We start from the raw sequence: 101,265 nt of genomic DNA on the forward strand, positions 1-101,265 counted from the left end.
CTAGGCAATAAACTACTCTGTCAGATTTTGAAATGAAGATGATGTTCGCATAACTTACCGCTAGCTTGGATGACTCTCATGCTTGCCTAACTTCATCAATTGGCAGAGCACTCTAATGTTTGAATTGTTGATTTCTTAAATGGAGATGCATTATGAAGTACCTGACCTGTCAAGTATGACAGTTAACCTGTTGTACGGCTGCTTATTCCAGATATTTTATAAATGTAGTTGTTTACAAAGAAATAGCATTGAGTTTCCGTGATTATGGTCTTCTGCAGCCTCGCTGTAACACAATGGTATGTTACATGGGTTTATTTGAACAGCAAGTTTAAAGGCTATGACTCGATTTGACCATGAAAAATGATCAATTGAAATCTTTGAATTTCTTTGAAGTGGAAGTCTGAAGAAATTAATTACAATCCCTTTTAGTAGGGCTGTTAAACCCCCAAAACCCCACACTTTCCACAGACTTGGTTAACGAATAATTATTTAATGCATGGGATTGCTGGTGTGACATTGTAACTTGAGGGCCCAATTTTGGTGTGTCAAATTTAAGGTGTAGTACTCCTAAGGCTTTTACCTGGCTTTCTCATGTATTTGTGTCTTCCTTCAAAACTATATGTCCACTTCTTTCATCTCTGAACAGTTAGTATGATGCAATGCTATCTCAGGAACTATCTAAATATGTATATTTATGCATTTCATTAATGGTTTAACTGTCTGTCTGTAGTAGCAGGAATTCTTAACTTCTGGTTTCTTTTTAACCACCAGTGTCTTGTCTTATGTCTATATGTAATTAGTGATGCTTCTGAACGTGTCGGACTTACCTGTTTTGTATATCTCTGCCAATCTAAGCAATGTAAATAAACTGTTTAAAATAACTCTGCTTATGGCTTTGCTAAACAGGCTTTTATGAGAGTCCACTCCGCCCTTTCACATAAAAAGTGTTGTGTCAGGCTCTGGGCTACAACTGTGCTCTGGTTAGCTATATAGCTGTTCCTAAGAAGGTATGCAACTTGGTAGGCCTGAAGCTGCCAGACCAAACTTTGTTTTCCTTAATATATTCATCATTCTCCCCTCTTCCCTTGTATCCATGGGTCTTTTGTCCTTTTCCATTCAAAATAAAGGTCTGAGCTAAATATGCACTGACACGCAATAAAGTGGCTCTAGGAAACAAACTATTCAATAAATAGTATGCTGAAAAACCAACAACAGCTTTTGGTTTCTTTTCTGTTACTTTTGGAAGGGCATCTTGAACCTGGTAACCTCCATGCAAATTTATTGCTGTAGTTCTGTTGGTTCTGTTTTACCTCAAATCAGCACATTTATGATAATATCGGCCTACTATTATTCCTCTGGTCATCTTTAACTTCTGAATTATTTGTATTTCACTTCTATTTCAAGTTCACTTGCACTCAAAACTAATCGAACCTGTAGTGCTTACTGTATTGCCTAATCTTGTTGTAACTGCTACTGCACGGCTCTGCTGTTGCTAAATGAAGGGAAAATGATTGTTCAGAGTGCTGAGTCCTACTGCTCTTCATTTGTTACATAGAACTTTCTAACGGAGGAACTAGTTCTGTTCAGCTTTGCTAACCCTTGAAAGAGAAGAACAAAGATGACCATGACTGCCTCCAGGGTGGTTTTACTCTCTCCTGCATTATGGATGTATTATTATCTTAACCTGTTATGTCAAGTTTCAGCATGAGATACCTCTTTTTAATAAAAAAAATCAGGTGTACTGTTTAAAAAAAAAAAATCTTGTGAGGACTAAGAGAAAAATGTATTTGTTACTTTGTCTGCTGCTCTTTGACTGCACTCCAAGGTGATGTACTTTAGCACAGTTAATTGAAGGCATGTCTGGTCCCAAATTGGTGAGAGGGTACACCACCACTGTGTGTCTTAGTGTTGTACTAAAGCCCTTAACTGCTTTTTGGATATTGACTGTCAGAGAATCAGAAGTTCTTCAGTGAGACAGAGAGAAGTGACAACAGTGAGATTTTGGGTTAAAATAACAAGCTGATAGGTAATAATTAACACTGATTTGCTGATTTGACAACTTGTTACACTGCTGTAGGTAATTAGATTGAGAACAAGTCTTTTGGATCCTGGAAGGAAAAAAAAAGTAGGAATCGTCTGACCCAGTTTTCATAAGGCATTGTCTTGCACGACAGTATTGTAAGTTTGCTAGCAGTGGGGAAACCACTAGTGAGCAAATACAAAACTGGCCGATCTCTACCCATCGGACAACAAATCTTATTAGTATTCGCTGTGGTCATATTGAGTGGGGCTCCATGGGGGTCTGCTCAGTATTTCTATTGGCTGAGTGGATAATGGAGTGGGAGAGTGTGCTTACAGCTGTCTCACAGCAGCAAGAAACTCAAGTACATGACAGCAACAGGATTAGAGGTGGAACTGAGCTTTCAGAGTTAGAGAGGTGCTCCAGAGAAACAGAAACAAGCAAAAATAAATTTTCACAAATAAGAGGTTTGTCCTCACCTTCTCCATTTCCAATACTACATGTGCGTGCTGTAGCATTAGAACAAGTACATAATTTTGGAGGGTATCTTTTAAATTTTAGGTGAGACTGGTTCTCGAAAACAGAATTTTAAAAAATAATGCTTTTACCATCTAGATGCTATGGGATGTACCTTGTTGAGTAACAGTAGTTGTCAGGTTTTGTGTAAAACCTAGCTTCAGTCATGATACAGACAATTCAAATCTCCTGAGAAATTCTTTAAACTTTGATTCATAGAATTTAGTTAAGTGTATTTTCTCAAGTCTTTATGCTGAGATTTCTGGATCAGAAAAACTATAGTATCTGTTCTGCAACCCTTTAGGGAACAAACTTTGGGATAAAAAGGACATTTATTTCTAACCTAGCTCTCATTCACTTGCCACTCTGCTAAAAGCTTAGCCTGCCCGCATTTGGCATACAGAATTGTTTTCGTTCGGAGAGACTGGAACTCTCTGAAGAGGAGGTCAAAAGGTGATTTTTGCTTAAAACACAGCCTTCTCTTCTTGTAGGCTGTACAAAATCAAACAGGTCAACAAGCTCATGCTTGTTCCTACAAGAATCCATACACTTAACCATTGTTCTAAATTGGTGCCTTTTAAAATTGGAGAACAGCTATCAAAGGAAAGGGTCTTCTGTTGGCTGGGTGTTCGGTGGGAGATGTCTCACTGTTCTGATCCCAACTTTCAAGGATAATGCAGTTTTCTAGCAGTGTGCTTGCTCGCATCCCTTGTTAGTATGTGTATCTTGAAGTTCTGGTAAGGGGTGCTCCAAGAAGATAATTCCTTTGAGTAGATGTGCTGTATGTGCATTGCCACAGAGTTGATTCAAGTACACCCTTCAACGTTTTGAGAAAACTATGTATTGTGTTATCAACCTATCTTTGTTACAAGTTGAAATAGTATAAACTTCTGTGCACTATTCCCTATAAACAGTGTTTAAGAAGCCTGTACGGCTATCGGGTGGTAGTTTGGAGGGACTATATAGGCTAAAGCTTGTACTGAGGCAAGGTGATGTATATACTGTATAAACTATATAATAGTTTGTCTGCTTGCTTAAAAAAATTAGAAAAAACCTTTCTGAGAAAGTTATTAGTTCATTAAAGAAGCCATCGGTTGGCCAAGAGACCGGAGGGAGCCTGGACCACAGGTTGGAGCTGATCTCTTCTCCTTGTATTGATATCTATATCACATGAACTTCCTCATGTAGCTTAGTGTGGGCTTGAGCGACCCTGTACCTGGAATTCGTAACTGCACACTCACGGCAAGCTATTAAAGCATTTATGGACTAAGGCGATTAATCTTTTATAGGTTTTTGTTCAAAGAGAAAAGGTGGAGACATTACAGCTGCTTGAGAGCACCTGTTTGTGCTCTGCTGTAGATTCAACGGGACGGCTTGACCTGTATTTTGCAGAAAAATAGTTGCTGTTTCGAAAATAGGAACGGAAAACTCCACAGTGAGATGGATGTTTACAGCCTCTGAACGCCAGCCATCAGAGAAAAAACAGGGGCTAGCTAAAACCTACTTTAAAAACACAAAAGCTGTTGAGAGCTTAAAATGTTGGCTGAGTGCTCCGTGCAGCTGACATTGGACGGGTGAAGGCAAACGGGAGCCACGTTCTTTGCCTTGGGACCGGTTCTAAGCGCAGCGCCAGAAACCCGCTCTCTCCCATCAGTAACGAAAGCTGAAATGGAAATGAGAACACCATGAAAACAAACTAATTAAACATCTAGTGAAATAGATGTAGCGCTGTCAGACGTTAGGCAAACAAAAGTCATTTTTAGATAAGAACATTACCACTATTTAGGGCTGAATTTTCAGCTGGCACAGAGTACTCTGTCAGCCTCTATACAAATGCAACCATGCATTTGTGTGCCTAATTTAGGCAGTTAGGAGTGCAATTACCACCCTACCTGCAAATTGTAATTATTTTAAGCTGTCTTGGTGCCTTTATCAGCTGAGCCATGCACTGACACTGACTTAAAGTATAGACTCTGACTGTAGTGGGAGCTGTTGCTGGAGCAAGTTGTTATACATATAAATACAGAGATGTATGAAGTAGTGAAAAAACAGATGTGAAGCATCCTTTTATTTTCACCCTACGTAGAGAGGCCGTGTGTGGGTACTTCATATTAGTGAAATTAAGCAATTAAAGTTCTGATTGTTATATTAACGTTGGTAGAAAGAGGAGAACCTTTATACCTCTCGTTCCCCCTCTCCCTCCAGCATCTTGGTTTCTTTGAGGGCTGAGGAAGACGGAAGGGGCTTTTGGCTGGACGCTGGGGAGCCCAGCTTTGCTGCTCAGCTTCCCAGGAGCGCTGCAGAGCCCGTCCGGTTTTGGAAGATGTAAAATCTCGTGCCTACCAAAGCCCAGGAGCGGGCTGCGTTCCGCCTCGCCCGCTCAGGTTTCCCCGGCGCCCGTGAAGATGGGGTGGAGGATGACTTTTTGCACTTCTCTTCCACCACCGCCTTCTCCGGCCAGAGACGGAGGAAAGCGCGACAGCCCGATGAGCGCGCTATCAACTTATTAACGGATTCTTTAAAATGGGATTGACAAATATAAATTGCATTAGCCGAGCCCTTGGAGATTTTGTTTCGTGTACAGTTAAAAATTGTAATGTTTATTTGTCAGTGTTTGGAGATACTAACTACCTCTCATAAATATTCAAGTTCTGTCTTTACCCAAACAGTCGGTAATTCATTGGCTGTGTTGGATTGTGAGCTCCTACATGCTTTCTGCTGCTCTGTGATGGCAAAGATGATATTTCAGTAGTTTCTCCGGTGTTTCAGCCTGGAGGGAATGTAAATATAAGCAGAAATGATTTCGAAAATGTGCCTTTTTTCTGTGTTTCAATGGCTCGTGCATTAGCCTTGGTATGGCTGACAAATCAGCACTGATTGCTAATTAAAAAGCTGAATATATTAAGGAGCTTCACACTTCCATTTCTTCCTCAGACTGAAACCCTGGCTGTATGAGTGAGTGCTAGTGAAGCTTTAATGGATACAGTCTAATTACTTGCCATTTTTGCTTTGACTTAACAGTTCACGAATTACTGTAACTCTGACTGACAGATCATTGCTGATTACTAATTAAATGGCAGAATTCGGTTTTATGCACCTCCAGCTTTTACCCCCGCAAAAAGTGACGCTCCATATCCGAACGAAAAAAAAAGCTTTTTCTCTGCTTGTTTGTTGATGTGTAAAAGCTGACGGTCTCATCCCTCTGGAAAACAAAAATTCTTCGGGCACGTTTAGCAACAGTGGTGGATAAATATATTTCAAAAATAAAGTTACTGCTGTGTTGCTTATAAAGGAGGCTTTGGAGAGAAACTGTTCAAGGCAGTATAACACCTCAGCGTGTTTCCTGGCGCTCTTATTCTCTTACAGATCGCCTCAGCCCTCACTTAGTGAGCGCAAAGAACAATAAGATTTTTAGTCCTTTATCTGCGGGAGGGGACAACCCATTGGCTGCCGTAGGTACTCCCCAGGTCACCCAGCCGCTAGGACAAATGCAAGAATGGACTGCCTCTCTTTTTTTTTCCTCTTCGTTTCCCTTTTCTATTCAACGTACCCAGAATTTAACCTGGTTCTTGACAGGATTACTACTCTCCTCGTCTTTGATATATTTTAATTTGTGCTAGTCATCTGCAGAAATGAGCTGTTATGGTTGGGAGTTCTCGTGATGGTGGTGTCCCTCTGGTCCTGAACAGCAGTGGTCAGAGTTATGGAGTCGGTAAATGGTATAACTCTGCTGTAACTTTCCTCACTAAATGCCCAGAAATATTCAGTTCTATTCCAGACTTCAAATCAAGAATAAGGGCTCATTAAAATTGCTACAGAACTTTTCAAATCAACACATTAAAGGTCCTGCAGCCTGATAAACTTTTCTTTGTGCTGATTTCAGTCACTGAAATTGTCGCAAAAACACAGTAAAACTTCTATCCCCAAAAGAACCGCCGCACCTCTGAAAGAGAATTATGCCTCTCTTATCTCTTCCAGTTTGTGAGCGTGCCCCTAAGTGTGTGAATATTTCAATACATAGTTTGTAAAAAATCCATCAAAGACAATGCTCAAGAGCAAGGGTCAAAAGAAATGGTAAGTTACGTGAGATCCCATATATCAAAAAGCACAGTGTGAAAATCCTTGGCATATAGGTGAACTTAATGGTCCCTTCTGGACTTGAAATGTATTACAGAGAGAAACCACGAAGTCATTTTTATAATTTAGGGCTTTATCTTTTCTTTGTTAGTAATTCTTCCTGTCTGAATATCACTGTTCACCTTAAGCAAAATAGAGATTATATTATCACTGTGAGATAATAAAAAAGACTCTGCGTTATTGCGGTCAATACCCGTAATAAATGTAAAATTTGACATTCTAATGGGTAGCAGAAAGGTCCCTTTCTCTTCGCCCCCACTTCTTCCATCTAAAGTAAGTATTTCATATCATTGCTATTAATAGCAACTCGGAGTAACACATTTGTACCGAGACAAGAATACGGCAGCGTCTGACAAACAAGCTGTCCCGGGTCATCGTAACTGAACCACCAGAGTAACGTTTAGAAAATCTGTTCGGGCAAAAGAAGCTCACGTGAAGTCTCGAGATTAGGTCTTTTGACCACGAGACTTCAGAAAACATTTTCTGCTGCTTGCCTCTGTAATTGTGTTGTTCATGATGGTGTCATCTTTCAAAAAAAGTTGCAAGATTTTACAAATATGTATGAAACCCCAGAGAAATGGGGCAGCGGCTTTCACCAGGCACTTCTGAAACTCCACCGTGACCAACTGTACCTCGTTCTCTGCACGTGCCTGAGACACGTGAGATCCGCCTGCCCTGGGAGGCCTGGTGAATCCTGAGATAAAGCTTTCCGCAGCTGACAGCCCACAGGATGGAAAAATTCCACCATTTCCTCTCTTTGACTAGGAAATGACTGGAATGACTCAGCTCGCGTACTTAGTGTAGCAAGCGTGACCTTTTTAAAGACGACTGCCGTATGGAGCTTTTTCGCCTCTACTTTCTCCAGTTTTCCTTTACTCGAGAATGACCAGCTTCAAAGAAAAAGTTCACCGCTCTAATTGAATATTCTCCATATTGAGAGGGGTAAAAATAAACATTCTTCTCGGTTTATTCACGCATAAACTAGAATCATCCGAGTGTGACATCTGAAAGGAACTACATGATTATAATCTGAAATGAGAACAAAGTTCATCTTGTGCGATTTCTTATTTTTCCCCTGCAGACTTTGAAAGAGGAAAGAGATTGCGGAATCTTAATACCCATTAAAGCTCAAGAAAGCCCGGGCTGTGCGCTCCTGTGTTAACCTTTTTAGTATTCTGCTGGCTAATTGTCTGTCCGTTCCACCTTCTCCTCCCAGGTTAATGGGGTGGTTAACAGTGGAGGACAGGAATGGTTGGCCAATCACACTACAAAGCAAACTGAAAAGGTCAGAGTGACGCGCTGTATTATTCATGGACTATGCCTTGCTGAGGTATCTCAGATCTCATGTCTTCTCGTGATGAATTGCAGCAAGAACAAGAAACAGCCCGACGTGAAATTGGCTCTTGTGACAATGATTGTAGTTCAAATGGAAAAACGTAAAACTGTGGCCTCCTGCTGTTCTGGGTTTTGAGATTAAAGATGGGTGATCCCATCTAGCCACTGAATAAGCAACAGGTTACGTTTATACGACTTCTCGGCTGGGTTGTAAGTGTAATGCAGTGTGTACGCATACAGATTCTTCTAATTTCAGCCACGGACTCTGTTTTGGAAGTGCTGTGTGGTGCCTAATATCCCTCCTGTGTCTTCTGTGTCAATAAACTCATGATTAGTTTATAGATTTCTTAATATGAGACTCCTTTTTAAGTGGTGTTTTGTTTAGAAGTATTAATATGCTAATTGCTAAGAGGCCGCCTAGAGTGGACTGCAAGACAGTCCTTGTTCTCGGGAGTTTGCAATCTGTATAGTCAAACTGGAATGAAGACTTGATGTAACCATTCTTTTCTCCTTCGCCTTTGATGTGAAACAGAGGAGAGGGAGATAATTGCAGAGGCAGGAGTGTGCCTGAGGTGCTCCAAATTATTTTCTGAGTACTGTCCCTCTCATTGCCTACGGAGGGGGATTAGGAACAGCAGACTGCTGATTTCATCCCGAGCGGTGGATGCCATTAGTGCGTTCGTCCCTACCACTGGATGTCAGCATCTCACGATGAGACGAGCGCCTCTCATCTTCTTCCTCTGGTGATGTGTTCAATTTAATACTTTAGCTGTAGACCCGTTCTCCATCACTTTAAATCACAACTGTTTATTTTTCAAGTGTTTTTACCATACCGCTTTGACAGAATAGACTTCACAAATAGCGAAAGTGAGAAGTATTTTTTTCAGACCAAGCACTGTCTGGTCTACCTTCCCTGAGTGGTAATTAGTGTTGTAACCCAACAGTAAACACACACCTAACACCTGAAGGAGCTGACTGTGCTTGTGCTCCACGTCCCTTCCAGGGCTTAGTACAGAAGTTCTGGCATTTACAAGGAAGCAAGGATAGCCACGGCGAGCAGGAGAGTTACGAGGCGGTCTTAGGGGAGAGGGTATTTATACCTTCCCCCCCCCCCCCCCCCCCCCCCCACTTTCTTTAAATGGCTATAGTGTTCTTTGCTTTTTTCATTGAGTGGTTTCAACTGACATCAGTTGCCTGGGGCCAGTGAACCGAGCTGTCAACAGATAAATCATTTCTGTGACCAAAAAAAAGTCTGTGGTGGAGGGAAACAAACGCCCATCATTCATTTGGAAACTAGTCTTTGAAAGAGAAGTGACCTGAAAGTGGAACTCTTGGGGAATGGTCTCAGATGTGTCCTTGTCTACGGGACTAAAATCGCGACGGCAACCATGGGCCGGGCCGTTTTTAATGTGCCCTTAACAAAAAGGAGGATGAGGAATGGAGTCCAACTTGTGATCATATTTCCTGAATGAGAGGAGCCGTGGTATGTGTCATCACCTATCGAAATCGCCAGCTAAGCGGCCAGAGAATCACTATAACAGTCTGCAGTTTCTTCAAAATGCAAGTTAATTATTATGATGTGTTGAAGCTTTTGTAGGTGATCCTAGAAATTATTCTGCATGCAGCAAGCATCAGAAATAACCCCCCACCCCCTCCTTCCCCAGCCAAAACACAGTATATTCATGGAGTAAAGTTGACTCTCAACGAGTCCTGAATAAAACACTATGCAGATTTGGGCCCCGTTTTGGGATCTGTGCACTACAGATGGTTATTTTTGGAAAACAGCCATGCCCTTCTCCACGACGGAGGCTCCTTTCACGTTTGCTTTGTGTTGTTTCATAGCTGACTTCATCTCCTGACAACTGCTTTAGTCTGTGGCTTTCTGGAGGCTAAAGGGCACTGTAGCCAGGCGTTGGCCTAGATGTTTCCGACACCTCACAGATTGATTCGGGCTACGGCCTCTCTTTCTCAGCGATGTATTGATCTGCAGCCTAAGACAGGTTTTCCGCCCTACCTGGCATCTGAAAAGCGAAATGTCACATCTTGTCTCTGATCTGGGTCTCTCGCAAAGCTCTGCAATGAGACCGGTACATCTTTCTCACCGCGCTCGGATTGACTTGTTCACGTTGCACACGCGACTGCTCTTCCCGGGCAATGTTGCGTCTTTGTTCCCAAAGACCACCTGTTTTCAGTGCGCTTTATTCTTTTTCATCACTCTAGGTAAAAATACCTGATTTTGCATTAATATTGCAGAATTGTAAGCCAGCTTGCACCAAATTAAGAGTATTTGCTTAAGAGCCTCATGATTTACCAAACTGTGTGTTGACTGTGACTTGCTGATCCGTGGGGAGCAGTCTTTCTGATTTAGTGTGCGTCTGCTCATCAAAGATGGATGATTGCCACTATGCGTCATAAAACTTCATCTGACAAAACCAACCCCATCGCAAAATAATGCCGTCTCCAAAGGGCAATAATTCTTCATTTCTCTGTCCCGCATGTTTAAGGATCTCACGCTAGCTCAGATTTTCTCAGAAAGATTTCTTTATACTTATTCTGTTAACAATGAACAAAGGACCATCAAAGCTTTTGCCAGTTCTTTCTTAGTTTTCAAAAACCTTTTATGAGAGCCTAGGAAGTTGGTCTCTAGCAGCTCAAACTCTGTAGGATTTAGACTTCTATCTGTGATAAATAGATAATGGGAATTAAGTGGCTACATGCCTTTGAGGTCCTGGGTTTTTAATTAAATCTTAGGGCTGGGGGTGGATTTTTCCTGTCTTTCTATGTTTTTGTTTTAAAGTCACCCTAGAATGAGAAAATGCTGTTTTTATAGGGTGAGATTATTTTCTTACAAAGTAAACACGGTGAACAGAAAGGGAATGCCAACCTTAGGAGAGACCGCGCACATCAGCTGGGGATGCCCGTCAAACATCGTCCGATAAGGTGATCTCCATGGAAAAGTAGGTGGGTTGCTTTGCTCACTGATGACAGGTCTCGGGGGCTTTGGGAACCTGTGCTCCCTTGAAGACCAAAGCGATGTAAGATGTGCCTACACAAGAGACTGCTGCGTAGGAGTGCAAGACACGGTGATGATCCTCAACCACAAGATGTGCACTGTAGAAGGCAGGTGCAGTTATTCTCTTCCCTGGAGTGTTTGTGCATTTAAAAAAAAAAAAAAAGCAATTACCATCTAATGGTGGAAAAATCATCTTTGGGGCACAGACGACAGTGAAATACTTCACATTCTTAAGCACAGGGAGGCAGCTGGGCACCTTTTAAAATTTTCCTTCTCTTTTCATAGTGTTGTGTTTCTTGCACTTCCCACAGTCTAAAGACGCAGAATGGCACTCTTTCACCTATAGATTGTACCAATACCCGCAATTGTATGGAATGAACCAGGAAAGAAGGTAAGGTGAGGCTGAATTCTTCTTAGCTGAGGATGGAGGGATCCCTGTTTTCAGTGCTTCTGGGGCGATAATTAGGCCAGCAGGATTTCATAGAGTTTGGATGCAGAATATTCTCAGAGCAGAAAATACAGGCCCCTTTTTGGCTGGCTGTTACCACTTAAATAAACAAGGCAATTTAAAATGAGCATTTCACAGACATTTATTCCAGACAGTTAAGACTAATGAAGTGCAGGAGTGTCTTGCTAAAGATACCCCACAGTGAGGGGAAGGCTCGTTAAGTGGAAAGGTGGCTTTTGTTGAACGATCTATCAACTATCTACAGTTTTCATTTTCTTGTTCGCTGTGTGGCCGTGTCTTTAGGGCTGGGAAGGGGCAGTTTTGTATTTCCTAGGCTCTAATGTTGCTGCATACTTTGAATCCTCTTCATTTTCATTTTTTCCGTCCTAGCTGTTCTCAACCTTTTGTTCTTTAAGTAATTGTCTTCTACTTGGTACAAGTAGTCTTCAATTAGTCCAATCTGCAATTATAAAGAAGTGGTGTCAGAAGCATTTCCCTTCCCCCTATGAAAACTTTAAAAACTTTTGTAATTAGTTTATTTCAAAACTAATTGTCATTATAAAGAAAACCACATGAAGGCACCTCTCATACAATTGGCTGGAGTGGCGGTGCCTGATTTCATAATTTTTTTTTTTTTTTTTTTTTGTCCCTTTCCATTTGGATTCAATTACTTTACTGCTGTGGAATAGACTCTTTCATTGAAACCTGTACATTGAAAACAGGAATTTATCACAACTCTGTCTTTAAATGGCATTGAAAAACAGCCACTTTAAAAGGACGGGATGATGAGGAAATTAATCTCAGGCAAGTTTTTCTTGATAAGGAAAGAGAACAGAGGCTTCTGGCATTTATATGCCAAAAATCAACACATGGAGAAAAATGAGTATTCCACATTGCTGTGGCAAGAACCATTTTTCTATTAAATCAAAATGAAGTTCTGAATAAATATGTTTTCCCATGAATGTAATACACTACAGAATACAGTAAAAGAATAGATGACCTCAGTGTCCCCCCAAAATAAAAATGTAATTATTCTAATAAACAGTATGTTCAGACAGATACATCTTCCTTGCAAGGGTGATTTCAAAACAACCAAAAAAATAGATGAATAGTACTGTGTACAAATATTCTGTAAATACAGGGCATTCATAATTTTATGGCTATCTCTCGCCATACCTTACCTTTATTCATACCCTTTGTCAGCTTTCGCGATATGCAGCGTTTCTGTAAGGTGGAGATGAGAATCATCTCCCTTCACACTGAGTTATAGTCAAGACCTGGACCCTATATAATGTGAGGATCTAAAGAATCAATCTTCCAATTGCATTTTAAGCTGAATTTTTTTTTTTTTTTAAAAAAAAGTCTTAATCTATCATCCTGACACACATTCAGTGGAGCGTTGCTCCTTTAGGCACAACACAGAACAGCTGACTGAGAATTAATCTGAGCGTGGCTTCCTATTGTATTTATTCATATATTGAGCTGTTACTGATGTGCTCCTCAGCCCTGAACTTGAAGCCGTGTCACAAGCTCTGGCCGCGGTTTGTGTCGGTGAGGGGTGTGCGTGTGTGAGAGAGAGCCAACGAGGCAAGGAGGAACGTCTACGGACAATTACGCCTGCCCCCCTGGGGTGCCGAGGGCACCAGGAACGCGTCTGGGAGAGGAGCTCTGCCTCCTCCTCCCCACGAAGTTTGCTGGGGAGACGTTTGCCGTGGGTCAACTTTGCGCAGCACTCTGCGTGGTGCCATGGAAAAGAGTTTTCTACCGTGCCGGTGAACCTCGATGGACAGGCACTCACTCGTGGGCTTTGGCTCCTCTGTTGCCAGGAGATGCCTTGCAAGAGGAGCACGGGGAGGTTGGGGCTCTCTGAAGACAGCCTCGCAGGCTGGCTCTGCTCTGACGTGCTCACCATATAAACACGCAGAGGATTAGAGAAAGGAATCATTATGCTAGCCTCATTTTTAAGAAGCGGGAAGAAAAGCTTAGGAAATCATTGATCTGGCCAAAAGCGCACAGGAAGTCTGAGAAAGACTAATCACTTAGTGCCAAGCTTCAGGCCAGGGGCTTAGCCATATTAAAAACAGCCACCAGCCCCCCCAAGACTCTTCTGCAGCAGACCAAATTAAAATGTCTATGCAACTTTCTTCCGCCGTTAAAAGCAATCTTTTCTATTTTGAGGGTAGCGCTTGCGTTTGGGTGAGCGCAAAGGGTGGTAAGAAGAAGGGAAACAGGTCCTGGGTGACGGAGGGAGGGCAAAGGGGGCACCGGGAAAGCAACGATTTTTACAGCGGCTCCTTTAGGATCATCCAGCGGTGCCTGCACTGCCGGTGATGCCACCAGAAAGCCCCGGTGGAATGATGTTCCCACCTCAATCCGCGGCTCGGCTGCTGTTGTGTGCTTTTCATATTTATAGAATACCTGTCAGCTCCAGCCCCCAAAATAAGTTCTAATATGGCATATCAGGGGTGGAAATAATAGTTGCTTACATAATTGCAATGTTACTGACACAGCTGATGAGCTGATGATGTTATTTGCACAGCAGTGATGGCATTCAAACCCTCGCCGACTTACAATTACACTGGATGCTCTGAGCCCTAACATGATTTAAATTACCATGCGAACACAATGAAAATACTGTCTCTTGACAAGATAAAGGGGAGGGGGGGGGCAGCAATGGCTTGAAAATCTCTTTTCGGTGGCTGCAGTGTTCAGTAGTGCTTATTCACGGCTTTTTAGCTTGCACATTTCATTTTAAGAAAGCGAATTGGAAGCATTATGTTCTGCCTTTTTGCCTTGATTTAAAACCTCCCTGTGCCCGCTCTTCTGCTGTCTGGCTGCGGTGAGCCACCTTCGGGGCTTTCACTGGGAAATGCAAATTTTTTAAATCAATAGCTGCACTTTCTTGTTTCCGCTCTTTTTCTCCTCGTCCCATCCCCCCCCCCCCCCAACTGTTAAAATAAGAATCCGTGTGGATGGGAGTAGGTAGAAGGACGTAGTTTGTAGCCAGCCCCAAAGTGATGCGTGTTAAAGCCACAGCTGTTGTAGGAATGTGAATTTTGGAAAAGGCTTGTGACTTATTCCCAAGCAGAGCAATAACTGGCCGCAGACTGATGTTGAGACCGAACCCCAGGGTTGTACAGCTGAACCCTGCAGCCACTATAAAGGCTAAAGCAGCGCTGAAGCCCAAGTGAAGAGCTCTGCAGGACTTGGTTCACAGTGGAGCATTTGCTACCGGTGTTGCCAGTGATTCGCATGAGGCTCCTTTCGGGTCGACCCCAACCCGCACAGAGATCAACATCATCAGGTCAGTCCTTTGCACTATTTGTACGTGGATTATGTTTCCCCACGCTTTGATTCCCTGGTCCGCATAGTGTTCACGTGTGCCACAGTCTGGGCTTGGGAGCATCCCATCTGCAGGGGCTGTGCTCAGCTCTCGGTAGCTGAACTTGCTGTTTGACATCCTTGGACTGAAGTCCCTTAAATACTCTCCTGAACACATGAAACCAGCTTCTCCCACCTACCCAGATATACAGTGTCCTTATGGTCTTTTTCTCAAGTACCCGGTGACCTGAGAACTTATGAAGACAAATTAGCCTTCAACCTATTTTTAATCCTCCGCTGCCATGACATCTTCCTTTCAAGATCTCCCGAGTATTTGTCCCCCCCCAGTTACTCCCAGCAGTGCAGTGGCAGCATTTCTACTCCACATCAATGTCTACAGCCCTGGCCCAGCTAGAGGCTGCTCGCTGCACGACTGCCCATCTATTCAAGTTCCTCCCATTTCTTCCTCATTAGCTCCTGATTTCAGGCTGTTCCTGACCCTATTTCTTCCACTAGATTTTTCTCTTGGTCTTCATTCTGGCCCCTGTGACCGGCTGGAGGGAGCAGAAAAAAAAAGGAATGGACAGAATAAAGATCAAATGGAAAGGGGGAAGAAATAGAAACAAAAGATGCCTTTAAAGCAAATTACATGCTCGGTTCACAGCACATCCGTGTGGGACCTACAGGTGCTCTGGGATCCAGCTACGCAGAGAAGTGTAGGGGTCTGCGGACAGAAATTTGAAAATGAACCAGGTAATCAGCAGAGGTTATTTTGTGCTTTTTACTTTAATATTGCATTTATTTTAAATTGCCCTAAAACTCTCCTTTGTGCTCCAAATTCTTGCATTCATAATATCTTGCGGAAGGTATCAACGGTGGAAATTGTTGACTTGGGGAGAGGCAGAACAAAAGCCGAGGGTTTTAACACTGGGAAAACACATGGGTTTCTACAAGAGTATAGACATACAGTGTTGGCGTTTCAACTGTCCGCCTTCAGTTTTATACCGCTGAGCCCACGGAGGTACCTGGGGAATCAAAGCAAAGGGCACATGCTGGGTCTGCACGCCTGACGCTTAGGGGAATCACATTAGGAGAGAGAAACCTCTAGGCTCGTGGCTGAATAAGAACGAGAAATGGGACAAGCACAGCAAACTTATGTGGCCAACGCGAAGGAAATGACGCTATTTTTTAAGCCAGAGGAATGAACAGAATGGACAAAACCTCCGTGCGTGCCCTCGGACCGAGGAGCTGCCGTCCTCCATGGCACAGCCTTTGCTGTGTTGCGGAGACACCGGCACAGAGCTGCCGCACCGACAGGCTCTGTCTCAAAACTATTTCTGTTCTTTTATTCTCGGGGAAAATCAGCTGAAGGAGCGAGGTTGTGTCTGCCTTTCCTCAGTGCCACACATCGAGGCATTTTTATTCTGACATGGAGTGAGAAGGTGAAAAGCATAATTAGTGCCTCAGAAGTACCTGGATGGACTATAAGTCAATTAGTCTGCTCTGAATTCTAGTCCTGACTTTGCTGGGAGAAGAAAATGATCTGCGGTCCGTGCGGATACCGAGGCGATCAGCTCGTTCTTAGCTGAAATGGTTTTACATCATTCTCTAAGGTTGGGCAGAGTCTGTAACTACCTATGCTTTTGGTACCCTCGTCTAACGCAGTTATATCTGCAATGAAAAGACAGAGCTCTTTGGGTGAGAGGCAACGCAACAGGATTAGCTGGAGGGATGAACCGCAGAGGGTCTGAGCAGGTGAGGCAATGTATGGTTTCCCTTTGCCTTAGGATTTGATACAGACCTACAGCAGTTTTTGAAGTGACACTACACGGATCCACACAAAGATAAGGAACAATACAGGCCTCGTTTGGAGCATATAAAAAAATACTTCTGGCCCTGCCCTTTTATACGCGTTGTCCAGTGATGGATAAAGGGGAGAGCCTGGCTGCCGTGAGCGCTCGGTCCTGCTCTCCGGATGCCATCCTGATTGATTCACTCGCCGTGTGGAGGGATATATAAGCAGCACTCTCTGGCTGCAGCCGAATTACAATCACGGAAAGATTTCAGTGTAAGGGACCTCTGGAGGTCATCTAGACCAACCTCCTCCTCAAAGCAGGGCTTGATGGGAAGTTCACGTCTCCTTTTCTGAAGCACGTACTGCATTTCTGGTAGTGCCCCACCAGAAGCTTCTGAACTTGCCCGGATGTATCGGATTTTGCCCCGAAATGCTACAACATGAGTGTATTCTTCGCCCTTCCCGTGCACTCATTGGGAGAAGACATCCCACATATGGTTCCTAATTACGTGGTATGGACCAGTCATGACGAGGGAACACTGCAATGCTATCCATCATTCAGGGTGGTTTTGTCCAAGTCCTGATGGGCCACAGATGTCATGAAACTTGTCAACCTTTGCTGCAAGGGGGCCGTTCCAAGGAACAGATGTCCGCGTTCGATGGCTTACTGACAGTCCAAAGGAAGATTTGTGGCTTATCCAAAAATGGGGGAGCTATTCTGTCACAAACTAACTTGAAAACACATATCTTTTTTTAAAAAGATCAGCCTGAATCTGAATAGAAATACAAAATATCAGTTATAGTACCTGCTAAAGAGTTTAGAGTGAAATGAGAAACAGACAGCATCCCAGAAGGAAAAACGCAGGTAGGAAAATAACTTTGTGTAGAAAAAAATGTATCTGGATAAGCAGCAAGCAGACTCTGTAAACTGTAAAATCGTAAAAGTACGTGGATCTCATGGATCCATGTGTATACATTGTCTATAATGCCTCAAAATTCAAACTTCCCAAATCCCAATACAAATCGTGGGAGTCAGCCCCAAATAGGAAACAGGTGCTTTCAGAAAATATTTGCAGGAGCTATAAATAGCACGTAATGGCTAAAAGGATCTTCTGGCATACAGAATCTATTTTTATTACTTGGGAGCTATTAGTAACAGGAGGCAAATGAGCTGCCTTTAAACATGAAGTACCTCTCCTCGTTTTCCTTTGTCTCCCAGAGCTACCTGCTAAAGCGCTCTTTGGGCTGAATATAACCAAAGGAACAGCACTTGAAGGGCCTACGAGCGAGTGGGGATGGCTGCATAGAGTAAGGAGGAAAAGCTGAACATATGCTTGAGAGAAGCTACCCATATTTTAATAAAAATGAAACCCCGATCTGTACCTTCCGTTAAGGTCTGTAAGAACAAAGGTAGCTCAGTGTCCGGGGAAAAAAAATAATCGTGATTTTACTGTTTGTGTGTTAAGTGAAGTGCATTTGAGCTGCTGTGGTTGCTTTTGGAAGGGAGCGGGTTGCACAGCAGCGTGTGATCTGAACTGCCACGGGCAGGCCAAAGTCATTTCCCTACGTCTCTTTGGCGGTGTAACCCAACTGACTGCACAACTCTTGCCTTGGACCTGCTTCTAGAAACATTCATTGCTTCAGATGCCAAAGATGAATATGTTGTCCCTCATGCTCCATTTCTGTGTTTTCACATGCCTCGTTTGTACGCGCGGCCCTTCTTTAAAGAAAGAAGTCTGACAGACAGCGCCGTCGTGCACTTCCATTGAAAAGGAATGAGTTCAGTGAAAGATGGAAAATCTGTGTTTGCCGGTAGGTTCTTAGCAGGCTAGCAAAGCGCCAGTGCTAAAAGCAGACGGACAAAAGAGTATTTGCTGATGAGGAACTGAATAAAAATAATATTGCTGCTGGTAATGAATTACATTTATTAACTACCCTACAACTCAGACAGTCCTTTTGCAATTTATAAGCTCTCCTGAAATCACTGTCCAGCGCGGTGTTTACTATGAGCAGTCTTGTTGACTCATGCTATTTTTCACGGCATTAACAATACAATACCTGGTAGCAAGTGTTTATGGGGCTGGAGACCTTCTCTGGTAGAGGGCAGCAGGTAAGCAGACTGCTCATTCATAACTGACAGCATGATTAGCAAGGGCTGGGGAAATGTTTATCTAAATCCTTACGTGGGGATCGTTAATGCCCAGAATTGCCCATGATTTAACTGCCAGGCAGCCACGACCAGCTACATTATCCCAATGTTTAGGACATTTACTGCTCAGCTGCTAGATTTGCTGCTATTTAAAATTATTCCAGTGACTTACCGCACCTTATAGCTTGGTGGAACAGACCAAAGCCTTTCTCATAACAAAATACTCTTTCCCAATAGCATTAGCAGTGTTTTGTTGCGGCTGTGATGGACTAAGAATGATGGGCATAGATGATATCTGTTATTAGACCAACTGATTTAGGTGGAAAAACACATGCTTTTACGTACAGAAGTTTTCCTTCTGGTGTGGAACAGCAAACTTGAAACTTCCTGCGTCTGCTTTGGACTCGAATAAAACCTTGTATGCCCAAAAGCTCACTGTTTCTTAGCGTCACAGCCTCCGTTCCTTATATTGCAATGCTGGTGTAGCTGTGATCAGGAGGTATAGCTGTTAGTGCGCGGTCACTAAATAGCTCAGCTTTATATTAGATACTGGTGTCTGGGGGGAGGGAAACAGGCGGGATGCAATTGCTTCTTCCAGTGTAGCTGAGGGCCACGTTGGCATCTTGCTGGGGCATCTTTTCTTCTTTCGTGTGCGAGACACAAAGGACCAGAGGCTCACAAGGGCAGGAACTGATTTTAGAGACCAGGAGTATTGATAACTCCTGAAATCCCACTGTCACCCTCTCTCTTACACAAAAAGCTCCACGAATGCTGTCATGCTTTTATTGTCCCTACAGTGGGGCTGAATTTATTAATGGGACTCTTTGATTGCCTACTTTTCTTTTGTACTACCTCAGATTCAGTGGGGCAGATCTCATTTTCTGGTCTCCTAACTTCCTCTGCCTGGTCCGAAGAATTCACCCAGTGCCAGGTTAGAAACCTCTGCCGTAGTTTCTTCTTGTCCCTCTCAAGGCTGCTGCTGATTCTGAGTCAATCCCTTCCAGAATGTCTTAATATGTTTTCTTGAATCTTACCATGAAGCCAATCTTTGGTCAACTCTAATAAAAAATTTTGCGTTTCTACCCGGTTGCTCTGCTCTTCTTCCTTCGCTCTCATTCTACCTGAATCAGTGCCACTAACATTATTTTCCTTTTGCTTTTGCACTTTTCTGACTTCATTGCACATTAGATATCACACATTAGACTTCCACTCCTGTTCTAGAAAACGTGCTTTTCCTATCCTTTCCCACCCTTTGCTTCCCCCTCCCTTTACACAATGGGTCCCTGCATTTGTGAAACACGGCCGTGCCACGGCCCCGAGATGACAATAAACCAGGAACCACTTCTCTTCTATTGGTTCAGGAATAGCCAAGTTGGCTCAAGAGAGTGCACCAAAACACAGTGACTTTTGAAACCCGCATGGTCCGGGAGCAAGCGCAGTTCCCGGTGGCTTGGATGACTTTACAAGACGTTACAAAGTCATATGCATCAAATAACTGCCGTAGCAGCCAGCATAATACTATTCAGCAACACGTCCACTTTCCATGGACATACTATGAATCTCTCTCCGTGCTCCTCTGGCTGACCGAAAGCCTAGCCAGTCTACGGCCCTTTTCCATGGCTTGATTTTCAATTAAGAGATAATGTCAGTGGAAGAGCACAGTTCATCAGATAGCGTTCCCCTGCTGTTGCAGAAGGCAGAGACGTAGTAAGCAGAGGTCAACTACTGAAAAATCTGTGTGCCTGGCTGAAAGATTATATAATATTTTAGGCTAATTTTGCTTCATTTCATATTCACATATATTAGTGCAGCTTTTGTTATATACTTATCCTTATGTAAGTTACATCTGTTCTTTTATTCACTCATCCATGTTTGCTCTGCTTTCAGATTTATGAAACAGGCATTCCACTGAGCTCAGCAAATGATGGGCATAATAACTTATCTAAATTGCAAAGTATGTGATGCCCTTGAGGTAAACTCAGATGTGAAGGTTTTATGAAGTGTCTCACATGTGGAAGTGTAGGAAAGTGTTTATTTGCCAACTCCTGTCTATCCTTTGGCTGTTCAAATGATGGTAAGAGAATCCTATGAAACTGCTATGGAAGCCTAGGGGCTAAATGGAGAAGCAGAACTACATTATTATCTTCATAGGGGATGCAGAGCTATACTGGCACTTGCACTTATTTGACTCTCCTCTCTTTGGATGTCAAAAGTTTCTGGTTGATAGGCTCTAAAGTATCTATTTATTTAATGAAATGCCTCTCACTGTAACAATATTGTGAGGCTTTATTAATGAATTTATTCTTATGAGATAGGAAAGTAATCTCTTTATGTTTCTTTATTTTTCCTCTTACAAGACTGCAGAGAAACAAAGGCTCTGGAGAGAAAAGTAGGAGCCTTCCTGCTGTTTTATGTATCTGAGATACTCTAAACCCCTCTGCCTGCCTGTAGCTGCTATGGAGTCCTGCAATGGCCATGCAGAGACCTGGTTCCTTGAGTTACTGAGGGCCAAGCTGGTCCCAGCATTCATGTTCACAGCAGATTTCACTTACATCACCTGTGACGCTGTCAGCAAAGAAAGTAGTCAATAATGGCCAGTCCTGGCTATTATGGTAGTGCCTCCACTTGCTTAAGACCCAGTGGCTGGACCAAAATCTTGTGGGACTGAGTAAAGTATCTGAAAGGGGCCTACAAGAAAGCTGGAGAGGGACTTTTTACAAGGGCATGTAGTGATAGGACAAGGGAGAATGGCTTCAAACTGGAAGAGGGCAGAGTTAGAATATGTATTAGAAAGAAATTCTTTACCCTGAGGGCGGTGAGCCCCTGGCGCAGGTTGCCCAGAGAAGCTGTGGCTGCCCCATCCCTGGAGGTGTTCAAGGCCAGGTTGGACGGGGCTTGGAGCAACCTGGTTTATTGGGAGGCTTCTCTGCCCATGGCAGGGGGGTTGGAACGAGATGATTTTTAAGGTCCCTTCCAACCCAAACCATTCTATGATCCTATGAAATTATCAGGTTAGTTCCCCTCAATCTCTCTTGGAAGTTCCCTGTTCATTGCCGTTGAGTCTTGTGCATCAGAGGTCATTGCTCAAACTGCTGAGCTAAGTCAGTCTTGTTAAAATAATAATTTGAATTAAGAAGTGAATTTACACTTTAAGGTCCAGATACATTTCTACCTGTGTTTGCTGGTAAAGACTTAAGCCTCTTTGAAAGAGGAGGTTTGATGTTCTTTCCCACAGCATTTCCCATTGACTACTTTAGGAAGTCTTCCCATTCATAAGAGGGGCTTCAGAGAAGTCTGTTCTCATGAAATGCTGATGGAGTGGTATTTACGTACCTTCACGACTCAACCTATAATACAATTTGGACAGAGCCAGTAACTAAAAATATTCCTAAGCACTAATATGGTGCCTCGAATCTCCTGTAAGGCCAGCAGTCTGGCCACCACCAAGTTCAGTTGGGGAATTTCTGACAACTATAAAAAGAAGGAAGGCGGTAAAAATCTTTTTAGGAAGCAGACTGTGACGCAGTCCCTCTGTTAAGTGCTTGAAAGGTCTTAGACCCAGGTGTCTGTTTGCCCGTATTGCTAATACAAAGCTCACGTTTTATCCAGGGGACTGTACGGAAAATGGATGGTAAAATCCTGGAGAACAGGGATTTTCTGAGACTGATCCGGCCCATTTTTCCTGCCTCCGAGGCATCCTTCAGGGGTATCTAGTATGTGGGTAAAGCCTCTATAGGAGGATGTTTCTTAATCTCCCGAAGTAATCTAGGCTCTCCTGGGTCCGCTCTCCTTGTGGCTGGAGAGTCTGTAGCCTGGTGATACCGAAAAAGGCACCTTCTGTGTGGTGATGTTCTCTTTTCTCTAGCTAATTATGAGGTCATTTTTCATTTCTTTGTATTTAAAGCTTCCAAAAATAATTAGCCCAGTTGATAAATTAGTTCGCTTAAAAACATAAATTTGTAAGTGAATTGGATGAGCGGCGCAGCACCCAAAACACTTGAAGCTACCCATATATTACTATGCTGTCAGTCCTGTAAATTCACAATTGCCCAGATTAATTTCAGACTAATTTGATAAGCCCTCCACTGTGACAAAAGGAAAAGTGTTTGGGTGTCAGGCTTTGTGCCCTTCTATGTTAGATTTCAGCCTGAACGAATTTTTTATGGCTGACTCCAGAATATAAAACTCGGAAAACAGTGGTTTGTAATGGCAATTCTGACAGACCCTTTAACCATTTGGAAAATAGGCACGGCTATAATTCTGCTGCATTAGAGAAAAATTTTGAGTGCTTTCATTAGGTGCAACAGCTGTTTCGATTGCAAAAGCCGAACTTCATTGGTGGTAGCGTAGCTGTCAGCTTTCCAGAGTTTTGCGTTTATAGCTGATTGTATAAACTCCTTTATGTTCCTTTTCGCTTTCCAATGTATGTAAATTAATTCAATAGCAAAAATACAAATAACTGCCTTGTAACTAGATCCACGTGAAGGTTCTTTGTAGGCTCCTACAACCGGTGTCACGCGATGAACAAACAGAGAAATATTGAACTTTTTGAAATGGTTCTAGCACAACTGACATGCCGTAATCCACACCACATCAATTTTTAATCATCAGATTTAATCCTCCTTCTTAGTAATGTATTAGAGTCCTTTAACCTAGTGTAACTTTAATTAGAGCTGATTTAAAAAAAACCAAACAACAAACCAACAAAAAACCCACCAAAAACCCACCAAGCTCCCTGAGTGTCTTCCTGTCTCCTCTATTAAAAGAGATTTTTTTTCTAAGAACGTGCTGAATATGCTGAAATTAAATTTTGGAAAAAAGTTAAGTAGAAAAGATATATTTGATGATACTTTTCATTTCTCTGTTCTGATACAATACAGAAAACTATTTTTGCATTATGAAACACAGCGAGTTCTGCTTGGAACAAGATGCCTCAAATCAAATAGTTATTTGATTTGTCAAAAATTAAATGCAATACTGCGTTCGGAATGCAAGCGGGTTTTGAAGCGACACATTTTAAGTCCCACCAGTGCAGAAATTCGAACCCTTTGTTCTCTGGCCTCCCGTCGCAGTCGCAACCCCGAGCGAGCGCGTGTCCGTCTGGGATCTGACGGAGCCGTAAGACATAGGGTAAGACCAATGCTCTGAACCATTAACAACATTTTCCCTGCCTGGTGATGTGTTGCTATCCCTTTCCTCCGAAGTGGCTGAACGTCAGTGGTGCTGAATGCCCAGAGCTGTGATTTGCTCTGGTTTGAAAGACTTTGTAAAAATGTAAGATACTGCTGTTACATCCCAGCCTGACCTATTATTCATTATGTTGGGTCAGATTCATCTGTACAGAGAATCAATGCAAAACTCCCCGCATTTCACAAATCCTTTAAGAATTAAATTGACCGGTTGCTGTGCAGAGACTCCAGAAAGGCATTTACATGTCTTTTACCTCTCACATCACCAAAGCCTCATTTGAGCTCCACTAAAGGACCTAATTTGTTGGGCTGAATTTTATTCCCTAACAACTCGCCCCCCACAACCCAATTAGCACAGTACCCCATATGACAAAGGTGGAAGCGAAGTATAATTATCAGCCAAAAATAAGCTATTCAGTTTTTTTTAGAGTTTTTTTTTTTTTTTTTTTTTTTTGCATTAGATAACCACATGAGATTATTAACATGGACAAAGATCAACCACGGGGGCTAAAGCAAATAACAAATATGCATTTGTGGCTGGTGCCTGAGCGCTACCAGAGTTCAAGGCACAGAGTCAGGTTGCAAATGGCACCTACTTTCTTGTCTACTTTTTGAACAGATATGACTCAGGTGGACATTTACTCCCCAAGGAACAATATAGTCTCCTGCCCTTTGCTGCAGGTTTTTACCTTCTGAATTTCATTCCACACACGTCCTTTATCACTTCTTCTTCCTTCAAGGGTGTCCATGGCATCTGCCATTAGCGACTGCAGCTGTGGCACCAAGATAAAAATTATCAGTGTGGAATTCACACAGAAATAACTTCTCTAAATACACAGATTAAAACCTAATTAAAAAATCATTTGTACGCTGATGATTTTATTACTCATCTTTCACACAATGAGCACTGCCACCTCATCTTCGCTTCAGCCATTACATTGTATTATTGGGGATATAAAGTACTTAACAATGGGAAAAAATCCTTTGGAAAATTTGTATTTAAGCTTATATGTTTTAATGCAGTAAATGTTTATACTTAGTAAAGGAAGACTCAGGTTGTAAAGAATAAAGGCTCCGTATTTCATTCTTTAGCTGTCTGGGATATTCTGTGTCGTACATGGATGCTTTTTAGTATTTTCTCCCAAGGCTAATGTATCATAATTTAAGGCAGCATGTAAAACCTCACAAGAGGACAACACTAAAGCTGAGATGCTTTTACTGTAGCTGGAAGTATCTAGCTCATTTTCCTTGCTTTTACTATCCTTTTTCTTTGGCAAACTCTCCCTTCTCCCCATCATTCAGCATAACCGAGCATAAAAACAAGGCTGACAATTTCTAGTGTAAACTATAAAAAGAAGCTGTAGGAAAACACTCGCTAATCAGTCCTTAGTGTTAGAGGGAAGGCTAAAATTCAGGTTAGTTCTAGCACTGCCTCGCTCCGGTACCCTTCCAGGTTAGTCACAGCATCGCCTCACCCTGCAGCCTTCCCAAACACTTGCAAATGTTTTGGTTGTTCTTAATCCAGTAATAGAGCGACGAGGGTCGGATCCAGGCTGTCCTCCATGAGCAGCCTCTAGCATCCATGTTTAGGGCCAAACTGGGAGAAACTTGTGCTTAATACCTGTGATATCGGTGTGCTCTATCAGGTCTATTAAAAGATTTTTAGCTGGTTAAAGTGAACTCAAACAATAGTTTTTGGTGTCTCTTCCCAAATTCGTCACTCATTACGGGTCTGTATAGACTGGTCAGTATAAGCCTAAGCGTTCGTGGAGAAACTGTCTCTTCTTTCTGTACCTAGACGGGCAGCAGGCTAATATGAGTACTAAAGGTGATGAAACTTAAAACAATAGTGTTTAGGTTCATCTGCGCAAGATATAAAAATGCTGCCTTGAGGTTCAAGGAGCAGACCTGTATGTCCCCAAGTTTACCTTCACATTCAGGTTTTTGAAGTTAAAATTCTTTGTGTCCCAACACTGGATAAAGGATGCAGGAATCTGCTTTTGAATTTCTAAATAAATTTGCTACGGTTGGTTCCATCCTGCTTTCTCTGTGCTTGTGCAGCCATTAAGTTGAACCTTATTGCTCCAAACTTTTGATGAAAGCTTTTATTTTTTTTTAAGTCATGCATCAGCGTTCATGAAAAACAAAACTGCAAATTTCTGCCTCTGACTTTAATGCAAAAAGAGCTGAGAACCTGTCAGGAAATTTCCGTCAGAATACTTTTATGACAGATAATCTCCTTCTATGAATCCAGAATAGGCACAGCCCAGAGATTAAGGGTATTAAGGGCAGAACGGGCAAAGCACAGGACCTGCGTCAAACCCGGCAGAGGAGGAAGGGGTCAGGGGAAGGGGAGGATTTGTGCATCGCTTTTCTTGGAGTGATTCTCTCTGAAGAACGGGCCGAACAGCAGCCGCCGGGGCAGCAGGGACCAGGACGTCACCCTGCCGCCCCTGAGGGGCCGCTCCGACAGCCCGACCAGGCTGGAGACTTCACTGCTTTGGGCAAGAAGTTGAAACAAGAAAACTTTCCAATTACAGTTTCACTGATACTGATACAGCCCCGTGAAAAGCGCCCAGTGTGAGCTCTGGTTTTAATTTTTACCACCCAAAGTTTTTCACCAGCTCTGCTGGCAGACAAAATGTGCATGCCACAGGAGCGGACAGTTGGCAAATCACAGTAATTCTCCCACAGCTGATCTTTTTTGGAAAATCCCCTCCAAGGAAAAAAGCTACATTTAAAAAAATATCTTGTCCTCATTTGGTTTTAAATCAAAATAGATTTCTGCTTTTTTAACAAGCTTTCATCTTGATTTATGATGTACAAATATGGTGACATTGAAACCATCAACTTTGGAAAGACTTTTGTCGGGGTTTTTCCCCACTTATATTCAACTGTCCAAGCTAACTGAAATCTTTATTTTCCCAGGGTCTATGAATAAATGCTGATCTAAAACGGCCTCAGTTGAGGGTCTCTGTGCCATAGATTAGGACTCTATATATTTAGTTACAGGAAGACATTTACACAGCAGAGTTTATATCTGAAACGCCTTTGGGATCCTTGCTGTAGCAGTGCAAACTGCACTATTATAAATTCGGTGTGTTTTAAGCTTTATACAATTTATACTGCATGTGATAATAAACATTTGGCATCTTTAGCATTTTCTAACTCACACAATTTAACTGCCTTCCTTGGTCATAAAGCCTTATCTCAGGTTTACCAATGTAAAGTTAGAATGACCTCTGCGGAGTTACTTTAAATTTTTATTAGTACAAGTGAGATTAGAATTGGCCAGCTCAGTTTTTTTCATGGAAGAATTTAGATATCTCTTAGAAATGTTGGTGAAGAACGAGGAGCACACGGAGTCAGCACGGGTGCTGTGATTCGGACCCCGTGGACATGGAGGGGCTGCCTCTGTCAGCACTGGGAGCCGCTGAATCACACCAGTGCAGCCCAGTCCCGCAAATGTTTCATCCTGCCTGGACCCCGGTGAAATGAGGAGGATGACGGGTAGGCTGAGCAAATGAGGATCTTTCACTCGCTCCCTGGATGGTTCGGACGTGCAGACCCAACACTGGGCAGCAATGTTCTGTGCTTGACGTGGTGGGGAAACGGTCCCTACCGGTGTGAGAGAAGCCGGTGCCATGCGGGCTGGTGCCGCCGGGAAAGGCAAAGCCCATTAATCACTCCCTGGTGAAGCCACTCGGCAAGTTCTTGCTTGCGGTCTTGTGCATTAACGCTGCAGTGCCTAAAGTTTACTGAAATATTCTAGCTACCAAGCATCCCAGCCTCCATTTGCACACACAGACTACAGTTATATTTTACAGCAGGGTGACAGGACAAAGAAAAAGAAATGAATGCTGAATTAATACATTTAAATGCTCTGGACAGGGTAGCCGGTAGAGATTTTCTGCCTTTATTCTTTTAAAGATCGTTTTTACCTTGGGCTCAGTAAACAAAGCATATGTATTTTGTTGAAAGATTTACAATCTGTCACTTAAATCTCCCAGCACGGGCCCTGGTTCTGCCCAGTCCTACCCCTAAGAGACTGAAGACCTTTGTCTTGGGTGGCCTACAGCCTCCCCCAAAAAGCTTTCCAGGGAGGTCAGGCTCATGATTACTACACGAGAAGATACAGGCAACAGCGTAATAGCCTGTGCCTAACGTGTGATGTACCGAAAATATTGTACCCTGGAGAAAAAGCCATCACTGAAATATGTACCAATAACTCCAGACCCTTTAGTCAGCCTTCAAACGTGGGCCCGCTGAAGTTTAACACGAGAGAGCTTTGCATCAAAAGGAGAACGCCTTTTAATAACACAGTTTCTTTGCAATGTCGTTTCCCCTTATCTCGAGCCCAGACTTCAAAGTCTGGCAACCACCTCCTGCAGTTGCAGGCCGCTGCTCGTCTTCCCTAAAGCAAGCTGCTGTGAAGCTTTAATTCTACAGAGCTTAGGAGCTTTGCGGGGCTGCAAACAAATGTCAAGGGACTGGCTTTGGGAAAACCAAGAGCTTTTAGCGAACCCAAGTTGGATCAGCAAAATTGGACTGCATTTAAATGCAGGGTCTGCGGGGGGACTTTTTTTTTTTTTTTTTTTTTTTTCCTTTTTGCTAGAATGAAAACGCTGAAAATTTGCATGTGCGTGAGCTCCCTCCCTCCTTCCTTCCCCCATCAGAAAACCCGACAGCCTCGTGGAATAATAACCATAGAGTACTCTCTGATCGCAGGGTATCGATAAGCCGTGAATGACTCCAGTCTTGCAACAGCCCTGCTGGCATCTGCCCTCACATGGCAAAGGGAAAACAAAAGTGTAGCAGGTAACGGGGTTTACTGGGAGACGGGGGGCAAGCTGTGGATGGAGCCAGGCAAGAAAATCTTCTCTCTCCTTTCCCCTCTCCTCAGCTTTAACTAGATTTGGCCTGTTTTTGCCGCAGGTGCCTCCTGGTGTTCGAGATCTTACAGTAGCACGATCTGAATAATTGCAATCATTTTCCCAGACTGATTTGGGGAGGTTTGGGGGAAAAGAAGAGGTTTTAAAAATATGCCTACAGATGAGTCATGCTGGTTCTATAAAAGTCATCCTTGCAGGTGATTAGCACCTCCTCTGGCAAGGCACTGCGGTAGGATTTTAAAACCGTTTCAGGGTCTGCACATTCGAAAAAATGACTTCTAGAGCAAATTGCAGCGCAGTGCTCTGCCCCAGCCCTTCCCTCCCTGGCTCCCTGCCTCTAACGGCCAAAACAAGTATCAGCAAGAAATACGTACCAGTTTGGCATCCTGCTTGCTGATGTCCTGCAGGTAGGGAAGGGTTGCTAGCTCAGCCATCGCTTGATTAATCACTTGGGACTGTTCCTCGACTCTCTGCAGACGGCCGAGGAGGCTGGCGTAATGCAACTTCTCTATCCCACGTGAACACGCACAGAGTCTGTCCTGTTTTCCCGGCAAAAGCAAGCAGGTTAGAGGAGAGTCGCAGAAAACGCACTTATCCTCTGCGTCCTGTGCCTTGAGGCTTATCAGCATATATATTTGTGCTGGTAATACTATAAGCAATGTGGCATCCAGCACCTTTAAGATAATGCTGCTGACAATCTTTATAGAGGGGGAAAAAAAAGGAAAAAAAAAGACTTTCTTTCCACAATCTCTCTAGGAGTACTAGAAAAATAAATATGTAGTCATGATATGTGTGAAAGGGAGACAGGAGATAACAAACATGAATGCAATCTTCTCATTTGGAAATGGCTTTTCCGTAATCCCCGCTGTTAAATATTATCTGACTTTTACGGATTGCTTTTAAAGTTTCCGTGAAGAGGTTGAGAATACCGTGCAGTGTGTCAGCTTACGGTTTGTTTGCAGACTAGGAAAATCCATAGTTTTCAAATATGTAACCTTGAGGGGCTAAAACCTGCAGAGGTGGTCTCTGATCCTCCAGGCAGCCAGGCACATGGTAAATTTTAAGCATGTGAATACAGAAACTCAGCCAAGTGCTTGCATAAAACCTCAGCACCTGCTGAAGTGTTTGATGGATGGCAGCCTTACCACCATATTTTCAAAAGTATTCTGATGCCAAAAATGCAAATAAGCACCCTACTGAGATTTTCAAAAGCAATTTGGCCTAGATTCTCGACGAGATGTAGCCATTGCATATCTGAACGCTCAGCCCTTCCGAGTGAAATTTCCATTCATCTAATCAGCGTTTTGAACGTATTTAAGTGCCTGAAATTCCAAGAATTGGCATCAATTTTCAAAACCACTTCCAGTATTTTTAGCAGACCTTTGTTCTGGCAGCGGCATGCTGATGCTGCCATTTACATACGCTTCCAGGTAGGTGATTTTAAATCCAATCGCATATTGAACAGGGTGAATGGAAAGTTTTGAATGACATTTATTGTTCAGTAAGTGTTGTCCCGTTTTTAAAATTGACTTCTCTTGGCAACCAGTCTTGATCTTTTGGTCTGATCTTGATCCTGGTTTTGCAGAAACTTGCGCTAGGCAAGGACCAAGTGTTATCAAAATGACTATCAACATAGTTCTTGTGTCAAGTCTAAGAATTTAATAACAATGTTGTTCTTGCTTTCTATATGTCTTGCAAGACTAATAATGGAAAAAAGCTTAGCTTTCTTTTAACTCTAGAAAAATACAAACAATGCCGATATAGTTAATTTCACCCCTTTTAATACCATACCTAATAGAATTGTGAAAGAGTACAAAATAAAAGATGATGCATTGGAGGCCAATGGCAGGAACGCGGTCCTAATCTGGGAGCTCCAGATCGGAGAGCAACCGAAAAAGAAAGAGCTGAGCCAATGAACTGGTATTTCCATTAGCTGAAGGAGAGAATCAGGCGCTGTACAGGGAAGAGGAGCTCTGGTCAGCAGTTCTCTGGAGTACTGCAGATAGCTCCAGTCAGCTGTGTTTGGAGAGGTTAATTTAAACCCGAGCATCATGGAGCAGAGAAGCCAGCACGGTAGGAGATACCTCATTTGAGAGAAGTGTGGTTTGATTAGTCTATTAATGAAAATGCCAAGAGCTTATTATTCTTCTCAATAAACATAATGCAGGGCTAAATTCCAAAGAGAGCAAACATCTGAAAAGGGAAGGAGAGATAAAAGACAACGATAACAGAAGGACCATTGTGTATAAATAGGTTCAAATAAGACTGGGACAGCAATTAAGCTTCTTCTAATTCAGGTTGAAGGTCTGCAGTGTGTTTCGGCAAGGGTAGAAAAGGCAGAAAGCCTAAGTAGTCCTAAGATGGGTTTTACTCAATTTACGAATAGAATATTATGTGACACAAAGGTGTATAATAGAAGGCGACTTGACTTGAGGAGTCAGGAGAGCCCTTCAAGGCCTACCTTCTCATGAACTTCTTTTGACCCACCTCTGAGAAGGGAGACCGGGACAACCTTCTTACAAACTATTTTTATCGCTTGAAGAGTCCTTTTCTGAGGACCTGACCTAGTATTAGTAGGAGACATCAGCAAGAAAAAAGATTTCTGTGATCTCTGGTATGTGAAATTGTAAGTCTGACACACTCTAGTTAGCATGGCACTAAAGCGAGGAGCAAAATGGGGCCCCACGTCCACCTGATCATCGGTGTTTGAAAGCCAGATAGCTGTGTCCTCAGGTAGAACCGTCTGCATTAAAATAAGGAGAAGCAATCAGTTAATGAGAGAGAAAGAGAGCTTTTATCAACATGAAATAGTCTCACAACGTTTTAGATGCAGCAAAAGGTTTTTTCCTGCTATTCTTGAAATCCGCCCAAAACCTTTTTGTGTAAGCGCTAAGAAATGAGTATATTGAGTCATCAGCTAAGAAAGCAGGTAAAAATCCTCTCTTATCATGCTGTGTCTGTTGGGGGCTTCTTCAATGATTAAGAAAGTAAAGGCAAAAAGAAAACAATTTTTTCTCTGCTTGACTCTCCAGAAAAATATGAGAGCATGCCACGTAGCTATGGGAAACAAATTGGGCATCTGTGCCAACATGCACTCTGTGGACATAGCAATGCTATTTAAGTTTATACTAGGTTGGAAGTAAATAAATAAATAACTGACAGCGGGCTTTTTTTGAAGGGATTAGAGGAGGTTGAACATTGTCAGAGGTGGTGTTTCAGCAACAATGAAAAATGCAGAAAGAGAAAGTAAATAACTGCCGCTGGCAGGAGAAAAAAATTCCACGGGGAGCTGAACCACATGATGAGAATTACATGAAGTATAGCAGAATTCAAGGGGCTACTAAGCTGCAGTAAAAAACATAATAAAGCGGCCAAGCAATCAGATGAAGATGAAACCAGCTAAGGTGGGCACAGTGAAGGTTAAGTAAAGAGCAAACTTAACTGGAGACTTCAGTGGAACAGAGTTGGCTCTTTTAACAAGGAGAAGAGATACACATTTGAGGAGTCAGGTCGCAAAGGAACCAACAAGTGCTGTGGGTGGGGTGGCAGTTGCATCCTGTGCAGTAACATATGAAGACAATAAATGATTAAATTATGATGCTGTTACTTTCTAGATGGGCCTTACCCCTATTGTCTGGTATTCCAAGGAGAATTTAAAGGACAAAAGTGAAAAATAGCAACTGATGGACTTTCTCTTGAGGACTATATTCTTAATGGGCAGCCTCGCCTCAGGCGGGGGTCCTTCCGAGACAGTTTTCCCCAGAAAACTTTGTGCTGCATGAACTTCCTTTCAGAAAAAAAAAAAAAAAAGGGGGGGGGGGGTGTTTATCCCCAGAGGTACCTTTGAAGACCTTCCTTCTAGGAGAGAAGTAAGGTCCTGATGCTTGAGGATCAGCCCTGGGACATTTTCATTCCCCTGACCTCGGGATGAAAAAGCACCTACAAAAAGCAGATCAGCCTGTTCTGGATGGAGCTTACCTGCTGCTGCTAAATACCCAGCACTAAAAACCAAAGCAAAGATAGGACGGGTTTTCATTGCAAAAAGGAGCTGGAGAGCATGTGAGAGGAGTGACTCATGTGTCCTTTCATGTATTGAGAATTTTGGGATGATGCCCCCACTTTTTGCTTTTCTCTATGCTCAAGAAAGGAGTCATCCCTTATGCCAATTCTATTTATAAATAAAGTTTAATTGCTGAGTGCTAGGAATGCTAAAGAAAAAGCAAAGCAAAGTGGCTGGTCAGCCTGGATTTAAAGCAGGATCTGTCATACCCAATACGTGCGGCATGCTTAACCATCAGCTCTAAGAGCACCGCTTTGCAAAAGTCTGGAATGCCCCCCAGTAGTTCTTTTCTATTGCAGAGTCTTTACCGCTACTTTTCAGCTCAAAATCTGAATGAAGTTATGCCTTGCAAGCAGCTCTGTAGTGTATTGCAATAACAAGCGGAAAAAATCCATCACAATGTTTCTTTAATACCCTTGGTATCCTCCAGAAAATGTGTATGCTGAAATCTGTATGTGGTAAACGCTTTCCCTCTACTGAAAAAATAGACAACAGAACAGTGAGGTCTGTAAATGTATGCACCACGCTGTGAATCATATGGTAGGTTTTGTTCACCTTTATATTATGAGCAGTCTAATAAGCCCCTCTGGCCACCGTTTCTCCTGTTAAATAGCATCATGTGCCATTGACACGGGACTGCAGCAGGAGAAAGGCAAACTTGGTGTGTACAAAGCAGCAGCAATTACCCCGGTGAAACCACTTGATAGAATCACCACTTGTCAGTGATGGTAATCTTGATTGGAATAGGAGTGGCTGAAGGCCTGAGTGATATATATCTTTCAAGGCACGTACAATAACCTTTGTGCCATGGTACGTATTTCTGGGTTTATGGCATTTCCCCACCAGCGGCAGACGATGCTGCGTGGGGACCAGACTGCGACATCCTCTCCCAAACGCCTCTTGCTTTACAATACACAAATGTCCCCTTGATTTAAATGGGACTGGCCGTTCTTTATGAAGAGGGGGGGTGGGGGCAATGGAAAACGCTCTGCTCTTTTTAACCTTTAACTTCATGTCTTGCCAACAGTGGTGCGTGTATAAATCATATAATTAACTCCAGGTTGTGAAGCTGCAAAACTGATGTGGCAGAATTGACTTATATTAAACGTTACCATGGCTTAATTAACTCTGCTTTAGCGCTGAGATGTTTTTGTCAAAAAAAATCTGATTAGGACAAGCATTTTAGATTCTACATTTGTGTCTGCAAATGAAGAGGGCAGAAAGGAATGTTTGTTCTATTAAAAACAAATATATTCTTTTATCTTCTTAAAGTAAGTTGTAAAGCTAGAGTCTGTATCTGAAGGTTGTCTTCCAGAAGTTTTTAATTTAGTTTGTGCGTGATGGAAATGCGATGGAATCATCTTTCTAGATTGAAGAGAATTTTGGAATACTTTCAAGGAAGCAAAAGTGGCCAAATCTCTGCCAGGCCCATAAAGAGATTTTAATCACCAGTAGCAGAGAAGTTCTGGCTCTGTGCCTATCTGTATTATCAAGTATAATTGGCTTTGTCATTTGCTCTTAGGGTCAGAGGTCCTGTCTTGCCCGCATCACTCAATGCTTTGAAAACTGAAGGGAAAGTGAATATGTTTCCACCGGTAACGGATGCGGAATTAGCAGCTGTTCGTTCTAACTCGGTGATAATTTCTTCTGCCTTGGGGCTTTCCTCCTCTCCGTTAAAGCTCCCATACTGCCCCCCTGGTGGCTGGTTATAAATCTACGGAACCGGGGTTCAGAGCTGCTATCCCGTTCCCACTGCTGCTGGAGGTGGCTTTTGGGCAGACCTTGCCCGAACTGGGGGGACACTGTGCTGACCTCCATAGAAAAAAAAAAGGCACGTGCGCTGCTGACTTCAGTGGTGCTGGGAATCCAGCCTGTATTTTCGGGAGCCCTCTTCTGTTTCAGCAAGAATATTTGAATGTATGAGGTGAGGTCTAGAGCTGGTAGAACGTATTATTCTGTAGGAGCAGTGTGAATTCATACAGCTAGTGGGGACCGCCCTGAGCAATCCTAACACACCACTCGGCTTTCATCTCTCACATGATCAGTTTGGTTCCTTTTCCCTGTACCCTGGGTACCAGCTACCACCTATCTCTGCTTGAACCACGGGGGCCTCTTCCTCCAAATTCATTTACAGAATAGGATAGTTATAGAATGCTTTCAAAGTTTTTTCTCTTCCGGATACTATTTAGAGACTAAATAAATAGAGGAATCTCACCTCCAAAAGCTCGATGTTATATACAACGAGAGAATTGGGTGGTCAGATATTTTTTTTTTTAAAATTGGAGTTTTACTAGGGCTTTCAGAAGGACCAGGGCTTTATCCTGTATCCAGCACCCAACCCACTGCCTCTTTACACTTCTAGCTTCTTAAACGTTGGAAGCGCAACGCACACAGCAGTAACAGATATTTCGCTTTCCCACAGATGCCACATCTATTAGCCCGCACATCAGTAACTTGGGCTCGTGGTCATGCGAAGCCAACAGCACGTGGCTTCAGGAAAGAACTGGAAAGAAGCAGCTGTGCGTTTCCTTGGGGACGTCTGCTCTCAGCCCGCTCCACCTGCCTCACACCGGCGCGGATGCTTTATGGGCGCCCAATTTGGCGAAGCACTAAGCACCTTTACCTCCCACTAAGCACAGGAGTTCAAGCACTTACTGTTGTTTCAGCAGCTGCTCTCCGAGAGTAAAGGAGATATAGCTTCCCCAAATATCAAGCTAATGCTTCTTCCTTGCTAGGGGTTGCTAAGTAGCGGGTTTTGTCAGATAGATACCTCCTATCTGGTATCAAAACCTAAGAATATAAATCCTGTGATTTGCTAAGACACCCCCGAAGAGGAAATGGCTCTGATTCCTTCAACATATAGAAAACTAAAAAACTGCTATTGCTAGGGAAAAAGCGTTAACATTAGCATTTAGAATCTGGGGAGGAGAGGCTTCTTCCACTTATTTTCAGGAGAATAATTTAAGAATTGCATTAAAACAGTCTAGTCTACATGCAAATTTGATTTTTGACCTTTTGTGCTAATCAAAAGCCATGGTGCTAAAAAGCTGTGTACATTATTGCGGAAAGTATGGAGTAGAATTAACTAATATACCTTCAATATGGTCGTAACAGATTTGAAGGATGTTTCACACACTTCACTACGTAGGGATCAGGATCTAAATCACTAGAAATGCTTCAAGTAGCAATTATTAACTCTTGATGGCGATCCTGGTGGTATGTGTAGTATACTATGGGTATTAAATGTAGCGAGCGGTTTTGGTGGTTGTGTGAAGTAGGGATATAATATAATAGGCCATAAGGACTTGAGAAAATTGCATGCAAAGTGATTTTAAATAAACTGGTTACACTGTTAAATAACTAGGGCTACTCTTTAAAAGTATTTAAACCCCAACTGAACTCTGTTCCTAATGCAATTCACCGAGAATTTCTGGACTCAGGAGGAGCATTTGCAGAATGAATTACCCACCAAAAAGCATAGGTCGTTCACACACACACAGGCTTCTGCTGCCACACACTCTACACACCAGAAAGTGAATTTTATACTCACAGTTAATTTGGTGCTTCTTATAAAATCCATTACTGGCACAATCTTTTTCCCAGTGTTATCCCAATATCTTTTTGTTTCTTCCATCGTGAGAGGAGTGAAAGGCGCTTTCCGGTCTGGGAAATGAAATCACAAAACCATATACTGTGTTTATTCATATACGTTTTCCATAGAGGATCTAGCACGATGACGGGTAAACTGGAGGAGGAGAGGGGAGGACGGGGAGAGCTGTCAGGACAGTCAGGGCTGCCGGCACAGAGAAATGGGTCCCGAGAAACCCCCCGACCCCCCTCATTTAGCGAAGATCACGGAGGTCACCCCTGAGCTACCCCAGCTATTAAGCAAGTTGGCGTACCTGAAAAGATTGGCAGTTTTCTACTTGACCACCTTTCCAAGGTTTTTCCAATATGTTTGCTTCTGAAACCCAGAGTCAGTAAGTAGTGCTGGGGGGGCAGGGACGGCCCCTCAGCCGTCTGCGGCAAGATGTGAAGTCCGTGAGGATCTGGAATATGGAAACGAATATAATTTCCAATGTCATATTTCTTTTCAGTTGCAAGAGAAGGGTTTGGTTTTCTTTTTCTTTTTCTTTTTTTTTTTTCTTGGAGGAAAAAATAGGAAATCTAAGAAGGACTGAAATGTAATCCAGAAAGCTTGCCAAAACAAAGGTGACCAAACCAACCCATCCAGCCACAGCTGGGTTTTGAAATTCCAGACTTTGCAAACTTTTGCATCAACAGCTTAAATTCTGCTGATGCACAAGAAAAAACACATTCTTCCCTTTTACGCACTTTTCAATGCTGATCATCCGACGCGTTAATAACTCGACACTTCAGTAACACAGCATCCCGATCTTTTATCTGCAAAAGAAGCTGTTTTGCTGTCCCCTGAATTCATGAGGTTTGATTTCCTACAGATTTCTGCTTTTACCATCTCCGCCACCGTAATCCCAGGCTTCCTCAATGTCCTTTCTGATCCCCCCCAGCCGGCACATGACAGTCTGTGCCGTGTCCTGTCCAGAGTTTGTGACTGCTGCTGCCAAAACCCCATGTATCAGCTGAGTCGGTCTGCCCTGACCTCGGCGAGGACAGATGCTCAGAGCAATGGTACAAACCACCTTTCCTTAGGGAACCAGACCAGTCCTTGCCTCCCTCCCCTTCCCCTGCGAAAAATAAACCGAGATTGAATGTCAGTGTCACTTTTCACACAGGAGTGCTCTGTTTTCGGTCAGCTCTGCTTTTAAGACGCCAGGCTGTGCGGTCACAGTGACAAATGGAGAATCCCACTCAGAGCTCTCTGGACGTACCCCTATATAAATCAAAGCGAGCGGACCTGATGTTTCCCTTGCAGCATGTTCTGCTTCTGATGGATTCTCAATTTTGCAACAAACTGCATTGTGCACTCGGATTTAAATGTGTATCTGCTATTTTTCCTCGGCAATAAGGAAAACTTTGAAATCAATTCAGTCCTTACACGCTAGCAGAACTTGGACTAAAATTGGACGGCTGATTGTTACAGAATAGGAGGGTTATTTAAAATAACATGTTCGTGAGACATCTGGCATTTCACACCCACTGTTAAAATGGGGTTTATCTCATATTTTTAACTTCACCTATGTGAGATACAGACCTGCAGGTTGAATGCTCAGTCGTACCGCACTGACAATGAGCTAAACTTGCTGCTCATGACGGCTTTTTTGGTAAGCAGTGTGGTTTTAAGTCAGATCTGGATGGATAAGTTGAGAAAACCCTACTGCTTCGGTTGACTTCAGCTAACGCTGTTGTGAGTTATCTCAGCATCGAGTCTAGGAAAGGAGCTGCATCTGCCCTGAGAGGGTTTCCAGGACAGAAAGGCGGGAGGTCGGGAGAGGTCCCACCTGCCCAAGACCTCTCACACCATTGCACTCTCGAAACCCCGATACCCATATTGTTTTTTCTTGGCTACCTATCCCACTTAATTCCTAGAAACTTCAGTGATCCCAGAACCTGCACTCAGAGAAATCTGTGTAAAATTGAGCCATGCCTTTTAACCAATAGATTTTTGTAAACAAACACATTTGAGGGCAGAACTGGATCTATTCAGTCTGTTTTATAATTGACTAAAGTACTATAGGACTGGGATCTTTTATCCCTCTCCTTTTTTTTTTTTGCTTCTTCCTTTTCCTTATTGGGAGGAGTAAGAAAATGATAGGTGACGCTTTCGGAGTCATTCAGTGATTTATGAACACAAAGTGCTTTTCAGCGCAACGCTTGCACGCATTGCTCCTGGAAGTCTCATCCTTGCTGTATATTTAGGGGCTTATGTGAAATAAGAATTTATCTTTTTAAAAATTAGATTCAGGGAGTTTTATTTTATGCTCCTTTTAATGCCAATACTTTTGTTCCTGGAAATTCTCCACAAGTAAATGGTAGTGTCCCGGTTCCGGCAGGGATGGGGTTAATTTCCCCAAGGAGTCGGCAGGGGAGGCAGTATTCCATCCCACGTGACCCATGCCCGGCTATAAGAGGCGCTAGCCGGGGCGAGGGAGGCAGTCGCCACTCGGGGGTGGGCTGTGGCGCTGCAGGTCTGGGCGCTGCGGTACTGTAATCGCGTTCTTACATTCCTTTACCGGTGTTATTGTTTTTCTTTCTTCTTCCCTTTGGCTGTTCTGTTAAATTATAATATTTCAACCCACGAGTTTTGCCCTTTTCTACCCATTTTTCCCACGGCTGTGGGAGTCGAGCGAGCGGCTGCGTGGGTCTTTGTTGCTGGCTGAGGCCAAACCACGAGAGGTAGACAGGGATTTTTACAGCCTCCAAGATAGGTAAGTGCCCATTTTCCCTCTTCAAACAACCCCAAAGCTACTGCCAGAAACCCACTACACAGGTGGTCTGCAACTTGCGAAACATGATCTAGTTTATTCTGGTTCCCTAAAGCAAAACAAAAATGAAGGAAACAAGTTTACTTGTGTTAAATATTTGCACAGTTTTGTGGTAAACACTTGGTTTCCTAATTCCTATTTGTGTTTTTCAAATAGATTTTCTTTTCCTCCCCCAAAGCACAACGTGTATGCTTTAGGAAGCCTTATTTGCCTGCAGAGCGCTGGGGCTCGGTGGCGCTGCGAGGACCAAGCCATCATCCCTGACCTGGGTGTAGCTCTCACCGGGAGTGGGCAGCATCTCAGCCTTTCGGACCACCCTGCTGGAAGTGGCAGTGAGAAGTAAGCTACACGTTTTGTTTCTGTGATGAAGATAGAGGCTTTCCAGAATTTGACCTGAGAAATGTACTTTTCCCTTTATGTTTCTCAATCACCAACTGAAAGCCAAGCGTTATCAGGGTCAACTATGTCCCAAGTCACACGGTTAATGATAGCAAGAAATGCCTTTTATCCCCCTGTCTCTCTTTTGCCAAAAAGTCATGCTCTTGCCTTTTGAAATAAGGCTGTGATCGCTAGAATTTAAGTGTCTCTTCACTCCAGGAGATGCTACTTGAGTTCACTGCATTGGGAGATGACAATGTGTTCTGCAAAGCCCTTGTTCATTCTGGATCCTACTTGTCCTTCAACAGGCTGAAGGAAACCTGGCTATCTATTCCCGCCCCTGCAGCTGAGATGCTCTCAAAGGTGGCGGTCAGTCCACTAGTGCTTGTAGAAGGGACGATATTTTTGGAAAGTGAAGACCCCACGGCAGGGATGACCATCGGTGACCGATGGAAATCCACAGAGATGGGAATGAACCTGGGTCTCACTGTCGCCACAATACACTGCAAATCTACCTTTGAACAAAAGATTAGTGGCAATAATGAAATTCAACAACTGAAACATGAGGCTTCATGGATAAAAGTCATCTTTATGGGGATTTGCAGTGTAAAGTCTGTGCTTCGCCTAAGTACTGATTTGATTACCTAAATCATGTACAATCATAGAGCAAATCTCAGAAGTTAATTTCCCCCCCAGGAAGCGCAGAAATGTAAAGGCTCATACTCCAGACTCTCAAACTCTTTTTGTCAGCCACACACAGACAAAGAGTATACAGTGCTTAAGAGCATGTGAAATCTACTCTTACCTGTATATATGTGCTGCGTGTAATCAGGGTGCTTTTTAGCAAACACGTCCTCTATCTTGCTTTTTTTGTCAGCCTTGACTTCTGTCACAAATGGTGTGTACATAACAGAAAAAGATTCTTCTCTAGTGATGGCTTCTTCAATCATAGCCTAAAAAAGGCAGAGAAATGCTATGTTTCATGTCGGTTAACGGCTAGTTAAAAAAAAAAAAAAAGAAAAATAATTACTTTCACAGATGATATTTTCCTTTTAATAATTGCACAGTCATGCAAAGATAACATATTTTGGTCTTGAATATTAATTAGAGGGGAATTTAAATTAGTTCCAGAAAACACTGCCTATCTATACTCAGAAAATCAATTTAATGGAGAAGGAACATTTGTAAACAGTTTTCAGTGCAGCGAGCCTATGTCTTCAATGAGGAGAGAAGTATTAGATAAATTATCTTTTAGATGAAAAGAAAAAGTGATTCCATGCTCTCTGAAGGTCACATCTTTCATCTGAGGGTTTATTCAGTCCTTGGGAGCTGGCTAAACAATACTAAGCATTTGTATTACCCCTTGCGTTGGCATGAATCAGACACTGTGTCTATACGGAATATTGGTCTTAAAATATTGCATTTAAACACTATTTGCATTAAGAGTAAAATTCACTCCTGTGCAGAGGGCAACACAAAGCTTATGAACCTCGGCATCCCTTAAAAATGAGCCAAACGACGCATTGCGCTGGTCTTATGCGGGGAGGTGGATTTCACACTCAGTGGACCCCAATGAACTGGTGCTGGAACTGCCAGGAGGAGCTTCCAGCCTGGAAACAGCCTTGCTTGGTTCTCTTATCGACCAGTGCAAGGGATGTGTAGCCGCAGTTCCTCCTGGCTTGGAGTTTGGGCAAGACTACGTTCAGCGCTGCTTCGGCTGCATCTGTGGCTAACAAAGATTTGGCCTTCCTGACTTGGACAGTCCTTTCTGGAAACAGGGAGAACTGCAAGGCTTCAGTGCTGTGCCTTGGCAAAAGCGTAAACATGGTTAATAGTGACCATACTAACACAAGGTTAATAGAGGCGGTCAGAAAAGCGTGAGAGGAAAAGACATATATTTTTAACCAGGGTGTGTGAATCTCCCAGATCACCTTATACACTGAAGCGATTCACAGAAACTATCATTATGGGACTAGCTCGGTGTTTTATTGACAAATCCTCACTTTTGTTCTCCAGTCCATCCTCCACCTATGTAAAATTATCCAAGACGTAGTGTACCTCTGTGAGTCATTTGTTTCGCTGACAACTGCTCCCACCAACCCAGAACGGAAGGCTGAGAGTGTCAATGAGTTAAGTATCGATGTCCTTCTCCCCAATGGCTTTAGACAACAGGTCCTCTGATATGGGCTTGTGCCATTTTCTTTCCATCCTGTTTATTGGTGTGGGTTGTGCAGAAATACCATAGAAATGTTATCATTGTTTTGAGGAGGTATTGGGATAGGCTGCCATACGCGTTCCCTGAGTGCTCTTACAGTGAATACTCTGCCTGGATGTCGAGGGTATCACTGGGGATTTGTTTATATTTCAGATTACTATATTTAGCCAGCCCATTATCCTGCATTTACCGGAATGGAAGCAGTCTGGAGCGGGCAGTATTTAGCCCTGGAAAATTAACAAGCTTGAAATGTGTGTAATAGTATCATGACCACCCGGGGCAGTAATAACGTCCCCCCCCCATCCCCGTGAGGAGGAGTTCCAGCTTTCCACAGGCGCAGCCGTGTTGTCCGTGGTTAATGCCACAGATCTGGAGGTATCAGACCAGAAAATGGCAAGTGTGTCCTCCTGCCAAGATCTCGGGGGCCTGTGAATGGATCTGTGCCCGTTCCTCCCTGCGGGAATACTTACCAGTCTGCACTGACTTATAGAAAAGCGATTTTCGGATTTCGTATTTCTATGGACTTTAATTATCTTGTCACTCAGGCCCTTTAGAGGATCAGTAGCAAAACAATGGTGCCACCCTCGCTTTCCAAGGGACATTTTTGAAAAAGCAGAGGCCTACTTGTTCAAGTTTTACTGAATTTCATGGGTAAATATAGGCACAGAATTAGGTCAGCCGTATTTTGCGTGAGATGTTGGGCATTCTGCCAGTTTTCTAGAGCTTGGCAGCCATTCCCTAATCTGGATTAATACGAGCATGTGGCTGTGTTTTTGGGTGTATCCGTACGCTTCTCATTTAAAATATATGGAGTGAGGCAGCAAGGTGAAAACGTGAGAGGTTGGACCACGCAAGCCCTGTAGTCTGCCTGCAAAGCTCGCTTTTGGCTTTATCATCCTCAAGAACAGTTCAAAGTCATGCCTACAATATCCCGGCACCGCCGTGTACCCACGGCTGCTCTGCACAGCATGCAAATAGTGACTAGCTCGGAGGGCAGTAACGGTAAAATGTCAGCCAACGGGGAAAAGAATAGATCCGTAGTTTCTGGTCAATACTGCTACTTAAAGGTATTATTATTACCCAAGAGCAGTTTTTTTCCCCCCAAGCTACTGACCCTGGACATAGATGCTATTTGTTTTATTATCCTCTTGGAATTTTATGGGGTAAAGTCTTTAAGGATATAAAACTTCAGCCCATAAAAACTTTGGAGGAGAAAACTTTATACGATGAAATCCATAAGGATTTTTCTGCTTAAATCTTTATGCACTGAAGTCCATGCCCGTGGATGAATACCTGGCAACGCGTCCAGGAAAAAGGGTTGCCTACAGAACATCATTTGTCACGCAGCTACTCAGTTACAGTCACACTGTGGAGAGGATTGCCAGGGCTTCAATGGCATTTTAAGATAGCCATTGCAGAGAGGACAGGACAAGTGTTTTTTCCCATTTGCATGAGTTTTGGTGTCTTTCCATCTGAAGGATCCTCTCTCTAATGTTCTCTCAGATACATCAGGGATGATGGTGCTGTTCTGACCTCCGAGTGGAAGAATTGTCAGGATCTTTCATGAGTATGGGGGTAGTAGCTAAACCGATAAAGATGACAAAGAAAGATGATTTTTTTTTTGCATATCTTGCAAATGAGCTCTGCAGTGATGTCTCATCACATGATGCTACACTCCAGCCTTCAATTTCAGCAGAGTTAGAAAAAGTGAAGTCCTTGAGATGACCGTACACCATAAGAAAGAGCTCCTCTAACGACGTACAGTAATGCGAGGACTACGATTGACGTAAATCCATTGAATGTGGTGGTTTACCTCAACAGTGGACAAAATCTATACTTCAGCGGAGATGCAACAACTCGCTCAAGAAGAGGCTGCAGAATAATCTGATGATAGGGAAGATTTCTTTTTGTAGTTATGGGTCTGACTCATGCTCTGCTATGTCAGGAGGTTTATATCTCTGCTTTGGAAGTGTGGGGAATCAGAGAAAGTCTGCAGAGAAACCATCTGGAGACAAAGTGTCTCAAGGAGTATTTATATTGTCAACACTTCTTTTAAAATAGCAATTAATTCTTTCACGAAACACGAGCGTTCACAAGTCTTGAGGGGTGTACATTGCTATCATGACAATTAAAAAGCCAAAAGACATTCCTAAACGACAAACTTTGTTTTTATCAAGGGTTTAAACATATATTTGACTGAACAGCACATACTCCTCTGAGCACCTTGGCTTTGCAATATCCTTACCTTCTACCATATCTAGTAATGTTACAATCCACAGATCTTTTATTAAAACTTAAACTTTAGCATAAGCAATCTTATATTGTCCCTTCAACACACATAAAATTCTGCTAAGAGCTCATAAAACGAATAGGTAGATGCACAAGAAACAAAGGTTTCCCATGCCAACTTTTGATGGCAAATGATATAACTACTTCAATATTTTTATGAAGCTCTTGCCATTTTGCCTGCTTAGAGCAGACATAGAAGAAAAATGGCACTGTATCAGCAACAGTGACAGTAGTTTTCCCTGCTACAGTCCCTAACCTTAATCCTCTTTAACTACAGAAAGGTTTAATTTGGAAAATCCAATTATCTTGACATCTAGAATTAGCCAAAAATTTAGATATCTTTCTAGTGCCTTATCTTGCAGCTGCAGTGCACACTCAGCCACTGTCTCATTTACAGTGCAGCAGGAACTGATGCTTTTTATTGATGATTTTTATTAATGCAATGATATCAGTCAGGGTAAAGCCGTTAGCCTCTTCTATGAACTGCTTCCACTCTTAGGCTGGTAGTCAGAATTACGGGTGCACTGCGGTGAGACCTATGCGCTTTTCTCTATATCTTTCCACCCATAAAGAAGTATCTGGCAGCCCTGCCACTAAGTCTGTTGCTGTTGTGATATGAATATCTTCTCACCAGCATGATCTTCTTACATCATTTTTTTTTTTTTTTTCTGCAGGAAAAATAAGCAGACAGAATGCCAGAGCATATCCTTTTCTCAATATGTTTATGGTATGAATAAATCATGTATTATACAATAGATGAGAACTTTCTGCTTATCTGCCATGTAATGCCTCCCCATTAATGTAGGTCACATCAAATATCAGCTTATTTAGGTTCTTAAGTTATTAATGTATTTAAGTCTCTGCGAGTTATTTTGTATGCAGTCTATTTTGAAAGTGGATTTGCAGAGCGCCACAGCAATAGGTCCATGTCTTCTGCTGACTTTCGAAAGGCAGAGGCCCACGTGCTGAAGATGGGTTACCTTAGACTTCAATGTCTGTTTGATACTCCAGTAAGCATCTCTTTATGTTTTGGAAGAAAGGAAATCCATGCTTTATATCCTACCAAAGAGATCACTATTCATTAAAGAAAAACCCCGGAATACATAAAGTGTGGAAAAGGCTGGAGGCTGCTCTGGAAGCTCCCTGTCCATGATGGTGGCAGGTGGGAAAGCAGGGACGGAGCAGGAATGTGGAAGTCCAACCCTGGTTGGGGGAAGCGCTCTGCCCACAAGCCCATCCTCCCGTCTCACAAACCCACGTGCGTGGAGAGTGCCGCCGGACTCCTCAGCTCTTGCATCACTTGCTACCAACTGAGATTCTTACAGCTTCATCCCAGCACAGGGGTAAATGTAAAGGATTTCAGCGTTTCGTTGCTACGGTGGAGCAACCCTGAGACCAATGAAACAGGTTGTATTTGCTTTGCAGGGTTGATCCAGAGCGTTGACAAGGTGAGCTGCTGCTACTGCTTGAATTACAGTCTGTGGCCATCAGTAGCTACCATGTGTTTCTGTACCAGGCGGGAGCTCCCGCTCCAAGATTCCCTGCGGAGGTGGCTCCTGGCCTGGGCCAGCTGGGGCCCTGTAACTCCCTGGGACGCTGCGCTGTGAGCAGAGCCGGTCTAGCGGTGCGAGCCCAGCTCCCGTGGATAGTCAGCGTGACTGTGGTGGCCCTCGGCCACCCAGCTAGCCGCGGCACAGACACGCTTCCTCGGCGTGGTAACAGAGGCAGACCCAAATCTGCAACGGGGCAGTGAGGCAGAGGATGCAAACATCACAGAACCGCCCCCATGAACAGGCCAATAATCCTCTAAAGGAAGCTATTGGCCAAAACCACAGTTTTTAACCAGTTTCGTTAGTATTGCCCCTTTCTTAAGGATAAGAGAGTTTTCACGGTGAGAAATACCCTAATTCCACTAAGGCAATTCACGGTGACTGCTCTGAGCAGCAGCACTGCCCCTCCAGCCCCGGGAGAAGCTTTTCGCCAGCACAAGCTCTCGGCGGGCGTGGGGTGAGCTCCACACGGCTCCTGCTATGTCAGGAATGGGTCACAGTTCAAATGGCAGGGTTTTTTTTGTGAAAAGGGATTATAAACCGTGCACAGTTGAACAGTGTTGGTAGCCCAGGCTCACAGAGACCATCTTAACTCAGAGAGGCAGAGCTAAAGGTTGAGCATCACCCAGCGTTTTGCACAAATGTAGTCAGCACCACAGGGCAACACCTGGATGCTGCATCCATCTGGTGCTTCAGGCAGGTGCTTGAGAGACACGGAGTGACCCTGGCAAGGAAATACTCCTGGGAGAAACGTGGGATACTTGCTGCAGGGGCTTTGCAGGGCTTTCAGCCCAAAAAGAGAACAAAAAATGAAAAAGGAAACTAAAATGGAGAAACTCACTGAAGGAGATGTCAATCCTTCCTAGCACTGAGCTCAACATCTTTTGGGAACTTGACTAAAATGTGAAGAGATGAATCAGACAGCCAGAGATGGTGACTGATGTGGTTAGCCCGTAAAATGGACAGCACTGTTCAAAGGGGCAGCAAAAAATCATGCCTGAGTCATTGCAATAGCAAACTACTTTATGTGGCTGAATGGTGGCTAATTTAGTAGAAGACAAGTTGACTGTATATAGAGATGTTTCCGAAAAGTGACTTTATCTCTTTTTGTGTGACGTCCTCTGTAGTTCTTCAAGAGCAGATGTGCAGATGGAAAGCCACATAACGAGTAATGATCCTGGGAACAGCACAAACTTCTGCCTGTGGCTTCATCTCCCCGAAGAAAGGAGATGGTATACAAAGAAAGGGAGGACGATAATGAATGTGTAACTTCTTAAGGACCTTTGCAGCTTGAGGGAACGATAAGGGCCCGAGAACAGCGCAAAACGGCTGGTTTGCTACGCTGGTTTCTCAGGTTTCCTTTGTAAATCTTAAGGCTCTGCTTTGCAACCCAGTCAAAGCCAGAACGAATGGAAAATTCTACTTGGGAAATATGCACACTATTTTTGAGTCGCCCTGTAGGGTTTTTTAAATGGTTTGGAGCTTTGCTGGCCAGGTTGTTCCTGTTGAGCATCTTTGAGACATGATTTATGGGTCTCTGTTAACAGTTAAAACCCTAATTGGGCTGGTATTTTGCTTCATATTGGGATTTCAACAGCTACCGACTACAGCAAGGTATGGGTAGCCTATTACATTCAGCTAGTATTAAATAAATCCATCTTTCCTGAAATTAGGGACAATTAATCCATCTGTTTTAATAATGGTGACATTTAAATTAGTAACTTCTCTTAGCATGTAAATATAAGTATGATTCAGGCAACAGTTATTCTACCATGAATGATTTGGTACCAGTAAAATAGAAGTAGGTAGAAAATATGTGGAGGTAGATGTTATTAAAGAAGAAAGAATACAAGAAAAATGTTAAATTCCTTGGTTTTGTACACGTAGAATTGTTTCTGGAATGGAAATATCAGCAATAACAACAGCAATAAAAAGCTCCCAAATCAGTACCAACATGATAAAAACTCTCTCTTATGTTATTTTGTTTGCCTTCTCAATCCAGTTTTCAATTACTCCATATTTTTACTAGTGTAGCTGACAGCAGAATGAAGCTGATTTTTGCAGCTGAGAGTTATGTCTTACAAATAGTGTGTTCCAAAGCCAGACTGGTCGGAATCCCTGAAATGGCATACACAGGAAGAGGCCCTTTCTGCCCTGAAAAAATGATAATAATTTTAACAAGTTGCTTCAGCCATGATGCAATGAGAACGGAGGAAACCCATGAACCGGTCAGAAGCTGCACCGAGATCATCTGGATACCAGCGCAGTGTCTTCAGAATGAACTGATCTTCCTGCTTATGGGCCCAAATCCTTCTCTTCTTCTAATGTGTGGGATGAGGAAAATCATTACATCCCAATTTTCCACCAGAAAATGAAAAGCTCAGTGCTTTAAGACAAGTGTTGTTCTTCAAAATGGCCATAGATACAGAGAAGGGAGGATTACTTATTGGTTTTTGTGAAGAGGTGTAAGAGAAATGTTATCTCTTTTCTGACCTGAGAAAATCCAATAATTAATACTTAAAGCAGCAACAGGCTCCACAGACCTCTGTGAAAATATATACTCTCACATATTAGGCACTGACATCTGCCTGTACACACAACAGTCATTGACCTCAACGGGATTTTCCCCCAGATTTGATTAAAGAAGGGACTTTTCTGCAGTGAAGTGTGGCACAGCATGATCTGCTAAAATAGCCTCAAGAATTAATGAGAAAGACATTTTTCTCAGTGATATGATGGCCAGGCTGCCCAGAGAGGCTGCCTGTCAGCTCCTATCAGTCATCCCATTAGGAGGATTGCAAAGCATCCCTGCCGTTGCCAGCTTGGAAACCCCACGCTCCATAGCAGGACACGGGTCAAGCCTGAGCACACAGGAGTGCTGACGGGCCCGGTCACCGGCAGAGACTGCGGAGGAGGTTTTGGCTACCGAGAGTTTTTTCCTTTTAACTTTCTTGCCTTGGATCATCACCTCACAAGGTGTGAGATAAAGCTGAGCGCTGAAGGAGTTGACAGCGTTCATCGCTGCGCCATAGGTGTTCAGCCACCTCGCAGGGCTGGGTTATCATTTGCTTTATTGTGTGATGTGTCTATCGCTCTGTGCTTGCAACAGCCCAGATTTTTGAAATGGAAACACCTGATGTTCATAACAGCAACGAGAGAGCAAAACAAATGCCTGAATACCCAAACCTCCATGTCAGCCAACGCATGTGCTACTGGAAGCTTGCTCGGTGACGTTGAGTTTAGCTGACAGAAATGTTCTCAGAAACACAAATTTGTGAGCTCCGTGCGCAGCAATCACAGAGCCAGTGTTTTCCACGTGCTAAGAGCAGCTCTGTGATGGCTGCAATCTTGGCCAAAACACTGGGGTTGAACTGGAGCTAAAGCTTAAAGCCCAGTTTGCTCCGATGCAAATCAAAGGTCTCCATTTGAGCTGTAGCGAATAAACTTTGGCTACGTTATGGAATCAAGGCTTTTAGCACAGATGGTTACAGAAGCCTACAGATATGAGCCTACAAGCTTTGAAGTGCCTTCCTGGGGTTGTGTTAGTTTCTGCAATTGCCGGCACAATGGCACTTAGTGTAAGACTTTGGCTGGTTGGGAATGACTTTGGGTGTAAGCGCGTAACGGACGCTAGAGCCGAACCTTTATTATACGATAGGCGACATGGTTTTCACAATGGAATAGCGCATGCAATTAATTTTGTAGTGTGCTAATGAGTTAAGCCTGAGTTGTTTATGAATCGGGTAACAAAGGCACTCTGCACTAAGGTTTCTGTGCCAGATATCGGTGAAATCAGGCCGTGACTTGATATTTGCAAAGTTTGTGTTCGACAGCATTGGGCATTTTTGACATTGTAGTACGGGTGTGATACATTTATACTCATGGAACGAAACACCCTGCTTACATTGCACAGTTTTTAGCCAGTGGAAATAGTTTACAAAGGTGTGAGTAACACTGGACAGTTTTGGAGAGAGACTCTTTCCATAGGATGAAATATCTCAAGTCTATTGTTTGTTTTGCTATTACCAGCTGAGAAATTGCACTGCTGACAATAAATGCTAGGGAGCTTATCTGACTACAGTAATAAGCAAGTTTAAACTTTGTCTTGCTGCTACCACTCTGAAGATATCTACCATAATACATTTAATAACTTTCACATTATTATTTACTGTGATGAACTCTATTTAACTCGCCTATTTTTAATCTAATAGCCGATGCACAAATCATCCGGTGCATATTCTGTAGCGCGTTATGAAAAAAAAATCCCATCGGTTTGATTATATGTTAACTTGGAATGTATATTTTCAATCCATGGAATAAAATATTTGAACAGAGGAAAGGGCCCAACTTACTGAATAATATTATCCATTGCAAATTACTTTTTCACCTCTCATCAGCATTATAACTTATCTCCGAGCGGAATGGAAGGCGGGTATTAATATTCAAAACCAACACAGGGCATTAGATATTACATATCACTGTACAGAAGATCCAGAAATAGATGATTTACTTTAAAGGGGATAATCAAAGAAAGCTAATCAAAAAGCTAATCAAAAAGAATATTTAAAGTTCCCTTGATCATGATCCATAGGTACATACACAGGGAGAAGATAACAAGTACCAAAGGATCTGTAAGCTTTCAGAAATGAATGCATAATATAAATTGATGGAAGTTTGGACTGGACAAGTAAGATCCCAGTTTGTAAACTGGGGGAGAAACAGGGGACAACCACGCAACAAATCATCTGTTAGATGGGTTATGTTAAATATTCTCTTATTAAACTCTTTAAATGGGGATTGGGTGATTTTCTCAAAACCAGTCTCTGCTTTCCTCTTTCGGCACCAATGCAGGAAGGTAAGGGTGCAATTCCGTGGTGGTTTTATGCAGGAAGTCAGATAATTCATCAATATCAGCCCATCTGGCCTGAAGAATCTGACAGCACAAACCTTGCAGTGTGCCTAAGAGGGGGTACAGTCGCATGGAACAGATTACTGCTGAAGAAGAGGAAATATGTAGAAGTTAATAATGAGGAGGGGGGCAATTTGAGGATGTTTTAAGAAGAGTTTAGAAGAAAGAGAACTCCTGGCAGTTGATGTCAGGGATAGAAGAAGTTCAAAGGAAAGTATAAAACCAAAATCAGGAGAAGAAAACCAAAGGAGATACAAGATAAAGAGCGCTCTGAGCATGAGGAATAGATCAGGAGAGAAAAAACAGTGATTTAGAAGTCGGATAAATAATAAAGAGCTTTGCAGATGTGAATTAAGGGCCTGATTTTTTTTTTTTTTTTGCAGTAAAGACATCAGCTGAAAGATTCGAGTGGTCTGTATAATGTTTTGAAGCCATGAAAGAAATAGAAGACAGGCTGTGAGGAGGAAGTTTCCAGCAGTTAAAAGAATTGTGAAAAGACGTAACAAAAGTAGTCAATGACACACCATAAGATTATATACATGACCCACTGATCAAAGCAAAGAGTGACATACCTAATCTAAAAAACTTTCTTCACAGAAGTAAAAAACAAACCGTCCTGTTCACCATCGATTCCCTTCCTCCTCAGAAAATTTTGCTCACGGTCGTGAGCCAACGCTAGCGAGTTCTGGGGCAGAGGAGTAGTTAGCGAGAAAAGCGTGCATCAATAGCTGTTGCTTTGGTTACAAAGGCACATGAGCATGTATAGTCGTGACAAGTTATTTTCAGCTTTACACCGTGAAATAGAGAGAATATTAATAAAAAAGATTATGTTACCTCTGCTTGGTCTCTCTGTGGTGGAAAGTCCCAGTGCAGTGTCACATGCTACATCATCCTGCATAATTGTTGCTGTGTGCTCTAACGACATTGAAGTCACCCCTGACGCTGAGCGCACAGAACTCATCAGCTCGGGAAGGAAAAGGTTGTTACTGGTGCTGGGGATATATCTTCACGAACAGCGTTTCTTAAGTGCTAGCTATTAACTTGAGTGGGAGCGGTACTGGGCACCCAGCTGCCTCTACTGCCTGTGTGTCAGCATATAGATACTGCTGAATCCTTAGCCGAGCCCACGCCAAGGCATATGCACAAAAGGCACAAAATTGCAGAGCAATCTCTGTCTCCCAGCGAAAATCGAGCACGGTGGGGGATCAAACAAATGGTTAGTTCTCTACTGACATTTCAAAGCTGCTGCAGACAAAGATGACAGCAGCTCAGGTCCAGGCAGAAGGCAGAGAAGGAGCGGGAATGGGGCACAAACGGCATGGTGGTTGGTGCCTCTTGGTACCACGGGGGTCCAGGGAGGCCCAAGCACGAACTCTCCATCAGGAAGAGAAATGAGCTGTGAGCTCTGGGCTGAAGCGGAGATGAAGCAGAGTCCTACCACGGCCAAAATAATTTTGTATGATGATACTAAAATTGTACGATGATGCTAGTGGCTGGAGGCAATTCAGTAGCCCCACTTTTGGTCCGGTTCATCCCCACCTTAGCCCAACCACAGCTTCTGATTTAGACTCCATGAGGAGGCATCGTGATGAATCTTGTCCTTCATGCCACTTTTTCAGCCCTGTTGCATGGCAGGGCAGTCTGAACCTCTGGGGGAGAGGACAGCTATGACAGCTCCTCCTTTAAAGGTTTATTCTTTGAAGCTTCATGTCCGTGACATCAAGAAGGGAAGTCAACGGATACCAGTGTTAAGAGACAAAAAAAGACATTCCATTCGAAGAAATGACCCCTTCATAAAAACTGTTTGTGAACTCAAGATTTTAAACGAGTCTGACCCAGTGGGGAAAAAAATCAAACTGTTCTGTACAGAAGAAATTCTCTGCTGGAAAGCATATAAGAAAGTTCACAGGCACTGCAAACACTAGCCCAGTGGGTAATTCTCTGAATGAGATGCACTTTGCACTCACAGCAGCACTGAAATTCAGCAGCTCCCGGGACTGAGATTTATTCCATTTTACCAATAAGAAAGCAACTAATAATAGTTTTAAAAAAGGAAGATTTTACCGTGTGAGTGAAGGTAAAAGACCAGATTCTGATCTTTATTACTCTGGCTTATGTCAGACATATTTTGCACCGCTTCATATAAAGTGCAGATGTCACAGATGTTCTCACAGTATAAACCCAAAATGAATGGGATCAGAATCAGACTCTGAAATTTTATCACAAGAGACATATATTGTTCCCGGTATCATTAAATTTGTGGCATGGACAAGGAGGACCTGAGGGCCAGGTCCACACTGGCTCTTCCACCGCCTGAGGCCCAAACGCTGCACTCCCTCTGAAATGCACGTTGGTTGCGTTGAACCAGGGGGGTGAAGGCTGGGACACCACTGGTAGTGATAAGCTCCAGCAGCAATAAGCCTCTCCCAGCAAAGGATCTATTATCCATTCGCCTCCAAGTCTATGTGAGAGCTCTTCTCAGAGCAGAAGGGGGTACCCTTAAACTTAAATTTGTGCTGACGCGGCTGAACAGCCATCTCAAATAAGTATCACTCAAGAGACGAGTCTCATTGAAGTCAATGGTCTACTCTCCACAGAAGTAATCTTTGTAGACTGGGGTCTTACCTAGCCATCCTTCACAGAGCACTTTAGGTTCCTCTGGGACCATTTGTTACAGTCATTTTTTCCTCCCCTTCCGGTTGAAGGGTTTGGAAAGGTGTCAGAGGACTAGTATCATGCAAATTGCAAAAGGAAAGTGTCACTAAGGTAGGAAGACTTCACAAAAAATAGCTTAGGGGACTACACAGTATCCAGAATTAAATTTTATAGCAGTCCATAAAATTGAAGTATGAGCCAAGGGTTAACAACCTTGAATTTTGCCCTTAAAATTAGTCCAAGAAAATCTACTTCATTATAAATACGGTAGTACTATATAGTGTCCTGTTGATTGATATGCCCAAGAGCTACCTTTGTCGGCAGTCTTTTAAGCAGTAATCCTTCATTTTGGTCTTAATAGTGAGATGGGCACCTCCTTCCTCATTGGGCTATCAATTTTTACCTGCCAATACAGTTTGATGAGCTTGCTTGTACGCTGCTCAGTGCCCCCTGTCAGCCAGTACATATAGTCAGCAATCATGGCGCTCCTGATGACAAAAGCAGAATAAATGAGTGTACAGGGAGAGAAGGATGCATATAGCGATACTTAAAGGAGGTAATATTAAAAGAGGGTAACAGGAGGTTTGTATCAAAAGATTACACAGGACTCTCAGTCTTTGTCCAACTTTAAGACAAGCATTGGTCAACTTTTTTAGCTAACTAAACTACCTGCAAGCGAACAAGGCTGCATTTTCTTTTAATAGCTTTCCCATATTTTAGTCTGAGCACATATTTAATGACTGCTATACAATATTTTAGTCTGGCTTTTCTCTTTTTTTGCTTTAAAGTACTTGTGGGTGAAATATCTTATATGTAAGTACATTTCTTCTAGGACAGCTTCAACACATATAACGCCCTGTCGCTCGGCAGTCTGAGAACATCACTTGTCTATGGCAAACTCAGACATAGTTCACCTTTGATTAAACTATATCTTAAAAAAAAACCCCTAAACCTAAAGTAATCAGCTATCTTGCTACCTAATTGAGAATGCTTTAGTACTCCCACTGTCTGTGACAATCATTGCATTACTCTTTCTAGACTGAGGGATATTAAGAAACTATTGTGCAATGGATATTAATGCAGAGCCTTCACAGAGTTGAGAAAATCAGTTTGCTTTTATGGCTGCCTTTCCACATTGCTCTCCGTTTCCTTTCCTCTAGAGATTCCAAATCCAATTAAATGTGACTAGATGTAATTCCAAATTGTCACTTTAGTCAATTAAACATATAATAATCTTGTGTACCTAATTACTAGCACCAAAAGTTTATTTGTTGATGTAGTGCTATCAATGTGTACTTCTGCATGTTCTCCTTATCATTGCCTATATATTAATTGTGCTTTGACATTACTGTAAATTGAATTTGAAATTTCCCCCTAGTTAAAAGTGTCTCACAAACAGTAATCCCAATCCTGTTGTAATACCCTTTCAGAATGTACTTTCCAAGACGGTATTATGTTCTTAATGAGATATAACCAAAAATACACGGATTTAACAATAAACATTCCAAAACAGGCCCAGTATCAGGGGGTAACATATTGTTACAAACAGGAACTAAATCTTCCCTTAGATGTTCTCGTACAGCTCCCATTAATTTCACTGGGAGAAAAGCAATTCAGTAGGATCCATGGATTTCTGCATAAGGACTGGATTTAGCCATAAGCTTTATCCAATGCTCATTTAAATCATTGGCAAAAATTCTCTTGACTAGACTAGAACAAAGAGCAGTTTCTAATTGAACATCGTTAGCCCAGCCGGCACAGGATGAACAAAGGATGAAATCCTCATTGCCCTGAAAATCATTGGCGAAACTCTCATTGACTCCAGATGGTGCCAGGGTTTAATCCCAGGAATGACACATGGATCCTGTGGATGAAGCAGAGAAGGTGAGCAAAGCATCCAGCAGTGCCTGCTTGACCCACTGCTGGCAATGGTTTTGGGGAAAAATGTTCATGGTGTCCTGAGGTGCAAAAGAGAAATAACCACGTGGCATAAAAATGGGGGAAGTCAAATCTGTCACGTTATTCTGTACCTTTGGTCTAGTAGAGGTGGTCTACAGAGCTTCCAGCTCCTGTGACAATGGCAATAGCTGGTCCCTAGCAGCATACATGAGCGGTGGTGTCCTCCTGTGGCCATCTCATCAGAAAGGGACTTTCAATCTAAATTTAGAGCAATTCTTGAGCACTAAAGCCTTGTTGATTCCGGAGTCAAAGGACATTTGCAAATGGTCACTTACAATTTGGGCTCCTAGAGATATATCACCCCCCAACTGCTGTCATTTCAAAGATGAAAACTGGCAAATCCTTAACCCCGAGATTCACCCTGTTGGTGCCTGTTGCTGTGGAGCGCTGCCGTGGGTCGGGCACAGTCAGATGACACAGAGACAGCCACAGCGTGCTTTGCCACCCCTACTGCAGGCTGTGGACCGGAGAAGCAAGGCTCCGTCCCACCAGCGGCACAGCATGGCATCCAATTTATGACCTCCCACTCCACGGTGGGAGCCAACGCTTTCTTCACCCGGCGTGGCACTGCTTGCAAAGGTGGAGATGTGCACAGAGCCCTGGACAAATCTGGAATCAATTCTCAGTCAAGTCGCCTCATCTTTCTCTGTTTCTCAGCATCAGCTGTAAAATGCGGATGATCATATTTGAATGATTTACTTATTTGTTGTGTGAGTCCTCCTGGCACAATCTTTTGCTAATTCCTCGCAGCGCTGTCAGCACAATGTCGCTCTGATCCTGGCAGAGGTCTCCAGACATCGCTGCACTCCAGACAAACGCCTTTGCTCCTTATTCTTCCTTCTTAATTTGTTCTTATTTAAATAATCAGAAGCACACTTAGATTTCAAGCATTCGTGTTCAGTTTTTCAACATCCGCTTTTATCCCTGCTAGATTTCTCCCATGCAGCCGTGCATCACATCAGGAATGGCGAGGCACATACATAACACCCCGCCGAGCCTTTCCAGTGCCTCCATCACAATTTTACTTCTCAGTTCCTCAGCCGTCGGGGAGCACACACAGGTCAGGACCGACGCTTGCTACTGTGACCTCGGGGCTTACCAGGGACTTAAAAAATTCCACTTTCAAAAAGAAACGCAAGCATTAAGGCTCCATGCGGATGGCCTATGTCCAGCCCCAAATAGGCTCAAGTCAGAGAGTATTCTTTGAAGGCCTCCAAGGCCTTCACAGAACCAAAGTGACTCACGGAAGAGGGATGCAGGTGAAACTACGCTGTCTGAATGGTTACAGGACTGGACACTGGAAAATATTTAGGGGTCTAAACACTCAGAAGCCAAAGGACTGATTGAGATATTTAGGCAGGTTAAAAGCCTGGCTCCCACTGAAATACATGAAGGCATAAAGCACCGAGCTGGGCTCCTGACTGCCAGTGAGTACTGATCCACGTGGCCCACAGAAATCCAGGTAACAAAGATGTTCAGTAAGAGACTGATGAGCCTGTGAGACACTCCAAAATGAGACTTAAGTAAGATATTATTGAAAGAAATCCTATTTATGAAATTACTAAGATCCTCAGCCAGTCACCAAATTCATTAACGTCTTTTTCTCTCATCATGTTAGCAACACGGCTGATGTATGAAGTATATCATATTAGCATATTATATATACTACACATGACTTAGGATAGTATATACACAACCATATAAGCGTTTCAGCAGTATGTAAGGGCCAGAGTAGGTCCTTCTTCCCACCTCCTGCAGCCACGGGTCCTGGGAAAACAGGAGCTTGTGAAGAGCTGGATGGAAGAGGTTTCAGTACAGGTCAGCGGGGATCAGCAGTTAAGCCATGTGGAGATGCCGGACAAGTGACATTGGCCAGCAACAGACCTCACTCAGATTTGTACCTCTAGAGTCAACTAGAGTTCAACTTTGAACCTTCCTGAGTACAAGGAACACAGGGTACAAAAGAATGGGAAAATATCTCCCATTTAGACCATGGAATGCATTTTTCTGGAGGAAATGATGTGTTTTATGGTTTTTAAAGATCTTGGGATTAAACTCTAGTGGTAAAGAACAAAGATACCTGCATTCTCTTCCTACTCCTGACACAATTGCTTCAGGTGATATTTAGAAATATTGGCCTTATATCTGCAGAACCACCTGCCAGTGCTGACTGACTAATTTGAAATACTTAAACCATGCCTGAGCTTCAGGTGTGCAGCCCACCAAAGAGCTCCGTGTGACTTGAGAACTGAAGTAGTTCTGACAACACGCCTTAGGGGATGTTGGAGAAAACGTGACACTTCCTTCTCTCAAAACATGAGGCTTTATATTCATATATATTGTTTTTTCCCTAGTTGCTAGTTTGGGCCAATATGGACTTCCATAACATAACCAAACCCATCTGGGCTAATGTAGTAAGCCTGGATCCAAAGGTGTCTCGCAATATCTGCTCAATCTGGCCACTTGGTGGTGCAGAACAATAAGATATATTTCTATACGTGCGAGTGAAGAGCACACCACAGATCCTAAACTGTCTCCCTCAGCCCATCTCCAGACATGCCCAGGACTTGGAATCAAAGAGCCGAAGGTGGCTTTTGCTGCATGACAGCTGCTGACACTAACAGCCAGCGCACAGCCAAACCCTTCGCAGCAGCCACGCGAGTCGGTGACAAGAAAATGGATGGTACTGGTGTGAGAAACACACAAGAGTTTTCTGGAATGAACCAAAGTGTTACAATTTGCCAAAGAAGATGAGAAATTAGCATTGTTGCTAAACGCTTGTGTGTTCATTTACCACTGTGAGTGCTAGGAAAAAATAGAAGGGCAAGGCTCAAGGTCAGCTCCTTCAGCCGTGCCTGCTCCCCTTGAGCGGCACGGAGAGGAACGGAGCCCTGAAGGGGAGAGGAGGATTTCTCCGCAGATGGCAGAGCCTTAGGAATAATCACAGCCTATGCACATTAGAGTAACTTTCACTCTTCTATGCTATTCAGCCCCAATTGCTGCTAAGATCAGGAGGCTGATAAGTGGCAGAAAATTACCTTTGCTCCCTACTTCAAGTGATCTCACCTGGATCTGCAGTAAGTGGTGCTAAGAGAAGGCCTCGGCCACTGCCATGTGATGTTAGCCCTGTGCAGATCCACTGCTTGGAAAGGGTAAGTGTATCTCGATTTTTTCAGTTTAACGGGGACTTTAATTTTCCTGATGCGAGCACCTGGGTATTTGAGATGTCTAATACAATCGTACTGAGTCTGAGATACACGATGCAAAATAAAGTGCTGCTCTCTTTTGGATCACCTTACTCGTTTTCTTCTGAGGTTGGAAAAGGAAAATGATGTTTGTAACTGGAATAAGTAGGAGGTAGTCATTTTAATGCAATTATCCTATTTGAAAAGTGAACAAAATAATAACAGTTAATTTTTAAACATCTCCATATAACCTAAACAAATGTAAACTCGTTACTTTGAGATTATGGAGACACTTGGAAACCATTAGATGGTTGAGAGACCATTAGATGATGAGAGAGAAACAGAACTCCAGAATACTGAGCAGGAAGGAAATTACTAATGCCAGGATTTACCTCTGTGTACGCTAGCCCCAAAACGGGGCAAAAAGTGTTCTGAGAGTCCCTGTTGTCTATGCATAACACCTTGCTGTTGCTAATTCCTGCAGAGGACTGGCTAAAACTTCCTTTTAAATGTTTCATCAGTGAAACTTAAACGCGCTGCGAAATTGCTGTAAAACTCATTTGTCCTTCCAGACCCTTCCAGGTTGGTGGTGGGGTGCGCTTGCTGCCTTTGCGGAAGTTTCTGGGTCATTAGCCCATTGCTGGAAAGCAGAAATAAGTTTCCTGCAAGGCAAATGGCACCTGTATTTAGAATGCATTTATTATATTTATTATTATCTGCCCCATGGTTGCATGCAGGTAACAACTTTCCGCGTTGCATTGAGATTGCTTTGCAGTGATAACAAAGGTTTCTTCTTTAATGGCAACTGCCATGTAAGGACGTAGAAATTGCTTTACAATTGTGAGCTGAGCAATGCACGGGGAAATGACAAGTCTTTTAAAATGACGGAGGACGTCCAAGCAAACGGGTCGCTAAGCCCAGCAAGACCTTGGGCTCTCCATGACCTGGGATGAGCCAAGCGGCAGTCAGGTCAGCATGGATGTGCTGCACAGAACCCAGGAGGCGTGGGAGGTCCCAGTGCCAGCGTTAGCTTCACAGTGGAGCCCTTTGGAGAAGGGATGGGAGAACTGGGATGAGCTGCTTGTAACAGAGAGGCAATGAAACTTGCAGAGGGATGCGGCCCGTGCTTGTTCTGGCCTCTAGCTGGTGCTTCCTCTGCTCTCTTGTACCTCTTTGCACCTCCTGCTCCCCGGGTGAGGGACATCCCTTCCGCCGTCGATGCGTGGGTTTATTTCTGGCAGGGGTGTGGAAAAGTGAGCACGGAAGGCTGCCTTTTGCCGCTGGTGTGACCGTGCCCAGGAGAGCTGTTTTTTGACACTTGGACAATCTCAAGTGATAAAGAATAACGTGTGTGTTACAGAAATAAGGGCCAGTAATTTTAGACACAGACTAACATCGTATGTTGGTGTTGAATTAAATAATAGGCCGTGCGGGCTTTCCTTTGGGCTCCAGCTGATCCCAACACTCGCCAGAGTGGCTTTCCTGAAGCGCTCCATTCCCCACCTTACTCTGGGGAAGGCGGGGGTGCACCAAACCAGCAGAAACTCTCAGATCCCTTTGCAGGGGGGGTGTGGGTGGGAAGATCCTTTTTTTTCCCCTAGTCCTGGGCAAGGTGCGCTCCCCGTGCAACATGCTTGCTGGCAGAGGGGGGACCCCGCTCCCCGCTGGAGTGACCCCAACTGCCAAACCGCAACCGCAAAGGGATCTGAGAGGCATCGGGGGGGTGTCGGCAGTCGGTCCCCTCCCGGCGTGGGGTGCAGCATCCCCCCTCTCCCAGGCAGCCGCTGGGCTGCGGACCCCAGTGCTGCCCACAATAACGGTGTGGAAATTCCCCCCCACCACCACCCCCAGATGCGTGTTGGTGAACTGCGGGGCCCCAGAGGGACTCGCAGCGTTGATGGATGGGGTGGGGGATCCGTTGCTATGACAACTGTGGTGTGGTTTGTTTTTTTTTTTTTCTTTTCTTGTTTATAGAATTGGATTATTTTGTTTATTTCAGTTTAGGAAAACTGAAACAATCAGGGTAGCAAAAGAATATAAACTTTCCTCTGTTTTTCCAAGAGAAAACCCAGGCAGGGTGTAGGGTAGCGCAGGTACACGTGTCAGCTGGTGGCTCCACAAGCTTCTATCCCCAACCCCAATTACTTATCCATCCTCCCTTAGCGCTCTGATCGCAAGCGGTGTTGCACAGGGCTCAGTGTTGGGGCCACTCCTGTTTAATATCTTTATTAATGATCTCAGCGAGGGGATTGAGAGCACCCTCAGTAAGTTTCCAGGCAACACCAAATTGGGCAGGAGTGTTGATCTGCTTGAGGGGTAGGAGGGACCTACAGAGGGATCTGAACGGGCTGGATTGATGGGCCGAGGCCAATGGTATGAGGTTCAACAAGGCCAAGTGCCGGATCCTGCACTTGGGTCACACCAACCCCATGCAGTGCTACAGGATTGGGGAAGAGTGGCTGGAAAGCTGCCCGGCGGAAAAGGACCTGGGGGTGTTGGTTGACAACCTGCTGAGTATGAGCCAGCAGTGTGCCCAGGTGGCCAAGAAGGCCAACGGCATCCTGGCCTGCATCAGGAATAATGTAGCCAGCAGAGCTAGAGAAGTGATTGTCCAACTGTACTCGGCACTGGTGAGGCTGCACCTTGAGTACTGTGTTCAGTTTTGGGTGCCGCATTACAAGAAAGACATTGAGCTTCTGGAAGGCATCCAGAGAAGGGCAATGAAGCTGGTGAAGGCTCTTGAGAATAGGAACAGCGGAGGGACTTGGGGTTGTTTAGCCTGGAGAAAAGGAGGCTGAGGGAAGACCTTATTGCTCTCTACAACTACCTGAAAGGAGGTTGTAAAGAGGTGGGCGTTGGTCTCTTCTCACAAGTTACAACCTATAGGACAAAAGGAAATGACCTCAAGTTGCACCAGGGGAGGTTTAGGTTAGACATTAGGAAAAACTTCTATGCTGAAATGGTTATCAAAGACTGGAACAGGCTGCCCAGGGAAGTGGTTGAATCACCATCCTTGGATGTATTTAAAAGCCGTCTAGATATGGTGCTCAGGGACACGGTTTAGAAGTGGGCCTGGTAGAGTTAGATAACAGTTGGACTTGATGAGCTTAAAGGTCTTTTCCAGCCATAACGATTCTATGATTCCAACTGTATGTTTTGTAAAGCAAAACCGGACACACAAAGTAACCCCAATTATCACCTAGCTTTCAGCCACTACATTTCCCAGTCTGACTAAAATGGGATGCAGACCTGAATTCATACAGAGGACTGAGGTTTACTACTTGTGGATCAAGTTTGCTTTTCAGATGATGGGATTATCTAGATTATTTTTAATTATTTTAATGGGAATGTCAAAAAGCTGAGTCAGCCATATCACAGCTATTAAGATGCTAAAACTTCTTCCTCCTTAAGGATTGCTTACCCCTACTCTATGCAGTCAGATGAATATGAGTTGTTTGTTCTGGCAGAGGGACAGACAGTCTGTTTTCCCCTACATGTATACAACTAATTTCAAATCACTAGTGTTCTAGCTGGTGATAAAAGAGCTATCTTAAGCTTTTCACAGAACACAGTGACACTGTTAAATCAGCACAGCATTTTGATTAGCAGAAAGATGAGAGCTATACAGCTTAATGATAAAAAGGGGCAAAATCCCTTCTTGTACTGCAGTTTCAAAGCAAATAGGTGGCCATATTTTTCTGTAGGTTACAAAGCTTCGCCTTACTACCGATTCAAGGCTATTCAATGTCAGCAATAGCCTGCGCTGAAGAGGTAAAGAAGAAAAATTGCTTTCGTGCCTTATTGTTCATCTGGTTACACCTTCTCCTGGGGATGCGTAACAGGCAGTTGTGGGGTCACAGCCCGTGGGCTTGGTGACTTGAACGATGCCCAGGCTGTGACATCTCTTCCTTGAGGAGATTTGAGGCTGACCCTTGGGTGCATGTTCCCTTTCTAGCACTCTTGTCCTTGAAAGCAAGGGCTGGTGGTTTGGCTGCTCTGTCCTTAGAGATGGTATGGACCTCCGAAGTTCTTCAGTGGCTTACATAACCCCTTGCACATACGCGTCCCTTATCTCATCCTTCCCTAAGGCAGCAGTCCTTATATTGCTGGGAAGATTGGGTTCTCCTTGGTCTTTTCCAAGAGCGTTTTCTCAGTTTTGTGACAGAAGTGAGCCCAGGACCCTTTCCTGAACTTTCCATCCTGGTTATTGAGTGATCTTTTGATCAGCTGTGACCACGTGTCCTTTGGCAGGGTACTTCCAGTAGCTGCTATTGGAGACCGATCCTCAGCCTAAATGCCTCCTAATGCCTAAAACTTCCTGGTAACTTCCAGACTAAATTTATATATAATGCATTTATGCCCATTTGTTCAAGGGCCAAGACGGTCTTTCAACTGAAATAGGTTTTCTCCCTTCTGAGGTTTAAATCTTTACTGTGTTTGTCAAGAGCAGTCTCCTAACATCAGGGATACCAATAGAGGAGAAATATATTTACTAGCTGACATCTTAGTGAAAGTGGTTGCAGCACTTTGGAATTCATCACTTTCAGATGCTGTGACCCCACAGTGGTGTTTCTAAGATTGCTGCACAATGCCAAGTGGCCTTAGGCTGCACTCTGCACGGTGGCATCCTATCACAGCGCCATCCCGAAGGAATCGCTAATGCAGCCGACAAAATTCAGAAATGATGCAGATATGGGCATGTCAGACTCCTTACATTAATTCAGACGTGCTTGCGTTCAGACTGCTTTGTATGCTTATTCTCCTGATACTGGGCAGTACTCGTGAAAATGACACACAGAGGAACTTGAGAGACGCTTAAATTACAGTTGACCCCACTCTAACCTATCGCTTTCTCTGAACCGAAGAATTTGGTCCGGTACCTCCTCGGGGACAAAATCTCAGGGGATAGATTGAGCTCAGCTCAGCTTGGTAGGTAGGCTGAGTTAAACGTGATTACGCACGCTGCTTGCGCGGAGCAGTCCTGTTCACAACCACAACTCCTGTGTTCTGGCTGGATTTGATGGACTATGCAATAAGTTAAAAAGCAAATGAGGGGGGTGGGAAGGCAAGGGATACTTAAAAGCGGAAAAAGGAATGCAGTGACCTCGTTCTTGTGCAAAAAAGCAAGCAGAAATGAACGACAGCTTATGCTAAGAAAAACCAAGTTTGTATTTCCAGAAACTGCAACCGAGTATTGGTATGCCATGGTCTGTCTGTAAGGAGCAGAGTACATTCTGCACCATTAGTGGGGTTCGACTAAGACCAGTGACTCCGTTGAGGTGACAGAAGTAGCGCTAAGCTTAGTTTAACACAATCTGCAGAAGCAGCTCTGCACAGTTGCTATAACACTATGTTAAACTAGGCTAAACTCTGAATACTGCTATAGTCACTGCTTTTGGAACCACTCTGGATTCAGTCTGTCAGAATGTTCCTCTCCTTTACAAAATACATAATCTCATTTAAAATCATCTAGTTTCCTGAAAGCTACTCGGTGTGGGGAAAAAAAGGCTGACGCAGTTCCCTCTTGCCTGCTGATGTAGTAAACTTACTGATTGCTTATCTGCAGTAACACCAACCACCATTTTTTTTTATTATTTATTTTTGAATTAGTATTTATGAACGCCTTCTTGGTTCATACTGTCTTCTCAAATATGGGCATTTATATGTATTGCTTCTTAGGAAAGATCAGTTTCTGAAAGGGTATTTTTTTTAACTTTTATTATTGTTGCTATTTTTTAAAATCTTTGGTGTGACTTCTTCAAGGGGGAAACCTTGTTTCCCCCCCTGCCCTCCCCAGCAGCCCAAATGTTCCCCCCTGAATTATTTGACCTGTTGGGATACTAGTGAATTCTTGAGATTGAAAGTATCCTGGACAGGATTCCCCATCTCTCACAAAGCAACAGACTCCCCTAACACAGCTCTAACATGTCTGGCTGATCAGTGGACTTCAACTCTTGAGGATTCAGTAGATAATTATTTCTTTCTGAATCAGCACCCCAACAAAATTTCAGGAAGAAAAAAAACATTACCAATGAGATATAAAAGGAGATCTGGGAACTATCACAAGACTTCGAATCATATTTCTAAGGAAATTTGGAAAATTTGTTTCCTTGTCTTGGGGAACCCTTTTCTTCTCCCTGTCCTGACGTGTGAAAGCTAGTGGAGATTACTTTGACATAATCTCAGTGTGTGTCCTACAGAAGGAAAGGGGCTTGTCCTGGAGTTTGGGCTGAAGTCCAGCAGAGAAAATTGAAGTTCATGTTCCCAAATCCTCTCTGTAGCTCTGCTTGGCTAAAGGCTTCTTCCACTCCCCATACAGACTGTTTTGTTGCTATTTTAACAATTTTGGAGCTCTCCCACTAGCATCCATCTTAAATGATGAGCAAAGTGACCCCTTCAGTCTCAAGCCTAATTCACGCTGACTGTTCTGCCATTAGTTAGCTAATGATTTGTGAAATATTTTGTGATATGCCTTGTGGTCTTCAGCCGAAGCAGCCCTCTGTAAGTGTCTAATGTTAGTAGTAGTGATGATACACAGTAAGTCACCATTGCATTTCTTCCATTTAAGCGTGTTAAGTGGCTAAAAACTTCTGCTGAATGTTGAAACTTTTAGTTTTTGGCAGCGTTATTGCAAGCGTACAAGCAGAGCTTCCTCTTGCAGGCTTTCCTCCTGCCAGCAGTTCCCGTTCACACCAGCAATCTCATCAGCTGCACGCAGGCTAAATTCTGCAGCATACCACAGTGTACCATGAGATCTTGATGACTTTTTTTAAATTCTTTTTTTTTTTTTTTTCCCCCATCCACTCAGAGCACACCTGAGCTTCTGCCCAGAAAGCAGGGAGTGGAAGATGCTTGTGCGCATGTAGGTTTTGTGCCAGGGCAGCCCTGGGACCTGATCAGGGCTCACCCCTGTGCCTGCGAATGAGTAAATGCTCCTACGTGCATTAGTCTAACTGCAACTGGGGACATAATTGGGATTATTCATGTTGCGCCAACTGGGAGGATTGGAGCTCTGCTGCATGTGAGACCATATACACAAAGCCAATGCAAAGCTCCCACTGATTTTGGAAAAGCCTGAGTATAAGACGATATCCTTACTACTGAGAGCTGGAATGAGAGAGATGTAGAGAAACCATTAGAAATCCATGAGCGGCGGAGTACCTTGCAGCTTCGGAGTATCTCTCTAAGCACCTAAACGCAGCGGCTTGGCGCAGGTGGTTCCGGAAATAAGCTGGGTTCAGAATAATGCTCCTTAAAAAGACGAGAGATGGATGAGTTTAGATTTCTATTTCTTAAGTCATTAAAAGCTACTAATAATCAAACTGTGACTAAGATGCATACTGTATACACTTATTCTATACAACCCAACACTGTATGTCTCAACTGTGATATGGACTATGACTTTCTCTCTCTTGACAGCTGTGATATATGAACAAGCATTATTAAAATTTTTATTGAGGTTATATCATAAATGCACTTTAATTAGCGTTTTGCGTATTGTTCTAGAAAAAAGTTCCTGTGGTAATATGCTGTATTGCCTTTAGCTTGTAGATAACGCAAGCAAAAATGCTACAGTACAGCTTCTTGTTAACCCCTAGCTCCGCAAACACGAGTAACACTTGTCAGACCCATCTACCTGGAAAAGCTGTGCATCTCCAATGTATTTTCATGGTAACGTACAGAAAGTATTTTAAAATCTTCCCCAAGTGATAGGTTCTATGTGGGTGGACCTTGGCATGTTTCTTAGACCCTTAACTTTAACAGATGTAATTCCAGGTGTAACAAATTACAGGCTTTAAGTCAATATTAGAAAAAGATGGAAGGGTAAAAATAGCATAAGCCAAGCAGCGAGATTGGCAGGCAGGGCAGCCTTCTGATGTGAGCAGGGGGAGGGCAGGAGTGACAGCTCCGTCTACATCTAATTAGCTCCACTTGTGAGACCTCCAACAAGTGACTGCCTTCTCTGGTCAGCACTTCTCCCAGCGCTCGGAGAAAGGGTACGTATAGTATGTCCTAGGATGCCAAGCTTAATATTTATCATTACATACATGTTTTATAAAGTAATTAATGGCGGCTCACGACATCAACAAATAGATTAACACTGCATTCTGTTACAAAGAAAACTTGTGAACTGCCTTTTGTTTCCTCATTGAAAGTTTGGAATACCATTTTAGCGTTAAAAACTACTGCTCTTGTGATTTTGGTCTATTAGTAACCACAGAACTAATCCTTTTCATAACCAAATAATTTATCAAAGTTCATTGATTGTCTTGAAACTATGACATAAGTATATATGTAAACACATTCAGCTATAAATTCACATTTATGGAAACACCCACTGCTTTTTAGAAGACCAATAACTGTCTTTACTGGATGTATTCAACACCCGTGGACTGTATGTCTGTGGCCTTCAGAAGGAGCTTTCAAATTAAGCTAAAACCTGGAAGTATTTCCAAGATGTTTAGACTTGTGACTCAAATTAACTCTGCAGGCACTTTCTACGAGGCGTACAGAAAAAAGGCCTAAAGCTCTGAACGGGAACATCTCCATTTGCAAGTAATCAGATGTAGCAAGGAGTGGGTTAGTAGAACAGAGGAGCTAATGTTGAGGCCCCTACATCTATATTGTAGACAGTTGGGCCGTTTATTTCAGACCAGACTTAGTCTGTTCCCTTAAACAAAATGCCCCCTGCATGTTGCTCAAAGCTGCCCTGAAGGTCAGCCGTTGGTTTGGGTTCCTGGGCCTTCACGAGGTGCTGCTTGTGTTTTGTGCCAGGCTCATGCAGAACGTGCAGGTAGTTTTCTCGGAAACGAATCTAGTTTGTGAGTGCCAAAATTGGTCTGTGAATAATCTAGTGCGCAGAAAATGGAGAAAACTGGGTAAAGTGCATCACAACTCTACTATTGTGCCAAACCAAAATGCTGAGGTAGATGTAAGCGGTGGCATTTCTGTTCTGGCACAGTACAGCTTCACTCTGGAGAGCAGAGCTGCTCTGTGCTCTGGAGATGCAGCTCCGCTGAAGACCATCCTAAGGTGGTATAGGAACTAGGAAGCATCTCAGAATTATGCTTTCCTAGTCCAACATTGGAAAACCTGCTCAGAAAAACTACATGGAGAGAAAGCATTACCCTGCAGGAGCTACCTCTCTGGGAAGAAGGTGTGGGGGGAAAACCAGTGACAAACGATATGTAATTTAAGGCATTAGTAGAGGAAGTGCAGACCTTAGTGACAGGGGACACATCTAAACACTGAACTAAAATACAATGTATAAAACAGCACGGGATGTTAAATATTAGTTGCTCTTAATGAGGGGAATGAATCACTCTTATCAGTAACAAAAAGGTAATGCCAACAGCAAACACCACAGTTCTCAGCCAAACATGGTTCAGATGTGAAGTATAGACAATAGCAATGGTCACCAAAACTTAATTTAACCAAAACAAAATCATCAAAACATCAAATACTGTCAGCATTATGATTTGACCAAAACACTAATACCTTCTGTAGATGACAACTGGTACTTCTGCAAACTATTTTAAAGGAGATTATTGCTGCTGTAAACTGTAGTCAACAGTTGATAATAGTAATATTGATTTTTTTTCTCCCCTCCCCCCTTCTCTGCCCCCTCCAAGTTATTGGTTCTACCACAGCCAAGCAATAGCACTATGAAGGGAAAAAAATTAAAAAATCAATAATTCCCTGGTAGTTAGCAACACGTTTTCTGTAAGCCTCTGAGCAGGATGTGCCGTGATAGGCTTATAACAAATATAGAACTGTGGCAGATTTTCATATAATTAGATATCAGCTCTCTGTTTTCCATCTTGATTTTTTTTTTTTTTTATTAACTAGTCTCCAAAAGATCGAGAGCTTCTCTCGATCTATAAATTCTATATTGAAAAGTATTACAGCATGCCCTAATAGCTTGAGCAAACAGCAGAAAGCTGCCTTTGACTCCTGGCAGTTTGGCTTGATGTTGCTAGGCTCTGTGTAGCCCATCCACCAGAAATAATTTCTGCTGTATTACTACTCTACCCAAAAGTAGCCCTTTGCTGTACTGGTGCAGCTCCAGTTCAGTAGCCTTTGTGCTGAGCGGTGCTAATTTAATGCCAGGTGTGCCCTAAACCTGTGCAGCACTATCTCTTTGGCTTTTAAATCTGACTCTGGTGTGTTTCAGGTGATTTTGGTGAAAAAGGGAAAAAAAAAACAAACCCAAACCGGAATGAAAATAGGAAGCAAAGGAATTGTACAAGCAAAGGTTAAGAGGAAAACCCTAATTCCAGGAAGTTCTCCTTCAAATAGGAGCAGATGGGGGACCCATCTGGCCAGGCAGAAATGTGCCAGGCTGTGCATACTGAGAACAAGTCCACGCTCCAAGATCCACCTCCAGCCACGAGCAGTCTCGATGCTAGGCTGGTTAATCCAGTAATTAATTAGGAAGGATGTGTTTCAAGAGGAAGGCTTGAAAGAAGAATTAGGAAGGGAAGAGGTGGTGGAGACACCGGCTGCAACACAGTCGGGACAATCTCTGTATGTGGTGATTTGTGCCCTGAGCAGAAGCATCGGTCCTTTGGTCTTTTTACTCATGTTCCTCTCCTGAGAGCTTCAGGTAGAAAAAGTTTTGACAGGAAACGTCTGAAAACGGGTAGCTCTTATTTTGCACAGCGAAAACTTCTAATCCGCAAAACTGCAAATAAAGTCACTACATCTGAAGATTAAAAATTGTATTCTTGCCAGGTTTTGCCCTCATCTGTCAAATGACTAGGCTAAAGTAAACTTGAAATAGATTTTCATTTATTTTTCATCTTTGCTGTAATCCAAAGACTGCCCTGTTAAAAGCCTTTCGTAAATCATTTGGTCAGTTTTTCTCAACAAAACAGTCCTTAAGTAATGCCGTATATCAGCCTCTTTTTTGACGTTTTCATTTTTTCATCTTGACATCGTCTCTTAAAAATAATACAGTGTTTGTCCTATTATCTTTTTTCAAACTGTGAGGAGTGGGCAAGAAGGCATCAGCTCTCTCCCCATCATAGCAATTGGAGCGTGCGAATCAAAGATGCACACGTCAGTCCGTGGTTTGCGCTCCAAGTTTTTCTTTCAGTCTTACTGCCGGTATTAAAAGAGGTGTGGCAAAACCCTCGGATTGCTACATCAAAACTGGCTGCTAGAAATCACATTGCCTCTTCTCTAAGCTGCGCGTTCTCTATCAAATTCTTTCCCAAACGTAACGGGGATTTAAACTCTAATCTGACTGACATGAAGAAGTGCCTCTGTTACTATCCACCACATCGTCTGTGTTTGGCCTTTATAGGCCAAGAAAAAGTCAATGAGATGATTCTATAGATGAAACAAGCGAAAAAATACACTTCACCAGTAAAGCTGATAAACCCATTTTTCTTGCTAGTGCTGTGAGTAAAAGCTAGCTTCTTCGTAGAGGTGCATGCACTTATTTCTTTAATTAGACTGGCAGAAGCTTTTTCTTTTTCTTATTTGTCCGTGCTTTCCTGTGACACAGTGTGGTCTTCTGTACAAATGCATTTTGCTAGTCAATTAGAATTGACCATTAGAGAGGAATTAGGCGATTTATCAGGAGTAAAAATTCCATGCTAAAGCAATACGTGCCTCTGCGGGGAGATGGAAGCGGCTAGCGCGGGTCGGGATGGCAGGGCGCCGTGCTGGCACGTCCACGTGTCGCTGGGACGGAGTGACTGTACAACCGTAGTTTCTGAGGCGTTCTTCACCACATTAAATGCAGTGTCAGTGCAGATAGCGCGTCAACTGGTATTCAGCAGGAGCGTGTATTCAGTTGCTGTAGACTAATACAATGCTTTTATCTTCAGTGAATACTGTCAATCAGTACAGCTGATGATCCAGCCCCAATATACTTACAGATGAACCTGACAAATCCTGCACAATTGCATTGAACCTCAACTTTCTTCTTTTTCCGTGTTTCATCTGTACGGCAGGTAGATTATTATCTGCAGCGTAGTACTAGTCTTACATCTGCTTGAGTCTGCCGTGCTCCTTTCTGTGATCCCAGGGGCTGGTTAAAGAGTTCAGCTCTAGAGGCAGTCAAATTCCTGAAACTCAAATTTCTGAACCCTATGGCAGCCAGGAATCAACCTCGTCATATTTTCCTGCGAGTTGCGTGGTGCAGCTATGTTATGATTTTATTTAAGTTGTAGTTGAGGACCTCGTGGCGGTACATTTGCTTGCAGCCAACTTTGTATTCTAAGCTGCTTCTCCTCCTGGTGCTGTCGAAGGGAAGTCAGAGGGATGTGTCTTGGATACACAAAAGCCTGTGGGCTTACTTGCTCTATGTGTGTGTTTACCAAAGCTGACGTCCTGAAGAGGGGGGGAAAACCTCCCTGTTGCAACAAGCTGGTGGAAATGTTTGGGAGGCTTGGGACAGCAGGCATGCAGTACTCTCTCCCAGAAGACAAGAGTGCGTGGTTTCGGTGCTAGTGGGCATTAAAAATTAAAGGGAGAAGGAAGGTGTCTGCAATTAAAGGGAGAAGGAAGGTGTCTGCGGTGAGGAGAGCCACCTGAAGGGACGTGTGAGGGAGGTAGGGCCTTCCTCCCGAGCTTGGGTTCAGTCTCTTGGTGGCTGGACAGGTTCAGACCCATTGGTCCATGGGGAGTTTTCTTTCTGTTGCCACCAAATGCCCGGCTGGGACTGCGCCCACTCTGCCCTGTGCTTGGGGACCTTCTTCCCCTGCGTGAGTGCTCTGGTCCCTGAAGGAAGGAGCACTCTTCCCTCCCTGCCCTGGCCACTCTTTTTAAAGACGTGACATGCAAAAATAGATAACATCTGTGTTACAGAGAAAAAAGCTAGAGGACAAAGAGGCCAGGACTACTTGGTAGATATACAAAAGTAGCCGTACTGAATATTGCAAACCTGACAGAGTCCAGAATGGGTCTTTTTCATAATCTGATAAATCATTAGGAATCCCTTCTAATATAGTTGTCATCACTGAACCAACCCAACAGCTGCAAACAAAGACAGAAAAGCTTCTACCAAACTTAGGTGGATCAAGAAACAGGACCAAATCCTCTTACACTGAAGGAGGACACCTGAGTTGTCTTTCTGCAGTTGGATTTTTTCCTTTTGTACAACCAATCAGAAATAAATGCAGTTACAGCATCTATGGGCGAGGACCTTCAGTGCACAGAAGAAACCATCTCATGAAGTTTTCATATCTAAACAGACAGGAAGGGAGGAAGTGTGGGTTCCCAAAAAAGGTTTCACACAACGCCTTTTCTCTGTCAGGAAAGTGAAATATAACTGCCATGCTAAAAGGTTTTGCAGCAGCAATTTGCTTTGAATTGCAAGCATAAGATAAATGTGCTATACCGGTCTCGATTCCTCAGCTGTGAAGGTGGTAAAAAGGAGAATGTTTTCTGGTCCAGAACAAAAAGATATTTAGAAGGATCTTGTTTCAAAGCTCCCAAAACATCTTAACACAAGTAGAGACACTCCGCGTTCCCTGTCTAGTTTGCATAATGTTCTGCCCACTCTCTTTCCAGAAAGTACGGCTTTCTTGACCACCAAATTTTCTGATGCCATTAGGACTGCTGTCACATCTCAACTCTTATAAAACAGTTCAGTGTTTCTAGACTTTTCCTTCTACAAGGAACTTTATTTCTTCCAGGACTGCCTTTTCTGCTCCCCCCCCCCGTGCCTTTCCTTAACAGTATCTCACCACACGTTTTGTAGATAAATGTTTTTGCAATACAGCATCATCAAAGTCAAGAGGAATGTAGCCTTTGACCTCAATGGAGGAAGTCAGCCCATAAAGTAGGAACTATCTCACCGATACACCAACCTGGAAATAACATGTGCTTCAGAGTTCAGATTCAGAAGCCAGAGAAAACGCTTCTCATTTAAAAAGTAATAAAAGGTTGAAGTACATAGAAATATTTGAAACTCTGCATGAGAAGGAATTATTTTTTAAGAGTACTTCTGGTTTATATTATCCAGAGCATCTCAATGGAGTAGCTTTGTATTAATAATATCTCATCTATTATGTATATTGCAATATGCTTAACACAATTGCTCAAGTTATTAGGTGCTGCTAATTCTTCTCTTTCTTTTTCTTCCCTTTTCTGAGGAGGTAAAGTGATTAGGAGAGTAGTTTAGAGCAAAGTATACATTACATGACAGAATTCCCACAGATTAGCAGCATCAGCCATTATGTTTCTCGGTTTTCTACCTAAAAATCTGTGCTCTTCTTGAGCTCTTCTTCTATTCTGTCTCTATTTTAATGCCCACTGACTGCACTGTATCATAGCATCATTGCATTATTTATTTTTCATTATTTAATATTTCACTAGAATTCCATTCTTCAACTTACTTTAATACAGTCCTCTTTTAAAGGTGCAAAATAAGGAAGCTAGGGAATGAAGAAGTAGCTGAGTATTGAATTTTTAGTCTGAAAGTTCTGAATTAATCTGGATTAAAGAGTCCTGATTTATCCTGTCTATAATACACTGACCAAGTTTTGAGATGCTTTCTTTTCCTGACAGATATTGCTTAAAGCTTGATCATTAATAATTATTTTAAACCTTTTGTAAGTGTTCAAAAAGTCGCTGGGAAAAATGCAGAGGATTTAGAATTAAATCTGTGAAGCTTCAGCTGTTTTAGATTTTTTTTCCCCACTGTGCCTCCATAAGAGATACCCTCTGTTAAGTCATCACTAAAGCAATCGTGTACTACTTAACAGAGGTGCTATTTTCTACTTCATGTGTCTCCCTATGAATTGTGCAAAAGGCATTAGGGAGCCCTGCCTTCCACCGAGCACATAAAAAGGCATAGCAGAAAGAGCCTTACAGATTTATTACATTCTCTATGCATTGCCTTTCTGGGAGGGAGGGAGAGAATTGGCAGCGGGTCATGCTGCGGAGCAGAGTCTGCAAGGACACGGGAAAATCTTTGCTAACCCCCAAAGATAGCTCCATTCTATAGCTCCGTTCAGCCGTCCTCGTTATCATGAACATATTTTTCAGGCTTTATTTGGAGGTAACGTTAAAGAAACATGCCTCAATGTCCGATTCCTCTTCCTCCCCTCGGCCCTTATGTCCACAATTTCCAGATCAAGGGAGGAAGGGCAGGGAGCAAAGCCCAGGGATGCTCTGGGAGCAGGCAGGTCCCAAACATCCTTCCAGATGGCACTTCCCAATGCGCCTCCTGCCACCAGCCGTGGGCTTCCTATGGCACGAAGGCAATCCCATTGGGCAGAGGTGCGGTGAGGGTGCCAGAGCACTGGCACAGGCTGCCCAGGGAGGTTGTGGAGTCCCCTTCTCTGGAGATTTTCAAGACCCGCCTGGATGCAGTCCTGAGTAATGTGCTCTGGGCAGTCCTGCTTTGGCAGGGGAGTTGGGCTAGATGATCTCTAGAGGTCCCTTCCAACTCTGAAAATTCTGTGATTCTGTGTGACACTTCCCCTACGGCAGGCAGCTTTGTTCCCCTGCTGAGGAGCTTATCTCCAGAGGAGTCCTATGGCACCAGCAGCCCCACTACAGCTGGGCGGGGAGTGGTCAAAATCAGGCCGAAAGGAAACATAATGCTTTTTGTCACTTGCTGCCGGGTAGGTGATGCTAACTTCTTCCACATTTTCTAGCGCTTGATCCGTGTATAGGATCTCTATGAACAGCAGCAGAACTGGATCAAGCCAGGTGTCTGGTTCTTCAAATCTCGTGTGCCGTGAGGACCATAGCGGCTGTGGAAGTGTATGTGCAGCAGCAAAAAGTGTATTTCCAATAGAAGGTTTCCGTGTTATTTTCCCGTGTGCAAACAGCAAGTCACATGGTGTCAATGCAGACATATTTTAGCTTGCTTGGAGGAAAAAGGGAAAATAAAGAAACTGTGAGGGGATATTGAGTCTCATCGAGAAAGCCATGTCTATCGTGTTCTGAAGGATCCTCCATCTTCAATTGTCATGGAGTTCAGCATTGCTCTCTCCAATTTCAAACGAAATTGAATCTTAACTGTTGCAGAGCTGTGTACGCGATGCGCCATGGGCCGTTTTTCCACGTGCGACTGCAGCTTTATGGATTTCTCTGTTGGGCCTGGCCCTCTGAAGAGCAGGCGTAACTGGGGGACTGCTCTGCTGAAATGCTATGCTCTGCTTCAAGATTGTTTTCTTTTGGGGCAAAAATTCAACCACTGACATTATTAGGCTGAGCAACGTAAGGCCCAAGTACTAATCTGAGGTTTCTTAGTCAGTTCTTGACTTCTCAGACCTTCACTGTTTTGCCATCTGCTATAATTGAAAATTGCCTTCTGCAACCAAAGGGAAAATCTAATTTCTCAGCAAGCCATATGGGGTTATTAAGATCATTAAACCCTGGTATGCCATAATGCCTGGGCCAAAAGGACCACAGGGCATGTAAATATTGTGTGATTCATTTTATAGCTTCAGATTGCAAGTTAGGAATTATTTTGATGGCTATCTTATGATGAAAAGTGGTGGTCAAGCAGCTTACTGCAGATGTTGCTTGGTGAGGTCAATCCATGGCATGTTTGTTCAGAGCTGTGACGGATGAGAAGTGGTTTTAATAGTGTTTGATGGCAAAGGGTAAATCTTTTGTACCAGCCTGACAAATGATCAGAGCCCAGCCAGTGTCCTCAATTGTGCCAGTGATGCTAAAGGCAGCCTTAAATTTTGATATTAAGAAACCAGAGAATACAATTTCTACTCCAGGAGGACCCAGATTTGGCTTCTCATGCAGGATCTAAAGCTGGTGATATAAATTGTACTCCTTTTCCTTTCTTGGGAATGGGAAAGCTGTTCCCCTGCACATGCCTGTTCTTGAGCACTTTAAAACTGAGCTGCAGGAATTTTTCTTTATTTTCTCTGTTTCTCTAGTTGTGATATTTCGTAAGATTTCTTTATAGCAAAACCCACTTCTATATATTTGATACAACTGTGTGTGAGAATGTTAAAGCTGATTTTTGGTTAATAAGGCTTCAGAAATGAATGCAGGAGCTGTGAAATTTACATGAAATTAAAGAAAGAATAGTTCAGTAAATGCAAATAAATGCAGAAATGAATATTTTAATTTGGATTCGTGATTAATGCCAAAGGATTACCAGCAAACCATTACAATGTGGTGATGACATAAAAACTCAATAGGAATAAAAATTCTATATGCACTAGTTAACTGATGGCAGTAAGCTATTTTTAGTTGGAGAGCTCGGAGTAATTTATTTGTCCTTTTCAGAAAAATATAACTATTGATTATATTTCAAGTTTTGTCTTTATGTTAATTATGTCTTAGAATATATTTTACTGGTATACTATTGTATCCGTTCCTGCATTTTACAATGTGACAACCGTGGTCAGTAGATTTATTCCCCTTCTGCAAATCATTAAATGAATTATTTTGAAAATAGGCATTACTGATTGCCACTTTTCTGTGTGCTCTGTAACTAGAGTTAAGAACAAATTGTTATAATTATATTTAAGAAAGAAGAGTGAAGTTTTTTTTCCCTACTTCAGTTTTCCAGTGATCTCAATCTGACTGCATTTATTTTCTCTGTAGGTCATGGGTTTCCGTAGGTCGTGGTTTCTGTTTTAAGACAATTGAAACCAGAGCATGTCTGAATAGACTTTCGTTTCTGTAGCACTGGGGTCAACACATCTTACTATTTTGAAATCACGATATCTTAAAGGAGGTTAAGAAAAGCCTTTTCCGGTCTAATTTTATTTATACTGTTCAAATAGCTTCCTTCTTATTTTAGCATTCTTAGAAATCACAGGGAGAATGAGAGAGAGATGATCACCATTTGTCCAAAAGTTGGGAGTCCAGTCAAACTTTGTATATATATATATTTTTTTTTTTTTTTCCCCTAATGTGGTCTTTGAGAAGCCATGAAAAAATGTGGTTGCTTTTTAGTTTGCCTGAGGAGTGTGTAATTTTGGGTGGTGAGCAGTTTGTTTTGTTTGTTTTTTTTTTTTTTTTTCAGTTGGGTTATTTCAGTGTTTGTTGTTGTTGATGTGTCGTTGTTCTGTGGGTTTTTTTGGTTTTGTTTTTTGGTTTTGTTTTTTAAACAAGAATCTCGCAGTCTTTCCTACTTCCTATGCTTTGGCTCACCTAGCAGAATACTTCACCTGAAAGGCATACAGTTTGTACGCCTGCTAGATGTGCCCTGGGAGTCCACCCATTGTTCTCTCACCACTCATGGGCCTTCAGGCCCCCAGCCCAGATGGTACTTGGAACTAGTCTGAAGGATGTACCCTCACAATGTGGATAGGCTCCAGGTAGGCATAGCTTTATAGACCAAAAGTGCTTGGGAAAGGGGTGGGCATGAGTGGGGACAGGAGATGAAGACCTTGTCATTAAGTCAGGATTCTCGGACTTCCCATGATTTTGCATGCAACTAAATGAACCTGCTGCCGGGATGGCGTCACATTTCTATACCAACACGTTATTCCTCTCCACTGTCTCCTGTGCATTAGGCATAAGCATGTGGCTCCTCTTTTGTTGTATCTTCTCTTTTGTAGCTACATTCATTTGAGATGACTGTCTGAAAAAGTCCTCGCCCTGCACTAATTGCAGTGTCCATCCTAATACATCTCATATAAGGGGAAAAATGAACAGAGACCTCAATAATGAAGTGTTGCTGGTAGGACATGCACATGCTTAACAGAAACTATCGTTATGCCTGAATGCTAATGAAAGGCAGAACAAACAGCAAAATCTTAACTCGCCTGAAACTAATGGGAATTTCATCTCCACCATGTGCAAGTTTTGTTTCTGGTTTCGTTATACATTGCTGGTGATGCTGTTTTTTGATGTGGCTCACAAGTGAGCCCATGGAGGAATTATGTAATCAAAAGAATTTGAAGTCATCCTTGATCTAATCTGGCTTGAAAAGGATCAAGAGCTCATAATATCATTACTGTCACATAAGGCTGAGCATGTTTATATTTGTCTAGCTTCAATCTTAAGGGTGACCTGAACTATGTACATAATTCACCTGCAATATCCTCACCTAATGCATTATCAAAATGGTAAACGTATACATGGCTGTTGCGGGTTAATGTCTCAAATTGTGAGAATTAGTCTGATCTAGACGTCAGTGCCATGTGTAAGTTGTATTTTATTGATTCCTCTTTTCTCATTATTAGACTGATTCTTCCTACATAGGATTTATTCATAGTCTTTCTTTAATTTTTGATTCCAGTCTTAGCAGCATATCTAATCAATGTTTATTTTTACCTGTGTGAATGATTCAGAGCATCATCAGGCTTCTTCAGTTTTAAGTAGCAGGCTACAAGCTTTGTCTCAATAAAACTGGCGATACTGGAAATGTCTTCTGGAGATGACTCAAAGGCACTGTCTATAGCAACACCATTACTGCAAAGCTGTACAAGAAACAAAACCATTATTTACTAATGTTATAGTACACCTTCTGTTAGGTAGCAATGTTTTTTTTTGTAACTGAAAAATGGAGAAAACTGACTTAAGTAAAATATACCCTGATTTTAACTAGAGTTAGCACTGCAAAAATCAGTACAAATAGATGTGAACTGAGGGAGCTGGTGGAAGTGCTCACCAAGCCACTTTCCATCATTTATCAGCAGTCCTGGCTAACCGGGGAGGTCCCGGTTGACAGGAGATTAGCAAATGGGACGCCCATCCACAAGAAGGGCTGGAAGGAGGATCCGGGGAACTACAGGCCTGTCAGTCCGACCTTGGTGTCAGGGAAGGTTATGGAACAGATCATGCTGAGTGCCGTTGCATGGCATGTACAGGACAACCAGGTCATCAGGCCCAGTCAGCACGGGTTCATGAAAGGTAGGTCCTGCTTGACAAACCTGACCTCCTTCTGTGATAAGGTGACTCACTTCGTGCATGAGGGAAAGGCTGTGGATGCTGTTTACCTGGACTTTAGTAAAGCCTTTGACGCTGTTTCCCACAGCATTCTACGGGAGAAACTGGCTGCTCATGGCTTGGATGGGTGTATGCGTCGCTGTGTTAAAAACTGGCTGAATGGCCAGGCCCAAAGAGTGGTGGTGAATGGAGTTAAATCCAGGTGTCCTGGCCTACAGCAGGAATATCATGGCCAGCAGGACTAGGGAAGTGACTGTCCCCCTGCACTCGGCACTGGTGAGGCTGCACCTCAAATATCGCGTTCGGTTTTGGGGATCTCACTATAAGAAAGACATTGAGGTACTGGACCGTGTCCAGAGAAGGGTAACAAAGCTGGTGAGGGGTCTGGAGCACAAATCTTATGAGGAGCAGCTGAGGGACTTTGCATTGTTTAGTCTGGAGAAAAGGAGGCTGAGGGGAGACCTTATCACTCGTTACAACTACCTGAAAAGAGGTTGTAGAGAGGTGGGGGTCGGTCTCTTCTCCCTGGTGAACAGGACAAGAGCAAATGGCATCAAGTTGCACCAAGGGAGGTTTAGGATGGATATTAGGAAAAATTTCTTCACTGAAAGGGTTATCAAAGACTGGAACGGGCTGCCCAGGGAAGTGGTTGAGTTACCATCCCTGGAGGTATTTAAAAGATGGGTGGACATGGCGCTGAGGGACATGGTTTAGTGGTGGTTTTGAGAGTGTTAGGTTAATCATTGGACCTGATGATCTTAAAGGTCCCTTCCAACCTAGACAATTCTATGATAATATAAAATGTAGTGTTATCTTCCTGGAAGGGACAGTCAAGAGAGCAGATAATAAGCTAAAACCTAAAAAGCATTATTAGGAAAGAAACAATTTCCCCCCACCACCATTTTCAAAAATAAAGGCTCAACTTCAGGCTCCCCAAATCCATGGCTATCTTGAGATTTAAGTTGAAGAAGGAGTCTCAGACAGCTATTTACTTGTTTCAGTAAGCCAGTGGTGAACTCGGATGTAGACTCTGCTGCCTCTGTCCCACGGGTAGGACAGCAGAGAGTGTGATACAAGGCAAGGAAACCAGAAACTCTCCCCCTGGTTTAATGGGAGGACTTGTCCTTCCAGAAACCTGCTGTAGAAAGTAAAAAGGTTGAGATCAACCATCTTTCCCATCTTCTTGAGCTGTATAGAATTTAGCAGAGAGAAATATCATACTTTCTGTTTAAAAATATACTCTTTTTCTGATAGATAAATTGCCTGCTGTTCATCACAGCCAGTGACTTTCTCATTAAATAATGTTCTGTTACATAATGTGCATCATTAGAATTAGATAATCCACAACTCCTTAAAGTTTCAGAGAGCACTGGCAGGGCTACAATACTGGGCAGGACCACCTTCGGTCCTCAAATCTTTGTTTCATTAATCTACAGCAAACCTGATTTTGTAATGCCAAAAATTAGAAAAAATAAGCTTTTAGTTCGCAAGAAAAGTCAACTGTAAGCAATTAGATACAATGGTAAAAAAACAGGCTAAGTCTAAGAGCCTTGTCTTTAAGGACAATAACCATATAGTGCTACTAATGAAAATGCAATTGACTGTCCTTTGCTTGGATAAACATCCCTAACAGGATTGTTTAGTGTGCAATGATTTTGTCTGACTAAGTGACTTCACTGCGAATCAGCTTTAAAAGTAGATTTCTAATAAAGATTGACAAATTAATATTTATCTGGGCTGTGTGCTTCAACTCCTGGATCACACTGAGACCAGTGCTGAGGACCCTTATGGCACTGATATGCAACTGCAGCCTAATCTGGACGAACACAGCCTCTGTTTTAAATGGGGTGTAACTAAGGGACTCTCACTTGAGTCCGGTTTTGTCACTCACCGAAGCTTTAAATTGGAAGGAGGAGGATCTGGCCTGTTTGTCTAGCTCCTCATCAGTAATGAGTTTAGTTATAATAATTAGTTTCTTGTGTCTACGTGGTTAAAATCCGGTGGCTGATCTTTAGGAGGTGGAATGTCAACTCAGTAGCTTGAGCTATCTTTAGAAGATTAAATCTGTCAAGAATAAAAGCTCTTCTATATATGCATCTTTCTTCTTGCATGAAGGAGGATAAAAGGAAGAAGGATTATAGACCCACATCCACATGTAGCACCAACAAAGCTAACCCTAGCGTGAAGATTTTTGTGCATTGGTTAGAGATCAGCTCAATTCTTTACAGGCAACATGGGTCATTCAAGGAACTGTCCCCCTAGTTCAGGTGTGCTAAGTATTTTTTTTTTTTTCTTTCACATCCCTGCTCTGCTGAGCAAAGTTACACAGTGTATGTAATAACACCCATACATTTAAGAATTTCTATCATCTTGTTATCAGTAGAAGTTATAAATCAGAGAATTCATCACTTTTAACTTTGCTCATGGTGCCGTATATATCTGCTGAAGTGTCTCTATGGATAAGACATGCTATACGTAGCTAAAAGACCCAGAGAGTTATGTTCACATCAGTGAACATAAAAGTATCATCAAGTTTTTCTGTAATAACACTTTTCAGCTGAATTGGCCATGCTGTGACCTCTGTTAAATTTATGGGAATGAGAGATTTGAGGCTACTCCCTGGACTTTCAAGTTGTTGAATGATTGTGAGAAGAAAAGAATCATTTAGGGATCCCTTCAGTATAAAGTGCCGCAATTCAGAGTTTCCTTGAGTCTTACTGCTGATATGATGAGTTATGTTTAGACCTGCGTAACCCCTCAGTTATCTTTGACAAAAACCAAGACATGAGTCTCTGTAAACCATATCTGAACAGATAAGGATTCAGGAAATATGTTTAAATACAGTGAAGATTGGGTTCTGCCAGGTCTTCTCTAAGATACCTCAGAGTAAGAGTTCCAAGAAGCGAATAATAATCTTTAATCTCACAAAATCAGTGTAATATTTTAAAGGGTTTTGCCCATGTTTGTGTCCATCTTGGCTGTGCACTTTTCGTGTCCCAAACTCTCTCCTGATTTTTGCGTAGCATTTCTACAGCGGATAAATGTGTTTGAGACAGACCCCTCCACACTAGTTCTGTACAAACAACAGCAACATGCACCAAGAGTAAGATTCAACTCAATTTTACAGAAACAGCTCATTCTGTACTAAGTGGAAAAGTTATGGATATAAAAAATAGCACTGGTGTCTGGTATTAGTGAGATGCACAATTAAATGTACTCGCTGGTACGAGGGACTTTTTTGGTAGCAATATAGATACCAGTGGAAAGGTTTGCTTTGGGCGAACCATCTCAGCGCAGCCTGACAAGGACATCGTCGTTTTCCAAGCTCTGATGGAGATGATACCTTTTGTGTGTGGTTCTTCACCCTTTACTGTATTTTACTGGCCTTTCTGATAGAAGGACTTGGCTGTGCAACAGGAGGACTGTTTCCTTATGTTGTCCTTTGTGCCACTGGATGTTGGGTCTGATGGCGTTTTGGGGGGGTGAGGCAAAGACAGGGCCAGAAAGGACCTGAGAAAGCTCATTTGGGGAAGTTCCCGGGGAGGAGTTAGGCAGGAAGGAGGCAGCGAGCTGGGATTTAGCAGCACAGCTGGGAATGTGAAGAAGAGTTGTAGAAAGACTCACATCTGAATTTCAAAGGGGAAAAGCAAAAGGAAAATTTCCTAGGGATCCAAAGGAGCCTCTGTAGCTACAGATTGTTGTAACTTTGGGAAACCCTGCTGGACTGAGAGCAAGGGAAGAAGAAAGGCTGTGCCATGCATGGATATAATAAGCAGGGAGGAGATTTGTTTGCAATTTTCATGTTTCACCCAGGAGAACCGAGTATTCTTTATCTTGCTGTGGTCTGCAGTCCACTAACACTACCTTTGAAGATCAAAAGGGCTGTTGGTGTTTTTTGGAGTGCTTTAAGTAAAAGGTAAAAGCAGCTCCATCTCACTCCTCTGAATACCTTAAGGTCTCATCACCAGGACGTTCAAATACAGATGTGGACTTGGAGAGGCAGTTACATTTTGTAGTTCTGGGAAAAGAAGCTCTCGATGGTACATTACAGAATTTTATTTTCATTCCAAACTGGGAAATCTGGGGGTACATCTTACCTAAGGCTTTGGCGAGCTTTTGGTCTGCAGAAATCTTGCCAATGTCTTAAAGGTTATAGAGGCTATGAAATGGAAGCAAACAACTAAAACATTTGAAGCTTTGCAGCCAATCTGGGGTTAAAAACCCGCAATGTACCAGTTTATGTCCTTTCCCATAGCTAGCAAATCTAACAGTATTTTTTTACTTTCAAACTTAGTCTACCTGAGAGTACACCTGTCAGCAGACAGGAATATTTTTCCAGGAATAATATTAAAAAAAAAAAAAAAAATCCCGCCAAAGGATATTTATATTTTCACAGGGGCCCTTGTTACAACTGGAGGGCATGGTGCAGGTTTTGTGCCTCCTCTAGAAGTCTGCTGAGTTATCCCATCCAAAGGGTTACCAAGCGTATAAATGAAACGTAAGGAATGAAAGCGTTACCTGCAATTTTTGTGTTAGTGCTGAACTGACGCTAGTTATGTTATACTTTCACTGACAAAGGCGGTTTCTCTTGCAACGTGTAGGACCCTATAAATATATTGCTGCAACCACGGTCGTATAAATGCTTGTGATAAAGTACTTTGTCAAAGGTCACAGAACAAGTCTGTGACACTGTGAACATAGCATAGATCTTGTGGTATTAAGGCTTTAATTTTGGCAGTAGCAAGCAAGGAAATTTTATGAGTAAAGACCTCCCAGGCATTAGCTAATAAGAAAGAGAGGACAAGACCCCCCCCAAACACCCCATGGCTTCAGTAAAAGCCCAGTGGAAACGCTGGTCGTTAAGGTAGCTTCCTAGTTAGTGTGTGTGTCATTTGGAAGAATAAAATTAAGAGTTCTGGTGATCTGTACGTTGGCGCTTTGGAATTGTTTTCACTGAAAATGGGTGAAAGGTTCGGGTGTAAGAAACTGGCTACGGTAACAGTTTACTAATCACTACTATGGGTTTGGTGTATGATAAATTCAGGAATATGGGTGCCTTACAGAAGAAGATGCCCAATAGAAATCCATCTATGCATGTGGCTATCAATATGTATTTGATAGCAAATTTAGCTTGGGAGAACAAGTAAATTTGGTCAAATGGTGCATGGCAATGAGGTTTTTTTTGGCAAATTCCATGAGATCACTCATGCTTTATTCTGCCAGACTGAAAGGGTTAAGAGGTAGCTTGAATACAGCAATAACCTCCCAGACCCACTGGAGCTGATTGCTTTGCTTTTTTTTCCTTTTTTTTCTTTCTTTTTTTTTTTCTTTTTTTTTTTTTACGTTAGCAGAGGAATGTTTAATCATGCCTCTCCATTTTAAAGATAAATTTGTGGTTTTCCCTGGAGTGATTTTAGAGTGGCTCATCAGAGGGACAAACCTGAAAAGGCAAGAAATATTTAATTAGTGCCTTTTCTTCTGACTAGCCAACGGTCCTAACCAGATGCCTTCGCTTTAGAGCCATCCAAGTAATCAGCCTGGTAACGTCACTGCATTGCACATCAGGCACCTGGCAAGTTGAACACTAACCGCATCCCAGAAAATGTCTGCTAAGGAAGGCTACTTCTGAAAATAACTTTCGAAGCCTGAGAGCAAGCATCACACAGGCTGAAAACAAACTGCTTTTTTTTTTTTTTTTGTATATTGCACTGTAATCCAGACTGTTAGGCACTATCAAAAATACTGCAGGAAAGCAGCATAATGAAGAACAAGTTAATGGCGGTTTTGTCTCAGTGGAGAGGGGGGAAAAAAAAAAGTCAGTATGGAGAACAAAGGGAGAGAGGATTTTCTCTCAATGATATGATTTCATGCAGCATAACTTTCCAGCTTCTATTCAAAGTCATACTGACATCTTGGTATGCAATTTCAGTCAGCAGAGCAGGAATTGTATATAAAACCCCTGTCTTTATTGTTAATGAGATTTGTGTAAATAACTTGCTAGAAAACATATTGAAAAGATATAATTCAGCACTAAATATGAATGCAGACGTCAGGTAAGACGAACTAAATTTACCAGGCTTCCTGCAACGTGCTCTGCAATGGATAATTCAAATAATACGTACGTATGATATTTCTGGCGTATTAGCTGCTCTATGCAGAGTTAGCACTGGATTCTGGAATAGTAATGTGTGTGCAGGACATATTTGCTATCTGGGGGCTATCACTGGTTCCACAGTACTGGCTGAGGGCCAAATATACCTTGGACGTGCCAAGTTATGAGAAATGATCCCTGTTTCTCTCGAGGAAACCACTGTTCGCCAGAAGAGCGTGGATCTGGCGAGCATCGACTTTACCAGCCGAACTCAGCAGGCAGCTTGCCCTCGCCGTGGGGGCTGGTGGGGTGGGATTCAGCCTGCCCTCCCCACCTTCCCATTGGGTTTATCTTAAGCCCTGTCTATGTCTAGGCTTACATTCCTTCTTCGGCTACAACCAGCCTTTCTGCAGGAACCGGAGGTACAGGGAAGGGGTTTGGGGACCAGGTGGAACAGAATGTCAGAGAAGTTCAAACCTAAAATTTTATGCCCCCCAAAGGCTGATGGGTTTTGCATGTCTGTGACTGTTTTGGCCTTTTTTTGGAGACAAGAGCTCTCTGCAAAAATGAGATTTCAAGTGCCCACCAAATTCAGAGGATATAGCATTTTAGTTTGTGTTCATTTCTAGGTGGATGCTGCTTTATAAAAATAAACTTGACGTGAATCTTTCCCTCCCACAGAAGCTAACGATGTTCCCTGCAGCACTCCTAAGCCTAAGTCATTCCTGTTTATTGGCCCAACTTCAGATAAAGGCTTTACCTCCCCCCAGTGCAAACTTAGGGGTCTTTCTCATATTGCAAATAATTTGCTTCGGAAGCATTAAATCAGGAACAAAGGTTTTAGGAAAATATCATCCGTTTAACTTCATCTTAATGTGTGTGCTGTGCTATAAATCTGCGCCTCTCATTACCAATCCCTATTTTATGGAGTGTTCCCGTTATCAGTACTGCCAGGGTAAGGGGAGTAGTCACAGAAGCAAAAAAAAAACAAAAACAAAAACCCAACAAAAAACCCAACCACCAAGCCCAAAGCTCTGTAATGAAACATATATTGTGGAATCAATATACTACTATAGTTTCGGAGGAACTTTATATTCTGTACAACATACTGAAATCTCCTTTATAGATTGCCTTTGTAATACAAACTTTGTCAGTCCTCCACTGCGAGTCCATCCAAGACCAAACTAAACTGAGGATGGTGTAAATATTCCATGTGAAAACCAAACAGACTGATACCGGTACCTCCTCTTGATAGGATTGTAGTTCTAAACGCCTATTGGACTTTGAAGCAGGAGCATCACCAGTCTGTTGATAGTGTTCACAGGAGGAGCTGGCCAAAAATGAATGTTTTTTCAGCGGCAACTGTCAGCTGGTGCGATGTGACTATATTGTAGCAAGATTTTGAGAACTGTCATGATTGCTTGGAAAAAGCAATATAATTTCAGGCCAACTAATTTAATCCCTTTGATGCCAAGAGATTTGCTACTGCTAAGTCCAAACGCAGAGATATCTCACCAGCGCTTTTATTAAGGCAAACGGCGTGAAAAGTTCGCTCTGTTTTGATGGACAGGATTATTAGGGAAAAGCAATAATTTGCCGAAGCCTTATTTTCATGCCGTTTCTGGAGATGACAATAAAGTTAGCAGCAAGGCCAAGTCTCCCCTCTCTCCCCACCTCAGGATGGTGTGGATTTGGCAAACTCCACCCAGAATCCTCTCAGCAGTATTGTCGCTATTAGAAACACAGCTCATATCCATGCCTCAGGAATAAACGGAAATAAAGCTCTTCCCTAAAGTAACCTAACCAGAATTCATTCCCCCTTACTTTTTATTGTTTGGTTCACCTCTGTAAAGCTTTTCAGCATTTATATTCATTTTACACTGTCAAAAGCTGAACAGGAGTAAGATAACAAATGGTTCTGGTAGCAGCTGTCACCACCTACTGTCTGTGTATGCCTGTGTGAACCTCTAAATGGAAATAAAGTACTTTAATAACACATTTTCTCTAAACTGTCCTCATGGATAAAGTTACTCTCAAATCAGCCCATGAACGGTTTCCAATTCGGTGCCCACTTCAGCCCGCATCTCTGTCTCCCCTCTGCAGAGTCGGGGTAGGTACGCAGCAGTGTGATTTAAAGGCATTTCAGACAGAAAATACTTTAACGGCGCACCTTCTGTGACTGCCGCTTGCTGCGTTTGCTGCTCTTGATGGTCGAACCTTCTCCTAACTTGCCTAATTTTCTTGCTATAAGTTAAGCCGATTGTCCGTTGCATTTTCGCGCTGCCTTGGCTTTAGTCAGCAAGCGCCCAGACCCACAAATTAAACACAAATTGCTCTGTTTTGTTGTTCTGTTTTTTCTTTTTTTTTTTTCCCCTTCTTGTGTTACCTACTGAGGAATCTACTACATGGACCTTGTCTCCGTTTCTCAGCGATTGTAAACCATATGGTTTGCGTGTGTTTAGGTCAATGAGGATTTTGATTATAAGTGACAAGTGGTGGGTGATTATTATTTTTAATCAAATCCACTGCTTATCGTTTACAAAGTATGGTAAAAATATTTGGGGCTTTTGAGCACCTGTCACCTCCAGGTAAATAATTTAATAGCATGTGAGGAAGCCAATTAGAGTTAATTAGAAATTGACTGATCTGCTTTGGCACCAAAATGGTTGGAAAATACGGCCTGTCCTTTCTGGAATAGGGATTTCGCTCTTGCACACACACAAGTGAGGAAATATATTGGTTTATGGTCAATACGTAGTATTCCTTAGAGGGGAAAAAAGTACTTTATAAGCCAGATATGTAACAGCAGTTCAGGCAAGAAGAACAGGGGCACGAATCCTAACAGACAAATAGCTGTGCAGTTCCTCAGCTTTATTTCATGGTGATGGGCATGCTGGAAATGTCTAGAAGATTAATAGATTCAAATTCAGTGATCAAAAAATGGGAGCATGTCCAAATGGATCATTATAACAGATTCTCACTCTATCCCACAAGCCAGATTTGAGCCATCTGTAAGCTTCACGTTCCTGGTCTAAAATCTTTTGCAGCCATAAAAGACAATAAGTATCAGTAGAAAAAAAAAAATCAATTTCTTGGCTTTGCAGCCTAAAAATATAGGGATGGGGACTCCAGGGACAGAAAAACTGCTGATTATCAGGGCTTTTTTTTTTTTTTTTTCTTTTTTTAAAAAGCAAGTTAAATGAGTAGGCTGTATTTAGGAAACGACGTTGTTATCAGAGGTGAAAAGAATATTTCTAGAGAGTAAAGTCAGCGTCTCACACTCAGGCTTTGGGGGATCAGTGCATGCCATCTTTGATGTTCCCTGTCCAAGACCCAGTATACTCCCAGGAAGTTTCTAGAGGACCTGTGCTGGTGATAATTTATGAGTCTAATTTTTTAGCTCCAGAAAGTTGGTGCTAAAAATAAATATTTAGCATTTCACATGCTCTCCCTGGAGGACTTTCATGGTGTTAAACTGTATGTTGCACAGCTCTTGTTGGTGAGAGGGGTAGGGAAAACTCTATGAAGTCCCACATTCTCCCCTTTGCACTCCAACGGATGAGCAGGAATTCCAGTCTCCGTGCTCCATAAAGCAAGGGGTTATACATTGGTGGCTTCTTGGACCTCAAGACACCCGCAAAAAGAGACAACGCTGGGGGAGGAAGAGTGGGCAGAAACGGGGCTGTGCCCTTGCCTTTCTGCAGCAGCTAGTGCTGACCCGAGGGTCACACCAGGGAGCACATCCAAATACCCTAATCCTGTGGTGCTCCCAGGACTGCCCCTGCAGCAACACCTCCAAGAAAGCTGCCTGTGCTTTTCTAATGCGCTCTACCAGTGGATAGACTACTTCAGATGAACCTCTTTTCACATAGGTATTTATATAGGAAACACTCGGGTTTTGCTTCTCATATTATGGAATTGATGGAAGGTGTGGTTGAGCCACGCTGCCTAACTCTATATTGCTATGCAGTGATGTCCACGAGGCACCGGTGGTGCCATGGCCGCTTTCAAAATCTTTGCTTTCTGCAGATATCAATGCCTGGAAGAGGGAGCGCGGTCTCGACAAAGCCTCCTCTGCAAGCGGTGAATCGCAAGGCGATGAGCCACAGGAAAGGTTAATCTAAAAACTCAAGGTGCGCAAAAAAGACGGCACTAATGGTTATCTCCCTGCCGTAGGAACGGTGCCCATAATAGCCGTCTGTGAAAAATGGAGATATTCCAGCTTGTGGAAGGCACCACAGCAGCACTCTGGTGAATTAATCACGTGCTGTTTGAGGCCTTCACCTCACAGGCGGGATGCATTTCGCGTCTCTGAGATATTCCATGCCGAAAGCCGCGTGCCGAGACACTGTGGACTTCTTTCTGTGCACAGCAGTCATGAACCTTCCTCATTTATTTTTTAATCATAGGGGAGAATTATTTTCAGAACAACAGGGTCTGAAATTTAAATTTGTGCGGGTTTTAAACAGGCTGATGTTTCTGAAGTCTTTTACGGTCTCTGATATTAGGAGATCAGTTTGAGACGAGATCTTTTGATCCTCATAAAGGTTTAATGTTATTGTGTAGCTAAGCTGTTAATAATTGGCTAGAGATTTCATGGATATATGTGTATGGTTTCCACTGAGGTTTTAAGCTAAAGAATGATTTCTCATACCCTTCATATCCCAGTCCAGATGTTCAAGTCCTATTTCGCTACGTTCCAGCAGATGGATGCCAAAAATTTGGGGAAATTTACAGTGTTTCTCAACGTAGTATATATAATATGCCGTATTACTGAGCTAGAAGGTAGAGAGGAAAGACTATTGCCCCAATTTCTCCAGCTATTTTCTTCACTAGCAACAGAAAGTACTTGATTCTTAAGCTCTAATGGCGAGAGTTCTCCAAGGGAGCATTATTTTTTCCTCTCCCAGGCCAACTATAATGCAGCTGACTAACACTAAGTCCCTCCTGATTAATTTAATGGTAGCTAAATAGTGCAGAAATAGTGAGAAGCCACCAGTTCTTCTCTTGATAACACTGCCTTCCCGATGTCTGCGTTAATCAGCAGCATGCTGTCCGACATACAAAAGTCTTTAAATTAAACAAGCAGTTCAGTTTCCCTTTCCGACTAATAATTTTCCTTTTTTTTTTCTTATTTTTTCTAAATCCAGTGCTAGATTTTCAGAACTGCCTATTATTTGCATATCTGAAAAACAACGTGGTCTAAAGAATTATAATACCACATGAATATATAGATGGATCTGGAAAAGACATTTTGGCTTAGAGAAGAGCCAAGAAATATTTGATATTTGCAATATGTAAGGTAGCAGTAACTTTAGTGATACTACTGAAATTTAACGTTATGGGCAGGTTTTTCTGGATCAGTCTCTAACTCAAAACGTTGCAATGCCAGAATAAAACCTTAATTTCCTTGCATCTGAAAAATGCCTGTAAATGTTTTGCACCAGAAACCATAACTTTGAATTTTCTGACCTTTGAGCTTGTTACATATCACGCATCTCTTCACCCACATGAAAGGCAGAGGAATTTTTGTTTATTTCTTCAAAAAGCAATGGGCAGAACAACCACAGTTTCAATCTCAGCAGCTTCAGTTTTCCGGTTTTCCCTGCATCGTCTCCAGTTTGTCTGTATCTGAACAAATAGACAAATCGGAGACGATGCAGAGAAAAGCAACAAAAATGATACAAAGGTTTAGAAAACACGACCTGGGGGGAAATACGAAGATGACTGGATTTATTTAATTTAGAGAAGACTGAAAAGAGATATGCTAAGAGGTTGCAAGTACAGGGAGAATAGGGTGGGTAATTGCTCTTCATGTCGAATAAGGATACCAAAAACATTATGGGCTATTTTGCACCATGAAAGACCGGGAAAAACTTTCTATCGGCTTGCTGATATAGATGAGGAGTCTGTCTCACTGGGGATTTTTAGAAACAGAGTACAGAAGTGTCTTTCAGGGATAGTCTGGATTTTGCTTTTGAGGAGAGCTGGATTAAGAGACTGCAGAGAAGCCCCAGCCCTACAGTTCTGTGATTTCCCAGTTAGTCTGTCCACAGTCCCCGGAAGGAATTCTTTAATCTCTACTTATTCTTTCACCAGGGTGTCTATTAGCTAGCCTTTCCATTTCCTCTTAGGAAGAGACAAGTACTTCTTTCTTCTGAAGTGACATGTGGTTTTGTCCCCATCATAGCTCATTTTGGAGTCTAGGAAAAAAAAAAAGCCTAAAAAGGATGGCACTTTCTAATTTTACTCACTCGTTGCTATAATATTTATTGTTTTAAAATAAAATGCGTTCAGTATTGTAGAAAAAAAACAACAGGAAGAGGATATTTGCTTGTCAACTGCAAACCTCTAATGTTTTACAAATGCTTTTGAATTAAGTTTGGCAGTACAGCACTGAAACAAGTATAGTTGGACCCTTTTTCAGGATGTCAAGTGCAGAGCTGAAGTGATTGGGGTCAGAGTGGAGATAAGACATTAGAAAGAGTCTACAGAGTCCAGCTTGAAAATCCTGTATTCTAATCACCAACCACATTCCTGTAAAATGGAAAATGTCTCTCTCTCTTTCTTAGTTTGTTTGGGTTTTTTTTTTTTAGTTTTATTTTATTTTATTATTTTGGGAAGCAGACACTGGCCTTTAAAATCCTTACAGCTACTGAGAGTGTTTATTTTTTTTTTTGCACCAAGTATCATGGAAAAGTCAAGCCCTCATCTGTGCAGTAAATGTTAGCAGCTGGGTTAATTGTGAGGATATAGGGCATCTTTTAAGGTTTATAAGACAGCTATGCTCTTGGAGATACTGTTTTATCTGTTACTGGAGCCCTAATGCTACCTCTTTGAAAGCAGCCTTTGGCTGCAGAGTGCTACTATTTAACAGGTTTAACATTACTAAAAATTGAGATGCTGATGCCATTATTAAATTTCATTCTGCACACAAGCAAACAGTTTATCATAGTCTGTTCCCAGCAATTGTAATCCAATTTTTGTTATCTTACATTGTTTAAAAAAGAGAGAGAGAGAGAGAGAAAGATACTGTACATCAATCTGATAAAAATGTTTAAATAACTGGTGCTTTCTTGTGATTATGTCGGTTTTACAGCAGCATTATGGAAACACGACAGGGTAACTAAAATCTGATTACGTCTAAGTCCTTGCCCATTATGTGATTATTATGAACCATGACTTCTACTGGCACATTATGAATTACATGGTCATAATACAAGGGATTTCCAATATAATTAACTGAGATTAGCAGCACTAGAGAAATCTGGGAATAATGATACAACTTTGAACAATCAGTTTTACTGTAAATGCTGCTAGCTCTGGCTTCCAGGAACCAGGAGGCTGGTGGATATAACCGTGACCTACCTGCTGGGGTTTCCCACTCATCCTTTCTCTTCCCTCCCCCTGGTGAAATTAATTGCAACCTTGCCAGAGTGTTAGGAACTCCCTTTTTTACTCTTTTCTTCTCATATTATACTGATAAAAATCCAGGCTGGCTAAGATTTTCAAAAATGTCAAAGGTCTTTAGATACCTCCTTTTGAGGTGCTCAGCCTGACACTGGAAAGGGCTCTGCTTCTGAAAACATCGGAATATTATTGAAGAACAGATCCGTTGAAGACAGCTCAAGTTAGGGCACTTAAAGGCAGAAAGCCGTGAAAATCACAGATTATTTTCAAAGATCATAGCCAAGGTTATATTATATCTCAGGCAGGCAAGAAGTCTTTCTTTCCACAACCCCCCCTCCAGCTCTCAGCTGCTGGAGAGAAAGCTGACTGTGTCCAGGGGGGGTTGCTCACTGTTGGACCTGTCCTTTCTCATGCAGAAAAACAAAAGGATATCTACACAGATCCAGTGGCCGTCTTCTGGCTTTAGCGAAAAAAAAAAAAAAAAAAAAAAAAAAATGGAGTGCATGATGGAAATGCCGTAGGGAAAAAAAAGAGACTAAAATGGACCTGGTGTTTAATAAAAGGATTAAACATTTCCCCCAGTAGTGCATGGACAGCTGGGGTAGAGCGGGAACTCCCCTGATTATTAAGATATCATTTGTCCCTGATAGAGCTGGGATTAAAAAGAGCATTGACTTTTTTCACTCTATGGAACTGAAATTTCCTCAATATATAAATACAGTTGAAGACTTAGAGAAAAATACCAAATCACCTGAGATTTTTTGGTTGAGGCCAGCACCTCCCTCCTTCTAGGGCTTATTTATAGCTCTTAATTTTCAGATTTCACGTGAAATTGCATCCGAGGATTTTTATTAAACCATACGCATCCCAGGTTTGTGCTCCTTGCTCACTTTGATATTCTTACACCCAGCCAGCCAACGACTGCCTTTCATTTACTTTGCTATGGTGATCAGACTTCGTTAACCCCGTACCTCCAGTGCCGTTGCGAACTGCTCCGCTGCTGCTGGGAAGTTGTTCTGCCTATAGCAAGTGCTGGCTTCCCGGAGGGTCATCTGAAGCTGTTTGTCCATCGGGGGCGAAGCGCTGCCGTTAGGTGCTTTTTTAGAACGACGACACGCTGATTGTGTGCTTGGAGGCACCACAGGCTCGGCAAACTCGAAGGAAATGTCCTCCTCATCAGTGTAGACCAACTCCATTTCTATGTCCATTAGGCTTTTCAGAGGAATATGAGACAGAGGTGTCGGGATTACCTGATTACTAGTCTCTAACGTTGTTTCTTCTTTTTTCACCGGTAGTTTTTCATTGTTTTCCAATTTCCGTTTGCAGCTTGCCCTGCCTACATCATTACTCTCTTTTTCCTTCTTTTTCTCTGCCATTTGTATTCTCTCCCTTTTATTTTTTGCTGCTCCGTCCCCAAGGTGTTTTTTGACCTCTTGCCGTGCTTCTGGAATGTCATTCAATTTGTTTGCCGCTGCCTTTGACTTCTTACTGTTATGTGTTTGCTGAGAGGCTTCGTTCTTGCCATCCATGCTTGTGAGAGTTTTTTGGAAGTTCATGTTGCTTTCTGATGCCGTAACTTGAGCAAAGAAAGAGTCCTAGGAGAAAATGTAGATAAGTTAAGAATACTCAAAGGTTGCAACGCCAAAAAAAGCACGCAAATGCTTGCTCCACCGGGCACATCGCAGGCACCGTTAGGAGAGAAAACTCTTCAACAGTTAGTACACGGAATATCAGACTCACTCTGATTACTTTCTCTTTCCAGTGTAAAAGTTTAAGGCATCTTAAATATTTTTGATAGCTCTTGATAATGGATGTTTGTTTATGTAAAGTAATGCCAGTGTATCAGTTTGTTATATCTGCAACAAGAAGGGAAAATCTGGCTCTTAATCAAAAGAAAAACAACCGAAACCCTGTGACTGATTGACTCGCATTGTACGTTGTTACGGGGTGCAAAAACATCACTGTGGCCTGATTTTTGAGAGCTGGTAAGCACAGTGGCTGAGGTCAGAGAGGGGTGTTCAAAAATCAGGCAGAGTGGATGTTTCCCAGAGGGGCACAAGCTCCAAGTGAGGTCTTCAGCTGCATTTGAGCAAAATTCAGATCTGGATTTGGGTCTCAAAGCCATTTCTTATTGAACCGTCTGCAAAGGACACGGGTCTTTGTATTAAGAAGCAGCCCTCCCCCGGTAGTTAACAGCCTAATTCTCAGTTCAGGGAACCGGTTGTGGATCCAGCCTGGTACGAGAAGGTGCAGGATCAAGTTCATAAGCCTCCTCTCAACACCAGTTCCTGTACAATAGGAAAGGTGACTTGATCTGCGTTGTAAAGGCATAATTGTGCTCAGATTCGAAGGAAATGTTGATTTTCATCTGCCCCTGTTGACTTCAGAGTGAAAAGGTGGAAGGCACGGGTAATTTTCTTCTCAGGTTTTCTGTCAATTATAAAAAGTTTAATTGTAAGCAGCTGTAATGATGACTGTCTTTCAGAATGCTTTGTTAAGCATAAGCGCTCAGCCTTTAACCTTGTGTTAGTGTTTAACAGACCTCCATACGTTTAGGACCTGTTTAATGTAGTCAACTACAGGTACAGATTGTGGAAAGGAAAGATACGTAATAAATGCATTTCTGTTCAGCCAGAAACAGCTTTTAAACAATAAGCGACTTGTTGAGTTTTAGTGAGGGCTCTACAGTACACACTACTGCACTTGTAAAAGCCGCTGGAATGTGTCCTGGATGCTGTGGTACAGTGAACCTTTACTGTTCAGGGCAACGGGTGCGAGGGAATGGGCAGAAATTTATAGGAAGGGGTAAAGGGAAGAGACGGAGGCGTTTTAGGCCATGTGAGAAGCTGACGCTGAATTTTAATGTAAACAGGGTTTCAAATCTTTGTCCTGTTTTTCCCCCCTCCCCCGGCTAAGCCAGATTGCAGCCAGGACTGTCACCAGCCCCGAGGCGGGGAACTTGTTGATTTTTGACACTTGTTCACAACCTCCAGGCTGAAAACTTGACTGTAGCAGAACTGCCTGTGGAGAAACTTATTCCTCCTTCCGCGACTGCAAGAGAAGGAGGGAGAGGTGAGGGGATAATTGTGTGATTTAAAGTAATTTCGGCAGACTTTTTTCGAGCAATGTGCTGAGCAATCACAACTCCTACTGAGTTCAATGGGGGTAGAAAACCACCGGCCCTTCCCAAATAGTTCTCCGCACTTGTCAGAATAGAGCTCAAAGGAATCATATTTATAGCAAGCTATTTTGAATGGCAGCAGTAAAGCAGCTGGAAAAGGCTAATGTACTTGCATCTGGCAGCAATTTTACCTGTTTGTAAGACATTCAATCCCTTTTTAAAACAAACCATAGCATAGCTGAAAGATTGGAAGCTGCGTTTTCCAGTGCTGGCTTCAGCACTGGGTAATTTAGGAAATTATGATTTATCTTCACTGTGTTGCAGAGCAGAGAGACTCCAGCCAGCCCCAGCACCAGCTGAGAGGATGAGCCTGATCATCTTTGGTGCCGTGTCACGCCAACATAACTGTCACATATGGGACCTGCGAGGGGTCTCCACGTGGCCCCGCAGTATATGGCTATATACCATAGGGGGAACACAGGACTTTCACAGCCTCCTGGGTGGGCTGTTCACTGAAGGTCCTATAGAACTCTAAAAAATGAGATTTAAGTGTCTACATCAGATACAAGTTTGCAGGAATTTTCCTCTGAGCAGCCATACAGTACCGAGGAGCCCTCAAGGAAAATTAACGGAGTCTTCTCCTCACCAGAAAGCTCACCAAGGCAAAGCCCTATATCTGATGGGGGGTTGATATCGGCACGAATGGGAAATTGGCTGGACCAAACTGTTCACCGTGAGACTGTCTTAGGAAGTTTAAAATAATTTACCATGGAATAATAAAAAAAAAAAAAGCAGAGCACAAACTGTGAGATACAGACCAACAATTCTTTAATCACTTACGGACATTTTTCTGGTGGACCAGCACCTGAAATGATCATTGCTGTACCAAGTGGATTTGTACTGCTCCTATTGTATTTTTAGGTATCCAAGCTGATTAACATGACTTTGGGTTGTGCAACGGAAGCACGTTATAACTCAGGCAGGCTCACTTTAATCACTGCCTCAATAAAAAAACACTTCCAGGGAAAAGCTTTTAGAAAATCATTATCTTTGTCAGTTAAGTATTTCCCTGAGACTTTGGTTAAAATGTCTGTTTTTTATTTTGGAAGCGTTTACTGTAAAATGCTTCTAATGAATCACTATGCAGGGGAATATAGATAGACAATTTAGCACTATAGTCAGAAGGAAACTTGTGAGCTCTCAGGAATGATCTCCCTGATCAGTCATACGCAAGTCCAGCTTTCTGCGTATTTGAGGGTTAAACTTTGCCAAGAGACCTCTGTCCATGGCACTGCCAGCCACTACAGCTAAGTATTTTGTTGGGTCTGTTGGTAAGGAAACCACATCTCTCCAAATGGAGAGACTTATATGAAAGAAGTATAAATGCAGAAGAAACAGAAGATCGTTTATCTTTTAAAATCTTCTGGTTTTGTCTGTTGATTTCCCAAGGTATCTAAGAAAACCTTCTTGGGGAGAGTGGCCTGCCTACTAGATAACGTAAACTTCCTTATGTGCATGATCTTATGAACCCTATTACTTATGCTTTTTGTTCTGTATCGAGTTTGATTCTGCTTTCAACATCTTCTCCTATTATCTCACATCAGATTAGAGAAGAACCTGCTGATAAATCACACTGGCACTTCAGCTGGCACCTAGTTGTTAAATTCTTTGCCAGTTCTTTGATGAGCCCTTTTTTCTTCAGAATTTAAACTTTGATTTCAACCAAAAAAGCTTTTGCCCTTGCAGTTGTGAAGTTAAACCTTTCTAAACACCAAAGACTGCAGTGCTATCTTCCTGAATATAAGGAATCTGCATATAAGAAGGCAGAACCACTGGGCTACATTCATCATTCATTTAAGTGGAGGGACAGGAGAGAGAAATTTCTTCTAGTAGTTCTCAGAGGGGATTAAGCTACCTTGAAACTGAACCATCACGTTGCCGTTACCAGCAATTTGAGATGTGAATTCTGTGCGGCTGCGCTTCAGGAAAAGTTCTGTTTCCCAGTTTCGGTAAAATCTTTCAGTAGACAGCACAAGTCGCTGTTTCTGAGGATCACAGTTGCCTTTTACGGCAGAGGCTGTGGAGAACGAAGCAAATTCAAGGAGAGATTCCCCAGTGCTGGCCTGCTGGGTCATACCCTTCTATGGTTTGGAGGGGGACGGTACAGCAGCTAGGAAGCAGAAAGGGGACTCAATAATTATTTTTCTTACTCTGAACCAGGTTCCTTACATTGACCATTCGACAGCAGTCCAAGTGGACCTGTGCTCTGCTGTTGAATGTGCCCCGTGAATGGCTTGCTAAAACTCAGAGACAAATTAGGCATCAGATCTGGAGAGAGGAATAATTCTCCCTCCCCTCCCCCCTGATCAGAACTGGCAGAGATTTCTGTTGTCACTGTTTTGTTTTATTTTCACTTCCTCTGCAGCATAAGGTACAAGCTGCCTTGTTCGGGATGGTCTGGCTGTACCTCATCTGCTGTCCCAGAAGCTCTAGTCATTAGTGGTCCATCTGTATTTTGTGCTCTCTGCTGTGAATGTTCAAGGCTGCACGGTTTCTAGAGGATAACATCACATTTTTCAGCCAGAGCATGACTGTATCTGCAACACACATATGCATTTTCTGCAAAGATACCCCATCTGTCTTTTGGTGAGCTCACTTGGGTACCAGCAGCCGCGTAGTTGTGTTAGGCTGATACCCCACCACGGCTAATTCACCCTGCTAGAAGGTACATATAATGACAACTGCCGTATTGGTATACCGCTTAGACAGTGATGGGACTTTTCCAGAAAGTTATAGGAACCGAACTCTTTCATCTATAATAGTCTTTTTCTCCCAGAAGGCCCATTGAAATCACAGGGCAGTCATCTGTTACAGTTCATTTCAGTGCAAATGTTGGAACAGGCAAAACTGCATCCAAAACTATGGAGCAAGTATAAGAAAATTTTACCACTGGTACTTGTACAAGTGTTATCCCACTCCTTCAATGTCCTCTAGTACAGACAGAGAAATATAGTACTATAAAAAACACATCCAAAGCCCCACAACAGATAGGTCATTAGCTGCCCTCCTCTACAATAATTTCACTTCTATTGAATTCCAGATATCCTGATCCATCTCTAAGGTGAGGATGCTCCGGTTTTATCACTTAAAAATGAAGCAAGATTTATCTGTATTAGATTTACGGACAGACTTTCTGAATGAGCATGTGCACCAACAACAGCTATGCTGAGATCTGAACTGGAGATTTTTCCAGTCCATCTTTCAGCGGGATGACTTTTTAAGCACTTCCTTTACTGCTGAATACCACAAAGGCTCAGACAATCTATTGATGACGAAGGTCAGCACCTTCTTAGCAGCCCATAAAGTGAGTCTCTCACAATCAGGTTTCAGACTTTTTAAGATTCTAGCCATTTCTTTAGGCAATGAAGCAACCTAGTTCTTTTATCTTGCTATTTTTATTGTTTGAAAGCCTGAGTCACATCTGATCTTTTTTATTTTTAGTTTTCTTTTGGGAGTAAAAAAACCCAACCCTTAATGTATCTTTTTTTGTCCAGTACTCTTATTTCTTTGTGATAGACATAAGTAATGGCTCATTCAGTGCAAAATCAGAACTCCTTACATTTTTCTTGCTGTGATAAGGGCGCGCTTGCCGTTATTACAGCTGCATTGTCCACATTGCTGCAGTAAAGGTTTTGTCAGCACTTCCACTCCAAATGCTATTTTCCCTCACTGTATTTAACCTGTTTATAAAACTAATAATAATAAATTGGGCTCTGGGCTGAAATTTGGCAAGGGTAATCATGGCTTTTTCATAGTAGTTTGCAGGGTTTTAACCATATTATCCTAATTGCTCTTTGAAGCTGAAACTCACATATTAATTGTTTATGTGTGCTGAGTACAACAAAGCGCTAATCTCATTAGGCTATAGACATAAGAGAAATATTAAACTGTATTTGTAATTATGGTTCACAGCTATCAGATAGCTGGTTCACTAGGCACTCTCATGCAAAGAAGCAAGCTTAGCCTTACTGGTGTTCCAAGTAACGCGAGTCCAATTCCTTCTGTTCCTTACAACAGCTTATGGAAGTTAGCGACAGTTGAAGGTAAATATGACAGAAACAGAATGTAGGAAACAAATCCCGGTTAAAATACTTAACGTGTCTTTAAGTATAATGTGCAAATAGAAATAGGAAATGCAATTAAAATAATTAAGAGAAGATTTCACTGGGTATGTTAATACCGCGGTTGTCATTGAAGAGTGCTTAAATTAAGAAAGGAGAGGGTGGCATGAAGATCACTGTCGTGTGTCCAGGAATCCAGGATTTTTCTATGAAGTAGTTTGGCATTGACTGGGGAAAAGGGGAAAACAGAGAAACCCCCATTCCGGCCAACTTTGGATAGTCTTGAACCGTAATGGGATCTGCTTCCTCCCCCTCCTGATTCTTTTCCCTTCTTCACTCTATGTTTTGTCTGTCTTATCTCTCATGCTGGCGTCTCTTGCAGTAAGGATGTAGGCAGCTGTGGTCCTGGAGAGCTACCTGGAGTGATTTGAGAGGCTGCTTCTCCCAGCTGGTCAATACTACCTTCCTCTTCTACTGCTGCAGCTCCTAGTGCCTTTCCGTGCAAATTAAAGCAGCTTAGGGTAAATAGATTCACAGAAATACCTGGGATCGGAGCTAATCCATTTAATTAAGCAGTGAAGCAGGCTGGAAATATATACCATGAGCTAGGAGTACCCAGCATGTCAGCCATGGGAGAGGGGGACAGGCAGAACTGGGAAATTTCTGCTCTGTCCGGCTTCTCCAGTGAAAGCCCATCATATGTATTTATTTGGTTTGTTGGCTTAGCCAAGATTGCATGCTTTGGCACATGGCTGCCAATCTATAACCAGCATTAAGGCATTTTTTTTAAGCTTTGAGGCAGCATCTTAAAGGATTATAGTAGTCACTGAAATGGGCGAGCCAGTCTCACAAGACGGCTAAAACAAAGCTCAATATTTTCCATTTCTTTGGGGCTTCTTCCCCTCCATGTATTCTTTGAAGTATTATTTTAAAACTTTATATTATCGAGTATTACAGCAAAAGTTAACTGCCAACAATTTAACACGAAATTAGGCACCTGAAATAACTATTTATTGCTGTAGAGATGCACAAGGATCTTATTAACAAGTTGTTTGAATGAAATTAGAGCTGTAAAAGGACAGCAGGCTAAAAACTACAATGATAAATCAAAATCAAGAAGGAACCAGAATCTCCCCCAGCGGCATATCTCAGGACAGTGAGGCGCAAAACAAATACAGAAAAGAAGCATCAGTGATCACAACCTGGAAGAAGGAAAAAGAAGATTCAGTACATAGCGAAGGCTCAGGGCGCGCGGTTGGGAACTCGTGTGACTAAGGAAAAATGAAGAGAGAAAAAATTGAGGATGTTTTCTGCATGTGTTTTTTAGGCACGGTGCAACTGTCTGCCTTGCTCTCCCTCATAGTGAAATACTTCCTCAAAAAGTGTGGGAGAAAAATACTGAGAGACAAAAGAGACAGCAGGGAAAGCATTTCAGCTCTGCGTAATGATGTCATCCTATTAGCACAAAGCCCTGCATTGTCAATTAGGAAAAAAAGGTCAGCGCTGTGTCTGACGGGGATGTGAAGCCTGGCCAGCCTTCCTTGATTGGATTCAGCAGCTCAGCACTGCGGGAGCAGAGCGGTTCATTTTCATAGCTAAAGGGCCACTGAGAGGAAAGAGGGAGAGAAAACGGAAATTTTAAAATGGCAAAGGTTCCTACAGCAGGCTCCTGAAAAGTGGAGTTGTGAGAACAAATAATTCTTCTGTGTGAGGAACAAGGATGTATGTGTGCGCCTAAGGTATAAACAGACCGGCGAGCTTAGGGTAATCCCTAAATGAAAAGGAATGCAAAGATTGGTCCTACAACTGAGACGTTGTGCTGAAAAAGCTTGAGAGGTTGGGGGTTTTTTTTTGGTAGTGCAATATTTCCTAATTCTGTTGGGAAGACAAGAAAGCAATTTTTGAAGAGATTACAAAGCAAACGTCCAAGTGTCCTACTTGCTCTCATTCTGAAGGAGATGAAGAACTATTGATTTTCTGAAAAGATTGCTTTGAAATGGTGGGAGCTGAGTACTTCTAAAGAACGAGTGCAGAGGGGCAAAGTTTGGTTTAGGTGGGTTGCCGCAGACTGTGCTGTGGGCTTGATTAGATCTGCCAACGCGCTATTAAGAGGTCTGCATCTCAGAGCTGCTCTGGGCAGCCCTGCCTCCAGGATGAGGCAGGAATTCAATGAGAGCTCACAGTACAGAGAGAGCTCTCTTCCACTTCACAGAATAATCACATTCCTATGGGACCAGGCCCTAGGAAAGCCCAAACCTAAAGGAGAT

General features: G+C 42.7%; 1 protein-coding gene across 1 annotated transcript; it reads right to left on the minus strand.

Annotated features, from left to right (window-relative positions):
- Window positions 1–11,737: 11,737 nt before the first annotated feature.
- Window positions 11,738–93,285, minus strand: SPATA16 (spermatogenesis associated 16; the record flags this gene model as incomplete). The annotated part of the gene is given in 11 exon segments (XM_082487210.1): window positions 11,738–11,806; window positions 11,810–11,929; window positions 24,613–24,696; window positions 29,190–29,354; window positions 36,426–36,538; window positions 36,778–36,924; window positions 40,463–40,610; window positions 53,679–53,763; window positions 65,581–65,670; window positions 77,641–77,786; window positions 92,728–93,285. Coding segments are annotated over 11 exon segments (1,725 nt in total).
- Between the last annotated feature and the right edge of the window lie 7,980 nt (window positions 93,286–101,265).

The sequence above is a fragment of the Vanellus vanellus genome (assembly GCF_965231255.1).
Source record: "Vanellus vanellus genome assembly, chromosome: 8".
NCBI lineage: Eukaryota > Metazoa > Chordata > Aves > Charadriiformes > Charadriidae > Vanellus > Vanellus vanellus.